Source organism: Euleptes europaea, chromosome 3, assembly GCF_029931775.1.
Source record: "Euleptes europaea isolate rEulEur1 chromosome 3, rEulEur1.hap1, whole genome shotgun sequence".
Classification (NCBI taxonomy): Eukaryota; Metazoa; Chordata; class Lepidosauria; order Squamata; family Sphaerodactylidae; genus Euleptes; species Euleptes europaea.
In genome coordinates, this window is record NC_079314.1 from 92,829,061 (window position 1) to 92,950,956 (window position 121,896).

Below are 121,896 nucleotides of genomic sequence, written 5' to 3' on the forward strand. Positions count from 1 at the left end.
TTGGGTGATTTATTGAGTTATTTCCGCACCGTACAGGAGAAAAACCACCTTAGACCTTCCCTGTCCCCCATTGCCCTTAAAAGTATGGAACTCCCGCTCTAGGCTAGGATTTGCCAACCAAAAGTTAGTCATGACTGAAAGCCATGGGACCTTAGTTGACACAGCTATTAAATTCCATTGGTTTCAATGCCACGTCCAGACTGTGACTGGGATCCAGTAGAATCTTCTCAGGTCTTTGTTCACAGTATCTTGAGGCTTTAGAAATTAATTCCTGTGCAACCTTATGCGTGCCTGCTTTGAAGTAAGTCCAACCGGGTTCAAGGGTGCTTAGAAGTATGTGCAGACAGGACTGCAGCCTTTGAGAAATTAGTGGAGTTTAGGTCTATCAATAGCTATAATCTACCTTAGCTGAGAGTGCAACTTCTCTTCTCAGAAGAATACCTCTAATTATCTGGTATTGGGAACAAATAAAACAAAACAAAAGAGGGCCGCACCAAACCTAACGGAGACAAAAAGCAGCAATTGGTGCAAGGGGGAAAAATTAATAATTAAATTTCCCCCACGCGTTTTGCATATGCTTCCTCAGGGGGATCTTTCTTAACTCAAGTTACATCTGTTCCACAAAACTTTTCTGATTCTTATGGTCTTGAAATATCTTTCAGCAGCTTTTTGGCCATCATCTGTGGGTCCAGTTCTTGATCATACCTCTCTTTTCTTTATGGTACAAATTCCAAGTCCAGCTTTCACAGAAGGGCTGCTTGAACTCAAGGGAACAGACTATCATTTCATGAAAACAGAGGATCATTTATGTAAGCAAATTATCCATTCTGCATGTAATAATTCTGCATGGTATAGCATGAATGAAACAACAAAGTAAAAATGTCTGAATGTCAGGTACAAGTTTAAGTGAACAGGAATGACTATACTATGTCCAAATAGGCAACGCCAGGAATAGTGAATAATAAGAGTCCAAACAAATGTTTGCTTTTGATTAGTTTTGGGAACAGCCCAATTGTATGAAGCTGGTTTGGAGATGAGATTTCCTCTTAGACGTTGGGGCTATGCCATCATTTTTATTTATTTATTTATTTATTGCCATCAGGGGTTTTCAAGGCCAGATAGGTTCAGAGGTGGTTTGGCATTGCCTGCGTCCGCATCACAACTCTGGTGTTCCTTGGATGTTGCCCATCCAAATACTAACCAGGGCCAACCCTGCTTAGGTTCTAAGATCTGATGAGATCAGGCTAGCCTGAGCTATCCAGGTCAGGGCGTGCCATCGTTAGGTTTATTTAAAAGTTTAAGGAAAACGTACTTTAGAGAATGACTGACAGACAGCCTGATTTTGGATTACCCTTGGTGTGGACTCAACTCTGTGCCCCTCAAAAGCTTCCATCTCACACCTGCACTCAGAGCAATTGCCTGTTGAGTGTTGTGGGCCTTGAACCAGGAGCTTAGGGTTGCCAGGTCTCTCTTCACCAGCAGCAGGAGGATTTTGGGGCGGAGCCTGATGAGGGAGTGGTTTGGGGAGGGGAGGGTCTTCAATGCCATAGACTCCAATTGCAAGAGTGGCCGTTTTCTTCAGGTGAACTGATCTCTGTCGGCTGGAGATTGGTTGTAATAGCATGAGATCTCCAGCTACTACCTGGAGGTTGGCAACCCTACAGGAGCTCTCTAGGTCAGATACTAGCTACCCAAACTAGTCAGAGGAGAGAATGACAGGTAGTGCAACCTGGGCCAATTGCTTTGCCAGGTCACAGCTTCCTGGTCTTGGAAATCAGGTTATCCCAGACAGCCAATCCCATGGCATTACATGCTCCAAAGCTCCAAATCTGTTGTACTTTCTATGAGAAACCTGTTGCTGAATAAGATCACTTTTCTGTGCCTGCCCACCCATGCACCTGATCAATCCAGACAGCTTAGATGTGAGCGACTGTCCTGTGCTAAAGCAGGATGCTGTGTTTGGCAAAGGAAGTAGATCTCAGCATTTCTGCTCTATGGTGCGCCACTTAAGAGGCCCTCACTGTAGAAAAGACATACGTTCCTCATGTGACCTAGGTATGCCATACAGGGACTGAGGAAAGGGGAATGGTGACCGGGGCTACATCAATTTGGGGGCTGGCACCCAGTTCTCACAGTCAGTATAAGAGAACCCTCATACGGTAATCCAAAGAACCTTTCGCATGACCCCTTACCCTGTTTATCGTAAGATCTTATTCCTGCTAGTCAGAAAGCAAATGTCAATGAGCTTGGAATGTGCTCTGATGCCCAATTAGCTCTCAGCAGTTGTACAGTAATTCATTCCAAGACAGCTTTTACAGTCAAACCTTTCCACCGAAGAGTTTAAATATATAGGTACTGAGAAATATACAGAGGAAAGGAGATAATGAATATCTGCACTATCTGCTGAGTAACAGCTTCTCTTAATAAAGCCTACCCAGGACGGTCTCACCTACAACGGGCAGATATATACAAGAGAACACTCTCCAACAGCAGTCCCAGTAGAGAAAGGCTGGTGAAGATAAGGTCTCTTAGGGTTGCTAGCCTCCAAGCGGGGCCTGGAGATCTCTTGGGCTTACAACTCATCTCCAAACAACAGATATCAGCTCCCCTGGAGAAAATGGCTGCTTTGGAGGGGTGGAGTCTGTGGCATCACACCCTGATCAGGTCCCTCCCCACACCCTGCTCTCCCTAGGTTTCACCCCGAATCTCCAGGAATTTCCCAATCTGGAGCTGGCACCCTATTTCCCAGAGATGTGCCTATGCTCGCTGGTGATATCTATTGAATAGCTTCTTTTTCTCTTCCTCAGTGCGACCCTCTAATTGAACTCTGCAGTCATGAAGACTAGTCCTCCAGTGCTGCTGTACACCGTATCACTGTTGCTAGCGTCAGAAGCCTGGCAGGGTAAGACATGTTCCACCACCTAACTGAACATGAGTGTTAAGAGTGTGTGAGGGTAGGTGGGGGGGGGGGGTGAAGCACCTTTACATACTCTTCACTCTGAGTGGTGGGATATTCCAAGGAGGAGGAAGAAGAAGAGTTGGTTTTTATACCTTGCTTTTCTCTACCTTTAATGCAGCTCAAAGCGGGTTACAAATTCCTTCCCCTCTCCACAACAGACACCTTGTGGAGTGGGTGGGGCTGAGAGAGTTCCTAGAGAACTGTGACTTGCCCAAGGTCACCCAGCAGGCTTCATGTGCAGGAGTGGGGAAAACAAATTTGGTCCACCAGATTAGAGTCTGCCACTCATGCGGAGGAGTGGGGAATCAAACCTGGTTCTCCGGATTAGAGTCTGCTGCTCTTAACCAATACACTACGCTGGCACTACACCATGCTACCTGGGTTTCCTTTGGAGGATAAAGCACTGGTGTGGTGTTTTCTTGAGGCATATTCACAACTTTTGCTACATTTACAAATATTGCATCTATTACATAATGTATGATACAATGCTTGCAAATGCTTTATACATGTTTTTGTTCTCATTTGTTTCAACTTCCTTCACCTTGCTCGTGTATGATGTGCTCATGTGACTGTCAGCACAATCTTATGCAGTTACTCCAGCCTAAGCCCACTTAAATGAACGGGCACTTGGAAGGGAGACCACCAAGGAAGACTCTGCAGAGGAAGGCAATGGCAAGCTACCTCTGCTACTCACTTGCTTTGAAAGCCCCTTGCTGGGGTCACCATAAGTTGGCTGTGACTTGACAGCACTTTACATATACACACACATTGTACACTCTGGCTGGAGTTCAAACTAAAGGATGCCTCTGAATGGAGCATCTTCGTCAGCACTCAGAATTTCACCCAACTAGTAATTCTTGCTCCAAAATAAACTAAAGGAAAATGGGATCATCTCCAAGTGGCCCTGTGAAGTCATATCTGGTTGGATCCCGTTTTTCATTCAATCTCACCCAATTCTCATCCTTGCTATAGCCTTCCTCTCATGGCTGTTGTCCATGCAGGTCCCATGGGCGTCAGGTTAGCCTTTTTGGGTGGTCAGAGAGGGGATCCTTCCTTCCTTTTTTACTAAGGAAAAAAAACTGATTGGACCCAAGCCACCGTTTTATTCCCAGACTGTTGTGTGTGTAAAGTGCCGTCAAGTCACAGCCGACTTATGGCGACCCCTTTTGGGGTTTTCATGGCAAGAGACTAACCGAGGTGGTTTGCCAGTGCCTTCCTCTGCATAGCAACCCTGGTCTTCCTTGGTGGTCTCCCATCCAAATACTAACCAGGGCTGACCCTGCTTAGCTTCTGAGATCTGACGAGATCAGGCTAGCCTGGGCCATCCAAGTCAGGGCTCCCAGACTGTTACAGCTGTAATAAAGAAAACAAACTATGGTCATTAGATATAGTCACTGAAGTACTGAGAATCTGGATATGGGGTAAAGGTTTAAAGATATGATTTCTAGAAGGCATTATTTAAACCAAACTGAAATTAAACGGAAACAAAAGAGAGATCGTAGGTTGCTATGTTGGTTGCTCCCCGCACTCCCGAATCCAAACCACAAAAGCCATATAATAAAAGGTATTACATGGGTTTTGTAAACAGCAACTAGGTGATGATGTACCACATTATTTTCATTATCTTCATAATTATGTACACAGTGAGTATTAACAATGGGAATTTTCTACTAGATTATATCCACTTTGAGAAATTACTTGAAAGTAGAAAGTAAAGGAAATGGTTATTATGTAAGACTTAGAAATTATTTCTGCTTTCATAAGATCACTTAGGCAATACATTTCAAAGGAAATTGGAAACTATGTTGTGAACCCAAATTCGGGACGCTGCTTAGATCAATGTGTTTGCTAGAGAATTTGTCAAATTGTTTTGTGTAAATTTGAGAAGAAACCATTACATATTGTGGTATTGTTGGTATCTGACACTTTATAGGTTAAAAAAAAATTAGAATAACCACAGTATGCCCCAGGATGTGGTGATGGCTGCCAGCTTGGAGGGCTTTAAGAGGGGAGTGGACATATTCATGGAGGAGAGGGGTATTCATGGCTATTAGTTAGAATGGATACTAGTCATGCTGCATACCTATTCTCTCTAGTATCAGAGGAGCATGCCTATTATTTTGGGTGCGGTGGAACCCAGGCAGGATGGTGCTGCTGCAGTCATCTTGTTTGTGGCTTCCTAGTGGCACCTGGTTGGCCACTGTGTGAACAGACTGCTGGACTTGATGGGCCTTGGTCTGATCCAGCAGGGCCTTTCTTATGTTCTTACAGTACATGTTAGAGATTTCTCTGTCAATACGCTGATCAGATATCTGACGAAGGGAACTTTGACTCTCGAAAGCTCATACCCTGAAAATGTTGTTGGACTCTTAAGGTGCTACTGGACTAAAAATCTAGCTGTTCTACTGCAAACCAACACAGCTACCCTCTGAAACTATGCTCTTATAGATTCCCTCACACTGACTCAATTCTTTGAAGGCAGGAGCAGATTGGGAGTGAAAAAGGCCCTGGAATAAGCCAAGCTGAGTGGCCCATGTGGTGCTACAAGCCAGCACGCAGGGCCACTCAGCTCAGTGGGGCAAACAGTGGGCATCAGTGTACCCATTGCACCCTTCTCCAAAACTGGCAGCAGTGCCGGAGGAGACAATTGATGAGCTTATGCCAGTTGCCATTGCTGATGAAGGGTTTGTGTAAATTGGCCAGAGGCCCTGGCAGAGTCGCTGGGGTTAGTCTCTGCTTTCTTCTGGCCTCCAGATGCCTTCTAGGATAGTAGCCCACCAGAAAATTTCCCTGTATGTAAAATGGCCAGCCCACCCTCAAGAACTGAAGAAGAAGAGTTGGTTTTGATACCCTGCTTTTCTCTATCGCAAGGAGTTTCAAAGAGGCTTACAACTGCCTTTCCTTCCTGCCCCCCACCCCCCGCAACAGGCACCTTGTGAGGTAAGTGGGGCTGAGAGAGTTCTGAGAGAACTTTGACTAGCCCAAGGTCACCCAACAGGCTTCATGTGGAGGAGCGGGGAATCAATAGGGTTACCAAATTACAGGTACTGTTGTAATCAAAAACACAGTAGTAGGCTATATAAATAAACCAAATGTGTTATATTTAAAGCATATAACATGTGGCAAGAAAAAATTGAATAGTTTTTGTTATATGTACATTATTATTTCCATAATATAATATAAATACACATCAACAACAACAAAAATGCTGCAGAGCAGGCGTTAACAGAAATACATATAGATATAGCAAAGTCTTCTTCTTGAATTAAGTATTATAGGCTGTTGTCCAGTTGGTATTTGTCCGTTTGGTAGTTGTCCAGGTACTAGCTGGAGATTTCCTGCTATTACAACTGATCTCCAGCCGATAGAGATCAGTTCCCCTGGAGAAAATGGCCGCTTTGGCAACTGGACTCTATGGCTTTGAAGTCCCTCCCTTCCCCAAACCCCACCCTCCTCAGGTTCCACCCCAAAAATCTCCAGGTATTTCACAACCCGGAGCTGGCAACCCTAGGAATCAAATACAGTTCTCCAGATTAGAGTCCACCACTCTTAACCACTGCACCACGCTGGCTCTGAGGTGATAAAACATTGACATTGAAGCTTCATTATATGATGTATATATCAAAAGCAAGAGAACGCGAATACAGCATCTAAGTAATCATATCCATAGACTCTTGTAGGTTATCCGGGCTGTGTGACCGTGGTCTTGGTATTTTCTTTCCTGACGTTTCGCCAGCAACTGTGGCAGGCATCTTCAGAGTAGTAACACTGAAGGACAGTGTCTCTCAGTGTCAAGTGTGTCAGAAGAGTAATATATAGTCAGAAAGGGGTTGGGTTTGAGCTGAGTCATTGTCCTACAAAAAGTATTAAAGGTAATGTGCTAATCATTGTCCTGTAAGTATCAAGATAATGTGCTAATGAGGGTGTGGTATGTTAATATGGAACCATTGTATCCTGAAATGATCTGTTAACATGTGGAATCCAAAACTAATCCGCATGGCTATTGTGGACTGTAGTCTGTTAGTCTGGAGGTTTCAGGACAGGAAGCCAAGCCTTATTCATTCTTAAACTCTCTTCTTTTCTGTTAAAGTTGTGCTGATGTTTATGAATTTCAATGCCTTCTCTGTGTAATCTCACACAGCCCGGATAACCTACAAGAACCAATGAACTCTGACCGTGAAAGCCTTCGACACTATATCCATAGACGTTTGCTAAGATATTACAAAGATGTGCTTTCCAAAAACCAGCATCACTATGTGAATGAAACGAAGTTATGGTTATGTCCAGGCTGGGTCCAGGTCACACCTCATAGAATAGAATCATAGAATCATAGGCCCACTTTTCACGGAAGATTTTGATGCTCTCTTGCTGTGGAGCAAAAAAAAAAACAATTTTAATTTATTTTTCATGGGTGCGATTTAAATTCATGTTTTTATATCCCCGTCAATCCAGAAGTAGTTTTGGTTTTTCATGGGAACAAAGCAAGCAGTATTCTACAACAGTTTGGTCTGTCCCCTTCTGAAAAGCTCATGGTTTATGCCCGCTCCCAACTCCTCCCCAACTCCGCCCAGCGGATTACCCAGTGCAGTTCACCTCTGTGGAAACAGCCCCAGCCAAAAAAAAGCACCAGTCCCTCCAGTTTTCTTATATAACTTTTCTATTTACCATGCTCCCCGTCCCCCCCATACTTGGCCACGCCCCCCTTTCCCAGACTTTGACAGACGGTCAGCATTGTGCCCCCCCCCCACGTAGAGCTCCAGCCATCCATTGCCAGGAACTTCCATCCAGATAGAGAAGGGAGACCCAGAGCAGACTGGCTGCCCCTCTTCTGAAGGGTGACGGGGGTTTTGGCTTGGATTTGCAGGAGGGAGATCTGTCCTGCCTTGGAGGGAGGCTGTCCCTCGGGCTTGAAACTCTCCCAGCCAATCACTGTTCACAGGGGAGGAGAAATTAGCCGACATGGACGGGGACAATTGGTCCGAACCCAGGAACGTTTTTCATGGAGCAAAAAAAAAAAAAAAAACCACGTAGCAAAGAACGGACCAACACAGGTTTGAGAAGACGCGGAGTTGACGTGGTTTTTCTGCTAAAACTCGAAGCGTTCATGAAAAATCAAAAATTTGCAGTGGGGCAAAACAAAGGCGAAACTGTGCCAAACCTCCGTGAAAACACCCCCATAGAGTTGGAAGGGACCACCAGGGTCATCAAGTCCAACCCCCTGCACAATGTAGGAAATTCACAACTACTTCCCCCACCCCCGCCACACACACACCTCAAAGTACCTTGTTATCAAAGGATTTGAGACATAGTAACTTAGTGCAAAGTAGACTCAATTTTAAAGGTTATATTCCTAGAATAGATTTGCACAACCCATTTTTAGTTACCCATCTAAGGTTTTTCAAGTTTACATTTATGGCTGTAACATATGAATGGAGACATATATGTTGTAAGAGGTATATTCAGCAGAAAGCCAGAACTGAATGCAGCTCCCTTTTACGAGTATAGTTAGTTGGAAACCCACTTCCTCTGCCCCATGATATGTGGGAAGACCCTCCGTTAACAGGGAACTCCGGCTTCTCTAGGTTTGTGTGAAGAGTTTCTTAGGCTCCTTCAGCAGGACTGCTTGTACATTCAGCATGGAATGAAAAGCTATAATTGTCAAATATCTTTTTTTTCCCTTACCAGGATCCTTAAACTTGACTTGTGTATATGATTCATTGGAAACCCTCACGTGCAATTGGACCCAAAGTCAAAATGCCACAGAAGCACAATGCAAACTCACCGGCCACGTACCACAGTGAGTATCCAGGAAATATATTTAGAAAGGAGTAGCAATGCAACCTTTGTTAGTCTATCCAACCTGTTGTACTGCCTTTTGCATACCTAGAGCTGTACAACCTGCTTGTGAACCAAATGATCCTACAAGGGCCTTTCTATAAAGTTTTTATTCTCAGGGATATTTGCCCATGGTAGCTCCAGAATCCTTCAAAAGCTTCTAATCAAATGCCACTGAGCTGTTCTGCCTGCTTGGCTAGAATATTAGGGTTGCCAAGTCCCTCTTTGCCACCGGCGGGAGGCTTTGGGGGTGGAGCCTGAGGAGGGCAGGGTTTGGGGAGGGGAGGGTCTTCAGTGCCAAAGCAGCCATTTTTACCAGGTGAACTGATCTCTATCGGTTGGAGATCAGTTATAATAGCAGGAGATCTCCAGCTAGTACCTGGAGGTTGGCAACCATATAGAACAGGGGTGGGGAACCTTTTTCCTGCCAAGGGCCATTTGCACATTTATAACATCATTCGGGGGCCATACCAGGTATAGATCTCCCAGCGGGGAGGGGGGAGAGAGGCTAGGGTTGCCAGGTCTCCGGCCACCACCTGGAGGTTGGCAACCCCAGGGGAGGCCATGCAGAGAAGGCCTGGAGGGCGCCCCCACTCCCCCCCCAGGCGGGAGGGCAGCCAGTGGCAGGCCCGAGCAAACGAGGCGTCAGGCGCAGCCCGCAGTTTATCAGCAAGGGAGGAAGGAAGGAAAACAGAGAAAGAGGAAAAGGGAGAGAGGGAGAAAGAAATGGAAAGAGGGGGAGAAAGAAAAGGACGGAGGGAGACAGACAAAGAAAGAGACAGAAAGAGAGGGAGAGAGAAAAGCCTCCCCCCACACACACACACACACCCGCCAGCCCCACGCGACCTGGCCCCAGGCTCCATGCCCTCCCACCCCCAGAATCCACAAAAGCCCCCCCCCCCAAAGCCCAATTGGCTCCTGCACGCATGCTCTGCCACCAGGAGCCGCGGGCCTCTTTTCCCCCCTCCCTCTTGCTGCTCAACAGCCGACAGGCAGCAAGAGGGGCTTACAGTGTGCCCCGGCGTTCCTGCATGCTGCGGCTATAGGGGGCAGCCTTGGGGGAAGTGTCCCTCCTCCTCTTCTCACCTACCAACAGCCTTCAGTCGGCGAGAGGAGGTCCAAAGGGCGCCATAGCGCCCCTGCAAGCCGTGGCCCCAAGAACACCCTCAGGGAGGGCCACCCTGTGCCACGCCTCCATAGCGGGGCCCTGGAGCTCCCGAGGGCCACAAAAAATGTCCTCGGGGGCCACATATGGCCCCCGGGCCTGAGGTTCCCCATCCCTGCTATAGAATATGAATGAGTAGGGAAAGGAATGAACCACTATCATTTGCACCCAGTTTACAGGACTTTTAGAACCAAACTAGACGGAATGCTGGGTGACCCATGATCCCTATCAAAACCTCTTAGGCTACCTATTTAACAACCAAAACTGCCTGGGAGACACATTCATGGGAGATCTCCCAGCATTTCACCTGATTTGGCTCTTAGTACATACTCTGAGCCTGAATATATTTTATTTGTGTGAAATGTAGCAATGCCCCACCGTAACGTAGTTATCAAAGAGGTTTGCATTACAATACCCTTAAAAACACTAACAAAATCCAGAGAAAACAGCAGTGAAGATGGCACAGCACCCTACATAGAGATAAAAGATTTCTCTGCACCCTAGTAATATCATCTGTCATCACAGGCCTGAGAAAACATCACCTGGCAACTAAAACTGAGAAGAGGAGGCACAAGGTGAATGGATACAGGAAAGGAGTTTCACATATCATATAAAGCCACAAAACCAAGAAAGGCCCTGTCTGTAGTACCTGCAACTCACTTACCAAACAGCAATTCATGCCCTCTAAGCATCTGCCCAAACCTTGAACAGGTTCATACAGGAATGTTTATCACTTGGCAACTGTGACAGCAAGTGATGGTTTTCATGTGCGAATGTATCATCACAGAGATGGTACTGCAGATATAAGAGTTATTTATATGGCTTCCAACACAGTGCTGCACACTGGAGGGTTTGTACATCATTCACAGCCTTGTTCACAAACTCACGTTCAGCATTTCATTTCTTAACGATTACTGTACTTATTTATTTCCTTCATTTTTAGTCTGCCTTTCTTGCCGAGACTCATGGTAAACCACACAATTAAAACAGTACAATAAGAGCAATATAAAACAACCAATCAACAGTGAATTCTAATGAATTACAATGTTAGAAAACAAAGCACTAAAACAGTTTTGAGGATACAATATAACAGCATGATGCACACAAACAATGCAACACTGCCAAATTTCAAAGTTGCAGAATGATGCAGTAAAACAGGAACAAAACAATGAAAACCACCTTTGGGGAGGGGCTGTGGCTCAGTGGCAGAGCCTCTGCATGGCATGCAGAAGGTTCCAGGTTCAATCCCCGGCATCTCCAGTTAAAGGGACTAGGCAGGTAGGTGATGTGAAAGACCTCTGCCTGAGACCCTGGAGACAATACTGACTTTGATGGTTCGGTATAAGGCAGCTTCATGTGTTCAGATGTTCACCTAACATTTCTGAGACTAGCAAGTAGGGCTGTCGATTCGGTTCGTCCCGAACTGAAAAACAGCCGAATTTCCCCCGATTCGGCGGTTTATCGGTTCAGATTGAACCGAACTCAAAAAAGGCGGGAAAACGGGGAGCCGAATTCACGAGTTCGGGGTGTTCGCGAATAAATTTGGCAAATTCGGGCCCTTTAAACAGATCTGCGCCTTTCAGCTGGAAAGCACAGATCTGTCGTCCCCCCCCGCGGGCCTTCAGGGAACCCCCCTGAAGGCGCGTGGGGGGGGAACAGATGTGCGCCTCCTGGCCGTGAAGGCACGTGGGGGGGAACAGATGTGCGCCTCCCAGCTGGGAGGCACACATCTGTTTAAAGAGCCCCCCGCACGCCTTCAGGGAAGCCCCGTGAAGGCACTTTAAACAGATCTGTGCCTTCCAGCTGGAAGGCCCTGAAGGCCCGCGGGGGGGGGGGATTTCCCCCTGAACTCCGGATCTCGCGCCGAAGTTCACGGATCCAAAGCGGGGGAGTTCGGGCTTCGGCACGTCCCGAATTTAAACAGGATGAATTTTGCCGAAGCCGAACTTTTCCAAAAAAAATTTTTCAACAGCCGGTGAATGTACAAAGTGTCTCAACTGAAAAGTGTTCTGTTTAAGGTGATATGAAATGTCTGTTTCAGGTGCTGGGTCTGTGAAATCCTGCACGTGCATGCACAGCATCACTTGGTTTTGTGGTTGCAGTCACCCATGCTTGACCTCAGCCCAAATGACTGGCAGCACTTGGATGTGTGAACTGACTCCACTGAAAAGTGTTGCATATGTGCCAATGCACGATTTAATGCAAGTTCTATCAGTGGTATTGTATCTGTGATGGCCCATGCACATATGCAAGTCACCCCTGATCTCACAGCCTTTAAAAGTCATCTCGGGCATGCACAGGTGAATCTAGCTCAAATGTACAGCAATCAAGTGAAGAGGAATCAAGGACTGTATCCGTATGTGTGAGCCACTAATGTCATTTCCAAAGGCTATTATGTATTTATTTTTTTTAAAAAAAATTGCCACCCCTTCAGAGAACCTGCCTGGACTAGCAAAGTCCTTCTAAACTATACATAGTGTAAAGTAGTAAAGTCCACCTCTCTGATTGTCATCAGGTTTTCCTCTGGATCTGTTCAAAACAACTTCTGAGTTCTGGTATAAAACAGGCAGCTGGACCTGAACTTCCAACTGGCAAATACTGTTGCATCTTACTGGACGTCAACATTGTAATGCTGATTTAGACTTACTGGGGGCCTGAAAGTCCCACTGCACACTATGTTTTTTACTCATACACCTAGTAATGCCAAAGGGGGAAGAACCAAGAGTAGTTTGTAAACATGTGTATCATACAAATACACGTGTCAGGATATGGAACAGGCTGCAGCTCCTTGAGTGTCCACACAACGGCAAACCTGGGTTTGCTGTTTCATAACCCCTAGAAGTCCAAAATGGTCCTGGACCAGGGCATCTGGAAGACTCCCTCGTCCCACATAACCATACCCATCCATTAAGGTCTACATCAGAGGTCCAGCTGTCCCCACCTTTGGAGATTCGTCAGGTGATAACCCACAGCAGGGCTTTTTCTGCAGTGGCACCATTTGTGGAATGCCCTCCCAAGTATTATTTGTTTGGCACTATCTTGTAAGTGACAAGTTAAAATGGTCTTATTGTCTGGGTTTTCATATTTAATTATAGTAATTATTCTGCTCCCTTATTTGCACCCTCTTGGTATTGTATCTTAAGTTTTCATTTGGGGATTTTATTGTGGCTCTTTTTATTCAGGGCTGTAAAATGCCTTGGCGGTTTTCAAATAAATACCGTAACGTGTAAAACTGTCTTCAGGTACCAAGCCAAAAATTTCCTGCTGAGTCCATTACATCCTCAAACATGTCAGCCACACGGCATAGGCACCACCATGAGAAGCTGCAAGCTTATCTTTGAAGCAAAGGTAGGTAACCTAATTAGAAAATATCAGCTAACGAGCAAGCCTGTTACATTTTAATTGTTCTCGATGTTATTATGGGATGAAGCTAGAGCACATGATGAAATAAGCTCCTGCTTTAATAAATTAGTTAGTCTCTAAGCAGGTTCTTTGTTGTGTTGCTACAACAGATTCACAACGAGCTTATTCTTTGTGAGCATCTCTCATACAAAGATTGCAGTGGTGTACCACAATTAGAGAGAGGGAAAAATCTTGTTTGTTGCTGGCATGGAGAAAACTGCAGGTGTCTTTACTATTGTCCTTCTCCATTTCATTGTGGTTTGTTCCCTTTCTCTGGACAAGGAGAAACGAGATCGTGGCAGCACCCCTCAAGCAACAAACTTTTTTTGGACATACTTAAACGTATTTTTGTAAATGTATTTATTAAAGCATTTATATCCTACCGTTCCTTACAATATACAATGGCAACTTACAATATACAATAAAAGCATCATATAATAATAAAAACCTGAATCCCTCCCCACAGTAATGCCTAACACACAATAAGATGCCAGCAACCTATACACCATTAAGAGCTTTAGCAAACAAAGCAACCTTGTATAGCCTCCTAAAAGTTTCTCTAAGGACAGTGTCTCCCTCACCTGTCCAGGTAGTCTGTTCCATAAAGAAGGAGCAACCACAGACAAGCACAGGTACATGGTGATACCAGGCAGTATCAGATCAAGGCAATGTTAACAAATCATGCATCAAACCTGCTCATACTATGTGCTAGAGCACCTTAGTGCGACTTGAGACCGTACAGTGTACGTTAATTTTAATAATGAGAGATTTAATAATGAGAGATTTCAATGATGCTCGAGTTATGCCAGCCAGCTTCCAATGAGGGCATGTAATGCTGCCTGCCTCTCTGGGTCTCAGAGATGTGCCAGGATTACCTGCCTCAGAAGAGGTCACCTGCTGTGCCTCTGAATGGGCCATTGGCTGAATGTGCCTGCTACTGATCAGGAGTCAAAGTGAAGAGCCCCTCTCCTCCTCTAATTCATAAAAACCAGGTGCCTCAGCTATCAGAAGTCCGGGAAATACTCGGCCTCCGTATGCCAATTAGGGCACTGTCCTTTTCCTGTGATTATCATAACATAATTGATTATGATCACAATAATGTTATGTTTGAAAAAAAACTTGTATCTCCTTCCCGTTATAAGTAAGTGGATTGTCTCTTTGCACTCGTAGAATTTTGTCTCTCATTCTTTGATGTGAAAATTTAACCAAAATGTCTCTTGGGGTCTTGTTCCTTCTTGCATATGCTGAATTAACTCTGTATATCTTCTCTATGTTATGTTTGTCTGCAGACATACTCCTTTACTGTCTCAGATGTTATTCGCCTGAGTGTGTCTTGTCGTACTGGGGAGAACTGGAAAAATGAGTCAAAGGACATAAAGCCTTTTGAGAACCGTGAGTTGAAAATACTTGGGTCACACTTCTTGAGGTTGCGTTAGCACCTTCAGATAACTTTTCTATTGGATCTCTGAACACAAGCCTCTGCCTCTGTGCGGCCCAGATAGTGTAGCAAATATGAAATTGCTTTTATCCCAGGACCAACTTTATGACAATATGCATCTAGAAAGCAGTAGGAGAACAAAGGGGAGCAGCTACTTGCTGATCATAGAATTATAGAGTCGGAAGGGGCTATACAGGCCATCTAGTTCAAGCCCCTGTTTAATGCAGAATCAGCCTAGAGCATCCCTGACAAGTGCTTGTCCAGTCTCTGCTTAAAGACTGCCAGTGAGAGGGAGCTCACCACCTCCCTAGGTAGCTGATTCCACTGTCGAACAACTCTTACTGTAAAAAATGTTTCCCTAATATCCAGCCTGTATCTTTCCGCCCGCAACTGAAACCCATTATTGCGAGTCTTATATGCCTTATATGTGGTGGTCAACAAGCAGCATTCAGCCAACCTAGTAGCACTAGCCAGCCATGGGAATTCATTATAACAAATGCTACAGTCTGGAAATTATGAACAGGAGGACCCCAAAGAGAAGGAAAATCCCAGAGGCAGAACGAATGTAGCTTGATCTCTGATAGCTATATAGTGTGATCTTAAATGGTGTTACATGGAACGAGGAGGATGAAACTCTGTTTAGGATTGCACTGATATTCTATTAAAGCCACAGCCCTATGCATGTCTGTCTAGAAGCAAATGTAATGGAAACTGACTGGATTTATTCCTAATCAGCTGTGTTTTGGATGATTCTGAGGAAAAGTAAGGGCCGAACTACACATTACACTTTACATGTTCCCAACAGGGACTGGCAGCCATAATGCATCTGCGAGTTCCCTGTGGCAGTTTTGTGTAAAAGTGCTGCTGGGCCCTGATTTGAATCAGGACTGCAGCGCAGCGGGAGGTAAGGTTGCCAGCCTCCAGGTGGTAGCTGGAAATCTCCTGCTATTACAGCTGATCTCTAGGTGACAGAGATCAGTTTCCCTGGAGAAAGTGGCCACTTTGGCAATTGGACACTATGGCATTGAAGTCCCTCCCCTCACCAAACCCCGTCCTCCTCAGGCTCCACCCCTAAAAATCTCCAGGCATTTCCCAACCTGGGTCTGCCATCCCTAGCGGGAGGAGAGGCTCCTGCCTTCCACCTGCACCATTTTCCAAAGTTGAAATAACCTGGGGGTGTTATTTGCCCCACTGGGGGGCTGCTCGTGCACTGAGTGTTTGCTCATACAGCTTCCCCAATGAGGCAAATTACCCTCCAGGGTTGTTTCAGCTTGGGAAAATTCAAATTGGGTTGCTGTGGTACTTTTACATGGAGTTGCCACTAGGAACTCGCAACAGCACTTTGGCTGCCAGTCCCCATTGGGAACCCATGTAAAACATAGAAGAAGAAGATTTTTATATCTTTTATGTATAATTTATTATATATAATATATATAATTTATTAAGAGAAAATAAGTATACAAAGAAGAGTTTTTTTTTAATATACCCTGCTTTTCTCTACCTTTAAGGAGTCTCAAACCAGCTTACAATTGCCTTCACTTCCTCTCCCCACAACAGTACCTTGTGAGGTAGGTGGGGCTGAGAGAGTTTGGAGAGAATTGTGAGTAGCTCAAGGTCATTCAGCAGGCTTCATGTGTAGGTAGGGTTGCCAACTTCCAGGTACTAGCTGGAGATCTCCTGCTATTACAACTGATCTCCAGCCGATAGAGATCAGTTCACCTGGAGAAAATGGCCGCTTTGGCCATTGGACTCTATGGCATTGAAGTCCCTCCCCTCCACAAACCCCGCCCTCCTCAGGCTCCGCCCCAAAAACCTCCCACCGATGGCAAAGAGGGACCAGGCAGCCCTATGTGTAGGAGTGGGGAAATTAAGCCCGGGTCTCCAGAGTCCACCGCTCTTAACCACTGCAACACAGTTGTGCGTAATGTGTAGTTTGGCCTTAGGTAGCAAGGCTTGGAAAGTATTTACCCTTTCCCTTATGAACTAAAACCCACTGCCATGCAGGGCTGATAACAGAGTGAACTAGATCTGATTCTATACACTCAGATCTGATTCTACAGAAAGCTCTTGTCTGTTCCAGTTCTCTTCAAGAACAGGCAGAGCAATTTATCTCAGTAAAAAACCCTGTCAGTCGATCGTGCTGCTGCTTATTGAGCCAGCCAGATCTTTAGATGGTACGAAATACTAAAATCAAGCAATTTATTGTTGATTTACACTTGCTGAGTCTTTGGAAGAAAAAGGCTTATTCAATTACAAGATATCACCAGAATGAAATTGCTGCTGTTACTTATTTATGGTCTCTAAAGACAACAACAAAGCCAGGGTCCATTGTGCAAAGATGCATCAATGCAGCTGTAAATGATGCTCCCTGTTGCTTTTTTATTCTTTAAAAAAATCCATTCCCCTCTCTTGGATCTCTTTATTTCATGATATATCAAATCTTTTTGGCACAGATACTATTGCAGCCTGCTTTTCCATGTCACAGGAGATAACCAGAGATCAGGATGGAATCTAAGATGAAAGTGATCAAAAAGTCATCTAGCCTGAACACATGAGGCTGCCTTATACTGAATCAGACCCTTGGTCCATCAGAGTCAGTATTATCTACTCAGACCGGCAGCAACTCTCCAGAGTCTCAGGCAGAGGTCTTTCACATCACCTACTTGCCTAGTCCCTTTAACTGGAGATGCCGGGGATTGAACCTGGGACCTTCTGCATGCCAAGCAGAGGCTCTACCACTGAGCCACAGCTCCTCTGTGCTACAAGGGCTATGTGTTCTAATTATAGATATGTCTATTTCCAATTAGCATGATGCTAGACACCCACCAGCCATACACAATGTGCTGAGGATAGATTCAACAGAGAAAATTGCTTACAGAGGAAACTCATAGGGAGCAGGTGCATTGTAGAAGGTGGCCACAGAGAAAATGGCCATTCTTGGTAGAATCTGACTACGTCCCCAAGGCCATGTCAGTTTAAAGTGTATGTGTATATATGTGTGTGTGTTGAGGGTTTCTTAAATATGTATGAAGTTGAACACATGAACATGCTTTCTACTGAGTCAGACCATCAGTCTGTTAAGGTCACTAACCAGGGCCGTCTTAATAGCATTATGGGCCCCTGGGCAAACCAGTGTGCTGGGGCCCCTATGACAACCACTCACAAGAATAAAAAGTAAATGGTCGATAATATTAAACATATATTTATTTTATTGGCACTTCAACAAAACTGGTGTTAAAACATTAAAAATATGCTGTACAGCAGCAACTAATCAACATGATAAACATTTGAACATACACAAGGCTTGAAAAACACAATAATACTCAGTAAGCCACACAGATTAGAGTATGAAATTACTACGAACTTCTTATTATAACAAGCATTTGCGGCATTTCTTTTCAGAGAATTGCTTTATTATTGGCTTGAAGTCAATGGTCTTCAGGATGTCATTTTCCATGCACATGAGTGAAAGCCAGTTCAAACGATGCTGCCCCATTGTGCTACGAAGCAGATTTTTTATAAGTTTCAGTCTCGAAAAAGAACGTTCTCCTGTACAGTTGGTCACCATCATGCACATGAACACTCTGAGTGCAATTTCAACATTCGGGAATACAGACTTACCACCTCCCGAGGAAGCCTGTTCCACTGAGGAACCGCTCTAACTGTTAGAAAATTCTTCCTAATGTCTAGATGGAAACTCTTTTGATTTAATTTTAACCCATTGGTTCTGGTCCGACCTTCTTGGGCAACAGAAAACAACTCGGCACCATCCTCAATATGACAGCCCCTCAAGTACTTGAACATGGTTATCATATCCCCTCTCAGTCTTCTCCTCTTCAGGCTAAACATACCCAGCTCCTTCAACCTTTCCTTATAGGACTTGGTCTCCAGACCCCTCACCATCTTTGTTGCCCTCCTCTGGACACGTTCCAGCTTGTCTACATCTTTTTAAAATTGTGGTACCCAAAACTGAACACAGTACTCTAGTTGAGGTCTAACCAGAGCGGAGTAAAGCGATACCATCACTTCACGTGATCTGGACACTATACTTCTGTTGATGCAGCCCAAGACTGCATTTGCCTTTTTAGCTACCGCATCACACTGCTGACTCATGTTCAGTGTTTGGTCTACTAAGACCCCAGATCCTTTTCACACACACTACTGCTCAGACAAGTCTCCCCCATCCTATAATTATGCATTTGATTTTTCCCACCTAAATGCAGAACTTTATATTTGTCTTTGTTGAAGTGCATTTTATTAGTTCTAGCCCACTTCTCCAGCCTGTCAAGATCAACCTGCATCTTGGCTCTGTCTTCTACCGTATTTGCTACCCCTCCCAATTTTGTATCATCTGCAAATTTAATAAGCATCCCCTCTATTCCTTTATCCAAATCATTTATAAAGATGTTGAACAACACAGGGCCCAGCACAGATCCCTGAGGAACTCCACTAGTCACTTCTCTCCAAGTGGATGAGGGACCATTAACTAGCACTCTTTGGGTACGATCTGTCAACCAGTTGCAGATCCACCTAACAATAATAGGATCTAAACCACATTTTCCCAATTTGTCAACTAGAATACTATGTGGAACATATTAGCCAGATGTTCACACTTTTTCTTTAGTACATCAGAAGCAATGGTTTTCAATTCACTGAAGAAAGAAACAGATTTCCAGTCTGTGAATAAGCCTGTGCACGTTTTGTCAGTTCAAAGATTAGAGTGTCCAGAAAAGGGAGGAAAGTTTCCACCCTGAACTTTTCGGTTTTACTGAGAAATACCTCTTCTGATCCATCATATCTACTAAGACACACACTTTGTTTTCGTTCCCGTTTTTCCCCTCACTGTAATCTGTAACTGGGCACATACTCCTGGCTTTGAATTCATATTCACTAAATTTGTCTCTAGTTTCCAGAAGATAGGCTTTCATAGACTCAAAAAGATTTGTGGCAACAAGGATGTTCACATCCTTTGATTGTAGGACCTTGCTTGTTTTGTTGATTCTTTCTAGCATTTCATTCCAAAGAATTGTGAGAAAAATTGTTTCCAGGTTTTCCATTTTTTTTGCTCAATCCTTATGCCTTTTGCCTTGTATTCACTTGCTGTTCATTGTCAGCTGATAGAGAATCCAGTGCATGTTTTATTTTCTCGAAACCCCCATACAGAGCATGAACAGCATCAGAATGTGCTGATCATTGTGTGTCAGACAGACGCTTGACCACAAAATCTTTTCCTACAGATGATGTCAATACATTCCAGCGATGAGTAGAACCAGCAAAAAATGAATACAGATGCTGAACAAAGTCAAAGAATTTTACAGTCTGTAGACAACACTCTGCTGCTTTTACTCCCACCAAGTTCAGGCTGTCCCCTGCACAGGGGACATAGATGGCAAACTCATTGAGTTGTTGAATCCGTGTTTGCAATCCAGTATATCGTCCAGACATATTTGAGGCATTATCGTATGACTGACCACGGCAGTTTGATAGTGGAATGTTGTTCTCATTAAGAAAATCTACAACAGTGTCTGTTAGATCCTTTGCTCCATGAGAAAAGATGGGGATGAACATCAAGAAACATTCCTCAGGCTCACAGCCTTTAATGTATCGGACAGTAAATGTCAGTTGATCTGTGTGTGAGAGGTCTGGACTCTGGAGTGGAATCTACACTTATTGAATAATACTTTGACTCTTTTACTTCTTCAAGAAATAGTACAAAGAACCTGTTGTCCCATTAATTCAATAAATTCTTCACAAATATTTGCAGATAAATATGACGGATTCCCTTTTCCAGGATTTCCATACATTTTGAGATGTTCTTCCAAGAATCACTTGAATCACTCAGCAGCTCTAGTATACCTAAATAGTTGCCATTTTTTGCTGATCCAATAATCTGATTTTTTTTGCTGATCCAATAATCTGATTTTCTCCATGAAATGGCAAACCTCTGGAGGCAAGAAAGTGAATTACAGAAATCACACGTGTCAACACTTTATGCCAATATTCCTGCTCTGAGCAATGTTGCTCAAGTAATAAAGAATCTACACTTCCAGTTTCTTTATGCCTTATCAAATATGCTGTCATGAACTTTTGATGTTCTTCTCCATTTTCATGTTCTACAATAACATTGCTGTGCTTCCAGTCACTGAACCCCGATGTAGCAAAGGGAGATTCTTTCTTGGACAATAGGCGACATATAAAGCAGTACAAACGACCTTGGGATGGTTAATAGAGTAGCCATACATGTTTTACACATTCGCCATTCCGCAGTTCACATTTGAACACATCGTTTGATAAATACCTTGCCTTTATATTCTCTACTCCAGCTGTTTTATACACTTTGCGTGAGTTTGAAAGGTTGCTATCATGATTCTGTCATGATGAGGGCCCACTACGAATCCAGTAATCTATTGTGTTGTTAGTATCATTAATGTTCCATAGCCCCGGATCTGTGTCTTGGATTGCAAACTCCTTTACTGCTACAGATTTGGGTATTTCCTCTTGTAAAATATCACCAGCAGCAGCAACAGGCAATGATGGTATGTCTGCTGAAACTGGATTATTGGTAGCAGGAATGGATGTAGATGTGGATGATATATCTGAAGGAATGGTATGAGTGGCTGTCGTTGCACCTGTGTTGAGCCACGATGTTAATTTTGGAAGTTTTCCTATTTTCTCCTTCTCCTCTGCAGCTCTCTTCCTGTTCTGTGCTCCACTCAAAACATTATGTTTCATTTCTGCTGAAAGGGCTATTCCCCTGGAAATATATATCTTAAATATTTAGTATTTAGTACCACACCAGTCCGATGTAGGGTTATATTATATAAGTGTGCTTGCAACAAGACCTAAATATTTAAACATTCTGCTTCCATAATGAACGTGTCATTCCTTTAATTGTACAAACAGTGTTTATTCTTAATACAAACTCTCTACTGTGTGCTGATTAACAAAACTGCTGGACAAGACCTAGATCTAGCTTACTGGCATAGCTAGGGTGCCTGGCACTGATCTAGCCTCATCTATGTATAGGTCTACCAGACTACATTCAACAATTTTCTCAACCTGCAAAATTAAAACGCTTATCCATTCATATATGCACAAACTATCAATACCTGGTTATTAGTACTGCATCATATATTCATAATCTTAAATAACCACTACATGATTACCGTACAAGTGTTCAATGTTGTGATTGAATCTCAGGTTCAATCACTAATAATATATGCATAGCCCTATACCTGGGTTCATATACAATGTATAAATATATCCAATAATCATGTCATTGCTATTAATAGTACTACAGTAGGTCTAATGTTAGTAATGTCAACTGAGTTTAAGTGACGTAACATGTACGCTAAATTACGTTATACAGCACGAGATCCATACACATAGGCCTACATGCAAGTGAGGTGGCACGGTGGCAGAGGTGACTGCAATACTAACCCAGAGATACTAAATCAGAGACAAATCACAGTGTCCATTTGTAACACAATAACATTGCAGCAAATATTATTTTATAGTTTAGTATAGTCTAGACTACTGTGTAGTAGTATTTATTTATGGCAAGTCACTTAACATACACAGATTAGCATAGGGCCCCTATGCTCGTGGGGACCCTGGGCAAGTTCCCATCGGGCCCATGCGTTAAGATGGCCCTGTCACTAACGTCTACTCTGACTGGCAGCTGCTCTCCGGGGTTCCTTGTAGCAGTCTTTCAGATCACCTACAACAAGATCCTTTAAACTGGAGATGCCAGGGATTGAACCTGGGATCTTCCATATGCCAAGCTCTACCATTGGAACAGTCATGCTAGGAAAAGTTGAGGGCAGCAGGAAAAGAGGAAGACCCAACAAGAGATGGACTGACTTAATAAAGGAAGCCACAGCCCTCAATTTGCAAGATCTGAGCAAGGCTGTCAAAGATAGGACATTTTGGAGGGCTTTCATTCATAGGGTCGCCATGAGTCGGAAGCGACTTGACGACACTTAACACATTCACACCATTGGAACATGGTCCCTCCTGACCCAAGAGCTTCTTTTCATTATGCACAGGATTCTAATTGCAGGCAATCATGAAACATATAGCCCTCGGGACTGTATACTACCAAACTGGTTGTTTACCTACAAATCCCTTTCCCAGAATTGCAAATTAGAAGCTAAAGAGGGATTGCCAACAGTTCAGAAACACAAAACAGTTCGGGACCACAAAACGCAGCATACAAACAAGGATAAAAGAACATGAAAGATACTGCAGACTTGGCCAACCTGAGAAATCAGCAGTGGCTGAACATGGACTGACACAAACAGGACACAGGGTCTTATTCCAAGACACTGAAAGACTGGACAATTCTACCAACTATTTTGTCAGATTGCACAGAGAAGCCATTGAAATTCATAAACATCAGCACAACTTTAACAGAAAAGAGGAGAGTTTAAGAATGAATAAGGCTTGGCTTCCTGCCCTGAAAAACCTCCAGACAAAGACAACATTCAACAATAGCCATACAGATTAGTTTTGGATTACACACATTAACAGATCACTTCAGGATACAATGGTTCCATATTAACATACCATACCCTCATTAGCACATTATCTTGATACTTACAGGACAATACTTTTGCAGGACAATACTCAGCTCAAACCCAACCCCTTTCTGACTATATATTACTCTTCCTACACCCTTGACACTGAGAGACACTGTCCTTCAGTGTTACTACTCTGAAGATGCCTGCCACAGTTGCTGGCGAAACGTCAGGAAAGAAAATTCCAAGACCACGGTTACACAGCCCGGATAACCTACTAGAACCAAAGTTCAGAAACAGTGTGAATTAAAAAAAAAAAAGTGTTCGCAAATATTCTTTCAAAATATCACTTTAAACCATTTATAAAGCCCAACTGCTAGGCCTGTTAAATTTAAGTTTTGATTCATGCTGCATGCAGTGCACTTAATGGATCAGGAGACAGTTTGGTTGGGCACAATAATGCTTACAAATATACCCTATAAATACTGCAGACAAGCTTCATTGAGTTTTCGATTCAGTCGGGAAGCAAGTGGAATTTTTATCTATTTCAAAATGGCTGAAAGCTTTGTTAACAGGCTACTTTATTACCACAACTGTCACGTGAGTGTGATATTTCACCAAGTCACAGGAGCTCTGTTTTAAACAATTTGAACAAACTGTTGCCTGAATATCTGCATTAACAAACAGTGCATTACACATTTAAACAGCTGATAGGTAGTCTCTTTAAAAACCAGATTCAAGCTTGGATTAATGATCAAAGTAAAACTTCTGTTCTTCCCCACTGCTAATGTAGTTAAGACTTCACATAATGCCTAAAATATTAATCTGAAAGAGATTTTGGAATGATTTTTAGTCTTTTTTGCTTGGCACTTTCCTTGCACCTCCACCCCACTTGTCTTTGACATACTTCTCCCCCTCCATGCACAAACATGGCTGCCTTCCTGTTCATTTACAGTACTACCAATTTCAGTGATATTTGCATGCACAAAATTGAGTGCAAGAGAGCAATTAAACTTGACAGTACAACTCCTGCAGTGAGAGCTGCAAACACAGGTAATTGAACAAACACAGATTTCCTCTTCCCACCATTGTTTAACCTGCCCTACTAAAGAAACCCAAGCGATTGCCATTTTAAATATACAGGAGCTGTATCAAAAGGCACCACGTAGGAGGGGGCAGACAGTAAATACCTAGGGTTGCCAGGTCCCTCATCGCCATCGGCGGGAGGTTGTTGGGGCGGAGCCTGAGGAGGGTGGGGTTTGGGGAAGGGAGGGACTTCAATGCCATAGAGTCCTATTGCCAAAGTGGCCATTTTCTCCATGAGAACTGATCTCTATTGGCTGGAGATCAGTTGTAATAGCAGGAGATCTCTAGTTACTACATGGAGGTTGGCAACCCTATAAATATCACGGAATGGCCACCAACAACTGCTGCTGTGGTGTTCCACCTTGTGACAGAGCTGCTCTTTAAGTATGACCACTGTGGTCTGCAGAAGATGTGACAGTACTGAGTGGCTGCAGAAGATGTGACAGTACTGAGATCACCTGGCCATCTTTCTCCTGCTTCCAAGATTATAGAGTTGCATTAACCAATGCAGCATTCTCTAGATTAGAGACTCTGCTCAGCCAAGGAGCCCTGTTTTTGTAGGTTGATATGTACGGTTGCCAGCTCTGGGTTGGGAAATGCCTGGAGATTTTTGGGGCAGAGCCTGAGAAGGGTGGGGTTTGGGGAGGGGAGGGACTTCAATGCCATAGAGTTCCTCTTCGCCACCGGCTGGAGGTTTTTGGTGCGGAGCCTGAGGAAGGCTGGTTTGGGGAGGGGAAGGACTTCATTGCCATAGAATCCAATGGCCAAAGCGGCCATTTTCTCCAAGTGAACTGATCTCTATTGGCTGAAGATCAGTTGTAACAGCAGGAGATTGCCAACCACCACCTGGAGGTTGGCAACCCTAGGTACAGATGAATAAAAGAGAAGGACAAATGGCCACCACAGTTGAGAGCATAGTGGTTCTCCCCTGCTGCATTGTGCTCCAGTTCCTACACATGACAACCATCAAATGAAAACCACTGGTGAGGTGTACACATTTTTTTTTATTTCTATGGCCCAGCCACATAAAGAACAGATGGGTCAAGTCGAAGGCCTGTGTGCTGAGGCTCCTGGGCCCAAGAAACACCCCTGTTCTAATGGAGAGGGTTTCTGTTCTGCCTCAGGGTTTAACAGATTTGTTTCTGTTGTTGCTAGTGATAGTTACAGTGCTTCGCTTGCTCTCTTCCTCTCCAGTTCAGCTCCGGCCTCCTCACAATGTCCAAATGGAAAGTGACAGGAAGCCTTCCTACAACTTGACGTGGCAGCTCCCTAATGTCTCTCATTACCTCAATGGGTGGCTGGAGTATGAAGTATGTTACAAAAAGCCAGATGATCCTGATAAGGTGAGTGTGAGGCGACATCCCTACAGATGGCAAACAGTTGTGTATATTTGTTGTTTCAGAGGGTAATTGCGAAGCCAAATGGTCATGTCTCAAAAGGGAGAAGGGGGTGGAGATTTTTAGAGTTTAGGTTTCTTATCATGTGTGCAGACCTGGTGATAGTCCACAGAGTTCTTGTCTGTTTGGAGGGTTTAGGCCTCCAAAAACTTTGACTCTACCAAAGTTTTCATGGGCTATCTCAGAAAGGTGTGCAGAAACTACAGTTTGATACACAACACATCTGCCAAAGTCTTGACTGGGGCTTGTCTTACAACAACGTTATTGTACCAACTACTTTGGCTTCCAGTAGGGTTACCAACTCTGGGTTTGACCATTACTGGAGATTTGGGAGTGGAGCCTGGGGAGGGTGGGTTTAAGGAGGGGATCTCAACAGGCTATAATGCAGGGGTGCGGAACCTTTTTTCCGCCAAGGGCCATTTGGATATTTATAACATCATTCGCGGGCCAAACAAAATTATCAACTTTAAAATTAGCCGACCAAGCCCCAAGCAGGCAGATGACCCCCCACCCTGCCCCAGATGACCCCCCACCCTGGCGCGGGCAAGCAGGCAGGCATCCAACCGGTGGCACTCTCTTGTAATATGGAGGGAATACGTTTCTCCTTAGCCCAGGTGGGAAAGGGTTAACACAGTTTCTTGGGCGGCCCTAACAGCTCCATAGCTAACGACTCTTCTGCAAGGGGGGAAAAGGTTCATTTTCTCGGCAAAACAAACTCACATCTGCCTTGAATAGAGGCTATTTCTGTCCGCTGGAGGGGGCAGATCGCCAGTCTTAGATCCTTCTGAGCTAGAGATCTTCCAGGACCCACGAAGGGCCAGACCAAATGATTTTGCAGGCCTTAAACAGCCCCTGGGCCTGATGTTCCCCACCCCTGCTATAATGCTATAGAGTCCATTCTCTGAAGCTGTCAATTTCTCCAGGGGAACTGATCTCTGAAGTTTTGACATCAGTTGATATTGTGGGAGATCACCAGGCTTCACTTGAAAGTTGGCAACCCTGTTTCCTAGTAGGATTGCCAGCCTCCAGGTGGTGGCTGGAGATCTCCTGGAAGTATAACTGATCTCTAGACTACAGAGATCAGTTCCTCTGGAGAAAATGGCTGCTTTGGCAGGTGGACTCTATTGCATTATATATTGCTGAGGTCTCCTCCCTCCAAACCTCATCTTCCCTACGGTCCACCCCAACAGGGGGTGGCTGAGAGGAGACATGATAGAGGTCTATAAAATTATGCATGGTTTGGAGAAAGTGGACAGGGAGAAGTTTTTCTCCGTCTCCCATAATACTAGAACACGGGGTCATCTGCTAAAGCTGGAAAGTGAGAGTTTCAAAACAGATAAAAGGAAGTATTTTTTCACACAACGCATAGTTAAATTGTGGAACTCCCTGCCCCAGGATGTGGTGATGGCTGCCAGCTTGGAGGGCTTTAAGAGGGGAGTGGACATATTCATGGAGGAGAGGGGTATTCATGGCTGTTAGTTAGAATGGATACTAGTCATGCTGCATACCTATTCTCTCTAGTATCAGAGGAGGATGCCTATTATTTTGGGTGCGGTGGAACCCAGGCAGGATGGTGCTGCTGCAGTTGTCTTGTTTGTGGCTTCCTAGAGGCACCTGGTTGGCCACTGTGTGAACAGACTGCTGGACTTGATGGGCCTTGGTCTGATCCAGCAGGGCCTTTCTTATGTTCTTATGCTAACATCTCCAGGAATTTCCCACCCCAGAGCTGGCAACCCTATTTCCTAGCCTACTTCACATTGCTGGAATTTTATTTATAAAGCCCTAAAAGGTTTGGGGCCAGGTGACTTTAGCATCTGCTTCTTCCTGTATGAACCTACTTACACACACTTGTGATCAGTGGAGGTCCCTATGAGGTATGGTGGGGAGAGCATGGAAAACAGGGCTTTTTCAGTTGAGACACACTGGCACTGGAATTCTTCACCTTGGGCAGTCCTTCCAGCTCCCTCTATGGCCACCTCTAAGTTCCAGGTCAAGATGTGGTTATTTCAGTGGGCCTTTGACCTGACATGGTATTCCGTTTGATTTCCCTGTTGCTGTTTATATCAGTGAGCTTCAGTGAACACCTCGTTTTTTAATTTTTGTTTTTTTCCTCGTTCATCTTGTCGTTTTTATATCATGTCATGTTCCTCTTTCATTATTTTTATTGTTGTTGGTAGCCACCTGGGTGGTTCCCAACATAGGAAGGAAAGGGTGGGATAGAAATATATGAATAAATCAATAAAAGCAAAGAGCATCTCTGAAAGTGTGCAAATCCCATCAACCAAGTAATGAACCCAAGCAGAAAACAGGGCAAATTAGACGAGGGCTGCTCTTAGGAGTGGTGCCATTGTAGTCTTTCTCTCACAGATCCTCTAGATTGGTTCTTGTATGTTATCCGGGCTGTGTAACCGTGGTCTTGGTATTTTCTTTCCTGACGTTTTGCCAGCAGCTGTGGCAGGCATCTTCAGAGGAGTAACACTGTTGTTACTCCTCTGAAGATGCCTGCCACAGCTGCTGGCCAAACGTCAGGAAAGAAAATACCAAGACCACCGTTACACAGCCCGGATAACCTACAAGAACCAATGAACTCTGACCGTGAAAGCCTTCGACCTCTAGATTGGGTTCAGGAGCTCCCACTAGATTGTCATGGCTGTCACAGAGGCACTTATTAAACCAGCCAGCCAGCCACGCAACAGGCAAGCAGAAGGCTGAAGTCTCACTTGCCAAGGGAGTCACAGGGTGGGGTGCAGGTGCCACATTCCCTATATAGACGTTTGCTCTGCAGATCTCTGTACGATCTGGTGTCTCCTTCATTTAGATGTGAAAAGCCAGACTTCCAGTGCATGAAACAAATAAAGCAGTCTAAAATGATATTAGGAGCCCCGTGGCGCAGAGTGGTAATGCTGCAGTACTGCAGTCCAAGCTCTGCTCACGACCTGAGTTCGATCCCGAGGGAAGTCAGTTTCAGGTAGCCGGCTCAAGGTTGACTCAGCCTTCCATCCTTCCGAGGTCGGTAAAATGAGGACCCAGCTTGCTTGGGGTAAAGGGAAGATGACTGGGGAAGGCACTGGCAAACCACCCCGTAAACAAAGTCTGCCTAGAAAATGTCAGGATGTGACATCACCCCATGGGTCAGGATTGACCCGGTGCTTGCACAGGGGACCTTTACCTTTTTTAAATGATATTGATAAAGCAGTCCTCGGACTAAGAAGAGTCCATAAAACAGCTTTTTTTAAAAAGGTGGAACCCCTTCATTAAAGTGCAGAGACACAGCAGAGATACCTGGACTCAAAGGTGGTGGGGCAGTGCTGTGACTCATGCAGAAACACAGATGTGAGCTCCTCCAAACCTCCAGGTACTAGCTGGAGATCTCTTGCTATTACGACTGATCTCCAGCCAATACAGATCTGTTCACCTGGAGAAAATGGCCGCTTTGGCAATTGGACTCTACGGCATTGAAGTCCCTCCCCTCCCCAAACCATGCCCTCCTCAGGTTCCGCCCCCAAAACCTCCCACTGGTAGCAAAGAGGGACCTGGCAATCCTAGTAGACCATGAACACTCTCAAGCTTAGCCTTTTTACCACACCAAGTGTGCCCGAGCTGCCAGAAATTTTGTAGGACAGAGATAGAAATGGCACATAAGATTTAAATAGGAAGTGAACCTGCTGAGCTCCTGTCCTGACTTACTGTGGGATATCTACTTTATAGGGATGTTACCAAATTTTGCAGTCCGCTGTTCCGACTTGAAAATCGCCAGTTTGTTTCCCTTGTTCAAACAAAACTCAGCAGTCTTTACACCAAAATTGTCCTGTGAAATATGTTGTATTGAACATGATTCTTGCAACAATTGCATATAAACAGTGTGTGACGTATAAATGGCTTTAAAATACTGTAAGAATGCTGTTGGGGGGCGGGGAATGGATGAATTGGGAATGCCAACAATAAAATGAGATAAAATGGAGAAAGCTTAACGACAACAACATACTATGCTAAAAAGAAATGAAAAAGTGGCAGGTGCGTACATTCCTGCTATATGCAATTGTTGGACAACCAAGTGCTAAGATGGAAGAAGTCACTTGAATTATGAGATACCCTGAAGTCCTAGAAAGCAAGCAAGGTAGAAAAATGTTATACAGTGACTGCACCCAATTTCTTTCCTTTTGACTCCACTGCAGGCTTCCACAATCCTGCCTATTAAGCATGATCAGCAGTGGGTAGAAATTGAGACTCTTTCTCCCGGCACAGTGTATGAGGCGGCCGTTCGTGTCAAGGTGAAAGATCACTTGGGAAACACAAGCATATGGAGCCACTGGAGTACAATGGTAAAGTGGAGGACTTACCCAAAAGGTAGAGCTCATCATTTGTCTTTGAAATATTTGACCCTTTTCGGATGTTACAGTCACTTCTACAGCCAGTCATGAACACATGAACACATGAAGCTGCCTTGTACTGAATCAGACCCTTGGTCCATCAAAGTCAGTATTGTCTGCTCAGACTGGCAGCCGCTCTCCAGGGTCTTTCACATCACCTACTTGCCTAGTCACTATAACTGGAGATGCTGGGGGTTGAACCAGGGCCCTTCTGCACGCCAGGCAGATGCTCTACCACTGAGCCACAGCCCCTCCCACTCATACTGGAACCCAGCCAACCGCACGAGTCTAGAGAGTTGTGCTAGCCACTATCCTCCCAGTAGGCATGGTTTCCATGTTGTGTGAACAGCGGGGCTGGGTGTATTTACCATGTGCATGCAGCCTCAGTATATGTGAACACAGACCCTGAAAATTAGTGGTCAGCTCACACGAACTGGAGCTGTACGCACATGATGTTGCCCCTGTTCACACAACATGGCAACAGGACACATCAGGAGGATCTCCACAAGGTTGGGAGGCTCCCAGTAGGCATGATCGTAATGTCTAAATATTGTTTATATCTTAAGTTAATGAATAAATGAACAGTGGTCAGCAATCTCTCTTCCACTAACTTCTACTTTTTTCTTTTTAACTATTCCCAAAGAACCACCCTCGCATAGCTTGCTTCGAGTTCTTCTAGCTTTTGGCATCAGTTCGATCTCCATCTTCCTCATTGCCGCTGTCTTGCTGGTCAAAACACGGATTCCAAAATGGTAACATAGTACTGAAATCTCACTTTCACTCTTCTCTTGTGGGACATTTTCTGTGTTTTTCAGGCAATGGATAGCTGTCTACCATACCAACCCTTCTTAAGAGCCCCCTACTCCCAGGGTAGTTGTAGATCCTTAACCTGATTTGCAAACACTGATGTTATGTTAAGGTTGCCAACCTCCAGGTACTGGAGGAGGAAAAAAGACACCTCTGTACAAATATCCAGGGGATAAGAAAATCAGTACAGGAGCGAATATTATTAGAAATCAACAAATTCTTATTGTGACTACACACATTAATATTACAAAAATAGTCATGTTGACCATCAACATACAAAATGCAACATGCATCAGACACAAAAGGTGGGTAATAAATAGGGTGAGTACACTTCAGTCAATAATCTTTCTATGTTTCTTTTTCCACAGGAGCAGGTTTGTATGGACGAAGGTGTCAATGGACACAAGTTCATCAAGAGGATACGATCGTTTCAAAGTCTCAAAATTCAAATCTTCATCAGTCCTTCATAACAGAAGTCTCATAAATTCCTATGTTATCCATGCTGCACAATCCCCTTAGAGGAAGGAACTTTGAATTTTGCCCTGCTTGGGATATTTTGATATTGCAATACTTTGGCAACCTTACCCTAAGGGGATTGTGCAACATGGATGATAACATAGGAATTTATGAGACTTCTGTTATGAAGGACTGATGAAGATTTGAATTTTGAGACTTCGAAACGATCGTATCCTCTTGATGAACTTGTGTCCATTGACATCCTTTCGTCCATACAAACCTGCTCCTGTGGAAAAAGAAACATAGAAAGATTATTGACTGAAGTGTACTCACCCTATTTATTACCCACCTTTTGTGCCTGATGCATGTTGCGTTTTGTATGTTGATGGTCAACGTGACTATTTTTGTAATATATATGTGTGTAGTCACAATAAGAATTTGTTGATTTCTAATAATATTAGCTCCTGTACTAACCTCCAGGTACTAGCTGGCAATCTCCTGCTATAGAATCATAGAATCATAGAGTTGGGAGGTACCACCAGGGTCATCTAGTCCAACCCCCTGCACAATGCAGGAAACCCACAACCACCTCCCCCCCACACCCCCAGCGACCCCCACTCCATGTCCAGAAGATGGCCAAGATAATTATTACAACTGATCTCCAGCCGATAGAGATCAGTTCACCTGGAGAAAATGGCCACTTTGCCAATTGGACTCTATGGCATTGAAGTTTCCCCCTTTCCAAACCCTGCCCTCCTCAGGCTCCACCCCAAAAATCTCTAGGTATTTCCCAAGCGGGAGCTGGCAACCCTATGTTATGTTCACTTGTTCAGTGGAAACACAAATGTCTAGGAAATTTGGAGATTTTGACCACTGTGTTCACAGAGTAGAGGAGAGAATATGGGGCTCCACTGCAAATGGATAATTCCTATGGAATGCTATGATTCTGACATGTCTTGTCTAAAGTTCTCTTCAGATATTCTAAGTGCATAAAATAAATGTTGGGGATGGGAACATATAATCATGGCAGAAATTTTGCCTCAACTGATGTGGAACACACGCATAGAACCTACATGTGCAGGATTGTCCTTGCATGATTTGGAACCCTGAAAAAAGCTGGGTTACCAATCATGCAGAGGGAGCTGTACTAGCATACATTTTATCCAAACCCTCCAGAGTATGAACATATGGCATGGCATAATTCGTCACCACAATCCCGAACCTACTCCCCACTCTGTGCATGTTCATTGTACACATGTTGTCTGAAAGGGGCGTAAGAAAACCTGAAAAGTTATGGAAGATCTGTGCTCAAAGTGAAATTGAAGTTTTGGCTGGGCCTTACAGCAGTGACAGAGTGATGAGCGCCTATTTTATATAGCAGTTCCCTCCTAACTGCTGTCAGTTGACAGATTGAATGGAGCCTCTGTTATTAGAAGCAGTATACCTCTGAAAGTTGCATGATGTGGACAAATGATAGGATGTGGTTATTCTATCATGCCCTGCCTGTGAACTTTGTAAGGTATCTGGCTAAAGCTAGAAACCATAGAAATACTGGATTTGATGGGCTCTTGATCTGACCCTAGACTCATATAGGATCCCTGACTTCCCTAACTACATGAGAAATTAATTAGAGAAAGCCTGGATTAAATCCCAAAAAATCCTACTCAAACCCCAACTGACCCTAAAAATTGTGCATCCAGAATAAAAGAAACTAACTCTGTGCGCCATGGAGCACTGTATTCCAATCACAGAATTAAGAGTTTTCTGCGTGCACAATTTATTGTCTGAAGGCAGAATCCGGGAGTGTTCACTCAGCATTCTAGATTTTCAAACTGTAACATTTGCAAGTAGACTGTGTGATGTCAGCTCTCAAGCTGGATTTTAACACACAGCACTATGTTGTGGGATCAAAATGTTGGAATCTTGGAGTGGTAGAATGGGATTTAAAGGCCAGACTGCAAGTAAGGGATCACATTTTTAAACTATCCCCTAAGTAAACTTACTACAAGCATAAAACTAGCACACCAAGGGACATGCTGCAGTCCAATCTTTTTTGTGGCAGTCCTCAAACAAAGAAATTTTAAAAAAATTACAATGCGAGATCTCTGAAATTGAGTTAATTCACAGGTCTGAACAATGGACTCCCCCAGGGCTGAATAGGGACTTAGGATTCTTATCTCACTACAGATACTTTCTGCCACCCAGCATTTCCCCTCTGCTCTAATCAAGCTGATTAAAATATGCATTGTACATTTTCATCCTTTACAAGCATTCTTTGCAACAGCCACCTTTTGATTGAGATAAAAGGACTCGGAGATCTACTCTACAGGTGTCTGATGAAGGGACTTTTGAAAGCTTATACCCTGAAACTCTTGTTGGTCTCAAAGGTGCTACTGGACTCAAATCTAACTGTTCTACTGCAGACCAATATGGCTGCCCTCTCGAACTTGTAACATGCTAGTTTTCTGTTTGCAGGGATTTGTATTTTACCGAGGGGCAGCATTTGAAAACAGTATTCCCTTACCTGCAGTCTGAAGTGGTATATAGCCCATTCTACCATTTCACTGATGCAGCTTCAAACAGTGGCAGGGCATATTCATTTCCCCTGGAGCAAATTTCACTCCATCCAAGAGCACATCACAAGAACTCAAGCATTAGGTAATTATTACTCGTGTATTGGTGGTAGTTCCAGATTCCTTCCCTGCACACTTTCTGTCAGTCTCCCATGCATAGATACACAAACGCTCATATTTTTTTTTGTTCTTGCTTAATCATAACAGAAGACAGATACAGTTTAATTTCAGCCAGTTTTCATTCCCATCACTAGATACATGGAAAGTATTAAATAAAGTAAAGAGTATGCTTTGACCTGGATGGCCCAGGCTAGCCTGATCTTGTCAGATCTCAGAAATTAAGCATGGTCGACCCTTGTTAGTACTTGAATGGGAGACCACCAAGGATGTTCAGAGGAAGGCAATGGCAAACAACCTCTGGGACACCATAAATAGGGTGGGATTTGATGGCAATTTCCACCACCATGCCTTGAAAACTCCGTTTCTAATATTGTGCATAGGATCTGTGTTCAAAAAAGCAAAACAAAACCAGCAGTCTTTGATCATATGCTGAATGCCTTTCACCTTTTCAAACAACGCAAAGAACGGTGTGATGGTTGCAAATATTTCACATGAGAAATGTGGTTGTGCAGACTGGCACAGAAAAACAGTGTTTGCCACAACAGTATTGGATTGGTCTGCAGAGTCACAAGATTGCTACCGTCACTGTATAGATCAGATGACCTAGAGGCATGCAGTAGTCTTTTCAAAAATTAGCACGGGTGGCCTTCGGCTATGGGGTGAGGAGACAGTCCGTAGTCTGGGACCCTGAGCTACACTTCCCTGGATTTCTGAGATTTTAAGTAGCTGCCCTGATGGCTTTCAGTGATTCTAATCCACCCTTTTGTTGTATTTTGAAGGGGGAAATGTCATGTCCTGAGATCTTGTTCATACTGTTATGGAGCACTCGGTTAAATCTTTAAGTATGACAACAGCTGTCACATTGGTTGGTGTTCCCTGCCGTTCATATAACTGCCTGACAATCCTCAGGGTTGTTTTCTCTTTTTGGTAATGTTCAGTGGCTGCTGTTCTTCAGAGCTATATTCACTCCCAAACGTTCCCTGCTATAGGCTTCAGAAGGTGCTAAGGATCGATTTACCAGACCCAGCTGAGTTCTTCCCATCTCTCACAGTTGTCCATGGAGGAGATGCTCAGGTAAGCAGGCTAGGTGATTAGGGAATTGAGGATAAAGAGACCCAACCAGGAAGAGGACAAGGAGAATAGAGAGAAATGGAAGCCTGTCTTCTATAGTAGGCTATGGCAGTAGCGCTTGCAGGACAGTGTTGCCAAGCCTGCCTCTCACTGGGGTATTTGTTTTAAATTTGGTTTTCAATTGTTTGCTATTTGGCTAATTTGCCTATAGTTGTAGAGGTTGGAATCTCTTATCTGTGCATGGCTCTATGGCGAAGAAGTTTTAGGATAACAGGCAAACCAGTTGTGAACTCAGGGGTGAGTACAGCCAGTGTGGTGTAGTGGTTAAGAGCAGTGGAGCGGTGGGCTCTGATCTGGAGAACTGGGTTTGATTCCCCACTCCTCCACATGAGCAGCGGAGGCTAATCTGGTGAGCTGGATTTGTTTCCCCACTCCTACACACGAAGCCAGCTGGGTGACCTTGGGCCAGTCACAGCTCTCTTAGAGCTGCTCAGCCCCACCTACCTCACAGGGTGTCTGGTGTGGGGAGGGGAAGGGAAGGTGATTGTAAGCCGGTTTGATTCTTCCCTAAGTGGTAGAGAAAGTCAGCATATAAAAACCAGCTCTTCTTCTTCTTCTTCAAGGACCTACACATTGCATGGGAAATCCAGGCTCAGATCTCCTGCCTGACTTTTAATTTTAAAAAGCATCCATGGGTGGAGGAGAAGGTGATTTGTTTCAGGATCAGGATGCAGGAGGAGGGATAGGTTTAAGCCTCCCCCTTGTACCATTTTCCTGAAAACAGCTCAGGAGCACATGACTTTATTTGGAAAAGTGCACGGGAAAAATGTTAAAACCCCTTCCTCCATGTCGTTCTGTTCCAAAAATCCAGGTCCCTTCCCTTAACCTGTGTCAGCTTTTTAATGTCAAAAAACATGTCAGGAGAGTTGATCCCAGATATCCCACATAATTCAGCCCTGAGCCTGCTCTCCTCTTTTTATTTCCCCCCCAGTTTTTCCTTTGTTTTTCTTATTATTTTATACACACACACATTTTTTGTTCCTAGCTATAAATACAGACTTAAAAAATAAAATAAAGTTGAACTATAGCTTGCCACTTCGGATGTAATGGAAACTTGTGCTTTGCACTAAACAGAAAGTAATGGATTAAACCGGAGTTCAAAGTTTGGGGAGGGGGGGGGGAAGCAGGCAAGCACAAGACTCACTCATCTAATGGCAAACTGTGGTTCAGAGTTACATGTGAACTGACCTGATGCTGAAAATAATAGTGGGAAATGCAGAAGACCAATAGGAAGCAGCTGCCTGATGGAAGCGTTGTTCAAGCTTTGAGTCCTATTGATTGGGTTGCCAACCTCCAGGTGCTAGCTGGAGATCTCCTGCTATTACAACTGATCTCCAGCCGATAGAGATCAGTTCACCTGGAGAAAATGCCCGCTTTGGCAATTGGACTCCATGGCATTGAAGTCCCTCCCCTCCCCAAACCCTCCCCTCCTCAGGCTGCGCCCCAAAAACCTCCTGCTGATGGCGAAGAGGGACCTGGCAACCCTACCAAATGATAAGGAGAAAAGCAGCATTTAAATATTTTACATAGTTATGGCCTCCCATGTTAAGGGGAATTGGCCCCAAATAGCAGCGTCTCTTCTGAAAGTTGGCTCAGCAGCACAGAGCATCCACAATGCCTTCTCCCTGTCTATCTGCTTCCCATTTACTTTCAATATCATTATTTTGGCCAAAATGCTCAGTACTGCTGCGTTGAAATGCAGAATGAATTCGTTTCCTTCTTCCATTAATCTTTCAAGCAACCAGACATAGCCGTGCCCACAATACAATAACATTTCAGAATCTCTGCTTCGCTGGCTGAATTAAAGTCGTTAATGCCAGGTATATTAGCGAAATCTTGAAAATGCTTCCCTAAGATGCTCGGGGCTCAGGCTTTGGTGGATCTGAGGGTCAAACCAGACATCATGTAGGAAATCTGTAATTAGAATCTCCCTGGTTGTTTTGCTTTTACTAATGAAGGTCCCCATGTGGCTGCTTTGAAGACCTGGGCACAGAAAGATGTTTGTTTGTTTGTTTATTTATTTATTTATTTATTTATTAGACTTGTAACCCGCCCTCCCCAGCAAGCGAGCTCAAGTTTGACCCTTTCATCCCACATTGCTTCCCCAGTCATTCATTCATTCATTCATTCAAACCTTTATTGGCATAGAACTTTTAAGACTTCCCCAGTCTAAAGCACCATTTTCTCTTCCCTTCCCCATCAGGGAGAAAGAGAGGGGCCATTGAGCCAAAGACCGGTGTGGATATTGTACCTGTCTCCCCATTCTCCAAGCTAATGGCAACTTTTGGGGAGACAGTGGTTTAGATCAGGGAGATTGCATGGTCAGAAGCCCCCCCCCCCACTACTCTCCCAATCTCCAAAGAGTAGGGCTGCTAATTAGTAACCAAAAAAGGAGGTGGGAGTCTACTTATGGATCTTCTATGGCCATTTATGCATGGCTGTTTCCTCGCTGTCACCCTGCCGACTACTTCGGGGCTTTGCTTTGATTATGCATGCATTTTCTGATGGTCAGAGGTTGCCTCACTCTCCCCATGCTTTTCCGTGCATTTTCCTCACGTTTTCTGGATGCTGGCTAAACATAAATCCACAAAACGTGGGCAAAATGCAGGGGAACGCAGGGAGAGCAAGGCTACCTCTGATGGTCGGAAAATGCAAGCATAATCAAAGCAAAGCCCCGATACAGTCAGGTATCACTGTATGATCACAAGTGTGGAGTGATCACAAGGAAACAGCCATTCATTAACAGCCTTTGTCATATATAGTTTGAACCTCAGAGGGGAAAAAGTTCTGGAGAATATAAGTCAAGGGAAGTTATTCTCTTAGGCAGGGTCTGACAAATGCCAGGTGCCGGAAATGTCACTGTTGTGCCCAGTATTTTCAACAAATTATTTTATTGTAGTGTCTCTCACCATTTCTCACTGTAAGTTCACAGCTTATTTATCATTTTATGCCAACAATATTTTGTTGGATGACATTAAAATAAATGGGCATAAAGTTTTTATCATTGCTCATTTATATGTACATGTACATTTACCCCTTTCCTTAGTGGTCAACGAATTCATTGATTAACCAGCTGCTTTTTGGGCCGGCCCCCCAGAATCAATTAAATGGAGCTTTTAAAAGCAATAATGAAAGTATGAGAAACTGGGGAGAATAGGCTAGAAGAAGAAGAGTTGGTTTTTATATGCCAACTTTCTCTACCACTTAAGGGAGAATCAAACCAGCTTACAATCACCTTCCTTTCCCCTCCCCACAACAGATACCCTGTGAGGTAGGTGGGGCTGAGTGTGTGTGACTTGCCTAATGTCACCCAGCTGGCTTCATGTGTAGGGGTGGGAAAACAAACCCAATTCACCAGATTAGCCTCCGCCACTCCTATGGAGGAGTGGGGAATCAAACCTGGTTCTCCAGATCAGAGCCCACCGCTCCAAACCACCGCTCTTAACCACTACACCAGATTGGTTCTCACTATACCATGCTGGCTAGGTTTTTGTTGCAGTGATGACAACAAGGCTTACCCCTATTTTTATTTATATACTGCAATGCATTTGTCATTGCTTTAATAAAATCCCAATAAACAGTGAAGGTGTTAGGATGAGGTTCTGTGGTAGCGATAATTTAGAAATATGGTCATTAAAAAACAAAATCCTAACGGTTTAAAAATGAGTCTGGCTTCTAAATTTCTGGATTGGTTTCTAGAGCCAAAGCAAATTGGTCAAGACCTGCTGTATGGGAATATCATGCAGCTATGTTATGGATCCCCTTATGTGGAAGTAGACAGAGAGTCCCGAGTGTTACACTGCAGATGTTCTGAAGATCATCCTTTGTATTTTGTGTACATTTCCCCCTTAAACTGAACAGAAGTGGCTATCCTCTCCATTATCCATGGATTCCTTCCACATCGCTGTTGCATCCCCAGATGTCTCTGTGCTTGAGGTACTGCAGAAAGGCAACCAGGAGCCTTGCCTCCTCCTTCCCAAGGAATATCTTACTCCTGTGGATGCTCTAGAGACCAGTGGACATTCCTTATCCAGCTGTTTTGTCAACCGAGGCTACTTTTTCTTCCACCATCAGTCCCTTGAGATTGAGCCTTGCAAGGTGTACTTCACATATGACCCTTTTGCTCAAGAAGACAGTGGCAGTGAGGATGGTGACTCCTACCAAGCACTCCACACAACAGGCAACCATCCACCACTGCCTTCCCACAGCCTCATGGGGAGCCAAGAGGGTGTTTCATTGCAGAGAGAAATGAAGGAACCAACTCAGAAAGTTCATCAGACCATCAGCCCTACATCCATGGGGAGATCTCCACCTGCTCCAGCAATGGAACAGGGTGAGACCCAGAAAGACAGCGACGGCATCTTTCCAGTCTGCATTTCTCCGCACAGGTCTGCCATAGGTGTTCCAGGTGTCCATGAGCAGCCTAGCAGCAATGCTAATGGAATGGAGGTAATTACAGATGTCGCAACTCACGCCAGCTCTCTAATAGGAGGTAATACGCCTTCGTTTCTCCAGCCCATCATTCTGAATCCAGGCAAAGCCAGTGACCTCTGCAGAACTGCATCCTCTAGCCAGGTCCCTAACTCTGAGGCCTACTTGTCCTTGAGGGAGCTCCAAAGCCAATACAACCATCAGTCTGTCTGAATTTTTGTTGGAAGAATACTTGGCCACTTCATTGCTGACCTCCATTTCCAGATCATTAGTGAACAAATTAAATAGCACTGGTTCTCCAAACACCTATCCAGAGCAGTTTCATGGTTGTCATAGATGAACTTCAGAGTTCATGGTTGTCATAGATAAAATGCAGATAGTTTGTTATTTGTTTGTTACTTGTCGAAGGCTTTCACGGTCAGAGTTCATTGGTTCTTGTAGGTTATCCGGGCTGTGTAACCGTGGTCTTGCTACGATCAGCAAAAGACAAAAGAGACCCCCTCACCTCTGCAGGAGTATATCGTATACCTTGCAGCTGTGGAGAAGTTTACATCGGGACCACAAAACGCAGCATACAAACAAGGATAAAAGAACATGAAAGATACTGCAGACTTGGCCAACCTGAGAAATCAGCAGTGGCTGAACATGGACTGACACAAACAGGACACAGGGTCTTATTCCAGGACACTGAAAGACTGGACAATTCTACCAACTATTTTGTCAGATTGCACAGAGAAGCCATTGAAATTCATAAACATCAGCACAACTTTAACAGAAAAGAGGAGAGTTTAAGAATGAATAAGGCTTGGCTTCCTGTTCTGAAAACCTCCAGACTAACAAAGACAACATTCAACAATAGCCATGCAGATTAGCTTTGGGTTACACACATTAACAGATCACTTCAGGATACAATGGTTCCATATTAACATACCATACCCTCATTAGCACATTATCTTGATACTTACAGGACAATGATTAGCACATTACTTTTGCAGGACAATACTCAGCTCAAACGCAACCCCTTTCTGACTATATATTACTCTTCCTACACCCTTGACACTGAGAGACACTGTCCTTCAGTGTTACTACTGTGAAGATGCCTGCCACAGTTGCTGGCGAAACATCAGGAAAGAAAATTCCAAGACCACGGTTACACAGCCCGGATAACCTACAAGAACCAATGTTTGTTACTTGTTTGTTATTTGTGTCTTGGTCAGAAACCTTGCCCTAACCTGGATGGCCCAGGCTAGTCAAATCTCATCAGATCTTGAAAGCTAAGCAGGGTCAACCCTGGTTAATATTTGGATGGGAGACCACTAAGGAAGTCCAGGGTTTCTACACAAAGGTAGACAATGGCACACCGCCTCTGTTCATCTCTTTCCTTAAAAACCCTACGGGTTCACCATAAGTCGGCTGTGATTTGACAGCACTTTCCATCAACACCTCCAGGAACCTTCCTTGCACAAAGGCTTATGACCCAAGGTGATTAATCTTGCCAACAGACGCCAGCAACCTCACAGCCTTCAATAGCAGTGCTTCCAACCGCACTGGTGCAAACTAAAGGACATCTTAGTGATCTGTGCACTTAAATGATCAGGCCCAACCGTGACCCCTGGGGCACTGATTCCCCCTACTATGCAGATACAAAAGCAGCCTCAAAACATAAAGAAATGAAACCCATCCATCATGGCTACTGTCCAACCAAGAACTGCATGGCTCAGTGGTCCAGTTGGACTAACTGCGGGGACAAAATGAACTGATCTGAGGCTCAACTCACAGGAAAGGAATGGCTGCCAAAGAAGACACGTTTGCCTGATAAAGGTGAGGTCTCCTGACACAAAGTCCTTAGCAGGCCTGCCTGTAATCCCACTGCATACTTCCATCCTGGGCAAAAATGCTGCAGTTAATCCTGCTTGCTGCTTCTTGTTGTTTAACCAGCTTCTGATCCAAGAGAATCTCTTATCTCAGAATTGATATGTTTACTTGGGAGTCTTTGGAGAGGGTGGAAGTCCAAGTATATAATGATTCACCCTCATCTACATGCACATTAACATTCCTGAAAAGCTCCAACACAGCTGGTGAAGCAGGATATCCTTTTGCAGAAGTTATGCTGATCCTTCTTCAGTGGGGCTATTTCTGTGAATGCTTCATAATTCTGGGGGTTACCGCACTTGTATTCCCAGCGATTAAGAGTTTGAAAACGTATTAAGTTGTATTAAGAGTTTGAAAACGTTTTAAAAAATACTGTTCACACTTTCTGTGTATTCCCACCAATGTATTAAGAGTTTGAAAACGTTATAAAAAATACTGTTTGCACTTTGTTTGGCCCCTTTAGCTGTGAAGACGTCTTCCAACCATTTATAAGCCGTGGTATCCAAAAACCCTTTTAAAGCGATGTTTTTTACAACATTTTCAAACTCTTAATACATCGCTGGGAATACAAAGTGCGGTAACCCCCTTTGTTTGGCCCCTTTAACTGTGAAGACGTTTTCCAACCATTTATAATAGTATCCAAAAACCCTTTTAAAGCGATATTTTTTATAACATTTTCAAACTCCTAATACATCGCTGGGAATACAAAGTGCAGTAACCCCCACTGTCTTTAACAGCGGCTTCCACTGATTTGCCCAGAACAGGCATTAGTATAACTAGCCTGTAAATTTCCACATCGCTCCTGGATCCCTTTTTTAAAAATAGTATTATACTTGCCACTGTCCAATGTTCTGATACAGGGCCTGATTTTTAATGACAAGTTGCAAATTATTGTTAGTAAATCAACAGTTTAGCATCTGAGTTCTTTAAGAATTCTCAGGACACTGAGAAAACTGGACATGGTGACGTGTTGATTTTTAATTTGTCCATTAGCCCCCAAACATCATCTTGCATCATGGCTAATCAGTAACTTTCTTGTAACCAACAGAGGTTCTTATACCTCTGTTCTGCACTTTGGTATCTATGATTTTTTTTTCCAGCATCTGAAACCTACACACTGAATATGGATAGGTATTTAAATACATAAGCTATACACACGTATAATGAATGCATGTAGAAGATCCCAGGTTCAATTCCCCGAGTCTCCAGTTAAAAAGATTAGGTGATGGGTGATTTGGAGGACCTCCACCTAAGACCCTAGACAGCCACAGTCAGTCTGAGTAGACAATACTGACCTTGATGGACCAAGGTTCTGATAAGGAAGCTTCATGTGTTCAGTAGTAAAGCATCTGCTTGTCATGTATAAGTGTACTAAACTCCACCCATCTGACCAATTCTTCTCTACCCATCCATGGCTCTCCCTGACCTTCTACATGCCAAGCAGATGCAATATCACTTGCAAGGGTTCTTGTCACCACTGTAATTTTTTTGTATCTAGAAAGCAGCTCTAATTATTTTAATAAAATTCATTACTTTAATCCAATTGCTACTAATTAAAAGTCCTTTTGTAAAAAAAAAATTAAAAGTCAGGTAAATCTGTGTACCAGGTGGGGTGCTACACCCACTGGTCCCACCTTGGCTGCTGTGCATGACTCTACAGGAGGAGGCACCATCAGTTAGCAAGATTTAGCAAGAGCAAGGCATTGGCAGAAAAACAAGCAAGCAATGGGAGAAATAGTTTGCTAAGCAGATAGAGCTGCTTGATGTAGAGATCGGAAGGCTTGAGGGGAGGGAAATGGAAAGATTCAGGAAAATATTGTCTTCCCCCCCCCCCATTTTTCCAAGGCTGTTGTTTCAATTTTTCTGATGGAACGCAGGAATCTCCCTTATATTGATCCGTCAAGGTCAGCATTGTCTACTCTGACTAGCGACAGCTATCCATGGTCTTAGGTTAGGGTTGCCAGGTCCCTCTTTGCCACAGGCGGGAGATTTTTGGGGCTGAGCCTGAGGAGGGTGGGGTTTGGGGAGGGGAGGGACTTCAAAGCCATAGAGTTCAATTGCCAAAGCAGCCATTTTTCTCCAGGTGATCTGATCTCTATCGGCTGGAGATCAGTTGAATTAGCAGGAGATCTCCTGCTACTACCTGGCAGTTGGCAACCCTACCTTAGGTGGAGGTCTTTCACATCATTTCCTACTTTATGCCTTTAACTGGCAATTCTGGGGAGTGTACCTGAGGTTATCTGCATGCCAAGCAAATGGTCTAACACTAAGCCACAGCCTCTACCCAGAAAAACTGGAAAAATTGCGAAGTACTGAAAAAGGCCCATATGAAACAGCTTCTCTTTTAGAACAAGTGAAACTATTCTTCAAGCAAGGTTTTTCACGCTCAAAATGCATCACAAAAAGAAGTCCTCAAACTTTTTAAAAAAATTCCAGTGGGAAAAGATAGGAAATTTGGGAGAGCACTGGGAAAAACAACCCTCCTATGAAATACTTTCCTTTTTGTGTGAGAAAAATCTTGTCTTAAAAAAGGATTTCACTCATTCCGCATGTACAACATCAAAAAGACTAGTGACTTCCTCAGGGGGAAGGGGGAAATGCCCCATTGCAAACAGAGAGGGTGCACCACCGAAAGAGGTGGTGCAGCCACACCACCACACCACAATTCAAGGGGGCGTTCCCAAGGCGAAAGGGGTGAGGAAGCTAACGTCAGCTCCACCCCTTGGAAAGACACACACACACCCTGCAATGCCAGCACGGCTTGCCGCTTTTGGGATTTAGGTCCCAGTGCAGCAGCGGATGCCCACACTGCTCCAAGGCACCCAAGCACCTGTGTGTGTGCCAGCCAGGATGGCGTAAATGTCCGTTACCCCGGGTTAAACAGGCACTTACGCTGGTGTGGGGTCATGCCGGCTCATATGGAGCTTCACCCACCCCCTCAGGAATGAGCTCTTAAGGAAAGCAACTTCTAGGCGTGGAATGCAAAAAAATATAGAATAATAGTAAAATATTTAAAAGAGAAGGAAGAGCAATTAGAAAAAAATAATAAGAGTGAGATAAGAGAATGGAAGAACAAAACAGGTTCTGTGGGGAAATTCTCTTTTGTATCAGGTACGATCTGGGGCCAAGTCGTTATTTAGAGAGGGCCAGGCAAGGATTAGGAGACAAGCCTGTCTTGCCTGTTTGACTAAAGTAGGCCTGGATCTAGGCATTTATTACTGCACAGTAATGGACCTCCAAAAAACTGGCAACTTCAAATTTAAAGGCAGAGGATGGAGTTGTACTATAGGATGCTATAAGGGGAGGGGCTGCGGCTCAGTGGTAGAGCATCTGCTTGGCACGCAGAAGGTCCCAAGTTCAATCCCCGGCATCTCCAGTTAAAGGGACTAGGCAAGTAGGTGATGTGAAAGACCCCTGCCTGAGACCCTGGAAAACTGCTGCCGGTCTGAGTAGACAATACTGGCTTCGATGGACCAAGGGTCTGATTCAGTATAAGGCAGCTTCATGTGTTCATTCAAACTGGGTCCTGAAGCAGATATCCATTATGAAAGCATATTCTTCAGTAGTGTCCCCACATCCCTGGGCAATGCTGAGACCTGAGGTGCCCCCACCCCCGGTTTTGGGAGCATCCATGGCCCAAGCACCTGATTCCCAGGGGCTCTTTTTGGAGCGCTATGTAATTGCTAAAGCTCTCTAGGCTGAGATGCCTCCCATGATAAATGAAATCCCCAGGAATAAAAGCCAGGTGATTTATAAACAATTTAAATTAATGCTCCCCCACACACACACAACTCTACTATCAATAAAACCTGTGCTGGATATCTTTCCATACTTGCGTTTTAAAAAAAAGATTTTTGCAATAAAAAGTAACCTAATTTCCAGCTATAACTGGAGAAGTGTAGTGATGCCTACCGGCTTTTTGCCTTGCAGAACAAAAATAACCCATGATTTGATTGTGATATGATTGCTGAGTAGCGCAGCTCCTAGCCTTTGCAAAAGGAAAATTGTCTAATTGATACTGCCTGTTGCTTCCCTTATTTGAAATCATCACCTAATTAGCAACCCAGATGGAATGAGCTCATCCAATTCGCTGTCTTTGCCAAAAATTAATTTTCAAACTATTGATTCCAATCCAATAAAAGTTCAATTAATATTTGTCATGCTCCTTCCTTGGTTTGAGGCAGATATACTGTTACTACAGTAAGGCAGTGCAGAAGTACTACATTTACTCCAGTGCTGCAAAGGCAAGAGATTGCTCACATGTGTATTCCATCACCCAATTTCTTTATTTCTTGGTCTTTTGTACTCATATTCAAGCATGGGAAATCCCAATGCTAATTCCTTCCATTAAAGATTTTCAAAAATATATAAGCATGGCGTGAAGTTCTGAGGGTCTTCTGCAGTGTTTTATGGGCATGCCTTCCAGTTTTCTAGGAACCCCATGGTGCAGAGTGGTAAGCTGCAGTACTGCAGTCGAAAGCTCTGCTCATGACCTGATTTCGATCCCGACAGATGTCGGTTTCAGGTAGCCGAAGGTTGACTCAGCCTTCTGTCCTTCCGAGGTCGGTAAATTGAGTACCCAGCTTGCTGGGGGTAAAGTGTAGATGACTGGGGAAGGAATGGCAAGCCACCCCGTAAACACAGTCTGCCTAGTAAACGTCGGGATGGGATGTCACCCAATGGGTCAGTAATGACCCAGTGCTTGCACAGGGGACTACCTTTACCTTTTTACCTTCCAGTTTTCATAAATCCACACCAATTCATTTCCACTTGGAGACAGCCCTCATGTTTTCTTATTCAGTTGCTCAGGTTGTAAAGTTGGGATTATCTGAATATTTATTTATGTTAGACTCTTGCTGTGTAATATTTGTCAGAAAGGAGAGGTCTATTGAATTTCAGTTCTGAGACGGAGAAGATCTCACAAAAGACAAAAAAAGAGTTTATCCTGATTATAGAACAGGAAACCATGAAATACCAAAGCAGTGCTGTGCTGCCACCTTGAAAATGTTGCATCGGTTGGCGGTTCTCGGTCTAATATTGTGGTAGCCTGTATGCGAGGCTAGCCTCATTTGTTTGCTATGTTGTTTATTTTAGAAAAATAGGAAATGAATAAGAGCCTTTTAATTGTTTATTAAACTGATCTGACAATGAAAAACGCTGTGTACAAGTCTGGCTTTATTTCTGTTTGCATCTCTGCAGGGTTGTGAATAGGCTTACCAATTGCCCAGTGGGGTTGGGAAAAATCCCCCTTCCCCTGCCAATCTACTGGGCTGCCCGCCAACCAGCTGAGGGTCGGCGGGCAAAAGACAGGGGGAGGCATGTGATGTGCACTTGCGCGCCCCGTGTGCTGTGCCAACATCGCTTCGGAAGTGATGTGGACACTCTAGCAACCTCCAGTGAAATGCTATGAAAACCATAGAGTTTTGGTGGAGATTGCTAGAGAGTCTGCATCGCTTCCGGGTAAACCCAGAAGTGACGATGGCGCATTGTGCAGGGTGCTCGCGCGAATCACGTGTCCCCCCAGCCACTTCCCCGCAAAGCTCCTGCCGGTGGAGGGAAGGGACCTGGCAACCCTAACTGTCAAACCAGTATGGGCCTCTAGACAAAGATTATCTTAGTGTTCCTTTCTCATTGAGAAGAATCCACACAAGATGCTTGATTAGAACAGGCATTCTGTTATTGTCCCCCAGTGGCATCTATCCTAGGGTTTTCAGGCTGTACCTAGCAACCAGCAGGCAGTTTGGGAGTGGGGACATGGGGGGGCTTGATGCTGTGTGTGCCATTATGTCATTTCCAGCAAATACCCAGAAGTGACATCAAGTAGCTCTAGGAATCACTGGAAGCTCTATGGAGCTACCCTTCATCACTTCCAGATAAGGCTGCCAATCTAGTGTTCTTCCTAGTCTATATTCTGTACCCAGCTTGCTGGGGGTAAAGGGAAGATGACTGGGGAAGGCACTGGCAAACCACCCCGTAAACAAAGTCTGCGTAGTAAATGTCGGGATGTGACGTCAGCCCATGGGTCAGGAATGACCCGGTGCTTGCACAGGGGACCTTTACCTTTACCTTTAGGACAGAATAAACTTTGGTAACATGTTGTGGTGGGAGTAGCTTGGGATATTTTTCATTATGCAAAAGTAACTCATTTAAGGTGGCAACCACTGCTATAAATGGCTCTATCCTATGGGCTTGGCTAAAGTGTAACAGTTCGGAGGAGCCAGAGACTATGACAAAAGAAAGGCAACGCTTCTGCATGACTGCTGGTATCTACTCAATGGGCCTGACAAGGGCTCTGTCCAATGACTAGGGTTGCCAACCTCCAGGTACTCGCTGGAGACCTCCTGCTATTACAATTGATCTTTAGCCAATAGAGATCAGTTCACCTGGAGAAAATGCCCCCTTTGGTAATTGGACTCTATGTCATTGAAGTCCCTCCTCGAACCCTGCCCTCCTCAAGCTCTGCCCCAACAACCTCCCGCCAGTGGCAAAATGGGACCTGGCAACCCTACCAATGACTCATCAGAATTTGGAGAGGGTGACCTTCCAGGCTAAAGAGAGGGGGAGGTGTGTGTGTGTAGTGGAGAAAGAGTAACAGATTCTGGAAAAGACAGTGAAAGAAGCAGGTAGACATTGCTGTGCGTTGGCTGAAATACTTTCGGGGTGCAGGATCTCCCTCTGGGATCTGATATATGGTGGGAGATCTGTGGAAGATCTGTTGCTCTATCCCTCCTTGCCTCCATCTCTTCTCTATTTACATATATTGTACATACAGTTTCATACATAAAGGCCCCAAGGACTATATCCCTTTCAGGATACAAAAGGACGAACGAGACTGCAAAGAGGAGGACTGAGGCGCAATACCTCACTGTCCTTGTTGCCTTTGTTTGTAACACAACCGTAGCCCAGAACAACGATTTCAGGGAGGGGTGCATCTATCCATTTTGTGGACAGGTGCGGTACAGACAGAGGCAGCGTAGCTTTGCCATTTAGCAGCACCTTGACATCTTTGCCAATGTCCCTTGCTGGTGGTATATGAAGTGACGCACAACATCCCCATGGAAACATGGCTGTTGAGAACCAAATTCAGCTCCAGTGGGTGGGTGCACCTCTTTTGCAACCAGGTCTAATTTTGGCCTGCTTGTGTCCTTGTCTTATTCAGACACTCGGATGCCATGGTGATGATGATGAATTTGGTATGAATGTCGAATAGGATTCATTTTTTCATTCTTTCTTCAAGTAGCAAAGCCCCAGAAAGACCACATTCCATGAGAAAATAATGTCTTCCGGGGAGTCAGCACACATGCTGGGCAGCCGGAAGAGCTGCTCTACTCCTTAGGTGAGGTTCTTTTACATGGCCCCATCTGTTAGACGAGGGATAGTAAACGTCAGCTCTTGTACTATATATTTTGTTTATTTATTTATAAACCTTTTTATCCTGCCTTTCTACCCAATTAGGGCCCTCAAGTTAAAAAACATTAAAAACAATACCTGAACATACTGATATCTATCTATCTATCTATCTATCTATCTATCTATCTATCTATCTATCTATCTATCTATCTATCTCTATGTATGTATTTGGGGAGGGGCTGTAGCTCAGTGGTAGAGCATCTGCTTGGCATGCAGAAGGTCCCAGGTTCAATCCCTGGCATCTCCAGTTAAAGGGACTAGGCAGGTAGGTGATGTGAAAGACCCCTGCCTGAGACCCTGGAGAGCCGCTGCCAGTCTGAGTACCCAGTACTGACTTTGATGGACCAAGGGTCTGATTCAGTATAAGGCAGCTTCATCTATCTATCTATCTATCTATCTATCTATCTATCTATCTATCTATCTATCTATCTATCTATCTATCTATCTATCTATCTATCTATCTATCTATCCATCTATCCATCCATCCATCCATCCATCCATCCATCCATCCATCCATCCATCCATCCATCCATCTGTCATCAACAACAAACAGGAAGGAGGATCAGTAAGGGAAGCCAAATAAAAAAAAGGGGGGGGGAATCACCCATTAGTGGAAAGTTCACCTCGCTTCTCCCATAGATCCAGTTGGCTTCCATGGCCATGTTTATTTCTCCAGCTCTCTAAACAGCAATAATGGAAGGGTCCAAGACCTTTTTGGATTTACAGAACATAGGGACGAAACTGCCCAAATTACGGATTAAAAAACAACACTACTTCCCCCCCTTAGGTGAGGTTTCCCACAGGATGTTAGAACAATTAAGGTAAGTTTGTGAGCATTGTTCAACCCAACTAGAGAGGTATTTGACAGAGATTAGTGCTACAGGTAATCAAAGAGCCAGCGTGGTGTGGTGGTTAAAAGCGGCAAACTCTAATCTGAAAAACCAGGTTCGAATCTCCACTCGTCTACATGGAGCCTGCTGGGTGACCTTGGGCCAGTAATCGTTCTCGCGGAACTCTCAGCCCGCACAGAGGCAGGCAACGGCAAACCACCTCCCAACGTCTCTTGCCTTGAAAACTCTCCCGGTTTTCATAAGTCGGCTGTGACTTGATGGCACTTTACACACACAGTGCTACAGATAACCAAAGAGCTGAGAACAGAGGTGGCAATCAGCAGCGGCACTCCAGGGACTCTGGCACTTAGATTCAGATACCTTATTTGTTGTAGAACAGCTGGATTCAAGCCCAGCAGCACCTTAGAGTCCAACAAGATTTGGGGGGTATAGGCTTTTGAGAGCCAGTCTCCCTTCGTCAGATGTGAAGCTTTAGCTCTCAAAAACGTACACCCCCAAATTCTTGTTGGTCTCTAAGGTGCCACTGGACTCGACTCTAGCTCTTCTCCTGCAGACCAACACAGCTACATATCTGAAACATATTTGTTGTGGCAGTTTGCTAGAGGAGGGAGCTGCTTGCCTGCACTCTTTAGCACCACAAGTGCAGATGGCCAGAGAGAGGTGTTGCAGCTATAGTCTCAGGAAAGGTCAGGTGACACAAGATGTCCAGGATTCAAAACAGATAAAAAGAAGTATTTCTTCACACAACGCACAGTTGAATTGTGGAACTCCCTGCCCTAGGATGTGGTGATGGCTGCCAACTTGGAAGGCTTTAAGAGGGGAATGGACACGTTCATGGAGGAGAGGGCTATCCATGGCTACTAGTCAAAATGAATACTAGTCATGATGCATACCTATTCTCTCCAGGATCAGAGGAGCATCCCTATTACATTAGGTGCTGTGGAACACAGGCAGGATAATGCTGCTGCAGTCGTCTTGTTCGTGGGTTTCCTAGAGGCACCTGATTGGCCACTGTGTGAACAGATTGCTGGACTTGATGGACCTTGGTCTGATCCAGCATGGCCTTTCTTATGTTCTTATGTCCTCTATGAAACTGAAATCTGTATGTTTCCTGAACAAGCATTTGTAGTAACTACCTGAAAGTTGCCCTGCTGGGTCAGACCAAAGTCCCATATAGCCCAGTATCCGCATTCCTGCAATATCCAGCCAGGGGCATTTAGGAAACCTGTAAGCAAGACCAGAAGACTACAGCCTTCTCTTCCTGCCTCCCTCAGCAACAGCCATTCAGAGGCATGCTCCCACTGAGCACTGAGGTTCTTATTTAGCTATTGTGGTGAACTGAACAGCCATCGAAAGAATTTGCCTAAGCTCTTGTAAAGCCATCTAAGGGCCAAACCAGAGATGCAGGGAAATCTATGAATGGATCTCCCTCAGCATTTTCAAATGGGAAATAGCAGCTGAAAGGGGCCTCAACTCAGATTGGGCATAGTGCATGGGAAGAGGGGGATTAAGCTTCTGCCCAAAAGCAGTTTTGCTAGTCAAAAGTGACACTCCCCAAGCCCTCATAAGCCCTGCAAGGGGAAAAAAACAGGCACAGGCCTGACTTTTCCCACTTTTTTTGGGCTGCATATTTATGACAGCCAACTTCCAAATTATGAATGATTTGTCCTAAGGGCTTTACATAAAAGAGCTACTGTTGAGAACCAGAAACTCAGCATGGGCAACCTTCCTGGCATGTAGATGTAGCAACGGTAGGGTTACCAGTCTCCAGGTAGGGGTTTCCAGACCTCAAATATCAGTTCCCCTGGAAAAAATGACAGCTTTGGAGGGTGGACTCTATGGCATTATGCCCTGCTGTGGTCTCTCTCCTCCCTCTGAGGTCTTTGCCCTCTCCAGGCTCTGCCCCAAATATCCAGGAATTTCTCAAGTCAGAGTTGCCAAATCTGTGTGTAAACTGCCATCAGGTTGCAGCTGACTTATGGCGACCCCAGCAAGAGGCTTTCAAGACAAGTAAGAAGCAGAGGCTGTTTGGCATTGCCTTCCTCTGCAGAGTCTCCCTTGGTGGTCTCCCTTCCAAGTACTGACCCTGCTTAGCTTCCAAGATCTGATGAGATTGGGCTATACCATGCTGCCTTCCCTCCCTGGCAACCCCAGGAGATGCCTTTACCTGCTGGATTTCTGTCAGGAAAACAAGTTTATCTGGCCCTCACGCAATTTCCAAAGGACTCTGAGATAATTATGCAGTTGGGAGATAGTCCGTACATATCATAGGGAACACATATGATTTGTGGTAATTCCAAGGTTATTTTGGTGCCCAAAGCTCATGAACATTTAGCTTAGGGTTGCCAGGTCCCTCTTCACCACCAGTGGGAGATTTTTGGGGCAGAGCCTGAGGGCGGAGTTAGGGGAGGGACTTCAATGACATAGAGTCCAATTGCCAAAGCGGCCATTTTCTCCAGGTGGGCTGATCTCTATCGACTGGAGATCAGTTGTAATAGCAGGAGATCGCCAGCTAGTACCTGGAGGTTGGCAACCCTAACTTTACTCCTTGTTCAGGCTGCATCTTTGAGCTGAAAAAGGAATTAATAACTGCAAATAAGCCTCATACATAATTAGTAGGTCCAGGTTTGGTCTGCAGAATGGAACATAAGAAGGAAGAAAGCTCAAAAGCAAAATCAGGAGGGGTGGAGTTTGGCTCTGCTCTTATCAGTTTTTTGTCTGTTTAGACTGCGCTCTGCCTGCCTGCGACTGCTGGGTCCTTCGCACCGCCCGCTCCACCACACAATATTTCCTGCCCGCAAACAATGTTGCAGCAAGGGTTGCTACCCTTGTCCTGCCTCTCATATGGAAGGCAGGCATTCCAGAAGTGAAGACTTTCCCATCCCACTATCTCCATGCTGGGGGAAGCTGCACCTGTTGAATTTCTACTTGATTCAGAAATACCACTTGAATTTCTGTTACAGGCCCAGATAAAGAGGTGGCAGCAGATGCCTTTAGTTGAGAGGTGGGGTATAAGAATGAGCAAAAATTTCCTAGCTTAGAGATGTGCATTTCTTGCACAGGAGGGTTCCCCCCCCCCATTCATTCCAGTTTTGACTTTATTCCCCTGGAACCAACAGGTGTAACTAAGGCAGGGGAAAGTTGCTGGGCAACTTACTCAGGAGCCCTTGAGGAGGGGAGACCAGAGGGAGGAGGATGGTGGAAGCAAGCGTTGTATTCTCCTTGCTCTTTCCTGCATCCTCCACATCCTCTACATCCCAAGCCTTGTTGATCTCCGTTTGGAAAAAAAGGCATTTCCTGTTCGGCAAAGAGAACTGCTGCAATGTTTTCACGGAAACCAAATAGGTAAGGGAATGCCTTTTACTGGACAGATTTCTGGTACTTCTGTGCATCTATCAAGCTACACAGAGATCTCCGTTAGGCAGACCAGAAGACCTTTTCTGGGACTGTACAGCTTTCGGTGTAGAGCTGCAAAGGGGCAAAGGCCAAGAGATGAGGACAGAGCCTCAGATTATTGATCGCTGGGCAGACCTTGGGCCTCAGTAAATAACTCTTCCCCAGTGTTTGCATGTGCTTATGTGTCTGTGTGCTTTTGCATGAGTCCACCAAGCCAGGCCATAAATACAGTGGAGGAATCAAAGGTAGGACTGTAATTTTACCACCCTTTAGAATTTTTCCCCCTGGTGAGGGTGGGTGTTTGGTGGATGTACTATTTGTGTGGCATTTTTGGTGACTATACAGTAGAGTCCAGCCTCTTTTTATGGCCTTGTTGGGGAGAAGAACAGTCGAGTCGAAAAGTACCGGGGTCTGGGAAGCAAAAAGCACCGGGGTCTGGGAAGCCTGGGTATTCTGAATTACTAGGGATGAGACGAAAATCCTGTGGTGGGTGGTTACTGGGAGCAAGACTATTGCTACTTCAGGTTTACACTTCTGTTTCTTTCACGTTCTTTGCAGTAGAAACTTCTAGTTAGTTAATTATTTTCTGATGAAGGAAATATCTGACCGTGCATAACGAAAAGTCACTGAAAGGATAGTGAGTGATATTTCTGCATTTTGTTGTTTTGGCACGCTCCTATAATGCATTTCTTTGTTACATTTCAGTCCAACATTGGGTTGCCAACTATGGGTTGGGAAATTCCTGGAGATTTAGGGACAGCGCCTGGGAAGGGTGGAGTCTGGGAAAGGGAGGGAGCTCAGAAGGGTTGTGATGCCGTATCTGTCCTCCAAAGCTGCCATGTTCTCCGGGGGATCTGATCACTGTAGTCTGGGGATAATTTGTAATTCCAGGAGAACTCTTAACCTGATGGGACTGAAAGGAAGCTAGTCAGAGACAGCAGAGTGATCCTAATTCTTGTCAGATAATCTTGACTAATAGGAAAATATAGAAGCTTTTGCTCCGTCATATGGCTGCTACCATTCAAAAGAAATGGAAATGAAGTGAAAAACATATACATAAAAGTGTCACGGGTGGCTGATGAAGATTGGGAAACAGATTTTTTTTTTACCTTAACCCTGTTCTACCCCTTGCATACTTTATGGACTGTTCTGAGCTTTCTCCACATTCAAAATTGTATAAATAAGTTGAATATACATGTAATTCGGGCAGCATTGGTCAAAACTAGAATTGTGACATAATTTCTGTTGGAACTTGAGATAAAAGAGACATTAGACCACTCAGTGCCACAGAGCAGGGAGTCAAAGCTAAATATATCTAAACCCCACGCAACACTGGCTAGAAGTCACATGCCTTGGACTTCACGCACTCACAAATGTGCTCCAGCTAGTTCTCATGCAGCCACATGATCACAATGGCCCCCATAGGTTTATTATAGGGCTGGCAACTCCGGGTCGGGAAATTCCTGGAGATTTAGGGGTGGAGCTTGGAGAGGGTAGAGTTCGGGGTGGGGGAGAAAGCTCAACAGGGCTGTGACGCCATAGAGTCCATCCTCCAAAGCAGCCATTTTCACCAGGGGAGCTCATCTCTGAAATCTGGAGATTGGCCATAATTCTGGGAGAACTCCAGCCCCCACGTGGCAGCCCTAAATGACACGTATCCACACTATGTGTGGTGCAACCTCCTGCGGCATCTATGGGCACTTTTTCGCACATGCCAAATAATGCACTTTCAGTCCACTTTCAATGCACTTTAACGATAGTTCGTAAGTGGATTTTGCCATTTCACACAGTAAAATCCAGCTGCAAAGTACGTTGAAAGTGGATTGAAAGGGCATTATTCGACATGTGTAAAAGTGCCCATCTGTTTTCTCCCCAATGGGGACACAAAGTGGCTTACAACATTCTCCCCTTCTCCATTTTAACTTCATAACAATCCTGTAAGGTAGATCCTGAGACTGTGTGGCTAGCCCACAGCCACCCAGCAAGTTTTTACGGCAGGGCGGGGATTCATATTGGAGGCTTGCAGATTCTAGTCCAACACTCTCACAACTACTTCGTGTGGTTGTTCCAACCTCCAGATAGTGGCTGGAAATCTCCCACTGTTAAAACTGATCTCTAGGTGACAGGGATCAGTTCACCTGGGGGGGAAATGGCCACTTTCGAAGGTCTCTATACCTCCATTGAAGTCCTTCCCCTCCCCAAACCCTGCCCTCCTCAGGCTCCATCCTCAAAATCTTCAGATATTTCCCAACCTAGAGCTGGCAACTCTAGGGGGGGGGGGACATCTTGTTTCCCCCTCCCCCTCTTTTTCGTGTTTTCCTTCTCTGAAAAGCCCCATAGCCTAGGGTGTTCCCCAAGTTTGCAGAAACATCTCTTTAGAGTCGGTGTGGCCCGGATCCATGGATTTAGATATCCACAGATGGAGGCCACACTTGAGAAATAGTATACAGATGATAGGATGACGTACTCTGCTGCCTACACTTGGGAGTATCCTACGGGAACTGGTGAACTGACTTCATGATGATATATAGAATTTAATTAAGCTTGGATACTTGATTGGAAATGGGGCTGAAGAAATTTTCTTGAAACGGCCGTCCCCCACCATCATGCTTAATGAAGAGTTTGGGATCATTTATACATGTACCTGATGGACTTTTTAAAATACTTTTCTATATACTAAGAAGATTCTACTATTTATACACTGTACTATTCATAGACTGCATCAAACACGTTTTGTATATTTTGTATATATTGTTTATTGTCACTTGTTGTAGTCCATTGTACTTGTTGAAATGTTTTGAAACACAATATAGTCATTTTGTATTATTGTACTGATTTCTTCCCGTGCCAGTTTCCAAACCTCCAGGTACTAGCTGGAGATGTCCTGCTATTACAACTGATCTCCAATCAATAGAGATCAGTTCACCTGGAGAAAATGGCCACTTTGGCCATTGGACTCTATGGCATTGAAGTCCCTCCCCAAACCCCGCCCTCCTCAGGCTCCACCCCAAAAACCTCCCGCTGGTGGCGAAGACGGACCTGGCAACCCTCTTGTTGCCATACCAGGTCACATGCTCTGTATCATCTCATGTTCGGGCCAGCCCTGAAACTGCAAATGAGTATTTTTGCTAAGCTGTTCAGCAAAAATCCTTCTGACCCCCCACACACATTCAATTATAGAGTTCAAAGTGAGTAACTTACCTTGCTGGACACACAAAAAGCTGCCTTACATTGAGTCAGAGTCAGACCACTGGTCTAGCAAGGTCAGGTTTGCCTTTTCAAAGGTGCAAGTAGAATTTGTTGCTTATGGCCAAAGGCCATTACAATGAGATACAAACAACAGAAACCATAAGTTTTGTGTAACAGTGCTAAAATAATTGAATCTAAAAATGCTCATTAAAACATTTCACCCTTCGGATACAGCTTTCACTCGTATTTTCTTAGCTGCCAGAAAAAAACAAACACTCTCTATTCAGTCTGGCAGCAACTCTCCAGGGTCTCAGATAGATAGGATTGACAACTCTGGATAGGGAAATTCCTCGAGATTTGGGGGTGGAGCCTGAGGAGGACCTTGGCAGGGCATAATGCCAGAGAGTCCACCCCTCCAAAGCAGCTAAGGGAACTGCTCTCTGTGGTCTGGATATCAGTTATAATTCTGGGATAATTCCAGACCCCACCTGGAGTTTGTCAATGGGTAGAGGTCTTTCACATCAGCTGTTACCTGATACTTTTAAATGGAGATTCAAGATTGAATCTGGGACTTCCTGCATGCAAAGATGGTCTATCACAGTCCCACCCTACTGGAAGAAATGAAATTAGAAGATGTCAGTAAGAAACATACAGAATCAATAACTAAATATACTTAAGCAGGTAGCTGGTCGACTGAATGGAATGGCAACCTGTGACCATTATGATCAATGTTGTAGGGTTAGGTATATGCCCTATGTGTGCTCTAAATTAAATGCACAAGTAATCTACAGTCTTTCTTTCTTTCTTTCTTTCTTTCTTTCTTTCTTTCTTTCTTTCTTTCTTTCTTTCTTTCTTTCTTTCTTTCTTTCTTTCTTTCTTGTCTAGAAGGTACCACAAGACTCCTATTTATATTCCTAATAACTTCCTTTTCCTCTTTCATGCTTCCAGTCAAGCACTATTAGCTGATCTGTCTTGTCTCTGTGTTACCTCAGTATGAATTTACTTAATCATTTGGGTTAGGGAAATATCCCTACAAGCTGCAATTTCCTGTCATTTTCTTCTACTGATGTTTTCTTCACTTTCTGCCCCCTTCCCAGCAAAATTGGTATTTAATCACATCCTGGGCGGGTGGGGGGGATCCTATTTCTGGAAGTAGTTAAATATCTCATAAATGACCATGTCAAATGTCTGTGAAAATGATCCAAAAACATCTCCATAAATTCACCCATGCAGTTGGGCCTGGCCTGCTACTAGCAGCCACCACACACCTCAGCCAGCCTTTTCACAGGGAGAGGCTGCCAAGGTAGGGCTGCCAACCTCCAGGTACTAGCTAGAGATCTCCTGCTATTACAACTGATCTCCAGCCAATAGAGATCTGTTCTCCTGGAGAAAATGGCCACTTTGGTCATTGGACTCTATGGCATCGAAGTCCCTCCCCTCCCCAAACCCCACCCTTAGGTTCTGCCCAAAAACCTCCTGCCGGTGGCAAAGAAGGACCTGGAAACCCTAGATGGGATACGGGGCAGGGGGGATGAGATGCCCCTTGCAAGTCCTTCCGTGACCCTCACTTGTGTATTATTACTGTTTTATTTATCCCACCTTCCTCAACGGAACTCCAGGCAGTGTGCATTGTTTTCCCTTCCTCCATTTCATTCTCACAATGTCCTAGGAGGTAGGTTTGGCTGTGAGAAAATAACTGGCCAGAACTCACTCAGAGTGAGCTTTGTAGCTGAATGGGGACTAGAAATCTAAGTCTTTCTGACCTCAGTCCAGCATCCTAACCTTTGCACTACACTCCTTCCTTCTGAAGGAATGTGGCTTATTCAGGATCAAGTAGTAAGTGATCTGAAAGACCTCTGCCTAAGACCTTGGAGAGCTGATGCCAGAGAAGACAATACTGACCTTGATAGACCAATGATCTAACACAGTGTAAGGCAGCTTCATGGGAAGAGAAACTTTTAGTGCATGCACATGCCACAAGGGTGCTTTTTATCCCAGTCCTCTTGATTGGTCAAGCTGGGTCATGATGTGGAACCTCAGCTGTAGATAACAGGGCTGTTCTTGGTTTCCTGTTTAACAAGATTCCCATGATGGAGGGTGAGGACCAGGAGGAGGACTCAAAGGAACCATCTCAAGATGAACACAACTACAGACGGCACAACTGTCGACGATGCCTCCTGTTCTCGGTTGTCTTGGTGTTGTTGGGTGGAGCTGGAGCAATAGCATGGTATTTCTTTGGTAATTATTATAATATTTTGCTTGTTCTTGTTGTTCTAATGTTTTGATTGTGAGGAAATGAGGTCAGGATTAGCAGGCTGCTAAGAATCTGGCTGCTCCCAGAGATTGCAGGATTGATTCACTGCATTTTTTTTCTTTTCTGATGTCAAGTCACAGCTGACTTAAGGTGACCCTATGGAGTTTTCAAGGCAAGAAATGCTCAGAGGTGGTTTGCCATTGCCTGCCTCTTTGCCAGGACCCTGGACTTCCTTGGGGGTCGCTCATCTAAACACTAACCAGGGCCAACCCTGCTTACCTTCTGAGATATGACAAGATCAAGGCTAGCCTGGTTTGAGAGAGAATCTGCAGACTTGTGGGTCGTTGACTGGTTTAATTGGTTCCCTTTGTGATGAAGGCAACTAGTGTCAGATGCATCCAAAATATGCCAGTCTTATTCTGACACACAATGTGGCAGCTTTTGTTGCCTTGGTATGTACAATACCAAGATTTTTTTTCTTACCTTCTTCAAATCACACCATAACAAGCATTGTGGCATTGTGTTGTTTGTTATGGGACTCTAAAAGAACCCAAAAAATATCTTCTGTTACCTCTTGCATGCAAAGGTATTTCCATTCCAGACTTATGTTCACAACTCTGGGGTGGTCTGAATGAATGTGGCCAAAGTTTTTTGGAGTAATTGGTCCTTGCAACGTATCCTAACGACCGAGACAAACAGTGTGATCCTATGTTGAGTTGATTTCAGTGGACATGGTAGGGTGTGAACTGTTTGGGATTGCACTGTTAATTATTTAGGGCGGAGTATCACTGAAATCAGTGGAACCCCCTCCCATTTTTTGAGGTGCATTCATTTCCTTGTCTAAATTTTCCCGCCTTTAATATATCTTGGCAGATTATAAACCCCATTTTTGGGAGTCAACTTCCCTGCATTTCTACTCTGGCAGTCTGAGGATCCTCAACCGACAGTATTCCCTGGACCACGGGCGGATGGAATCCAGAGCCTTTTGGACAGAGACGGCCAAGATGCAGAGGATGGTGGGGCACCACTTCATAAGTTGCAGAGGGTATTCAATGTGAGACTTAGGTCGTTTATGTATGGGAGTTTTACCTGAGGTTCATTGCTCTCTGGACCCACACTTTCTTGTTGAGAGTCTATGCACTAGCAGTCTTCAAGCTCAAATCAGGAAGTATCTGAATCCCCACCCCTTGAAATGCTGCTTTGTAATTGGCTGTAGTGATATTAAAGTTCCCTCCCCCCCAACCCAATTAACGCATTAAAAAGCATTTTAAGAACATAAAACAGGGCAATCTGAAAAGAAGAGGGGAAAGAAATCCAAGCCTTGGTTTTAAAAAGACTTACTTCTGCTCAGAACGAGCTCTGAGGAAGCAGGAAGTATTTGAATCCCTGCCTTTGGACATGCTGCTTTGTAATTGGCTGTGAGCGAAACTAAGCTTGCATGTCCCACACTTTATTCATGGAGATTCACCTAGGCTTTCTCCTGGGCTGAGCTCAGGGCTTTCACCTGGGCTGAGCTCAGGGGAGACAGAAGTATCGGGTTAACAGAGGAATGGGAAGGTCCAGGATTTGTGAGAGCTGGCAGCGAGGTTATCTCTAATGGAGGGAAAACTCATGCATAACTCCAAGGAACAACCGAGACAGACTGGGGGTGAATGTGAGTGAAAGTACCCATGCATAAACGACCTTAGAGTGGCTAGCATTCTTATTGCCTCTGTTCCTGTGTCTTGCTCAGCAGCAAACACACAGAGAAATAAAGCAGATGTCCCCTACTTTGAATGTTCCTTCCCTGCTAAATTTCTGCATGTCAAGCTGTGATAAAGGCATGGGAACACAGCCAGTCAAAAACATGGCAGCCTTTTGTGGAAACAAAATTTGCTCTGTGAACTGGATGTGGGGTGGATAATATAGCAAGAAGAATGAGGTGGGGTATCCCTCTGTGAGGCTGCTGATGCTGGTAATCATTGAAGAATGTTTTCTTTATAGCTGAAAGACCTTATTCATGCCTCTGAACTGGCTCCTTACTACAACTCCACCACCATCTATGCCTTTGGGTAAGTATTGCTTTCACATCAGTTTACTTTGAGGAATTATTCAGCTATTTGAAAGTTACCTTATACGTTGCAACATGTTCCTATAAAACACTGGGGAAAAAATCTTCCATTTGATTGGTTGTGACTCTATAACCGGAAATACTCTAATCTGGTGAACCAAGTTTGTTTCCCAATCCCCACTCCTCCACATGCAGTCTGCTGAATGACCTTGGGCCAGTCACAGTTCTCTCCAAACTCTCTCAGCCTCATCTACCTCACAAGGTGTCTGTTGGGGGGAAGGGAAGAGAAAGCGATTGTAAGCTGCTTTGAGACTCCTTAAAGGTAGAGAAAAGCAGGGTATAAAAACCAACTCTTCTTCTTCTTTGAATCATAGAATCATAGAGTTGGAAGGGACCACCAGGGTCATCTAGTCCACCCCCTGCACAATTCAGGAAATTCACAACGACCTCCCCCCACACCCCCAGTGACCCCTACTCCATGCTCAGAAGATGGCCAAGATGCCCTCCCTCTCATGATCTGCCTAAGGTCATGGAATCAGCATTGCTGACAGATGGCCAACTAACCTCTGCTTAAAAACCTCCAGGGAAGGAAAGCTTACCACATCCAGGGTGGTAAGAGAGTTTACCTCCTCCTCCTCCTCCTTCTTCTGCTGCTTCTGCTTCACTGCTTGTAGCAGTACTTGCAAAATACAGAAAGGAAAATGGACAAGTGGCAGTAAATATTATTTCTCTCCATAATAGGGAGGGATCTCTGACCTGCTTCTTCTGGTTTGCTCTTCAAGTCCCAAAAAGCCAGCACAAGGAGATGACTGCTGAGAAGGTGAACACCATGCTGTACAGGCAGCTGCTTGCCAGCACTAATCAAACAGGCCACTTTGCCATTCGGACCGAGTACAAGATTGAGCCAGAATCCTTGGTTCTGCTAGGTAAGAACCCACCACATATAGGCAATAGGTCTGCTCAAGGTAGGACAGTTCTAGACAAGTTGAAAAGATGGGGCCATCTCTATTAAGGGAGGAGAAACAGTCAAAGAAGGAATGAGATAAAACAACTGTGCAGAGCTGAAATTGTGTATTAGCAGAAAAAGGAAAAAAAAGAACTGTGACTCAGCCACAAATGAAGGAAGGAAGAACGTTATGACTCCCACCTTGTGAAGCAGGGGTTTGCAACCTTTTACAGTTAAAGAGCCAAACTATATAAAAATTCAGAGCAAGAGATCAACAAAGAGCAAGTATAAGAATGGCCATTTGCATATTTGAAAATATACAATTTAACATTATTGATAACTGACATGTTGATTCATAATCCTCACAGTTTCTGCAGCCCAAATACACACACACATACAGGGTCTCACAATAAATAACACATTTATATAGGAGCACCCTGCACAATTGCTTTAGTGCACTGGCATAAATCTGTGCCTAATTTGCACGTGGATTACTGCAGTTGTTCACCTCTGTCATTTCCCTTTCTGTGAAACTTCTCTAAGAAACCCTTAGTCTCATGAAAAACTTTGCCTACCACTCCCTTCACTTACTGGTTATTCTTGCATCCCTCCTATCCCTCTAATGTAATTTAATTTTTCTGATTTGGTTTTCATTTTAAAAGAGCCGTATTTGGTTCTGTGCTGAGCCACATTTGGCTCAACAAGCATAGGTTGCAAACCTCTATTGTAAAGGGATGACTGCTGATGAGTCCTGATTTGTTGCTAGAGAACGCTGTAATAGGTGTTTGTTTGTTTTTAAATTAATAAAATACATGTTCATAGGGGCAAGATTACTGCACAATCAAACTTTTTAAAGATCCATTGATTTCAATAGGACAGTTAAGTGTGTACTCCTCCTGTTTATCTGAACATTGTCAGTACATTTTGCAAGCTCTGAATTTGGGTTAAAGAGGATGTATTATCTTTCACTTTGGTCACATTATGAGAAAAGACAATCATGCTGGGAAAAGTTGAAGGCAGCAGGAAAAGAGGAAAACCCAACAAGAGATGGATTGACTCTATAAAGGAAACCACAGCCCTCAATTTGCAAGATCTGAGCAAGGCTGTTAAGGATAGGACGTTTTGGAGGACATTGATTCATAGGGTCGCCATGAGTCGGAAGCGACTTAATGACACTTAACAGACACTTAACACACGCATGAGGAGCTAAGGGTAATGTTCATAGTTCTCCCTTCTCACATTTTTTTCTTCACAATGAGACTATGAAGCAGGTTGGGCTGAAGGAGAGAGATTCGCCTATGGTTACCCAGTGAGCTTCGCTGAGCAGGGTTTGAAGCTGGGTCTACCCAGGATGAGGACTAATCAGTACACCACACTAGCTATAGTGAGAATCTGTATGAAATAGAGATGTCCTCTCCTTGTTTTGATTTGGTATTTGCCTCTCCTGGATATCTGTGTGAAAGGATAAAAATACACACACCCACACAGATATCAAAGACAGTCAAGACAGGAGAAAGCTTTTGGCAGTGCAGATTGACTGTTGGATAGAATCCTTTTCCCAAAAAAGTGCTGGGTGTTGTCAAATCTGATTGAGACTATATTAGGGGATGTTCACAGGGTGCTGATCCACCATTAATCCTTCATGTGTCCTGATCAGACATGGGGGTCTTTTTAAAAATCCCGGTCTGTACAGCATTCTGTTTCCAGATGTGGATTCTAGTTAGTGGACCAGGGTACATATAGATAAGCTAAAGAACCATCAAAAAGAATCTTTTTGTAGTGCAGATTTTCCCTAAAGTTGCAAGAATCATTTCAGAGTATCAGGCTTGCTCATATTGTTGGCTCCATTTGCTCTTTATAAATTAGATGTTTGTTTCATTGGCTGTTCTAACTGTCAGCAAATGAATTTGGGGTTTTAATTTCTGTCTATGAGAACTGATGAAAGTGCTACATGAGATCAAATCTATCATGCTTCTCTAAGTCTCTCTTGGCTAATAGGCTGCTGTCAATCATTATCTTTTATTTACAGCTTTCCCTCATTTCTGATGCTTTCTGCGTGACAGCGCTGTGCTCTAACTAATTTGTTCATTACAGCTTTGCAGATCAAACTTCCCAAAGACTAGAAGAGCACATTTCAACATATCTAAGTGGCAAAGGTTGGAGGGAAATATAGTTAAGCCCCAGTTTGATTAGAATGGATTGTAATTACTGATGCATGTGATTGATCTTCAAGGGTAGCCCCATATAAAATTCAATGCAGTAGTCAAACCTGGCCTTAAAATTGCTTTGGACAATACGGTGACAAAGCCTGAGGACCCATGTTCTTTCATTTTAGCATTCATCTTCGTATGCAATTCAATGTCTAGGTCCCCTGCATATGGGTGAACACATATGAGCACACAAAGGGGCCTTATAATAAGTTAGACCTCTGGTCTATCACGGTCCGTATGGTCTCCTGTGGCTGCTGTCCAGGCTCAGGTCTTTTGTGTCACTTCCTCTCTGATCAGTTTAACCAGAGATGCTGGAGACTGAACCTCAGACCCTGTGCATGCAAAACAGCACTTTCTTGTGATGTGCTTCTTGTCTCAGAGTGCCTCATATTAGGGCTATCAACTAGAGACCACAGAATGGCAGCACACCTCCTACTAACTCTCAACTGAACTTGTCTACTCTGCAGATGTACGATATCACCAACAGTGTGTGTCCATTAGAGTTTTAGGCAAAACTTTTCTTAAACATTTCAGCAACAGCATTCCTCAGACAATGAGTTGGATCCATTGCCAAATTTCCACTTGTGCTAGAGCTCTTGAGCAAGTGAAGGTGCAAGAAAACGACCACAGTAGCTGCTTGCACTAAGCCAAACTTACGGTACTGTATTCCCACTGGTGTTTCCACTTGTGCAAGATCGTGTTCAATCAATTTATGGGCACTTAATATATAGGGAGGAAAGCACTGGGGGTAGCACAAGATCTTGTGCAAGCAGAACTGTGCTAAGTATGTTTCCACTTGTGTATTGCTGGATCCAAGCCAGTGTGTGGATAATGTCTGCTTTCAAGTCTGTCTGCTTTCAAGTCTGCTTGCTGTATCTTCTACTTTCTCGTTTTTTGTCCTGAATTTATCATATGCAGTATTTATACTTTTACATTCACTCTGGATTCATGTTAAAGCAGGTAGTAAAAGCAATGGGGGGAATGTGATTTCTTCTGCTTTCTGCAACTTTGGATAAGATTGAAACAGAACCCATATTTCTATTTAAAACCTCTTGGATGTTCCATCACCGCCTCAAAGTCCTTTTAAGTCTTCCTCTCCTTTTATACTCTGTACAATAGAAATGTCCATTCAGGTATTAACGAATCAAAACCACCAAGCCTCTGTTGGTTCATGTAGTTATGAGGGCTCTTAGCAGCCTTGATGATAGGGCTCAGGTAAAGGTTCTCTCTGGGGGGCCCTTACATTCAGAAGATGCTCAATTAGAACAGGTGGATTCCTGCTACCCCCCGCCCCGCCCCCAAGCAGCTCTTTACCTGGTTCCCAGAGTCCTTGTGGCAACCTGGGCCCCTGGAATTTTGTACCCTTAATCTTCCTCCTCTTGGCAGCTCTGGTTATTATACTTAATCCAGGTTGAAAAATTAATGACAAGAACACTTTGCATCTTTGGATGTGGCCATTATCCTGGCACTTGGCTGAGTGATTTAGAGTTCATGAAGGTCAAAAGGAAGAAGGGAGCACAGGCTGGATACACCAGATCTGCTAATGGAGGTGCCTTTCTCTGGTGCTGTGCTGAAACCGAACTGTGGGATCCCATCTGTTGACTAAATGTAACCCAGAAGAACCTTGGCTACATACATCCCTCCTATAAATGCTTGCAAATGGAGAACTGGGGTTGGTTCGAGTGAAGAAATGACAGTTTCCCTTGTCATGCATCTATGAAGTTAGGGTTGGCAACCTCTTGGTGGGATCTGGAAATCTGGAATTACAATTGATCTCTAGTCTACATAAATCGCTTCTTTCTTTCTTATTTCTTTAAAACATTGATTCCACTTCTCCTGGCGCAAATGGCTGCTTTGGAAGGTGGACTGCAAGGCATTATTACCCTACCGAGGTCCCTCCCCTCCCTAAACCCCACCCTCCCAGGCTCCACCCTCAAATCTCCCGGTATTTCTGAACCTGGAGCTGGCAACCCTATATAAAGTTGCTTCATGAAAAGTGCACAAGATGGTGCGTTGATAATAAACTTGAAATATAACAACTTTACAACCTCATGTACACTGAGGCATAAGTGTTAATGAACATAGCAACAATCTTTGTAAATGCAGGATCTTCAGTAACCTTCAGCAAGGGTATTCTGAACAGAGGCTACTTCTAATAAGTGGCGCCCAGTAAAGCAAAGAGAGAAAGAGTTCAAAGTATTCACTCACAGGCATGATTTATTATTTATTTCACTGAATTGGTTGTCTGCCCTTCTCACTGAGACTCAAAGCAGATTACACAGCTTAAATCGATAACAGTCCATACGAAGAGACATCTAATAAAGCACAGGGAAGGTCGATTCAGTCAGTATGAAGACATTGGAGGAGCAATGTACAAAGGGCTAGAATTACCGAAACCTGTGTGAGCATAACATATTAGTTATGATACAGAATGTATTACATTAGTACACATACAGAAAAATATACACATACAGAAATTAGTTCAGTATACAGAAAAATGTATTACATTAGTACACATGAACACATTATACTGAATCAAACCATTGGTCTACGAAGGTCAGTATGGTCTATTCTGACAGGCTGCGGTTCTCCAGGCCTCAGGCGGAGGTCTTTCACATCACTCGCTGTCTGGCCCTTTTAAGTGGAGATGCCAGGGATTGAATTTGGGACCGTCTGCATGCAAAGCAGAGGCTCTTCCACTGAGCCACAGCCCCTCCCCTTAGAAAGAAAACACTGAATATGTGCCGCAATTTGATAATTCAACCTGTACATAGTGGTATAATCCACAGCCCCTTTCCCTTTATAAAGCGTCTTCCTGAACTATTCTCTTATAGTATAGAACTAATGCCTTCATAGAAAAGCTCTCCTGAACAACTTCCTTATTACTTTGCCAGATCCCTCCACCTATACAGTGGGAATGTGAATTGGGAATCTGGCAGGGAGGATAGGGGAAGGGTACAATCCTTGTGCATTTTCATCCAATTTGGATGTTGCTTTTGCAACTTCTACATGGGGCGTGGAGATCTTCCAGAATTACAACTGATCAGCAGGCTTCGGAGATTAGTTCCCTCTGAGAAAATGTCTGCTTTGGAGGGTGGATTGTATGGCATTATATCCAGCTGGGGCTCCTCCCTTCTTTAACTCCCCCCCCCCCGGCTCCATCTCCAAATCTCCATGAATTTACCAACCTGGAATTGGCAACCCTATTTGAATGGGGTAGGGCCAAACGTTACAGGTAGAAAACGGAAAGCAGTGGAAATTAAAAATAAATTGAACATCCAAAACTACAAATGCAACAAAACAGATCAAAGTGTGTGTGGGGGGAGGGGGGAGCAAACATGGGGGGAAATGTTGTGGTCTTCCCGAACTGAAAGGGTCACTAACCATGCATAAAGCCTTAGTTTTTTCTTAGGCCATTTATGCATGGCTGTTTCCTCACGGTCACCCCGTCGACTACTTCCGGGCTTTGCTTTGATTATGCATGGGGTATTCTTCATGGTGGATTTTGCTTCGGTTTCGAATCGGAGCAAACAATAAACCGATTTAAATAGCTTTTTCATGGCAGCGCAGATTCTCCCTCCATCCCGAGGCATTTTCAAATTTTCACGGGAGAAACAGCGCACAGTGTGTGTGTTTTTTTTTGGGGGGGCCATCCTGAGAGCAGCACATCCAAGCCAAAACTCCCGTCACCCTTCTGAAGAGAGGCTGCCAGTCTGCTCTGGGTCTCCCTCCAGTCGGTGCGATCCTATGTGTGTGTGTGTGTTGGGGGGGGGCATCCTGAGAGCGGCAAATCCAAGCCAAAACTCCCGTCACCCTTCTGAAGAGGGGCAGCCAGTATGCTCTGGGTTTCCCTCCAGCTGGTGCAATCCTATGTGTGTGTGTTGGGGGTGGGCATCCTGAGAGCGGCAAATCCAAGACAAAACCCCCATCACCCTTCTGACGAGGGGCAGCCAGTCTGCTTTGGGTCTCCCTCCTGCCGGTGCGATGCTGTTAGAGTGGCAACTCCCCCAGCCAATCACCGTTCTTGGGGGAGGAGAAAGGAGACGTCCCGGGGAGCGAAGCAAACATTTTTTCATGGGCATCCGAGCAACAAAACGCTCTTCTACTGGAAAGTACAGCTCAGAAGTGGTTTGGATTGCCTCTCTTTTAACCCGGCTTATTTTGCTCAGTGGGGGAAAACACGGACCTGGAGTGAATAACCAAAATTTGCCTCCGAAGCAAATCAGCATCGAAACAGCAGCAAATCTCCTTGAAGAATACCCAGAGGTTGCTTGCTCGCCCCGTGCGTTTCTGTGTGTTTCCCCCACATTTTCTGGGTGCTGGCTAAACACAAATCTAGAAAACACGGGGGAAACTCACGGGGAGAGCAAGGCAACCTCTGATGGTCGGCAAATGCAAGCATAATCAGAGCAAAGCCCCGGAGTAGTCGGCGGGGTGACAGTGAGGGAAACAGCCGTGCCTAAATGGGCTTTGATTCCTCCCATCTTTTACGGCCTGTGTTCATTCAGCTGCATCATTAAGAGCCATGCACATTACTGATGCCACATAAATAATAATACTGCTGTCTAAAATGCTGATGAACATGATAATAAATACTTTCCTCATCTACTAGTTGTAGAGCGGTTTGAAATATTAATTGGGAAAGGCTTTTGTATCTCAAATGGCAGGTGGTACAAGAAAACTAATTTCAGACAGCAAATACTTCTAATGCCCTAAGCGCTTCTGTAATGAAGGGATTTGTTCTGCATTATTTTTCCTGATTTTGATTTTTAAATTGGGAATAGACATATGCATAAAAAGAAAAAGAAATCCAGACTAGGTTCTTACGTACGTTCCAGTTGTATATGGCTGTTGCAAATCCAGGTTGCTTCCTAAGAATACTGACTCAGTGTGCACATGCCAAACCACCCAGGGATTACTGCAGACAAAAGACTGGGGTAGATTCAGGCCCTGAGCAGATGTTGTAGTAATCATGTGACTACTGCAGAAAGCAAGAGCAATAGCCCATGTTTCTCCATCGCCGTTATCCCATGATAATGGCAGCATGTGTGATTTTACATCATTGCACTGCAAATTTCCCCACCTCCACGCAGTGTTGCCAGGGAAACATGCAGCATCACTCATTTTGTATTACTAGATATTAATGGAGAGACAGGAGAGAGCTATGCAGGACTGCTGTTTTCAACGGCAGCCACGTGTGTCCCATAATGTTTTTGTACTGGCATAAAGGCGACCCGATTCAAAGGAGGGCAGAGCTCCTCCCCTATATCTTCTTGTGCAATTGTGAGAAAAGCAGCATCTTCTGAAACCTCTGTTACTACCACACTGTTAAGTGTACAAGAGTCCTTTCTTCCTTTGTATCTGCTATGTATTTTATGGCTCTGTCACATACAAAGCCCTTCATGGCCTTGGACCCTCATATCTGCAAGACTGCTTCTCCCCGTATGCACTGCCACAACAGCTTCACTCATCTGAACAAGGTGTTCTGCAGGTCCCAACCTGCAAATGGGCAAAATCAACAATTGCCCATACATGTGCCTTCTCCATTGTGGTCCCCACCTTGTGGGATGGCCAGGAGGGCCCCCACTCTCCTGGTTTTCAGCAAACCATGCAAAGCTGAATTTTTCAAGAAGGCTTTTCAAGAAGAGAGCCTGCGTGGTATAGTGGTTAAAAGCGGTGGACTCTAATCTGGTGAACCAGGTTGGTTAAGAGCGGTGGACTCTAATCTGGTGAACCAGGTTGGTTTCCCCACTCCTCCACATGAAGCCAGCTGGGTGACCTTGGGCTAGTCACAGTTCTCTGAACTCTTTCAGCCCCACCTACTTCACAAGGTGTCTGTTGTGGGGAGAGGAAGGGAAGACATGTTCAATGGGCCAAGTCTGAAACTGACTAAACTCACTGTGAAACTAACTAAATAAGCAGCCTCATAGTTCATTTGTGACTATTTCAGCATCCTCTCCTGTGCTCGCAACCCCCCCAAAAAAGATCGCTTCTGAGGGGAGGGGTTGGATAAGGAGGAAAGACAAGTGGGAGAGAGCAGCGAGAATGGGCATGGGGAGATAAACCCAAAGCAAGCCTATGCACAGAAAAGTCAGAAAAATCATGCATAATTCCAACAAAGCCCCGAAGTAGTCCAGTGGTGATCGCAAAGCAAACTACCCATGCATAAAAGGCCTGAGATTTCTGAATAGGGCACCGGATCTCTTATTTGTTTCTTCTTGATAGCACATCACTCTACATCCCAGCATTCCATCCACCAAAATTTCTGATGTCTCGTGCACAGTATAATTTATCTCCCTTATTATCAAATCTTCCGCCACCATTTTCGTGTTATAGTGATGGATAGCGGTTGCTATACTCCAGATGTGCCAAATACCATGCTCGTTCCCTCTAGTCCACACTGCAGAAGGAAGGGGCATTGGGGTTGGTCAAGCACATGTGGCACAGACCACATAGTAGAATGTGGTGCCACCACTTAAAATGCCTGATTTATACAGGTGGGGGCACAGAGGGCAGGACTTGGAAAGAAGATCCTAACTTGCAGTAGGCTGGAAAGTGTTTTTATTACATGACTGGACAAATTCCTGGAGGACAGGCCTATCAACAACTGTTTGCCATGATAATGTATGGAACATCCAAGTTCAGAGGTAGTCGATCTCTGTTGACTAGATACTGGGAATACTCATCACACATAGTTTATGTTGTACTCGAAAAAATAAATCCCATTAAACTTTATGGGAGTTAACTCTGGAGTAACATGTATAGGATTAGGCTGTCAGGGCCATATGCCTGATTATGGGAAGAGAAAGTCCCATGGTGCCTGGTGGAAGATGAAAAAGGTAGATGGGTAGGGAGCATTTTTCGTTTTAACTCTTGCATCATCTCATATGTTTGTTTTTCTTTATGTATTTTATTTTCTGACAGAATCCAGTGTGAAAGACATAATAGTGCTGAAATCCACATTGGGTAGGCTGTTTATTTCCCACTTTTTTAAAAGGTCTGTTGTACTGAGGGTGGGAGTTGAGGCCATAGAAAGCTCATAAATGAATGGGGATGTCGGGAATCAAGGTGAGCTCTTCAGAGCATTCATGCTTGCAGTACTTCAAGTAGCGGTGCAGGCTTTGGGGATGGAGAATACACAAGGCACGAGCTCTTTTCACCATGTCAGCTACCTGATTTCTATGTGTACTTTATATGCTGGGAGTGCTACAAATGGGAAAATGACCCGTGCTCATATAATGCTCTGAAACACTTGTCTGCATACAGCAATTATTGCACTTAAGTGCCACTCGTATGCCACTGGAAAACAGACTGTTTTCAGATGACTGGGATGTTACCCTCACTTAACAGTGCCTTTGGGACAAACACATAAATGTACATTATGGACAGAGTGGCTCAAGGTATTTTGTCACCCCCATGCAAGGTATATGCATTGCCTTCTCCTATGCTGCCTCTGCCTGGGTCCAAGCCTATGGCAACGCTTGGGCCCAGCTAACAATGGGAGAGCTCCAGGAACACTGCCCATCATCTCCTGCACCGCAAATGGCTGGGAGTGAGCCGAGCCCTGTGGTGAATCGGCGCCTGCCTTGCTGTGCCACCCCAAGAAGTTTCTTAGATGGAGAACCAGCCTTTGATTAATGGCAAAAGTCACCCTCGTGTGCACTGCAGGGGAAAACTACTCGCACGCGAGCAATCCATCCCAGAAGCCCAAGTTTCAAAGCACACCGAAGTACGCCTGAAAAGACCTACAACTGCCAGTGGGGGATTTATTTTCAAAGAGAAACACTCAGAGAATCTGCATGTGGGGATAGATATCCAAGCAGCTGTTTCACGCATTAAGCAGCAAAGAACTGGGGGTGGCCCACGCGGAGCCACAATCCATTTTGTCTCTCTGATGAGCATCGTTTGCACATTTTGAAATGCCTAACTGAAAGGCGTTCACGTTTCATAGTTTTAGGAATACAGATACTTTAAAAACATCAAGTGTTCACCAGGAAAAAAATGTAATTCATGAGTCAGCTCACAAGTGAACAGAAATGTCCAGCCAAAGTTAAGCACTTCAATATTTGTTTCCAATAGAAGTTCTGAGTATGCGTCTCTCTTTTCCATCAGAATTAGTGGGCCTTAAATGTGCTTAACTTTGGGCTTAAACGGGCTGGATCGTGTGCAGAATGTGAGAATGGGAGGGAGGAGATTGCCTTGTAATTCAGATGGTTAGCAAGGATTTAGTCTGTGAGAGTAGACTGGGGCCACCGTAGAATGGGCTATACCAACAAGATACGACCACAGTGGAATCGGCCGGCTTAATGCAGAACATCCAGTATCCTTGATCTCTTGTATTGATGGAGTGAGTGTTCTAAGTAAGGTCAGAGCCTTTCCCTCCAAGTCACCTTTTTTTTTTGCACTTCAGCAGTACTGTGTGCAACTCGATTTGTCTTGTCTGGTCAGGTTGCTACAGATACAGTTACATCATGGCAGATGAAGCCCTGAGGCTGAAGCGCCCGGATTACCTGGCCTCCAGTTGCCTGTGGCATCTTCATGCTCCCAAAGGTCACATGATCAAGCTGCACTTGGAGTGGACCCTCTCGGAATGCAGGGACAGGCTAGCCATGTACGACGTTGCTGGACCACTGGAGAAGCAACTCATCACTTCGTAGGTAGCCTTGATATTGTGGGGGCACACCTGGCATCAGGCAAGACAGCCCTAAGCGCCTGTTCTCCAGTATTCCGCTCATGCGTAGAGCGCAAAGGTGGAACTATACATTACGTGCTGTCCTGTGATCATGTCAACAGCCATCTTTCTTGTGATTTGCAGAAGGAGGTGGAGAAGGACAGGGCCTTTTAACCCCATGCCGCCATCACCCCCAAGCTCCTTTTATGGCACCCGCTGGTAGAAAAATATGGGCAAATTTTCCCTAGCGTAGATATAAGCAGCGTGAATGTAGCAATTTCCAGAAGATAAATTGCAGGGGGGTGGTATGTGTGTTAAAAGCCCCCCCTTCCCCACTGATGTCCCCCTGGAAATTGCTGACCTAAGAGTTGTAATCTAGAGCGGGGGGGGTGGGGGAGAGAAATATCCTTCGAAATGATCACTGCCCATCATCTCAGTGAGGCTGGTTCAGGCCTGATTTAAATGTGATCTTGCCAGGACAGAAGTAGCCATGCATCTTTATATGCAGATATTTATCAATTTTATTGGATTGATGGAATGGTTTTACCTTTTGTATTCATTATTGCCTTTGGTTGTTATATTTTGGATGTAAGCCGTCCTGAGCCTGGCTTTTGCCAGGAAAGGTACAGGATACAAATCTAATAAATAAATGTCGCCAGCTGCTTGTTTAAATTGCCCCCTCAGCCACTATGGCTACAGTGCTAGAATACCAGCAATCTATATCCTGCATCAGGTGGATGTTGCACCTGTATGCTGACGATGCACTCAGAGCCACTTTGGGTGAATAGCAATCTAGTTTAAGTCCAGTTTAGGCAAATATTTGAGTATGTGCAAAGGAGGGTTGCCAGGGTCCCCCGGCCACCAGCGGGGATGGGAGGGGTAGGGTCATCAGTTCCAAGAATGGAGCCTGAGGAGGATTGGGACCTCCATGGGGCGCAATGCCACAGAGAACACCCTCCAAACCATCCATTTTCTCCAGGGGAACTGATCTCTATAGTCTGGAGATGAGCTGTAGCACCGGAGGATCCTCAGGTCCCACCTGGCGGCTGGCATCCCTATTAGGTTGTAAGATTGGCCAACAGCACTCCCAACTTTGACAGGTAGGGTTGCCAGGTCCCTCTTCACCGCTGGTGGGAAAATTTGGGGGTGGAGCCTAAGGAGGGTGGGGTTTGGGAAGGGGAGGGACTTCAATGCCATAGAGTCCAATTGTCCAAGCGGACATTTTCTCCGGGGGGACCGATCTCTGGCTCCTGGAGAGCAATTGAAATAGCGGAAGATCTCCAGCTAGTACTTGGAGGTTGGCAACCCTAGCTGGCAACCCTATCTCACCTGAAAACTGGCAGCCCTAGCAGTACACATAAGTTTTCTCAGTCAGGCAAATAGGTCCCACCTGGAGGCTGGCATCCATAGTGCCAAGCCACACTCTGTTAAGCTGCCAGCATCATGTTTAAATAAAGATGCAATGCTGATCTCCAGCTGTTCATGTTTGTTTATAAATATATGTTACAATTCACATAGTTGACCCAAAGGCATGGTTTATTCTGCTGAAGCCTTATCAAGAGGGTCATGATTCAGCAGAATCATCAAGTTTGTCAGGCCATGTTCTTTAGGTCAACATTAATAACAGGATCTAGTACTTAAATGAAACTGATTTTTTTTCCAAATCAAAAAAATCAAATGGGATTATCTGCTTGGAGTATTTCCATCTCTGCCCGTCTAATACTTTAATTCCAGTTCAGACATTTGCAACACCGTATAATTTAAGCATTTCCCTAACTTGGCAGCAATTTGTGGTTTTATTTATTTCATTTCATAAAACATTTATATACCCCACACTTCAGTAATTTTCAATCAAATAGTTAAAAAGGCAAAACAATAAAGATTACATAAAAATAAGATCACAGAACATAAAACCAGCTCTAAAACTTCACAATTCATAACCCTCACAAGTATTTTTTGAATGTAATTAAATAATAATATGCTAGGTGAAGGACTGGCTGTTTGCTCCACATGCAGAACTCTGCAAAGAATGTAGAAAAAGCTGACTATTAAGCAGAAGCCTAAGAATCTCAGCTTTTAAAAACTAAAACAATTTTCTAGTCCCTAATGTTTGGATTAAGAGTTTAAGATTAAGTATGTGTATCAAGTATGACTACACGCCAGGGTTGCCAGGACCCCTGCCCTATCCTCTGGTGGGAGGTTTTTTTGGGTGGAGCTGGGGTGGGGATCATGCGTGCGGTTGCACCAGCGCGATTACATCACTTATGGTTTACACCAGGAAGTGACGTGATTACGTCGGTGTGGCCGCACGCATGTGATCCCCACTCCTGAGCCTGCCAATCCAAGAGACCTGGCAACCCTACTACATGCCCCTCCCTTGTAGTTAGCTTGATTATATTTATTTATAGAGTGCCTTTCAACTAAAAAGTCCCCCGGGTGGTTTACATTACAATTGAAATACAAGAAAATAAAGTAAAAGTCAGTAAACTAGAATAAAAATTAATTTAATTGTTTTAATTGTTTTTATGACTTTGTATGTTTTTTAGCTCTGGTTTTGAATGTTTTAATGATGTGCTGCTGTTGTTTTTTGGTTGGTTTTAATTATTTTAAAATGGGATTTTGCTATGTGTGTTTTAATTTGTTAAGATGCCTTGGTGGCAGTTATGAAGACAAAAAGGCGGGATATATATACATTGTAAAATAAATACATTAATTAATTAAAGTACAGTAAAAAAAATCAAGACAATTTAGTTTCCAATTGTGCCACTCCATTTCTTAATAATTCAATTCAAAGGCTCTCTAGGAAAGGCAGGTCTTCAAGCCCAGCCAGAACCCTTTAGGGAGGAGGCTGTTCTCAGCCTCTGAAGGAGAGTCTTCCCAAGTTGGAAGACAACAGCTGAAAAAGCCCCACTGCTAAGGCTGGTTCCTGAAGGAAGGCCCTCTGGTATGGTTACCAACCTCCAGGTGGGGCCTGGAATTCTCCTGGAATTATTTCCAGATGGCCGAGATCAGTTTCCCTGCAGAAAATGGTGCCATTGGAGGGTAGACTTACACTTCCAAGCCCCCCCCCCTTCATCTTCCCTCTACATCTTTCCAGCTTGTCAATACAAATACTCCTGTATTTTCATGTTCTGCCTCAGGCTGTATGGCTGCAGCCGCCAGGAACCCATGGTGGAAGTCCTGTCTTCCGGACCTGTCATGTCTGTGGTCTGGAAGAAGGGGATGTACAGTTACGATGATCCTTTTATACTATCAGCCCAGGCTGTGCCCTTTAAAGGTAAGAAAATATCACAGAAGGACTGTCAAGGCAGAGAGAGAGAGATAGCATGTACACTGAGCATTTGTCTGGCCATTAGTTCCCCTTGCAAATCACTATATATATTCTTTCCATCTCTTTTTCAGCTCCCAGTATTATAGCTGAGATTTCACAGACTGACGTTTTGTGTAGCACAGCAATATTACGTGACAGCTTGCTACAGGATTTCACTATTCTTTGGAAGATAACATTAAGATAGGGACAACCATTCAATGCAAAGACAGGATATCTGGCTACCTTATACTAAATCAAAGAGCAAGACGAGAGTGACTTTTAATACTGTGCATGTTCGGGGCTTTCATCTATAGTTCTGTCATTGCAACAGGAATGATGCCATATTTTTGAAGTTCTGTTGCAAATGTTATTATCTTTCCAGATTAGCATGAGGATGCACTTTTACTGAAAGGAAAATAAACGGACTTCAGGCCATTCCTTCATTACTTCGCTGTTTGCTTCATCCCTATAAGCTAGAAGAGAAAACTGCTTCCTTTTTTGGCTGAGCTGATAAGTAGGGTTGCCAGCTTTTAAGTGGGTCTCTCTAGCTCTAGGAGCCTCATGGCGCAGAGTGGTAAGTTGCATTACTGCAGTCAAAGCTCTGCTCATGACCCGAGTTCAATCCCTATGGAAATCAGTTTCAGGTAGCCGACTCAAGGTTGACTCAGCCTTCCATCCTTCCAAGGTCGGTAAAATAAAGAAGAGTTAGTTTTTATAGGCTGATTTTCTCTACCTTTTTAAAGGAGAATCAAACCAGCTTACACTTTATTTTCCTTCCTCTCCCCACAACAGACACCTTGTGAGGTGAGGCTGAGAGAGCTCTAAGAGAACTGCGACTAGCCCAAGGTCACCCAGTTGGCTTCATGTGGAGGAGTGGGGAAACCAACACGGTTCACCAGATTAGAGTACACCGTACCTGTGAAGGAGTGGGGACTCAAACCCGGTTCTCCAGATTAGAGTCCACTGCTCTTAACCACTACACCACGCTGGCTCTCAATGAGTACCCAGCTTGCTGGGGGTAAAGTGTAGACGACTGGGGAAGGCGATGGCAAACCACCCTGTAAACATAATCTGCCGAGTAAATGTCATGATGTGACATCCCCCCCATGGGTCAGTAATGACCTGGTGCTTGCACAGGGGACTACCTTTACCCTCTAGCTGTCCCTGTTTTATCAGTTTGATTGGCAATAGCGGGGAATGTCATGAAAAGCTTTAGCTGCACATTTCCATGCATGAAGCTGTGGTTAAAGGGACAGGACACTTTTTCTTCTGGCCCTGTTGGAAGGAAAGCCTTCATCACCTCCTGCTTGCTGGCCTGGGAAACAAATCTTAGAAATTAGGATGCCAAAATACAAACCTTCCTTTCTGTATAAGTTCTAGTTCACCGTAAATAGCAAGTTATTCCTTGTTCTACAAAGAGACGCACACCTGTCTGCCTTTCAGCTGAAGGTTTGCTGCTAATGACAAACATCAACAGGAAAAAAACCCATTCTGGATTCTGCTCAAAGTAGGACATCATGGGTGTTGCCTAAAGTGAAAACCTCACACAGTATCCTTAGAAGCAGACTCTTGCTGTGAGTCAGGAGAATCAACGCGCGCAACATGTTTTCTGTAGTTCATCTGGCATGAGAACATTTCTATCTTTTCAGCCTGCCAAATGAATCTGACACTGCAGGGAAGCCTGGAAATACAAGGGAACATCAAGACTCCCTACTACCCCAGTTACTATGCACCCAACACGCAGTGCACATGGCACATGACGGTGAGATTTTCTTGTCCTTTTATACACAAAAGCAGGCTGTGAGTGACCTTAAAAAATAATAATGCACCAAGGAAATAATCATTTTGTGAACAATTTACATTATGCACTTGAAGAAATGTTGCCTGTGTTTACTTGTTTTGCCCAATTTCCTTGGCATATGAAGATGCCTTATATTGAGTCAGACTGTTTGTCCCTCTAGTCCTGAAATGTCTTTTCTGGGGGTCCAGGGTCTTCTCAAACCTGCTTCTGGAGGTCATCCAAAGAGATGTTCAGGACTGAACTCAGGGCCTTCTGTAGCCCATGTTCTTTTGATAGGGTTGCCAGATTCCTCTTCATCACTGGCGGGAGGTTTTGGGGCGGAGCCTAAAGACGGGGTTTGGGGAGGGGAGGGACTGCAATGCCATAGAGTCCAATTGCACCCAACATTCAGTGCACATGGCACATGACGGTGAGATTTTCTTGTTCTGAAGAAGTGAGCTGTGGCTCACGAAAGCTCATACCCTACCAGAAAATATTTTTGTTAGTCTTTAAGGTGCTACTGGACTCTTGCCCTTTTCTGCTACTGCAGACAGACTAACACGGCTACCCACTGTGAATTATATACATGTCAATGACAATAATCACATTCCTCATGAGAAAAACACATGAATCCTAGAATCCAAATAGAAAGTCTCTTAACAACAACAAATTGCTCCCTTCCACGGGGCAATAGACCAAAAGGCTGGGAGACTGAAAAGTCCACCGAAGATGTCGATAGTGGGGGCAAAGAATGTCCGATGTTTGTCTAATGTCATCTCCCTCCTGGTGTAAGAAGATGACGGAAAACAAAGGTGTGGCCCAAAGATGGACTCCACCTCCGGATCAGTGTGTGTTTTGCCAGAAAGGCTTCTTCAGCTGTTTTTGATTTTATAATTCGGGAGCAAGGCCTGACAACCACTAGCTTGGATTATGGCCTTTTATGGAGGGACGTTTCCCCACCGTCACCCCTGCCAATTGCTTCGGGGCTTTCTTTTGATTATGCATGCCTTATCCACCCGTCAGAAGTCGCTTCCCACTCTTCCCACACATTTTGCCTGGATTTTCCAGAGTCTGGCTAAAACAGCATCTGGGAAAACATGAGCAAAATGCACGGGGAGAGCGAGGCGACCTCTGATAGGCGGAAACGGCATGCATAATCAAAAGGAAACCCCGAGGCAGTCAGCGGGGGTGACCGCGGGGAAACGTCCCTGCATAAAAGGCCTCTGTCACTATGTTCAAACCTCTGACAAACTGAAATTAAAGTGCTATCAAACATGGATGGAGCTTGTTCCTGTTTGCTCCTCTCACTCTTCTCTCTTCCCTCTGCCTATGTGAACTGGAGTTTGTTTCCCACACCTCCAAAGTGGAAGGCCAATTTGTGGGAGAGAATACAAACTGTAGTTCACTCAGGCAACTGCATTCAGACATTATGGTAAGCTTGATTCATGGTTTCCCAAACCCAGAACCTTACGTTGTGCTCCGTGTGTGTGAGGAATAGGAGCGAGGGAAGCGCACAAGCATTAGAACAAGTTACCTCTGTTAGTCATGCTGTCTGAATGATGCCATGCATAGACTTTCCACCTCTCCCTTGTGTGTTCTTATTTGTCTGTTTGAGACCCCTGGGATGAATGAGGAATGCTCCTTTTTAGGACTGTGATGTGAACTCTGCTCTTGGACTTTCCCATTTCTGCAGGTTCCATCTCTGGAATATGGAGTGGTCCTCTGGTTTGATGCTTACACTCTCAGCAGACAGAGCAGTGATCTGCCATGTACGCAAGGGCAGTGGACCATCCAGAATAGAAGGTATAGGAATATCACTTTGCTTTGTGTACTTATGGTCCATATATGACAGGGGTGGGGAACGTCAGGCCTGGGGGCCGTTTAAGGCCTGCAAAATCATTTGGTCTGGCCCTTTGTGGGTCCTGGCAGACCTCTAGCTCAGAAGGATCTAAGACTGGTGATCTACCCCCTCCTGCGGACAGGAATAGCCTCTATTCAAGACAGATGTGAGTTTGTTTTGCCAAGAAAAGGAACATTTTCGCTTCTTGCAGAAGAGTCGTTAGCTATGGAGCTGCTAGGACAGCCCAAGAAACTAATTTTTAAGTTGATAATTTTTATGGCCCGCGAATGATGCTATAAATATCCAAATGGCCCTTGGCGGAAAAAAGGTTCCCCACCCCTGATATATGAAATAGCATTCTTCATATACAATCCAGTTTGTATCTTGGTGGGTCAGAATTCTCTTCCAGGCTTCTGTATTTCTTTTATTTTTATAACCATTATTCAAGAAGGCAGTTGCTAGGAAATGTTCTCTCAATCTGCTCTCACTGCGTCATCTCCTTGGCGTTTTCATTTCTGACCCTGTTCTTTTAACAGCTGCATGGCAGGCAGACATTCAAGTGATGTCTTTGCCCGAAGAAATCCGCATTGGTTGGATTTCTGCCTACAGTGCTGCCTTTAGAGGCATCAGGCCACAATTGGGAGAAAAGGTAGCATCCCTGATTGCCCGATAACCTGGTAAAAGGAGGTACAACCATTGGAAGCTTTTGGGATTCCCTTCCTGTGGTTTAAAAAAAAAAAAAACAACAGCTTGGCAGTGCAGTCCTATGCAGAGTTTCTCCTGACTAAGGTTAATGAGATCATTGCGTTGGATCCAGGTTGGCAGTTTCCACCGATTCACTCTCCCCATGTGGACCCCCCATGTCACCCCTCCAGGTTTCCTGTCTCCCAGGAATGGCATTTAGTGGAGATCAGTGGACTGCAGTGGGAAGAAGGAGGCAGGAAAGTCCCTTTCTTCCCCTAGAAAATTGAGTATGGATTCATCCCAATGTGTCTAGATGGACTCTGCACACAACAGCACTGCAAATCCCTTTACATGTGGATCAGTCCTGAAGGAGATCCAAACGGGCATCTGATTTTGCTCCCAGTAGACCTGGGCTCATTCCTGCTCTTTTTCCAGAGATACCCTCACTCCACCAGAAGGCTGTTCCTCCTGTTTTAGAGCAGGGCTATACTACGAGTTTCAAGCCTCAGCTCCTGTTGTTCAGATCCAAAATACACATGAACACATGAAGCTGCCTTGTATTGAATCAGACCCTTGGTCCACCAAAGTCAGTATTGTCTACTCAGACCAGCAGCGGCTCTCCAAAGTCTCAGGCAGAGGTCTTTCACATCACCTACTTGCCTTTAACTGGAGATGCCGGGGATTGAACCTGGGACCTTCTGCATGCCAAGCAGATGCTTTACCACTGAGCCACACGCAGCACTGAAGATCCATGATCAGATTAAATCAAAAGTGTTTCCGTCTAGACATTAGGAAGAATTTTCTAACAGTTAGAGCTGTTCCTCAGTGGAACAGGCTTCCTCGGGAGGTGATGAGCTCTCCTTCCCTGGAGGTTTTTAAGAAGAAGTTAGATGACCATCTATCAGCAATGCTGATTCTATGACCTTCAGCAAATCATGAGAGGGAGGGCATCTTGGCCCTCTTCTGGGCATGGAGTGGGCGGGTCACTGGAGGTGTGGAGGGGAGGTAGTTGTGAATTTCGTGCATTGTGCAGGGGGTTGGACTAGATGACCCTGGTGGTCCCTTCCAACTCTATGATTAGAAGGTATATGATATAAACCCCTTGCAGCAGCTAAGCTCCAAGCCTGGTTAGCACCTGGATGGTAGACTTCATGAAAACTCTATATATTCTGCCCTCCGTGTGAAAGTAAGGCAGGATACACTGTAAATACAAATAATTCACAATAATTACTTCTACAATGTGTTATTAGAAGGAGAATACACACAACTCTATGATTCTATAATGTAGAGCCACACGTGATATGATGCCGTAAGTTCCATATCCACAGCTCCCAAGCTTTAAAAAAAACCCTAAAAACTATCAGGGCCCCAGTTTGGATCATGACTGCAGCATGGAGGGTTGGGTGGGGTTTAAGTCTTTCCATCCTGTCCATTTTCGTGATCTGAACTGGACGCATAGTGTGCTGTTTGGAGAAAATACATTGGCACTCTCTACGCTGTCTGTATGTTTTCCCCAATGAGGTACATAAACCAGTTCGGTGGGGCCGTTTCAGGTCATGAAAATGGTGCAGGGAGGGAGGTTCCAATCCTGCACGCCTGCTGTTTCCCAAAAATACCTTGGAGCTCCAAATATGGAACCTCAGGCGTTACATCTTGTTTGGCCCTTCGCCTCAACAAGCAGCCGGGGGGAGATTATATGGGTCATGGGGCTAGGGAGGGAGGCGGCTTTCCCCATACACTATTTTCCTGATGAAAACTGCTCTCTCTGAGCTTTCGTTAGCCCAAATAGGGGAGAGAGACAGGCGCAATACAGGTAGCTACTTTCCCCCCCCTTACCCTAAAACAGTCTTTGGGGGGGGGCAGTTGTGATTGTGCTTATTTGTAAAAATTTTATCCCGGCTTCCCTCCAAGGAGCTCCGGTTGCTGCGCGTCATCCTCCCCTCCTCCTGCCTCACAACCCTGTGAGGTAGGTGAGGCTGAGAGCGTGTGACTTGGCCAAGGTCACCCAGTGAGCTTCCGAAGCAGTCTAGGAATTTGAACCTGGCTTTCCCAGATCTTAGCAGTGCTTTAACCACTACACCGCCAGCACTGTCTCTCCCCCTCCCTCCCTAGCTCTATGCAACTCCTCTCAGCAGATGCGTTTTGAAACTAAATGGCCCACCCAGGAGTCTATTCATCATCTCCAGCATCATGTGTCATTTAGTCCTTAATCTCACTTTTTGACAACCTATACCTCTCCACAGTTATAAAAATGTGTTCGATTCGAGTCAAGTCGCACCTTAAAGAAGAAGAGTTGGTTTTGTATATGCCGACTTTCTCTACCACTTAAGGAAGAATCAAACTGGCTTACAATCTCTTTCCCTTCCTCTCCCCAAAACACACACCCTGTGAGACAGTTGGGGCTGAGAGAGCTCTAAGAGAGCTGTGACTCAGCTTTGACAAGGTCACCCAGCTGGTTTCATGTGCAGGAGTGGTGAAACCAACCCGGTTCACCAGATTAGCCTCCGCCGCTCATGGGGAGGAGCGGGGAATCAAACCCGGTTCTCCAGATCAGAGTCCACCGCTCCCAACCACCGCTCTTAACCACTACGCCACCCTGTAAGAGGTACAGGGTATAAACCTCTGAGAGTCAAAGCTCCCTGACCCTGATCCGCAAGGATGTTTTGACTCTGGGAAGTTTATACCATGGAAATCTGTTGGTCTTTAAAGTGTGACTGGACTGGAAATCCAGCTCTTCTGCTGCAGACTAGCCTGGCTGCCCTATATTCCAAAAAGTGCACAGTCCCCTATTCCTGTGCTACTTGAAGGCAACAACTACTGGAAGACTCAGGGGCATTTTCCCTACTTTTGCTTTAAAAACCAGGCTGTGCGGCCTGCGGAGTTTGCAAGCCTATGCGGAAAGGATCCCTGTCGTGTCCAGCGCCGGCGTCACCATCAACTTCACCTCTCAGATCACCCTTACTGGGCCGGGAGTGCAGGCTGCTTACAGCCTGTATAATCAATCAGACCGTGAGTACGACCTCCTCAAAAATGCAATTCAGCTCAGCTCTTTGAAATATTACCGAGCAGTTAAATCACACCCTGTTGCTACGAGTTTGGCTGTCGATTAGTATGAATCAGGGGCCTATTGCCGTGGTTGCGCCTGACAGACTAATGGGTAGTAAGGGACTTGAAAGAACATTAATATTCCTTAATGGCAAAGGATGCGTTCTTTAATGGCCTGGAAAGCTCTTTCCCCTATGTTTGGAGTGTGACTCTGCTGAGAGCAACAGGGAGAGGTGGAGAAACTTTCTGTAGCAAGTCAGTCTCAAGGAACAGAGAGTGTGTGGACGAGCTGTGGGTTCAGCTGGGCTGGAAGCAGGGTTGCCAACCTCCAGGTACTAGCTGGAGATCTCCCACTATTACAACTGATCTCCAGCCGATAGAGATCAGTTCACCTGGAGAAAATGGCCGCTTTGGCAATTGGACTCTATGGCATCAAAGTCTCTTTCCTCCCCAAACCGCGCCCTCCTTGGGCTCCGCCCCCAAAATCTCCCACTGATAGCAAAGAGGGACCTGGCAACCCTATTCCAGCCGACAGAGATCAGTTCACCTGGAGAAAAATGGTCACTTTGGCAATTGGACTCTATGGCATTGAAGTCCCTCCCCTCCCCAAACCCTGCCCTCCTCAGGCTCCACCCCCAAAATCTCCCGCTGATAGCGAAGAGGGACCTGGCAACCCTAGCTGGAAGCAACAGGGGGTCTCCTCCATTGCTCTGGGAATTGGTTGCAAGGCTGGCAGCTTTTCTTCCGTGTTTATTCGCTTTCATTCTCCTCTGCTTATATATTTGTAAATGGATTTGTAAATATATTTGTAAACATACATATATTTGTCAATATATGCCACAATGCCGTAAGCCTCCGGTCTTCCCTCATCCAACTAAACCATATAGTGCTACCCCTATGTCATGGGTCACCAACGTCTTATTTAATCAGAGCTACTTCTGAATCATGAAAAATACTCGCCCTCCCACACACACCCCAGCATGTTACTGAGTTTGTTCTGTTCTTGAAACAGAACACGGACTAAGAAAAACACCAGCTATCAGCTAAGCAGCACAGAGCAAAATCCAATGAAAGAAAAGCCTTTTTTAAAAGCCTGCAGCAGATCTTTTCGTAGTGTCCTTCTGGGCCATCTAAGGGATTCACAAACTACTCTGCAGCAGCTGGTGAGCCACTGGTAGCTTATGAGCAACCTGTTGGAGATCCTTGCTATAGCTTTTTCACCACTTGGAATGGGGGGGGGGGTTATCCTGGTTGAGAGGTTTTGCTATCTAGGGCATTATTGAATGTTTGGGGCGGGGTGGAGTCTTTTTACAGACATTTGGCATGCTGATTCAGCATCCCAGATTATGAAGAGGCACCTGGCAACCCTACCTGTGTCACTTTTGTGATTTAAATTACCCTCACAAACTGGCTATTTGCCTCACATGACACCAGTCCCTGCATGTTTCCCTGCTCAGAGCAAATAGCAGCTTTGGGAAAGGCGTTGATTCAGACTGGGTAAGTGGGACGGAGAAATGGTCAAACCTTCTCCCCTGTGCCGCTTCTGTGACAAGATTTTAAAAACGAAACACGTTAAGATCCTACTGCGGATTTCCAGCTGTCACATATTTTATGACTCTAGGGTAAACACAGTAGACTGTGAATTCGAATTTCCAGTGGCAGCCCAGGCCTTCTCAGGGCTCACTTGCAAATACTGAACACAAAAGCAATGTAAACACTCCAACTTGGGTCTGCTAGACCCACGGTTAAGGTTCCCTAAAACGAAAACCAGTTATGTGTCAAACCTGATCGTGTGAACATGACATTACAGCAATGCAGCCTGCCATAATTAACCATATATTGGTCATCATCAAATCTCACAGTGTTCCACGCTCTTCAAATGTATTTTAGGCAAGAAGTTATTAATTCCTCATTACACTCTAGAAGGAGTTTGCTAGTTTGATGAACCCTCTAGATCTTATCAAGCCATGCAGATGTGTTTTGGAAAGGCTGTGAGTCCCTCTTGTGTTCTCATGCCTCCACATTTTATAATGGATTTGTTTGTTGTGCAAATGGAACTTGAGGAAGTAACTCTGAAATATATAAGATGCAGCTATAAAACCTTCCAACCATTGAACTGATTTTTGGTTTCGCAAACTCTCTCTTTCTTTTGTTTTAAAGCATGTCCCGGAGAGGCCCTTTGTTCTGTGAATGGTTTGTGCGTCCCAGCTTGTGATGGGATCAAAGACTGCCCTAATGGACTTGATGAAAGAAACTGTGGTAAGAGACCTCTTACTGGACTGGATCCAGCGATGTGCAAGCAGAAACATAAACGGGCTGGGCGCAGTTCCGCTGGCATATGATCTTGTGCAACATCTAGTGCTTTCCTCCCTATATATTATTAGGGTTCCCAACCTCCAGGTACTGGCTGGAGATCTCCCGCTATTACAACTGATCTCCAGTCGATAGAGATCGGTTCATCTGGAGAAAATGGTCACTTAGGCAATTGGTCTCTATGGCATTGAAGTCCCTCCCCTCCCCAAACCCCGCCCTCCTCAGGCTCCGCCCCAAAAACCTCCCGCTGGTGGCAGAGAGAGACTTGGTAACCCCATATATTATAGTGCTAAAAAATTGTTTGCACAAGATCTTGCGCAAGGAGAAACACAAGTGATGGCTATAGTAACTTTGCCTTAGTACAAGCGGCTATCACGGTCTTTTTCTTGCCTTTCTGCTTGCTTAAGAGCTTTTGTGCAAGTGGAAATTTTGTACTAGATCCAGTCCATTATTTCCATTCTTTCCGCATCACAATTTGGTTGCCTTCACTACTGAATGATAACATCCATCTCTGGGCAGATGTTTTAGTCTGCTAGACCTAAGACTGAACTCTGGAAGGGAGAGAAGAACTTGGGGAGAGGCTGCACCTCTGTCTCAGAACACATCATTCCGATGTCTCAGGCTTCTCCAATTAAAAGATCTCAGACATTGGGAGCAGGTGCTGCGGAAGAGATGTCTGAGATGTTGGCGAACCACTTCTGGTCAGAGTACACAATAGTGAGCCAGATAGAGCGATGGTCTGACTTGATATTAGGGTTGCCAGGTCACCCTTTGCCATCAGTGGGAGCTGTTTGGGAGGGGGGATGATTTGCAAGCACACAGGGCGCACACACAGTAATGTCTCTTCTGGGGTAAACCTGGAAGTGACGTGGACGCTCCAGCACATCCATAAAAAAACTATGGAAACCATAGAGGTCTTGAAGGAATGTGTTAGAATGTCCCCTTCAAACCAGGAAGCGTCGGGGACATAAGAACATAAGAAAGGCCCTGCTGGATCAGACCAAGGCCCATCAAGTCCAGCAGTCTGTTAACACAGTGGCCAACCAGGTGCCTTTAGGATGCCACAAACAAGACGACTGCAGCAGCACCATCCTGCCTGTGTTCCACCGCACCCAAAATAATAGGCATGCTCCTCTAGGTATGCAGTATGAGCAGTATCCATTCTAACTAATAGCCATGAATACCCCTCTCCTCCATGAATATGTCCACTCCCCTCTTAAAGCTCTCCAAGCTGGCAGCCATCACCACATCCTGGGGCAGGGAGTTCCACAATTTAACTATGCGTTGTGTGAAAAAATATTTCCTTTTATCTGTTTTGAATCTCTCGCTCTCCAGCTTTAGCAGATGACCCCGTGTTCTAGTATTATGGGAGAGGGAGAAAAACTTCTCCCTGTCCACTCTCTCCAAACCATGCATAATTTTTTTCCATAAAATTTTTATTATTTTTAAAATATTTTACTGTCTGGTACTTTTCAACAACACATTCATTTCATAAATCATACAATAAAAAACTTTAACAGTGTCATCGAAAAGCATATTCATCTATTAATGAAAAGATATTCAAATAAGAGACTTCCCCCTCACCTTCCTCCATCTTGCTATAAATTTATCTATTCTTTTGCAAAGAAGTTCTAATCCAGAAAAATACATCAAGCTTGATTACTAAGTTAATTCTAAATTATTCAATTCATTTACAATTAGTACTTGTTTATTATTGATTTCATATATAGTAACAGATTTTATTTCAAAACCGTTCTTAAGATAAAAGGATTAGATCAGTAAATACAAAATTCCCTAGTCATCATTTAAATCCCTGTTTAGCCCTCTGTTTCTCTCTATCACCCATAAACTGCATGTTTCCTTTTAGTTTTGTTCTTGCTGTGAATTTTTGTTTTTCCAACACTTCTGTTATTTTTGATGTCCTGTCTTTTTTGTCCAGATGTCAAGGCCAACTCCTTTTTCTCCTCTTCTTGTTGATGTTGTGGCTCCTGGTTAAGGCCAGCTAGATCTTTTTCATAGTTCTTCAAAAAGTTTTTTACTTCCTCCTGTGAAGTGATAGTAAATCTGACCTCTTTGTAGGTAAAAGTGAGTCCCTGTGGGAAGATCCAGCAGAATCTTATTCCATTCTTCTTCAATGTCCCAGTAAATTCTTTGTACATATTTCTCTTCATCATCAAATGTCGTGGGATATCCTTAAGAATGATAAGAGGATTTCCATTCACAGACAAAGGATTATCATAGAGGGTTTGCATAATATAATCTTTCATCCTTATATCATAAAAGGAAATCATAATATCTCTTGCCTTTGTCTTCTCCAGACTGGTGGGTAAAGGAATTCTATATACTTTGTTTATTGCATAATCCAGATCTTGTTCACTTATATGAATCAGGTCAGCCAACGATTTTATGATAGTTATTCTGGTACATCCCATTGCTTCTGGAAAATTGCGAAGACGTACGTTCCATTGTCTTAATTTTAACTCCATAGTAGCAGTTGGTCTAAAACATTTTCTTGTTGGAAATGTATAGCTTGAATTTGATTACCTTGAAGTATCTGTTTATTTTTAATATCTTTCTGTTCTTCAATTGCCTTTTTAATTGAAGTATCCATTTTTCCCATGTCAGTTTTCATTGTAGATATTTGAGATTTCATATTTGTAATTTCGCTTGCCAAAATGTCCAATTTCTGACTAGTCTGGTTGGTAGTTTGAGTTAGACTAGTCAATATGTTGGTTAGCTGAGCCAGACGTTGAGATTGTTGCTCATATTGTTTAGTAAAGGCATCCATGTATTTTGTTAACATTTCCTGTATTTTCTCGTCGGCCTTTCCCATGTTTATTTCTGAAAATAGTTCTAATAATTCACCAATATCAAGAAGTGCTGTTCTAAATATGTTGGCAGGGTCCAAGACCTTGTAGTGGTTCTATTCATCAATTATACAGGTCCCGGGATTAAATGGCTGTAAATTCTTCTCTCCGCTGTAAAACAATTAGTGTTGTTGTAAAGGACCATCAAGTTTTATTGACACTCTGCTCGATTGTAAAAGAAGGGGGTGAGCTGGGCATTATTTAAATCGCGGACCTTCGGCTGTCTTGTTTTCCAGTAGTAGGAATATGTTGCGTGTTGCACAATAAAGACACACTCAAGCCCTGCGATTTTCCTCTATGATCTTTCCCTTTCAGTCTCGATGGTTTTCTTTGATGAATTGGAAAGACGTCATCTCCAGAGGAATTTAGCCCATTCGCTCCCATCCCTTTTAACACCTCGGCTTCTAATTGGTAGCTAGAGTGTCTGTCAGCCGTCCCGTTTGTTATGCCAAAGTGGAGATCGAATAGATAAGGCTCCTGCCGTTCAACTATAGTCTTTTTAAACAAACAAAGTCACTTATATTCTGGACAGAGAGATGCAGATTGCATTGATGATTGTTACGATCTTCCAGAGCTTCAATTTCAAGGTAAAGACAAAAGAATTCTTGCAACTTACTCAGATGTTGGATGATAAGGTTACGGTGATGATAATTTTCTTAGATGGTGATTGAAGGGGGAGGACTGAACCTTGATTACCCATGAAATGTTCCGGCGATGACTTTCCCTTGCCCGCAGGACCGGCATCAAAACTTCCGAGGGGCTTAGGAGCCTCCCTCGGAGAGTTCTGGAGGTCAAACCGCATAAGTGGCTGCAGGGAATTCCTGCTTCCCAAGTCCACTGTTTAGGACCGGGTTGAGGTGCTATTTAGCACCCCAATTTGAACATTTCTTGGATTGTTCCTGGAGTGTCCAGGAAACATGGCGCTCAGCCCAGCAGCCCCAGCAGGAAGTCCCCCAAACCATGCAGAATTTTATAGACCTCTATCATGTCTCCCCTTAGCCGCCTTCTTTCCAAGCTAAACAGCCCTAAGCATCCTAACCGCTCCCCATAGGACAGTTGCTCTAGTCCCTTAATCATCTAGTCCCTTAAACACTCTGGCATATTCCTCCAAAAACTCTGGTTTCCATAGAGTTTTTAAAGGGATGTGCTAGAGTGTCCCCATCACGTCTGTGTTTACTTCAGAAGGGACGTTATTGTGCTACCCTTCAGCTGGCCTGTTTCCCCTGTTGGCAGCTGAGGGACAGGGGGCAGGCCTGTTAATTGGCGGGCAATTACCCGCCATTAACAGGAACCTGGCAACCCTACTTGGTATACGGCAGCTTTAGATGCTGTTCATACACTTCCAAGACGACCATCTGCTCCATTCAGGAAGTGGCATTTACTGTTTGCTGCATCTTCATTCCGTAACGAGCAAGATATTATAATTATTCTCCTGTTAAAATAAAGCGAAAGAACTTGGACTCAGTGATCCTGGTTCATGCAAGGCCATTGTGTATATCTGAGGGTGTTGGTTTTGGACATGGGGGGTCAGCTTCTGATCCCATCCCTTGCCCAAAGAGCAAACTAGGTGAGTTGGCCACTATGGTCTCTTTAAATTGATCCACGTGGCAACTGCTTTCACAATGCAAGACCCACCCACTAGATCAAAATCTTGCCTTTCATTATATCAAGGCCTGCTTCTGTCTGTATTGTATAGCCTGCTGCTTAAGAGTATTTTCCCATGCCCTCCTCTCTGAACTCCCACATGCAGAGGTGAGGCAAATGGCAACCAGATACAGGGCTTTTTCTGTGGTGGCACTTCACCTTTGGAATGCCCTCCCTGGAGGCTCACCTGGCATGCTTTCCTTTAGACTCCTGGCTAAAACGTTTCTCTTTACCCAAGCTCTTAACCAAAGGGTTCCATCTCTCAAAGCTATTTTTTGTTCTGGTCCTAGCCTGAGAATGTCTTGGTCAATGTTATTTTAGACTGCTCTAGTTTATGGGCTTTTATTGGCATATTTTCATTTTGACTTTCATTTGACTTTTTGTTTATTTATTTCATTGACTTGTTTTTATTGACTCGTTTTTATTGTTTTCATTAGTGTAATTTTTTTTTTATAAACTGCCTCAAGCAGGTCCGGAGAGGTGGCAGGCCCATTTTCTAAATAAATAAAAAATTCGGAAGCTTCCATATGAATACTACATGTGAAAATCGCCCATCTTGTATTCTCTTTAATGCAACACAACACCCTTTGATTAAAAACAACTGAGAGAGGCATCGGTTGCGATTATTAAGAATGGTCAGGCTCATGGTGCGAAGGTATAGTTCTCAGCAAGTACTCCTAGTTCAGACCATGGGTCCATTTAGAGCAGTACCTGTTAGTCTTGCAGACAGAAGCTCTCCAGGGTCTCACATAGTGGCCCTTGAAACACACACGGTGCTCTACCACTGCTCCCTGCCGTCTGGAGATTAAATGGGTTTGCCTCATACATACAACAACACATGTGATCGAACGATTTCTCTCTGAGCAGGTTGCCCTGAGCTTGGTATCCATTGCTGTAGCATTGTCAAAAAAAATAAAAAATGCTGGTGTCCTTTTCTTCCCTTTCTCATGTACTCCTCTCTTCTTGTGTTTTGAAATTTGTCAGTATGCCCTGCAAAATTCCAGTGTCATGAGGACAGCACGTGCCTAGAGTTCTCCAGGGTCTGTGATAAACATCTGGACTGTATCAATGGGAGCGATGAGGAACGGTGCAATGAAGGTATGGGTCAGTACTAAGTTTAGACCATTGGTTTCGATGCTGGGGTGTCGGTGAAGCATCTCCTCAGAACTTACTGCCTTGCATTCGACATAGACTGCAGAGACATTCTTCTGAGTCTGCTAACAGGAGAAGAATTCAAATGCCACTATATTGCCATGAGCACTCCATCTGACCATACCAGCCAGACCAAATATTCTCCCTTAGAGTAGGCTGGAACCAAAGAAAGACTGGGTAAAACCAGAAATTTATAAACAGTTCAATCAATTCTCAGTAGGAAAAAAATATCAGTTGCAATCAGAAGAAATCCATGGTGTGTTCTCAAAGCACAGGCCTTAGGAGTGTGAACAAGGAAGGAAATATCCTGTAGATGATGTGCTTTTATCTATCCTCAAGCATGAGATCAGGACTACTGTCAGAAATAGGATGCTGGCCTAGTTGTCAGATCTGGAATGTTTATTTTGTATCATACAGCGATTAATCAAATCTTCATAATTCTCTTTGAATCCATTATCCATTCCTTGAAGTTTCAAGAACTCATAAAAATGCTCTGGAATAAGTTGTTTTCAGTCATTATGTTTGGAGGGTATCCATCCAAGCATACCGGAAGCAGGTGCTACCCACAATCCTTTATTTTGTCTGAATAGATCACGATGGCTAGCCGGGTTTGTCTGTAGTAGTAGACAAGAGCAAGAGTCCAGTAGCACCTTAAAGACTAACCATCATCATCAATTTTATTAATGTTTTAGTCATAGACCTTAAAGACTAACAAAATTTCTGGCAGGGTATGAGCTTTTGTGAGTCTCAGCTCACTTCTTTGGTTACAGCTAGAATATGAGTCCATCTGTCCTTAAGTAGAGAAGAGTAAATTCAGAATTTGTCTGAATAGGACACCACACATATTTTCAGCATCAGTATATGCTACAGAAAATGCACACGGTGCCCTGTTTAGGCAAAATAGAGACCAGACATATCGGGAGGACGATGATACAGCATGCTCCCACTATGCATGGCTGGATACCCCCAAATGTAATGAGTGAAAGACTAGCCTATAAAAAGACTCGCAAGTCAAGAAGACCTTATTCCTGATATGTTAGTTTTGCACTGGAAGGGAATTTTAATTAATGTATTTGCACTGTTATGATTGTCAGAACAGTGGACAAACAAGAAATTGACAATAACATTTTCTGCACAGAATTTGTCATAATGGTAGGTTCACTACTCTGTCCAATACTTCCACCCCCATCCTTTTATTTTATTTTTTAACTGACAGGAATTCTTGGCCTGAGGTAACACTTAATCATACAGTCCCTTACCTGTACTCTGAAGTGCTATAGCCTGAGGATGGCTGTACCATACGAAAGTATACATCAGCCTTTGATATCAATTATAAGGCCTTTGAACAGTAGTTATGCGATTTTCACATTCACAGCAACCAACAAACTGTTAGGTAAGTGTTTGGTAACTGAAATAGTACTAGTGACAATAGGAATCGTAGTTATAACAGAAGAACTAACTTATCTCCTTCTGCCCCCACCCCATATGTCTCCAGGAGTTCCCTGCAGCCCTTTCACCTACCAATGTGCTGACAAGAGCTGTGTAAAGAAACCCAACCCTCGTTGCGACTCCGTTCCTGACTGCAAGGATCACTCTGATGAGATGAACTGTGGTGAGCATTTTATGAGAGAAGACGTGCTCGAGAAATGTCTTTGTTATATCTAAGATTAAACGGAATGGCTCAAAAGGTAGCAAATCCAGGCCATGCACAGACAACGTAGGGCTATTTACTATTACATATCCTGGGACTTCCACGAGAATACAGAATATTATTTTGTAAATTACCAAAACAACATGGGGGAAATAGCCAGGAGATATCGAACCTTGCGAACACATGAGAGTCAGTTAAATCAAAAAGGGTGGGGGAGGAATTAGTACCGCAGGGTTTGTAGAATCATGGGGAAATAATTGCCAAATTGTACCTCCTTCCTGGAGTTCCTCCAACCTGCAGGCAGTCAACACAGCAGTTCTAAGCAGAGTTACACCCAAAGTCTACTGAAGTAAGTCAGCTTAAAACTAAAGTTGTAACTCTTCATAGGATTGCACTGTGAAATAGAGAAGTTCCCATTTCTTTTAGTGGTATTGGCAGAAGAGTATTAAAAAGATCACTGTATCTTAGGCTGATGGTATCAGGCTCCTAGGTAGCGATTGTGGTTTGCTATTGGGATGAGCCTTCTAAGACAGCTGGGGACCTTCAAGGAGGTAATACTGACTCACCTGCTGGGTCATGACCACTTGTAGAGCCACCCTAAATTTGCTATCTGAGGCAGTCCTGGTAACCATAAATTTTATTTAATGAAGTCACAAAGGAAAACTTGAACTAGATTTTTCTGCAGCCGTGACCTTTGAAATCCCAAATCGCTTCTGTTGTAAAGAGCCAAGAAACAGATGTCAAACAATTACATTTTAAAAATCTGGCTTTGTATCCTGTTCCTTTTGCACTTGCCTTCCTTCTGGAGATCATTCTGGGTTTTTTTTTTCCTGTCTCCTCAGATTGTGGACTGCGGGGTCCAGTTAATCGGATTGTGGGGGGTGTTGATGCACTTGAAGAGGAGTGGCCGTGGCAAGCCAGCCTGCAGGTTCGTGGACACCATGTTTGCGGCGGAACACTGATTGCAGACCGCTGGGTGATCACCGCTGCGCATTGTTTCCAGGAAGACAGGTGACAGTGGGAAGGGGAGCTGAGGGAATCTTGAGTACTGTTCCCACTGCTTGCTGAGTTGTGCTCAGGCCAGGTCTTCATATTATGTGGGACATCTTTAAGGCTTAGGGTTGTCAACCTCCAGGTACTAGCTGGAGATCTCCAGCTATTCCAACTGATCTCCAGTTGACAGAGATCAGTTCACCTGGAGAAAATGACCGCTTTGGCAATTGGACTCTATAGCACTGAAGTCCCTCCCCAAACCCCAACCTCCTCAGGCTCTGCCCCAAAAACCTCCCTCTGGTGGCGAAGAGGGACCCGGCAACCCTATTAAGGCTTCCAAGAAGCTGTGAGAGGATTAAAATTAGATTGGAAGCATGATGCTGGGTGGTGAGGGGGTCGATTATTTCCTCTGCATGGTTTTAGTATCTGTCTAGCACATTTCCCCCCACCCTCTTCCAACACAGCTCCAAGAGGCATATGTGGTTCTCGTTCAACCACTTTATCATCTTAACAAACCTGCTAGGTGGATTAGACTGAGACAGTGTGACTGGTGTGAGATCTGTACCCCTTAAAATTGCAGATGGAGACACAGCAGATTGTATGCTCCTACATGCATAGAAATTCCCTCCACATAGAAAATTTGCTTGTCAGGGAGAAGATTAGATTGGAATTCATCTCTTTGCATTTTCTATGTGGAAGGATTTTTTTTAATGCAGAGGAGAGTTCGTTTATTTGACTGGTAGAGTCCAACAGACCACCTCAGTGAGAAATAGCTTTAATTAGGCAATGAGCATGATGCTCCAAGCACTCACTTCTGTTTGATGGAGACTTTAACATTTACAGAACTGGACATTTTTAATATCACGAAAGAAGGAGCCTAGCGGGAACTACACATGGAGATCCAATGTTGTTTTCATAATGGGTAGGCTTTGGTGAGCAAGTAGTATTTCAGGAAGGACTGGAGATAATTCTAAGAGCTGAGAAATATGTTATTGTTTGTCATGCACCACTTATCTTCACAGATGTTTTACAAGTATTATATTTGGGTCATTCCCCCCTACCCACAATTACTCGGAGAAGTACCAGTTCTAGAACCCTTCTCTTGGGGAGACACAGATGCCACCTTAGTTGTTTAGGCATGGGAGTTTTACCTGATGTTTGTTGCTCGCTGGACCCACACTTTCCTGTTGGGAATCTATGCACCAGCAGTCTCCAAGCTCAAATCAAGTCCCTACCCCTTGAAATGCTGCTTTGTAATTGGCTTACTTTGTAGTGCTTACTGTGAGAGAAAAGTCCCCCCCTGAAACCCAATTACTGCATAAAAAAGCATTTTAAGAACAAATACCGGAGCTACCTGAAAGAAGGGGGAGGGAGAAATCCAAGCCATGTTTCTAAAATCCTTTCTTCTGCTCAAAAAGAACTCCCAGAAAGCAGGAAGCATTTTAATCCCTGCCCCTTGACATGCTGCTTTGTAATTGGCTGCATGCTTTCTGTGAAAGAAACTAAGCTTCTGTGTCCCACGCTTTGCCTTATGCATGGGAATTTCACCCAGGCTGAGCTCAGGGGAGATGGAAGGATCGGGTTAACTGAGGAACGAGAAGTCCCTGGATTTATGAGGGCTGGCAGCGAGGTCATCTCTAATGGATGGAAAACTCATGCATAACTCCAAGGAACAACCAAGACAGACAGGGGGCAAATGTGAGTGAAAGTACCCATGCATAAATGACCCTTGTAACAAATGGCGACATCCAGATCAGTATTAAACCTTTTCAAAGAAGTCAGTAGGTTTAGAAGGGTGTAACTATGCTTAGGATTGTACTGTAAGCAGCCCAGTTTTTGGTACTTCTTCACTTGTTTTGAGAATTTTGGGGAAAACAGGATCCAATAAATTCATGGAGAATACGCCTATCAATAGCAATTAGCCATAACTATTAAAAACAGAGTGCTCATGTGGAAGTACAGCGTACCACTGATTGCTGATACTGGAACAAACAGCTGGTGAGGTCTGTCACCATCCTGCCAATCGTTTTCTCAGGGATATATGACTGGCTGCTGTTGAATATACAGCCCCTGGCTGGTTGGACCTTAGCACTGATCAAGCAAGGCAATTGTAATATATAAGCTTCCATGTCACAGAGATTTAGGGAGGGAAGCAGTGTAGAGATCTTCTGCCGTAGTACGCTCATATGGACAGACTTGCATCGCAGAGTATGCAGGTTGCGTTTGGATCCCCACCCTGTGTAATACATTCCTCAGCGTTGCACATGGACAGTGCCCAGTTTGGTTCAGGGCTGTGGTCCATGTGGAGAAAGAGGGGGTGCTATTGGGGAAACCCACATGTATCGCAGGAAGTTTCCCCAGATAGCGAATTGAGACTGTTTCACTTAGGAAAATGGCACAGGGTGGAAGGCTGAAGGCCCTTCTCCACATGTGCTGCAGTTTTGCTCTCAATCAGGTACTGCACACATGGGAATTAAGGAGAACCTGCAGCTCACATGTTTTGGGTTATGTCTGATGTGGGGCTTGGGCCCCAAACCCAACCTAAGGTGTGATATACTGTCACGTGGTCCTGCATTTCCTCAGGCACCCTGTAGGATGATCATGTTGCAATCTTGGCCTCCCCATTGTGCCTTGCAGACTGGCTTCTCCCACTGTCTGGACGGTCTACCTTGGCAAGTATTTTCTGAACATCACTAGCCACAACGAGGTCTCCTTCAAGGTGAGCCGCATCCTGCAGCATCCTTATTACGAGGAGGACAGCCATGACTATGATGTTGCCCTGCTGCAGCTCGACCATCCCGTTGTCTATTCCTCTTCCATCCGACGCATCTGCCTGCCTGCAAGCTCCCACCTCTTTGAGGCTGGCCTCTTCTGCTGGATCACTGGCTGGGGAGCAGTCAAGGAAGGAGGTACTTGCAGCGTGTGTCTCTTTATGGGCCCCAACCAAATGTCTTTATTTGAAACTAACCAATCTTGGGATACTGTGTCAGCCCAAGCATTACAGATCATGGTGTCTATAACAGCAGTGCTATGTTGCCTGTTCAATCCAAAATTAATTTAGCACCATAGGATAGTATATAAAACAGAATGTGGTAACTTCTGGGTTTGCAGCAAGGGCTCTTTTGCTCCCCTTAGTGGATCTTTGTATAAATTGCAAAAATAGCAAAATATTGATGGTATGTTAAAAATACCAAGCTATTTCACAATCAAAATATTTTAAACTGTGGTCTTAATTTGAACGCTGCGCAGTTCGATATTTTTTAAAAGAAAATTCCAAACTTAATGCAGATTTGAAAATGTTATTTTAAAAAACAACAACAAATCTTCTCAGTAGCTGATCTTTTGAAGATAAAAAGCCCTTTAGGACATTTCAAGTTGAAACTCTAGGAATGTCAAAGTAAAACAAAAATAACTGGGGAACTTTGAAAGTTAACCCTTGACCTCCCTTGGATAGATACTTCCCACACTGGCTAGGAAATGGCATGACCTGCATCTTTTAAGTCTTTTCTGTTGAATACCTACAACCTTTTGCCTGAGGCAAGGAAAGGCATTCTGGTGCTCTCCAGAACTAGGTCTCAAAAGCCACCGGGCAGACATTGGCCAGGCCTTGTATCAGTGTCTAGAGAGGGACAGTCACATTGCATATTCTTCGAGTGAAGCATACATGTGGGAGGGAGCAATCCACAGGAAATTTGTGCTCCACAAGCCCATTGAATATGGAGAAAAATGTGTGTTGGGGGAAACTTCATACAAAGGGGAGAGGTGGATTTGCTCCTTGCTTTCCCCCCCCCCCTTTTCATCTTTTGCCCCTCACCCAGGTCCCACCAGTAAGGTCTTGCAAAAGGCAAATATATCTCTAGTGCAACAGGATGTCTGCAATGAAGTCTATCACTACCGGGTCACACCCAGAATGCTTTGTGCCGGCTACCATGACGGAAAGAAGGATTCTTGTCAGGTAACTTTGCACCCGTTTTTGCCATTCCTAAATAAGCTTGTTGGGGCTTGCGCAGCTGCATGTAACCCATGGAGCAAAGCATATATAAATATTTCCACCTGCTTCCTTCTGAAGATTCCTTCTTTCAGACCAGATTATGGCTGATTTTTTTTTCCCTAGGGTGACTCTGGAGGACCTCTTGCCTGCCAGGAGCCTAGCGGCAGGTGGTTCCTGGCTGGTCTGGTGAGCTGGGGCCTGGGATGTGCACGCCCCAATTACTATGGAGTCTACACCAGAATCACCTCAGTGATGAGCTGGATGAAGCAGGCCATGATGAGCTAAATGATGCCCCACCCCCTCTTCTTTACACTGTGAAACTCCATAGGCTGCCTGGAGGCACCACCTGTAGGACCCAACATACCTTTTAATGTTCTGGACTGCAGGAACATTCCACATTGGACCAAATCCCATCTGATTTTCAAGGGTTGAATGTCAAGGTAGTTTCAGTGCAGGAGAAGGAGGGGCCTTACGAGGACAGTTTTTCAGGCAGATCCAAAATGTGGGCAACCCTTACAATGAGGAACAATTGTGAGGTATGGTTCTCTGCCATTATCTGTCTGCCTTTCATATTGGCACCAAAAGGTAGCAATTATGGTTGGTTTGTAAGGTAGTCAGGACTGCACCGCCTTGGAGAAGAAATGTCTTCTGATATGGAAGGTGGAGGTTATAACTGGAAGCCCTTCTAGCCTCCCTTGTGGAAATACTTTGTGTTTTTTTAAGCTGCATTTATAACACGTAGTTCGTATGTACACTGGAAGATAAGGGTAAGGAAGACCCTGAGTAGATGGCTGTTGGGGGTGGGTGGAAGAGATGATTTTCATGTGAATTGTGTGTGGCAATTATTCAATGAAAAAAATCCCATCATGGGGCTGCCTAAAGACCAGATGACAGCCCTTACAGGACCCCATGTGGCTCAGCTGGAGAAGTCCTTCTGAAAATTCCTTCTTGAACATTCACCTGAAGCTGCCTAATACTGAGTCAGACCATTGGTCTGTCAAGGTCAGTGTTGTTTTCTTGGACTGGCAGCAGCTCTCCTGAGTCTCAAGTCTTCCACTTCATCTGCTACCTGATCCGCTTAAGTGGAGATGTTGGGGACTTAATTGGGGACCTTCCACATGCAAAGCAGATAACTCTGCCACTGAACCACAGCCCCTTCCCCTGACTTCTGCTGCTCCACATAAGCCCATGTATCTTAATTAACTGATGTTCAGGTTTGCATTTCTATCCATCACCAGTACACCCTTATTAGCTCTACCTAGCCTTCCGCACGGCTGAATTAGTTTGTGGGGGAGCTGCTTTTGGCTTTGAGGCCTACACTAGTCTTGCCTCCTCTTCCAAAGGACACCATCATTCCAGATACAACCAGAATTCAGGTTCTCACATTTTTGAATGCAAGTGACTTTTTGTTATCACCTTATAGAATCATAGAGTTGGAAGGGGCCATACAGGCCATCTAGTCCAACCCCCTGCTCAATGCAGGATCAGCATAGAGCATCCCTGGCAATTGTTTGTCCAGCCTCTGCTTAAAGACTGACAGTGAGGGGGAGCTCACCACCTCCCTAGGTAGCTCATTCCACTGTCGAACTCATACTGTAAAAAATATTTTCCTAATATCCAGCTGCAACTTTTCTGCCTGCAATTTAAACCCATTATTGCAAGTTCTATCCTCTACTGCCAACAGGAACAGCTCCCTGCCCTCCTCTAAGTGACAACCCTTCAGATACTTAATGAGAATGATTGTGTCCCCCTTCAAACTTCTCTTCTTCAGACTAAACATTCCCAACTCCCTCAGCCTTTCCTCACAGGGCCTGGTCATGGGGTTTGGTCACAGAGATACTTACCTGTACTGGATCGTGAATTCACTTTAATATTTAAGTTTTAAATGTCCATATTTCTTACTAAAAGGAAGCAGCATTAATACCAATATACTTTCAGTCTATGAAAATTGCTTTGCACAGAAACGATACTGCTTGTTCCTTGTAACATAGTTTGCCTTTGCCTCTTTGTCATGGGATTGAAGAAGGTAATCTTGTACAGCCTGACCCTGTGGTGTTTACTCTGAAGGCTCAATGTGCTCAATAGAGTTTGTAATCAAGGACAAGTGTGCATTTTAGGAATGCAGCCCACTTCCTTGTTTGAAAATGTGATGAAATAAAAGATTCATCAGCACACAGAGACATAAAATATCACTGTACTGTATTGATTTTATATGGGGAATGTGAAAAATTATTTTTCTGTGAAAAGTCCAGGTTTACACTTGTTTAACTGTCATGGCACCTAAACAAGGAACATGTGAATTAAGTAGTTCCATTCAAGGGCACCAGAAAAATCATAGCATCCTTCATCTCCATACCCCCAACCATTTTCAAGGACTCTAGCAGAATACATGACAAACCAGTTTGATGCTGGTACAAGTGTGTACTGACCATGTGGACAAAGAACTTTGTATCATCACAGACAGCAATGTTGGCCTTCTGCTACCCAGAGGAACTGGTCATCTTGTCTCACATTACTCACAAGGGTGTACTGTAGCCTGAGCAACATCTGCAGCATCAGATAGTCTTCCACACGCCATTCCAACATGAAATTTGTTCCTGGGTGTACATTCAAAACATGCTCAGTTCCAAACCTACTGTAGCTCAAAAGTTAAGTTTACCATTAGATATATTCATGAGAGAATCATTTTGTGGGCCTTCCAGGTGAGAATGGCTGGGGGCAAAAGGCACCAGTATGTGTTGCATGCAAACGGGTTCCTTTAGCACAAACACAGAGCTCATTCACACAATGTGTGCTATGCACCATCAAGTTGCTTCCAACTTATGACAACTCTATACATTACTTCCAAAATGTCCTATAATTGACAGACTTGCTCAGGTCTTGCAAACTGAAGGCCATAGCTTCCTTTATCGAGTCCCACTCATGTTTAAATATTATTCTAGTTTTAAAATTTATTTTAAGCTGTCAGTTGTCTGGTTTTATGGTCTATGTCTTTATGTTCAGCTGTGTTTTTAATGCTGGATTTTAATTAATATTTTAATATTCTGTTTTTGTTATTATTTTGTAATCCTCCTCAAGCAGATTCCTGGAGAGGCGGTACAGACATTTTAAAAAATAAACAGATAAATAATAGCAGCTACCCATTACGTGCTCTTTTGAGCTCAGGGGAATAGACAGAAAGTCAGCTATATGATTGGGCCCAGATTCCTTATTAATGAGGCTATGGCTTCTAATGAAGAAGAAATTTCCCAATGGGTATGCAAACAGTGGTAGGACAGACAAAAACAGAGACATTGTCATACCTGGACATTGAGAAGTCTGTGATAACAAGAGGTTTCAAGAAGAAATAGCACAAGCTGAGAAGAACTATTGCAAGTTCTATCCCAGAACCTGTAGCCCATGGTGAGATACAGAAGAAGGCAGCCTTTATTGATGGGAGAGATATGAGAATGGTGGACCTTGTGGGGCTGAAGATTTTAATATATTTGGGCTTTAGCCAGTTCTGCTCTGCAAGTGAAGTGTACTTGGATGTAGAATTTGTGTCCCACATAAAAATGAAGACAGCTGCTGAAGTTCAAATTCCTTTATGGAAGGAACTATTCCCAGACCCAGCCTCTGCCCCCCTCCCCCACAAAGGTGCTGTGGACAAGATAATGAGACTAGTAATGGTCTGTGAAATTTATTCAGGACATCTTACACAGAACCCTCAGGCACAGCTTTATGGGTATGTTGTCCCAGTACCAGAACTGTCAGTAGGCATCACCTTCCTAAAACTGTAGAGGACCACAGTGTTCCCTCACTGCTAGATACTCCAGAAATATCCTTTCCTCTTTTCCCATTGATTGAAATAAAGCCTCCTTATTAGAAGTTGTGGGTGTTTGTTTCCAAGCTTCCAAGAGATCTCCCTCATACCCCACAATGTGATGTTTCTGTCGCAGGGATAAGAACAATCCACCTTGGCTGCTTCTACTCAACAGTCATACAGAAGAAGAAGGTCTGCTTTCGGCAAAAGTAAAGGAGAAACAACATGACTGTGTTCTTTCCTACAGTCAGAGATTAACAAAAGTATATTCATACCATGCTCCTGTACTCTGATTTTTCCAAAATCTGCTTTGGCGTGACCTTTCCGGAAAGATCACAGTCTAAGCAAGCTTCCATGTTGTGTGGACAGGAAGGTGTACATTTTTTAACCACCGGTGCCATTTTGCTGCTGTCACCCCCTCACAGCCGCCTTCCCCTACAAACCACTGCATAACATTTTTTTTAAAAATCAATAGTTGTTATAATGTTGCAACAATATATAGCAACTACGAGTTTTTTCTTTTAAAAAAGCTGGCAAAAAGCCCTTCAGTCGTGGGGGGGGAGCCTCAAGGGATTACCAAAGAAAGAATAGAGACCCTCACTCAGCCTAGTGGATGCTCTGCTGCAGTGGTTTGGAGTGGTGGACTCTGATCTGGAGAACCGGGCTTGATTCCCCACTCCTCTACATGAGCGGCGGACGCTAATCTGGTGAACTGGGTTGGTTTCCCCACTCCTACACATGAAGCCAGCTGGGTGACCTTGGGCTAGTCACAGCTCTCTTAAGAGCTCTCACAGCCTTACCTACCTCACAGGGTGTCTGTTGGGAGAGCAAGGGAAGATGATTGTAAGCCGGTTTGATTCTTCCTTAAGTGGTAGAGAAAGTCGGCATATAAAAACCAACTCTTCTTCTAATAGTAAGCACCCCAGCCTATTCCTTCACATGTTGGGATGCTTTCTCTATCCATATTCCGCACTATCTATCTCAGAATTGCAAGCAACAACAGCAGACGATTCTGGGAGAAGAAGGGATTACTTACCCCTCTTCTCCCAGACAAGGTCTACATTGCTCAACACAACCCTACATCCTGAAACATGCAACTTCAATAGGACCCCATCCCCTCCCAAAATAACTCTGGAATCTGTGGTTTACGGTAATGTACAAGGATCCCTCAGTCAAAGATCTCTAAACTCTTTGCAGAACTGGGAACCGTGACCACTAATCAAGCCTGAAACTGATGTTAAGTTGATAAAGCGGGCATGCCTTTAGTTAATTTGATTATTAGATTCTGTCCTACTCAGCAAGAGTGGCAGAGGGAGAAAAAGTCAAAACTGCAGGTGATACGCTTTGTCCCACTATCAGTGGTTGCTGTGACTCTTCGGAAGACCAGATCCAGGGCAAAGATGAAGAAACAACACACATTCCAAGCCAATCTCAGAGGAGTCCGTGTCACCATAAACACTAGGACCTCAAAAATATTTTGCCAAACCCCAAAATGCTATAGGTGGAGGGGAAGGGCAGCATGAAAGTGACAAACAGCAACATTCCACAAACTCCAGCCCTAACAGTGTTTTATTATTTTCTTTCAAACGCACAATACAAAAATAAAGATTTAAAAAATTAAAACACACACACGAATTGATCATCTGCAATATATCCTGAGACTTCTGGTTTGTAACAGCTTGAATCGACAAGAATGAACAGAGCCGGAAGACCAAGTGAAGTCAAGTAAAAAGGAAAAAGCAAGACTACAGATAAATTAAAAAGGGATGCAGGAAAGGAACACACAGTGGGTGGGAGAACAGATGCGAAAGGAGAGAAAGAGGGGAGAAAGGGGGAGGAAACACTTTTGTGAATACCGAGCATTGTGATTCTGTAGTGCTACATTACATTCGGGCTGCAGCTGAGAGCACAAAAGGCCCTGCACAGGAGGAGAAAGATTTTCCACTCTCCTTCAGTAGGAGACAATATAAAGGTACCTGCAGCAAAGGGTCCCATAACAAAGCCCTACCTGAGCCCTGGTGGCCAGCCTGTCTGGAGCGCATGCTTCACACGGCCAGAGGGCTACAGCTCCTTCAAGTCAGCTCTGCCAGGCAATTTGTTTTTGCATAGAGAATGGGGGCCGGAGGGAGGAAAGTGGATGATTTTCATGCAAAACGCCCGCAGTCGCTCACTTGGCAGCCATTTCCAGGGAGGCCTTTCGCATCGGGGATGCTGACATTCTGCCTTCTGCTTTGTACCTCCAATGGAAATCAATCATCTTAAGTGCACTTAATTCTGTACTGGATCGTGGCCAGAGTCTGGACTCTGCAGAGCTTGGCTTATCAAGAACCCCAGTTCTAAGTCTTACACAAGAGGATAGGCAGTACCAAGGTGGCGGGGACTGGGGGAGGGCAGACCTTCTGCTATGTTCTGCATAGCTTTCCCCCCTCCTCAAGCCCTTATTGAGTCCCCAGTCCACACTGCTTGCCTCCTGCCAACCGCTCTTAAGAACAAGCAGACAGAATTATGCAAATGCAAGCAAAATGCAGGTCTGCATGATTTATTCTGAGCAAAGAAATGCGGGTGGGGGGAGAACTTTTCTTTCTTTCTTTTTTTGCTTTTAATCACACAATTAATCAGCCCTCTTTGCCATCTTTGAGGAAGGGCCATCACAACTGAGTGTTGAGCCCAGGTCCAGGTTCAAGCCCTGGCTTCCCCAGCTAGAAAAAGGGATCTTGGGTAGAGAAAGGTAGGAGTGGGCTAGATGGTCCTGTGGTCTGACTCACTATAGAGGAAGCACTGTATATTTGTTTCATGTCATTTTCCAGCTATTCCCCCCTTTTTTTTAAGCCCCCTCTCCCCAGGGGGGGTTACCCTGGAAGACTAATTCAGGACAAGGAGTCACTCCTCCTACTATTACCTCGTTAGGAGAGTCCATGAAAAGGGAAGTGGGAATCAATCATACAAGCCTGAGAATGCAAACAGGAGTGGCACCTGCAAAGGAGAAGGGGGAAGAGGAGGAGGAGGGTAGAATATGGGGTTCTAGGCATGGGAGTGAAGAGAGGAGACAGGAGCTCAGGCTTTCCAGAAGGTGAGGACACAGTTATCGTTGAGCAAGGGGGAAAGAGTGCAGAGCAGAGGGAGCGCAAGCCAGGTGAAAGAAACCCCAAAAAGAGCTGGAGGAGATCAGGAGACAATCAGCAGAACCCTGGTTAGATGACCTCGTTGCGCATCAAAACATTAAAAAGCCCGCTTGTACCAAAAAGCAGCAGCGGCCCAAAGGAAGTCACCCCAGCCCACCCCTCCAGTCTCTCGCTGAGCCTTTGGCCCCAGCAAATTGCTTGCACCCCTCAGAGCCCTGCCCAGAGCCCCCTCCCAGAATGCCTCCCTGCCACCAACTCTCACCCAAAGGGAGCAGATGGCTTTCAGCTTGTGTTTGTCTGGCTCATGACTTTCCTCAGGGGTTTGCTGCACCTTTCTCCTCCGCTGCGTCTGCCTCAGCCTCAGCTTCTGTCTCCTCCTCCTCCTGTTTCTGCTCGTCCTCCTCCTCCTCTTGCTGTTCCTCTTCCTTTTGCTCTGGATCCTCCTCCACGCTCTGCATCCCAGCATGCAGTACAAAAGGAAGAGAGGGCGGGAAAAGCTTGCAGTCCAGCCTTTGGGCCTTTAGCTCATCCTTAAAACTAGGGGCACAACACTTAACAATGCCATCCCTAAGCAGTCACACCCTTCTAACCCCACTGAAGTGAATGGACTTAAAAGGGTGCTACTGTGCTTAAAGTTGAAGCCAGTCAATTAACCCACTTTAAAAAAAAAAAAAAGAATATAACTGATTAAAAGCATGAACCTAATTAATTGGGCAGATTTTTTAAAACCCTATTTTAATACCATTATTTACATACACTGTAGGCGGCAGGCATTCTTTTTAAAAAGCCATTCCCTGACAGACCTCTTTCAAACAGGAAGGAAATGCCTCCAAGATAGCATGTAATCTTAAAGTGTGAAGTATCTGTATGAATCATATTTTTCTCTGTTTTAATAGACTAAATTTAATAGACTAAAACAGATATAATTAATTGATTGAAATGTCATTAATTTGGCAGAAGCCCTGTTAAATACAAGTGGTTAGACCTGTGCTCGGAAAAGAAGTTTTAAAGGGAATCCCCTTTGCCCTGGAACACCAGCAAACATATCCTACATAGACATACAGGAGATGCTTGCTTACCAATCAGGCTGGGGGTTTTACCTACTAAATTTCCACATTTATCAAAACAGGTAGTTCTGCCTTTCATCCTACTTCTTGGGTCTCAAGATGACAACAGCTTTACTTCCACTGACCAAACCTCAGCAGAAGAGATGTCATTCATCCTCTCCAGAAGGAGCAAAATGGAGAACATGAGCAGAGCTGTCAAAGAGGTATTCAAAATATTTCGGGCATCTGTGTACCAATGAGATTGCAACATGATGCAGGTGGGCAATAGATTAAGTGGTGACACAGAAAAATGCAGGTGCAAATTGGTTGCCTTCAGAACAGGAGGACCTCCATGTTTGGTCAAACCAGTGGAGCATCTATCTTACCAACCTGACTCAGAGGCTGACCATAGCACACAAAGAAAGCTCAGTGTGTGCTCATCAGACATGTCCCGTGGCCACCTTCAATCCTCAACTGGCAGACACACCCATAGTTCAGAACATTGGCAGAATCCCTCTCAACCTTGCCCTTCTCCAATAGGTCCCACATTTGCTATTAAAGGTAAAGGTAGTCCCGTGTGCAAGCTCCAGGTCACCCCATGGGATGACATCACAACACAATTATGGGGTGAATCCATGATCAACCCCCGGTTCTGGCAGCCAGTGGCTCCAATATTTCCCAAATATGGGATTACCCTCTTAGTTAGCGATTACATTGGCCCTATCCCACCCCCTGTATTTAATCCTCCACAAACAGAGGTTAGGAAACTATATCCTGTACCCCGGGCCTCCCATCTGAGAGAAGGCACCTCAGCATCTAGAGGAAAGTAGTGTACCTTTGCACACTTGCTTGAAAAGCAGGCAATTAAGATGCCAAGAACGGCTCTCACCTTGGCTTTTCGACTGGGCTCGCATCCCAGGCCATTGGGCGAGCTGCACAGTTCCTTAGAGACCACGCACAGGAACTCCGACTGGTCTTCATTCCCATAATTATAGGACGACCCAATATTCACCAGCTGGCAAGCATAAAGGAAAGAGTTGAACAATCTGTTCTTTTTGGCATTTTTATCCCAGGCCTCAACAACAAAAAGTTCAAGGAGGCATACAACACAAAGTAACGAAACAAACAGCAAGAAACAAGAGAAATAACGTAAGCTTTTGGTTCCTGTTTGTGAATGCTCATACCCTTCTTCTTCTAGCCGAAAACAGATATGCCTAATAAATTACTTCTGAAATCAAGTATATTTGGCACAAATGCCTGCCCATAGGCAAATGAAGCATGTACTTGCACACAGTTAATGATGCACTACTAAAAATTCCACAGAATGACAGGGAAATTTCAACAAGTTGATAGTTAGACACCCTGTTCTTTTCTCTAACAATATAAATTTCCTTGCTGTGTTACTGTCGTCTAGAACTTGATGTTTATGTATTTGTACTTTTTTTGTCTTTTATATGCGGCAAGTAACAAAAATAATGTGTGTATAACCTTAAAATGTTTCTACAACAATTAGTTCCCAGTGGGTCATCTGACAGTAACTTCAGATGAGTCAACAACCACATAAGTGGAGTGAGCGGAGTTCCCTATTTCAGCTCAGATGACAGTTATAGACAGAGTTCCCTCATTTAACCTGCTTGCGCATGGAATAGCTCTTTCCCTTTTTAGGAATCAGCTTCAGTCCAGGTGTACAACTGATAATTCAGAGCGTTCATCAGAATCTGCCCATCTGTTTTCCAGTTCCACTGCACAACTTGGAAGGGTAAGGTAAAACAAAACAGATCCCATAAATTTGAAATTGTGTTTCTGCTATCTACCACACTTCACCTCCTAGAGACAAGTTAGATGCCATATACGATATTGGCTTGGTTAATAGCCCCATCCACCAGAAACTGCTACAACCCATGGTCCTTTGAGTACAGTTACTAGAGGGGAAATTTCTGCTGGGCTCATAGCAGCCCTCATAAGGACGGACCACTGGTATATCTAAATATACAAACAAACAAAAAGCAGGAACACCAGAATACTGGGCAAAGGAACCCTGTGACCCGATGTCTCTCTTGGCTGTGCTAATACCTAGAGTGACTAAAACAAAATTACTCCTAGTTGTGCTGAAATAGTTCAATACAAATTACAACAATGGGCTCAATATTAAGCAAACCGTATCAAGTGTATTCAAAGTACAAAGCAACAATACGCAAACAAGGACTGTACACATAAACAATGGTGCTGAGCAACAAAAGTGTACTATATACAGTATTTACAACAAATAGTCACCACCAGATTCATTCGTCAAGCTATTCAGCTTACTGATACTAATAATGTCCGTAGTCTCAAAGTAAAGCGCCCGGCTTAATCTGTTTCAGCTTACTGATACATTATTAGTATCAGTAAGCTGAATAGCTTGACAAATGAATCTGGTGGTGACTATTTGTTGTAAATACTGTATATAGTACACTTTTGTTGCTCAGCACCATTGTTTATGTGTACAGTCCTTGTTTGCGTATTGTTGCTTTGCACTTTAAATACACTTGATACTGCTTGCTTAATATTGAGCCGATTGTTGTAATTTGTATTGAATACCTAGAGTGAAGCAAAACGTGATGTTTCTTGTAGTGTTTAAATGTATTGTAAATTATTCTGGAGTCCAACCAATCAAAAGGTGAGGCACAAACCTTTAAGAACAAATTCTAGGGGAACCATATTCAAGATGTCCCCTTCATTGGTTTGCACTGACCACCATTTCTTGCATACCTGTTCAAAGCGCCACCCATCAGACATAGTGGAAACCATTTGGGTGAGCTCTTCCTCCTGACACTGCAGCACTCGGTATACATGCTTTGGAGGCACCTAGGAGAAAGAAAACAGTACATCATATAATAAGGGAGCCTTCTCCCCTGGCAGACTCTCTGGGTGTGAAGTGCCATTCTAAGAAGAGTTATACCTTTTATAAGTCCAAAAGTTAGCAGACTAATCTGCTTAAAATGGCACTGTCCATTCATAACCTCAGCATCAAGGAAGACCGATTCCATCAGGGGAAACGGCTACAGGTTGTCAAAACAAAGATGAGTGATTGCTGGCCTAAAGAACAGGACAGCATCTTTGGGACCTTCCTGGCCACTTCATGAGATTGCCAGCTCCAGACTTCCTTTTCCAGGAAGGTGGCACTCAACACATGATGATGGTCCAATTAACACAGTATCATGCACTCCAACCTGAACTCTTTGGGAATTCAGGTCGAGACAGGTCTTTCCAGCACTTGTTACAAGAGAAACCAGGCTCTGTATCTTACGCATGCCAAGAATGTGCTACTGAGCCACAGAATCTGGGATGTTACAGCAATATTAAAAGCTCAAGAGTCATTTCCAATGGCAGGGGTACAGAACGCTCCTACTTCCACGAACATTCACAGATTTCCCAGTGTTTGCTTCCCAACGTGATATTTCTCCCTTCCCCTCTCCCTCAGACTTGTGCAGCCATGACATCTTAGGCACACCGACCAACCAATTTTCTGCTATGAAACAACCCGTATACTTAACACTTTGATCCAACATAGCAAGTACCCAGAAATTCAACCATCAGAATTCATTCTCTGGGGACAACCCCAACCCATTTCCTCCTATTTCTGCAAGATTGCTCATGGATCCCTGCTACCATGGAATCAAACATTTTCAGCACCACCAAGGAGTACAATGCCCTGGACCTCTATCTTATACTCCATGTCCCCCTGCAGTTATCCTCTGTTTCTCAAGTAGGCCTTCCAAGCCACATCCCATCGCACCTGTGTTACAGTGTAGTCCTTTTCCTCCAGCCTGTCCTTTATTAGTCTGATTAGAGAGCCGATGTTGTAGAATTCAGCTTCTTCCAGAACCCCTAGGAATATAAGCAGAAGGAATAAGAAAGATTGTGATGATGATGAAGAAGAGTTGGTATTTATATGCCGACCTTTTCTGCCACTTAAGGAAGAATCAAACCTGTTTACAATCTCCTTTCCTTTCCCTCCCCGCAACAGACACCCTGTGAGGTAGGTGGGGCTGAGAAAGTTCGGAGAGAACTGTGACTGGCCCAAGGTCACCCAGCAGCAGGTTTCATGCGGACGAGAGGGAAACAAACCCAGTTCACCAGATTAGCATCCACCGCTCATGAGGAGGAGTGGGGAATCAAACCTGGCTCTCCAGATTAAAGTCCACCACTCTTAACCACTACCCCATGCTGGCTCTGCCTTGCAAGCTACTGAGTTCTCTCACTGTTGATTGGGTAAAATATGAACACTATAATATAGTCTGTATACCTATGAGGATTGTATGGTCTGGTAGATGAACCATCCAAGTAGTAATGGTATGGAGATACTTTCAAGACAGACTTTCTGAATTTGATCTATATTAGCAGGACCTCTCGGGGTGAACTGCAACCCCCCAATCCCACTTAGTGGGAAATATGCTGCACTGAATTTAGTAGTATTTACTTCGTGTCATGTATGTAGTGATTAGGATGTTGAACCAGGATCTGGGAAACCCAGGTTCAAACCTTTCCTGGCAAACCAAGTTTGTAGAAAGTAGATGGAGCCAGGAGGGCTTTTGCCCAGCAGGGCTTCTGATTGGTTGAGAAGAACTTTTTTTTTAAACCCACTGCTTTGGCAGCCTACTGCTGCCACAGCACGAGGACCTTCACTGTGTGACTCAAGGTTTAAAAGACATTCCATGCAGCAGAGCTGTGATTGGCTCTTCCTCCTGCAGCTCCCATTTGTGGTTGCACCCACCAACCTATGTCAGAATTCAAAGCATGCCTACAGGTTCCCAAAGACTGGAGACCCCTACTACAATATAATTTATAATACGTTATTAAAGAGGTCAGTGTTTGCAATATTATGAAGTTTAACTGGACAACCACATATGCTATTCGTTTAAACTACTGTGATTGTATGAGGGTGTTTCTGACCTAATAATACATGTTATTTTGTTTTCTGCCTTCAACGTTTATATTTTCTACCTTTCAGAAATTAAGATTCGTGTGCTAAGGCAGCATAGGGTGCAGGAGTTCGCAACTTTTTCTCAAATCTTATACCTAATAGTCAAGTGCGACACAAACAGATAGATGGGGAAGGGCCATGGCTCAGTGGTAGAGCATCTACTTGGCATGCAGAAGGTCCCAGCTCTACCTGGGACCCTGGAGAGCCACTGCCGGTCTGAGTAGACAATACTGACTTTCATGGACCAAGGGTCTGATTCAGTAAAAGGCAGCTTGGTGTGCAAACTTGGGGGACCCTCCCAGGTTTATAGAAAAATCTGAAAACCTTAAATTACATTTTAAAATCCCCCCAAAATAAAGACCGTTGCCTGTGCACATGCAGACAACACATCTATCTTCTGTGACACCCGTCCCGTGGCAGGCTCTTCCAAGCTCAGAGCAACCCAGGATCCGCACCAGGCCCAGCAGCAACAGTGTGTGTGTCTGGCAAGGAGCTGCACCTGGGCTCAGCAGCCAGGGGAGGATTCCCCCCCCCCACGCAAGTCTCACAGGCCCCCACTTGTATTAGGTATATTTGCAATTCTTATAGCCAACACACTTGCGCTTTTAAATTCCATAAATCTGCGAGATAGCACAATATTATATGCTAAGTTATAGATGATGCATTTTAATTTCTCAAAATTCCAGTTTAAAAAATATTGGGGGGAAATTATTGTTTACCATGGTTTTAATATTTCCAGACATTTTACATCTCTACTTGGGGGGGGAGGGGACATGTTTTTGTCTAGATTGCAGCAAATATTTGCACAGCTTAGAATGGCTGACCCTTTGGTCAATCATAAAACCCCACAAGCATGCACCCTTTTCTCAGAACATATTTCAACAATTTAAAAAAAACTCCCCTTTAACTATGAAAAATAAAGTGCGGAACAAAAAATTGGTCACAGAACTATATGTGAATGAAGAAGACCATCGAGCTGCACACTCCAAGTACACTTGCTTGCTTATGACCAATCTGAAATCTTACGTTGGCAAGCACCTATCCAGATGTTTAATTTCTATACATTCTGTTGAGCTAAAATTTTGACTGCCCTGACCTGGATGGCCCAGGCTAGCCTGATCTCCTCAGATCTCGGCAGCTAAGCAGGGTCAGCCTTGGTCCGTATTTGGATGGGGGACCTCCAAGGAAGTCCATGGTTGCTACGCAGAGGCAGGCAATGGCAAACCACCTCTGTTAATCTCTTGCCTTGAAAACCCCGTAGGGTTCATCATAAGTCAGCTGTGACTTGACGGCACTTTGTGTGTGTTAAGTGCCGTCAAGTAGCTTCCAACTCATGGCAACCCTATGAATGAAAGTCCTCCAAAATGTCCTATCTTTGACAGCCTTGCTCAGATCTTGCAAACTGAAGGCTGTGGCTTCCTTTATTGAGTCAATCCATCTCTTGTTGGATCTTCCTCTTTTCCTGCTGCCCTCAACTTTTCCTAGCATGACTGTCTTTTCCAGTGACTCTTGTCGTCTCATGATGTGACCAAAATACGATAGCCTCAGTTTAGTCATTTTAGCTTCTAGGGTCAGTTCAGGCTTGATTTGATCTGTAACCCACTGATTTGTTTTTTTGGCAGTCCACGGAATCCGTAACCCTCTCCTCCAACACCACATTTCAAAGGAATCTATTTTCTTCCTGTCAGCTTTCTTCACTGTCCAGCTTTCACACCCATAAAACCCCACAAGCACGGCACTTTACACAGACAAAATTCTGACCATATCCGATGGATCCGGATTCTGTATCCTTGATTTAATCATAATTTTTGTCAGACCCCATGCGTCAACTCCCTATTTGCAATAACTTTATATCACAAAGGGATATTGTACTTGGTCCCGTTTATTAAAAAAACTACAGTATTAAAAATGTCATTTTAAAAATAAAGCTGACAGTCCACTATGAGAATGGGGGCGGATGGGTAACAGTTAGTATCCAGTCTGACACCAGATGTGGGTGTCTTGAGAACACATGCTCAGGAAAGCAAAACTCATCCTGCATGAAAAAGAAACCTACATACACTCCTGTTTCCATGGAAATCTGTATACAGCCCAATATTAAAATACCATTTCAGCTTTATTAATGCATACAAATCTAATGTGACAAGACAGCCCTGTCAAAAAATATTACAAAAGATGGCACAGAAAAACTGAAGCTCTGGTTGCAGTGGATTTTAAAAAAAACATCCATTTAAATTCAAACACTACCTCATCACTCAAAAAATTGAAAATATTGCCACATACACTAAGGAAAAGGATTCAAAACCAACCTTAGATACCTGAATATTTATAAAATTCATCTCATTTTAACAATATGAATGGGGGATCTGAGTGTTATCCAGTATGTTTGAATAAATATTAAATGGGAAAGAGCAAACATTAAAATGAAGGGAATCACTAGTAAGATGCAAAATAGTACAGAGAGAAATAATTCTACCCATATATCAACAGAGATGGAAACTGGTAAACACATGATGAACAGGAAAGGGATAAGAGAAACAGCACATGTTTCAAATGCAGGACATTCCAAGTTCAGTTTCTGGTGTCTGTTCTTAGTTAAAAGTTATCAGCACTGGGAAAAATCTCTGCCTGAGACTCAGAAGAGGAGATGCCAACTGGAGCAGTCCAGGCCTGCCAAGTCTGTGACCCACCAAGCTGATCACAGCCCTCCTTTCCTGACCATGTATGGCAGCGCAGTAGACAGGCTATAGACTTCGAGCTTGCCTGGGGCTGTGACAAGCATCCCATAAACTTGTGTTTAGCTTGGTGAATCCCTAACCTGGTGTAAACGGCACTAGGCTAGAAGGGAAGAAAGAGAAAAGCCTGCTGAGTAACCTTGGGCCAGTCACAGTTCTCTCAGCCCACATGGAGGCAGGCAATGGCAAACCACCTCAGAACGTCTCTTGCCTCAAAAACCCTATGAGGTCGCCATAAGTCAGCTGTGACTTGATGGCACTTTCTACCACCAAGCCCAGAACTTTCAATACGCTCAGAATTTTTTAATTTATTCTATTTTTACCTTGTCTTTCTCCCCCAACAGGGACCCAAAGCGGCTAACACTGTTCTCTCCTCCATTTTTTCCTCACAACAACCCTGTGAGGTAAGGTAGGCTGAGAGGGAGCCATATGACTGAACCACAACAGTGTTGTGTGTTGCAGACCTGGGGTCACCAATGCAATGCGATCAATGAGGGGTCCAATGTGGCCCCAGGAGATAGCGGCCATCTTCTGGTCACTAGGGGTGTGGGGGGGGGGAGGTAGTTGTGAATTTCCTGCATTGTGCAGGGGGTTGGACTTGATGACCCTGGTGGTCCTTTCCAACTCTATGATTCTATGATTAGAAGGTGTATGATATAAACCCCTTGCAGCAGCTAAGCTCCAAGCCTGGTTAGCACCTGGATGGTAGACTTCATGAAAACCCTATATATTCTGCTCTCCATGTGAAAGTAAGGCAGGATATACTGTAAATACAAATAATTCACAATAATTCTTTCTACAATGTGTTATTAGAAGGGTAATACACACAGAGGGAGAAACGGTAATATCACTGCACAAAACAACTTTCGAACCCTCGGCTGGTCTGATCTCGTCAGATCTTGGAAGCTAAGCAGGATCGGTCCTGGCTAGTATTTGGAAGGGGGACCACCAAGGAATACTAGGCTTGAAACATGGAGGCAGGCAATGGCAAACCACCTCTGAAAATCTCTTGCCTTGAAAACCTTACAGGGTAGCCATAGGTCAGCTGTGACTTGACGGCAAAAAAAATATGAATCCATATTTAGTAACTCTATTTAAAGTAGATGAAGTACACAACAAGCCCTATTTGAATAAACGGGATGGTTCTAGATATTTAGATGAATGTAGAGGGAGAGAAAAATGACACTCTTTGAACACACATTATGTAGGAACTAATATTGGAGGAAGTGATCCACTTAGGTTAAATGAGAACAAGGGAATGTACAAACGTCCCATTATTAGATTCTGGATTAATGAGGAGAAGATGGCTTCTGCATATTTTAAGAATAAGATGCTGCAACAGTCTCTGTCCCCCCCTGGGGCATTCATGACATCAAGGCATTTAATCTATCAACACAATTATTTCAAATGCAACAAAGCCTTACTGGAGTACAAAAAGCTGTTCCCCCTGCCAAAAACTTATCTACCATAGAAGAAAAAAAATGGGAAAATATGGAAATGGGATATCAAGTGAGGAGCTAAGGAACAGTTCACCTTGGCTGGCTGAAAAGTGCTTATTCTAAAGAGACTGATCACCAGGCTTTGTGGAAAGGAAGAATCCCCTCAGCCCCTTGTCTCACCCAACAAAACACAGGCTGGGATCCTGCATAGGTGCTATGAGGATATATTCCCTGGTAGTGTTACTACAGTTACTTAAGAAGAATAAGAGTTGGTTTTTATATGCCGACTTTCTCTACCACTTAAGGAAGAATCAAACCGGCTTACAATCACCTTCCCTTCCCCACAACAGACACCCTGTGAGGTAGGTGGGGCTGAGAGAGCTGTAACTTGTCCAAGGTCACCCAGCTGGCTTCATGTATCAGAGCGGGGAAACAAATCCAGTTCACCAGATTCGCCTCTGCCACTCATGTGGCAGAGTGGGGAATCAAACCTGGTTCTCCACATCAGAGTCCACCACTCCAAACCACCACACCATATTAGATGCATTTTGGTTACGGTTATTCTTCAGGGATTTTTACTTCAGGGATTTTCAGCTCTAGGGGGCCTCTCCCACCACCTCAGCTCTTAGATGCTATCTGGATGGTTCAGGATGGTGTCCTTTTATTACATGGGCTTATTTGGTAATGAATGACCTTCAGGTGCATTAAATACTCTAGAAGGTATATTGTTCTCTCGAAAGTCTATCTTTGATCCTTCAGGTTACTTCTTTCTAACAGTGCGGGAGCTGAAATTGAGGGGGCGTCCTCATTCTGTTTCTGCTGAAGGTTCACTCCCTTTAGTACAAACTCAATAAAGCAGCAGTAGCAACAAAGACCAGAAGAAGCTCCTTCTCCAATTGCTGTCCAGCAACAGCTTTCAGGATGCTGCCCACTTTGGAGCAAGCAAATAAATGTTTGCCTTCTCCTTTTGCTAGTTTGCATCTTGCTTCTCCCCAGAGGCACACGTGATCCTCTTCACTTGCAAGCAACGGGGATAGGCACTTAATGAATCCACCGAGGAATCAGAGTGCCTAGGAACCAGAATGGTTACTATCCAGAACCCATTTGGACCTGTTGTCTTATCGAGAAGAAGAAGAGGAAGAAGAAGAGTTGGCTTTTATATGCCAACTTTCTCTACCATTTAAGGAAGACTCAAACCAGATTGCAATCACCTTCCCTTCCCCTCCTCACAACAGACACCCTGTGAGGTAGGTGGGGTTGAGAGAGTGAGACTTACCCAAGGTCACCCAGCTGGCTTCATGTGTAGGAGTGGGGAAACAAATCCAGTTCACCGGATTAGCCTCCACCGCTCATGTGAAGGAGTGGGGAATCAAACCCAGTTCTCCAGATCAGAGTCCACCGCTCCAAACTACCGCTCTTAACCACTACACGCCGGCTTATCTGGAACTTTGCCCTCAACATATCTCAGACAACTAGATGAGTAAGCAACTATGACCACTAAGAGCTTGAATCCCACCAGTGTGGGGAGGGGGAAGTGGGGAAATGAAGCCGACGTCTATATTTTGAACCACCACAATGGCCTTTTTGTTCTCTCTCCTCCCCCTTCCCCCATATAGCATTCCCGCTCTTGGATATAGATTGAGGGAAATGTAAAAAAAGAAAAAAAAGTCACTCCAAACAAGGAGATCATACCCAGAAAACTACGTGACCATTTAGTCCCGGCAACAGCAAGTGTCTCTTCCCTACACTTACTCTTGTTTTGTGATACACAAAGTGAAGCAAAAGCGGGCGGGGGGGGGGGTGTCCCAGAACAGTTTGCGAGGAAGGGAAAGTGATAGGACTGGAGACTTGCAGAGTCGTTTGTGTAAAACCCCAGCTTGCCAGATCAGATTCTGAAAAACAAGGGACACCACACATCTTCCATCTTTGCACTATGGAGCTGTTTTGCTTTGGAATAAGGGGCACCCTTCTTTGTCTTCAGGGCTGCGACATTTGGGTGTGAAAATATACAGCTTCTTACAAAGAGGACAGAACTTTAAATATTCAAGGCATCCACTTTTAAAATTTATTTTACTTCATTTATACCCTGCCTTTCACCCCAAGACAGAGGCAATATCAGTGCAACTTAAACAGATTTACACCCTTCTAAGCCCATTAGAGCCGGTGTGGTATAGTGGTTAAGCGTGGTGGACTCTAATCGGAACCAGGTTCGATTCCCTGCTCTTCCACATGAAGCCTACTGAGTGGCCTCGGGCCAGTCACAGTTCTCTCAGCCCACCCAGAGGCAGGCAATGGCAAACAACCTCAGAAAGTCTTTTGCCTCGAAAACCCTATGGGGCCACCATAAGTCAGCTGTGACTTGATGGCACTTTCTACCACCAACCCCAGAACTTTCAATCCACTCAGAATTTTTTATTTACTCTATTTTTACCTTGTCTTCCTCCCCCAATAGGGGAGGCTTACATTGTTCTCTCCTCCATTTCCCCCCTCACAACAACCCTGTGAGGTAAGTTAGGCTGAGAGAGAATACCTGGCCCAAGGTCACCCCGCAAGCTTCCCTGGCACAGCAGGGAATTGAACCTGGGTCACCTAGTCCACCTCTCTCCCCACTACATCCACACTGGCTCTCATATATACCTTATTCCTCAAGATATCGCCTCAAGACTGTGGCTCTTGCTCTTCCCTTCCCACCCATAAGTCGTAGCACAGTAAAGCCAGCACTCCTACTGTATTTACTGTGGATGCCACACAGTGCAAGAAAATCTTTGTTTTTCAGATGACAGGACACGGCCTTTCGGATCAACCCAATCCACAGCTCCAGGCATTTTAGCCATTCCGCAGCCAGGCTGTCCATTCCCAAATCCATGGAACTGAAGCCTCACCTTCTTCGGCCATATCTTTATCTAGGACCAGCTTCCCGTGTCGGAGGAAATTCAGAATGGGTCCAAAGTACGTGGGGTCCCGATCGATGAGGTAGGCACCTGTCTCATCCTAACCAGAAAGCAAAGAACAAAGAAGGCGTCAGGATGAGCACCCTTGGGACCGTTCACGGCATTCCAATAGCCAAAAACCACTCACCTAACAACTGGCATTTACTTACCTGTCGGGCACCACCTCTCCTGTTCTACTGACTGTGCTGCCACAGAATATGTACGACTAGCCTAACAAATGGAAGATGGGCAAGTCACAGAATGTTACTGCGGTGAAGGAAATAGAAATGTTGGCCTGGATAAGAAAAGAGCTTCACTCAGGATGTAGGGTCAAACAATGTTGTGTATGTGTGAGTCGGCTTGGAGGATCCAGGGGCAAGGAGGCAGGAAGAAGGTGAACAAATATCTTGCAAGTGGTTTAAAAGAATATGGGCTCAACATTGTTGACAGGAAAGGGTGAGGGAAAGTAAATGCCACTAAATTCTGTATATCGATTCAGAGCAACCAGCCAAATCTTCAGCTGCAATTTGAGCTTTACACCTTTTTTTTTAATGTGCATTAAAGCCCAGGTCTCACCAACACCACTGACAAGGAGAAGAACCCTGAGCACAGACGGCCTGACTCCAGATTTCTGGCAGGGCCCTACCATAACTGAAGGGTATGCCTTAAAAAACAACAACAATAACTTGCCATATACACTACAGAAACAACATGCTAACCTTCCAAGAGCAGAGTGGCCTTCTCATGATTTTAACTTGGCTTTTCATCTCCAACCACGCACATTTGAGGAAGCACTTTCTAAAACTTAAAAACTGGAATTTAAGCAAGCCATTCTTTCTCTTTAGGCACCCAATTTATATAACTGCAAGTTAAAATTTTGGCTTCCAAAAATGCAAGCCCCATATTAGGAGTGGCCTTGCAGATGAGAAAGTTACCTTCCAGCTTTATACTGGAAGTTTGGCAAAGTGGTCTATGATGACGTGACATGGCTTTGTAAGGGAAGAAGGGCTCTGGCGCATGGGCAGAGCATCTGCTTTGCGTGCCAGAAGTCCCAGGAGCAATCTTGTTCAAGCAAGAGCTTGCCTGTGCTTAAACAAGGATCTTGTCAAAGTAGGTGATGCAAGACACCTCTACCTGACACCCAAGTTCAGACTAGACAGTGCTGGCCTCGACGCGGCAAGGGTTTGGGCAGGGTTCTCAAGACAAACAAGCAACGTGGAGGAGGGGGGTTTACATCTCTTTTGTGAGACACTAGACTCATGCCCTCTCTCTCTGCTCACAAGCTTCCTCGGGAAGTGCCAAGCGGTCTGAGATAACAGTGAAGCAAGCAGCAAGATTACTTCCCCCGGGGGCAACTGATCACCATCGCACTTCATAAGATAGCAATGCAGCTGCAACGGCTCCAGAAGTCAATATTTTGCACAGACTTGCACTTTATAAGTACATAAGAAAGGCCCTGCTGGATCAGACCAAGGTCCATCAAGTCCAGCAGTCTGTTCCCACAGTGGCCAACCAGGTGCCTCTAGGAAGCCCCCAAACAAGACGACTGCAGCAGCACCATCCTGCCTGTGTTCCATAGCACCTAACACTTCACACAAAAACATGAGGATGAGCCAAGGAGATTCCTTCCAGAGTGGTGATCTGCCTTCTTAAGCACTTGCGCCAAGCAGATTCCTTCCAGAGTGGTGATCTGCCTTCTTAAGCCCTTGCGCCAAGCAGATTCCTTCCAGAGGGGTGATCTGCCTTCTTAAGCACTCGAGCCAAGCAGATTCCTTCCAGAGGGGTGATCTGCCTTCTTAAGCACTCGCGCCAAGCAGATTCCTTCCAGAGGGGTGATCTGCCTTCTTAAGCACTCGCTCCAAGCAGATTCCTTCCAGAGGGGTGATCTGCCTTCTTAAGCACTCACGCCAAGCAGATTCCTTCCAGAGGGGTGATCTGCCTTCTTAAGCACTTGAGCCAAGCAGATTCCTTCCAGAGGGGTGATCTGCCTTCTTAAGCACTCGCGCCAAGCAGATTCCTTCCAGAGGGGTGATCTGCCTTCTTAAGCACTTGCGCCAAGCAGATTCCTTCCAGAGTGGTGATCTGCCTTCTTAAGCCCTTGCGCCAAGCAGATTCCTTCCAGAGGGGTGATCTGCCTTCTTCAGCACTCACGCCAAGCAGATTCCTTCCAGAGGGGTGATCTGCCTTCTTAAGCATTCGAGCCAAGCAGATTCCTTCCAGAGGGGTGATCTGCCTTCTTAAGCACTCGCTCCAAGCAGATTCCTTCCAGAGGGGTGATCTGCCTTCTTAAGCACTCGCTCCAAGCAGATTCCTTCCAGAGGGGTGATCTGCCTTCTTAAGCACTTGAGCCAAGCAGATTCCTTCCAGAGGGGTGATCTGCCTTCTTAAGCACTCGCGCCAAGCAGATTCCTTCCAGAGGGGTGATCTGCCTTCTTAAGCACTCGCGCCAGGCAGATTCCTTCCAGAGGGGTAATCTGCCTCCTTAAGCACTCGCGCCAAGCAGATTCCTTCCAGAGGGGTGATCTGCCTTCTTAAGCACTTGCGCCAAGCAGATTCCTTCCAGGGTGGTGATCTGCCTTCTTAAGCCCTTGCGCCAAGCAGATTCCTTCCAGAGGAGTGATCTGCCTTCTTAAGCCCTTGCGCCAAGCAGATTCCTTCCAGAGGGGTGATCTGCCTCCTTAAGCACTCGCGCCAAGCAGATTCCTTCCAGAGGGGTGATCTGCCTCCTTAAGCACTTGCGCCAAGCAGATTCCTTCCAGAGCGAGGATCTGCCTTCTTAAGCCCTTGGACGCTGCAAGAATTCATACGCCTCCAAAAAAAATTAAAAAAAAAAAATGACCGCGGCTTCACAACAGGGAGGGAGAAGGTGAACGACACGGGCTCCGGCGGCCCTCGGCACGGAGGCGTGACTATGCAAAAGCCCCTCCGCGGCAATGCAAAGCGCACGAGCATCAGCCACTGCAGGAGGAGGAGGAGGAGGAGGGAGGCGACCCCGCACCCTCCCGGCCGCACCCGCCAGCCCCTTGGGGCGAAAACGCACGGCCGCTTGAGCCTCCTTTCTTCCCTGGTCCAGCCAGGATCCAGCCAGGATCGAACGCACGGACGTTCGAAGAATGTTCAGCCAGGATCGAACGCACGGACGTTCTTCCCTGTTCCAGCCAGGATTCAGCCAGGATCGAACGCACGAACGTTCGTGCGTTCGATCCTGGCTGAATCCTGGCTGGAACAGGGAAGAACGTCCGTGCGTTCGATCCTGGCTGGAGCAGGGAAGAAAGGAGGCTCCAGCGGCCGTGCGTTTTCGCCCCTTGGTTCTTGTCCTCTTCCCCGTCCGCAGGCGCCGCTCCGGCCGCCCGCCAGACCCCCCCGACCCCCGGGGAGCGCCGGCCGCCAGCCCGCGGTGCCTTACCCGGTCCGACTGCAGCTCCTCCCCTTGGCACAGGCGGCAGAGGAACGACTTCTGCTCGCGGCACAAGGTCTGCCTGGTGGTGAGGAACACGGTGCCCCCGACGTTGAGCCGCACCCACTTGCTGCGGGGGGCGGCGGGGAGAGGCGCGGGGCGGCTGTCCCAGGCGTAGGCAGCCCTGGGCGCCGCTTGCCTGGCCTCCCCGCCATCCATCCTCATCTCCCTTCGGCTCCGCGTCCCTCCTACTTTGGCAAACGGGCGGCACTCCAGCTGCAGGTGTGGGGCCCGGGGGAGGATTCTGGGACTTGTAGTTTCTCCCCGGGATCTTCTTTGGGGGTGGGCTTTGGTGATCGGAAATGGCCAGAAGCCTTTGTCACAGCACTGCGATGTTTAAGGACGGCTACAAGCAGGAGGACAATTATTCTTCAGGTTTTTGTTCAGCGCTCCTCAAATTAAATCTTCTAAGATGGATAGCCCTATTAGTGGGTAAACTGATGAAAGGAAGTATTTTTTTCACAGAACGCAGAGTTAAATTGTGGAACTCCCTGCCCCAGGATGCGGTGATGGCTGCCAACCTGGAAGGCTTTAAGAGGGGACGTGTTCAGGGAGGAGAGGGGTATTCATGGCTACTAGACGAAATGGATA

At 44.7% G+C, this 121,896-nt stretch overlaps 3 protein-coding genes across 4 annotated transcripts; 2 read left to right on the top strand and 1 right to left on the bottom strand.

Moving 5' to 3' along the window:
• The first annotated feature begins 24,247 nt into the window (after positions 1 to 24,247).
• Positions 24,248 to 39,902, top strand: IL2RB (interleukin 2 receptor subunit beta). The gene is made up of 6 exons (XM_056846562.1): positions 24,248 to 24,371; positions 25,599 to 25,747; positions 29,977 to 30,123; positions 31,347 to 31,384; positions 35,117 to 35,201; positions 39,120 to 39,902. The coding sequence occupies exons 1-6, from the start codon at positions 24,248 to 24,250 to the stop codon at positions 39,900 to 39,902; spliced, it is 1,326 nt and encodes a 441-aa protein (XP_056702540.1).
• A 13,516-nt stretch (positions 39,903 to 53,418) lies between these two features.
• TMPRSS6 (transmembrane serine protease 6) lies at positions 53,419 to 98,093 on the top strand. Its single transcript, XM_056847078.1, has 18 exons — positions 53,419 to 53,463; positions 58,489 to 58,645; positions 59,535 to 59,677; positions 60,645 to 60,712; positions 61,453 to 61,637; positions 70,792 to 70,833; positions 72,316 to 72,520; positions 75,679 to 75,815; positions 77,498 to 77,610; positions 79,322 to 79,431; positions 83,016 to 83,161; positions 85,358 to 85,456; positions 91,006 to 91,119; positions 92,669 to 92,785; positions 93,667 to 93,835; positions 96,455 to 96,726; positions 97,636 to 97,772; positions 97,932 to 98,093. Exons 1-18 carry the CDS (start codon positions 53,419 to 53,421, stop codon positions 98,091 to 98,093), a joined length of 2,421 nt encoding a protein of 806 aa, XP_056703056.1.
• A 5,150-nt stretch (positions 98,094 to 103,243) lies between these two features.
• KCTD17 (potassium channel tetramerization domain containing 17) lies at positions 103,244 to 121,470 on the bottom strand. Of its 2 annotated transcripts, none has more exons than XM_056846849.1 (6): positions 121,255 to 121,470; positions 117,801 to 117,909; positions 109,557 to 109,648; positions 108,530 to 108,625; positions 106,668 to 106,793; positions 103,244 to 103,355 (listed from the first exon to the last, which is right to left on the bottom strand). In XM_056846849.1, exons 1-6 carry the CDS (start codon positions 121,468 to 121,470, stop codon positions 103,332 to 103,334), a joined length of 663 nt encoding a protein of 220 aa, XP_056702827.1. In that variant the 3' UTR covers positions 103,244 to 103,331. The 2 variants fall into 2 exon arrangements, with proteins under 2 accessions (XP_056702827.1, XP_056702826.1); XM_056846848.1 differs by lacking the exon at positions 103,244 to 103,355 and adding an exon at positions 104,942 to 105,184.
• Between the last annotated feature and the right edge of the window lie 426 nt (positions 121,471 to 121,896).

What these genes read in the sequence shown, in the direction of transcription:
- TMPRSS6 (XM_056847078.1), top strand. Translation starts at nt 53,419, where the DNA reads ATGAGTCCACCAAGCCAGGCCATAAATACAGTGGAGGAATCAAAG. An exon ending in CCAGGCTGTGCCCTTTAAAG is followed by an intron (nt 75,816 to 77,497) that starts GTAAGAAAATAT and finishes CTATCTTTTCAG; the next exon opens with CCTGCCAAATGAATCTGACA. An exon ending in AGTGCACATGGCACATGACG is followed by an intron (nt 77,611 to 79,321) that starts GTGAGATTTTCT and finishes CCATTTCTGCAG; the next exon opens with GTTCCATCTCTGGAATATGG.
- IL2RB (XM_056846562.1), top strand. Translation starts at nt 24,248, where the DNA reads ATGGCTGCCTTCCTGTTCATTTACAGTACTACCAATTTCAGTGATATT. An exon ending in GGAGCCACTGGAGTACAATG is followed by an intron (nt 30,124 to 31,346) that starts GTAAAGTGGAGG and finishes CTTTTTCCACAG; the next exon opens with GAGCAGGTTTGTATGGACGA. An exon ending in GAAGGTGTCAATGGACACAA is followed by an intron (nt 31,385 to 35,116) that starts GTTCATCAAGAG and finishes TCCCTGCTATAG; the next exon opens with GCTTCAGAAGGTGCTAAGGA.
- KCTD17 (XM_056846848.1), bottom strand. Translation starts at nt 121,470, where the DNA reads ATGAGGATGGATGGCGGGGAGGCCAGGCAAGCGGCGCCCAGGGCTGCC. An exon ending in AGGAGCTGCAGTCGGACCGG is followed by an intron (nt 117,910 to 121,254) that starts GTAAGGCACCGC and finishes CTTTCTGGTTAG; the next exon opens with GATGAGACAGGTGCCTACCT. An exon ending in ATGGGTGGCGCTTTGAACAG is followed by an intron (nt 106,794 to 108,529) that starts GTATGCAAGAAA and finishes TATGCTTGCCAG; the next exon opens with CTGGTGAATATTGGGTCGTC.